Genomic DNA, 144179 nt, shown 5'->3' on the forward strand with positions numbered 1-144179 from the left:
AAGATAGGCGAGAAAGAAAGTTACAAGGGATAGTAAATTCAAAAGAATTTAAAAGTAGAGTAAAAAATATATACTATATATGCAAGTATCCACAAGACCACAACAAGCTCATGAGTCACATTAAGAACAAACAACTTCTACCAAATACAGGATTCTTTTGCTGACTACACCCAGGATTTTCTTATACTTAATTTTATACACCACATTGTGATGAATTCCTCACAAAGCTTCGAAAGCGCAGTAAGCTATCCTTCCAAAGAGTATATACAAAAATAATCTACCAGTACTAGGCTACTACTACTATTATAGAACAAATAGACACACATAATTTTTTTTTTTTTTTTTTGATTAAGCACCGGGTGTCCGGGTCTCTTTGAGCCCCGACTAATCCCGGGGGTGCACAGGCCCTCGGCAAGGAGTTTCCCGCAAGTGCACCACGGGTAATTCAGGGTTTTACCCCAGTCCGATGGCCCTCAGAAATTGTTTGCACCCAGTGGGTTTCGAACTTGAGACCTTGAAAGGGAGCAAACCCCAAGGCTCAAGCCAATTACCACCGGGCCAACCCCTGAGGGTTCACACATAATTGTAACCTAGGTTGCGCGGCCTCTCCAAAAATGTTGCAGCACTCGTGTCGGATCCTCCCAGACACACGTGTCAGCATTTTTGACGCGTTCCAGCAACATATATTCTAACTGAAAAAAAGGAACTCCAAACCTCCACTTGTATCAAATAGACAGTGAAATTCACAAGTAAATATAACCAAAAACAGATCTAAAACCAAAAAAAAACAAAAGTAAACCTAGAATTCCATAGCAAGAATCAAGCATATGCACAAAAGGTTTTGAAGGTATAATCCCCACCCACCTAACACACACCCCCCCCCCCCCCACCAAAAAAAAATTGTTCTTTTTTATAGCTCTAATTAAGGAAATTCAAGAATTGAACAAGTCAAAGATCAGATCTTGGAAAAACAATACAATAAAAACATGAAAAAATACCAAGAGGGTGTTCCAATTTGAAGGAGCTTTTGGCCATGGTGATCGGATAATGATGATAACAAAAAATTAGGCAATCTGCAAACTGATAATGAAAATAAAATTAGGGTTTTCCACAGAAAGGAAAAAAGATGTAAGTAAAGAGAGAGATCCGGAAATTTTTAGGGAAAGAGACCTTAGACACAGAGGAAATCACAAGAGAGTGAAAAACCGATAAAATTTCTCTTTGTATATATTAAAGTTATTAAAACTATATTTTCTCTATATAAAATAATAATTGGACAATGAAACATCCATCATATACGCCTCTTCAAGTACGTTTTCCCTATTTTATCCCTTTCTTCGCGCGAGAATATGACAAAATTGGTGGGTGGGTTTAAGTAGTCCCATAAATATATTTTGAGCAATTCTGATCATTTATATTTATTATAGTGAATATTTTTGTTTTTTGTTAAATGTTTGATTAACTTTACCTATTAAATTTGATGACAACTATAAAAAAAAAGGATTTAACTGAATATATTAGGAAAGTCTCATCAAATTTTAAAAATTGCAACACAAAAATAAACGAAAAATAATATCTCAAAAAACTGTATCAAATTCTAGAAATAGATCAAAGATAGTGAAAACTTGTGCCGAGTATCTACCGGAAACAATTTCTTTATCTCCCAAGGTAGGGGTAACTACTTTGTAGGATTTCACTGGTATGTTGTTGTTGTAGATCAAAGATAGTGAAAACTATGAGAAAAATACCTCCCAATGTAGTTGTCTCTAAACCTTTTTTTTTTCATGGTATTGTCAAATATAACCAACAAAGTTTGTTAAATATTTGCCGGAAATAAAAAGAATACTTTTACCAAACAATAAAGGACCAAAATTACTCAGATCATACTTATAGGACTACTTTAAAACTCTCACTCTAACTTAAGGGACCATATTTGTCATTCTCTCTTTTTAACACACCATTTTCATGATGTTGAGGGCCACGGCCTTATCCATGCTTACTACTATTACACTCTGCTCTTGTGTTCAATATTCTTTTGCAGTTCTCTATTTTCTTTTCCTCTTATGATTTCTGCTCTAGGATGCTAAAAATGGTTTAACATGATTCTTTAAAAGTTGAGTTGAAGTAAATAATGTTGTAAAGGTCTTTTATATTATCTATCAAAAGATTTCTTTTTCGTATACTAAAAATATTACCCAATTTTTCAACATATCAATATGTTATAACTTCTTGTGACATGTAACTTCTCTTGTTTTTCAAATTATTAAGGACAATTACTCTTTTAAGGAGTCCGCGACTTTTGTAGCACTAAAAAAAAAGTTGAACCAAACTAGCACAAAAAAAAAAAAAAAAACATTACTAGGTTTCACACACTAAATTACTGCGTGAAAGGACTAAACTGCAAAAATGCAAGTTGGGCCTTTCACGCACGAATTTCGTGCGTGAAGGAGGCCTTTTTTTTTTTTTTTTTTTTTTTGTGTTACCTTTCAAATCACGTTTTTTCCATACTTTGGGCAAAGATTAGTCATGTTTCAAAACCCCAAAATATCAATATTTTATATAAAACTTAATATCTTTTCTTGCGTACAATAATGTCGGCTCATTACATCAAGTCCACCTAAACGTTTGGATCGTCGTTTTAGGGGTTCTAAAGTGCCCCGAAGTAAGTTTTGAAACTTGTCATATTTATAGAGTTTTGATTTAAGTGTTTTATTATATTTGAATGTACAAATATAAATATTTGATTTAATAATAATTCATCCAATACGAGAGGTTTATACTAATTAAAAAATAATTCATTCCATTTAATTACAATACTAATTCAAAGCAATACAATAATAAATTACAATAACAATACAATCTTCAAGTTGTAGAGGCTCTATTACTTCGAGACGTGCTTGTACTACCACGACCTTGTTGTCCACACGAACGCTTGTCATGGCCAAATTGCTTACATATAGAACACTTGCGAGAATAAGTTCTTTCACTAACATCCATTTGATTGGGTCTACGACTCCGTGAGTTAATGCCCAATTTCCTGATATAATCCTTGTTAGCAACCATCGAAAACGGCTCGTTTGGCCAATAAGCTTCATTACCAAGTGGGTGGAATTGGCCGGAATATGCTCTAAGGTAACTGTGGACCTTGTATTCCCCCGCCACATAAGTTGTTATTGTTTTTCTCATTCTCTCGAAGCACTTGACAGCATAAGAACACGGCATGTGGTACGTTTGCCACTTACCACAAGTGCATGTTCTTGTTGCCTCATAAACGGTATGCACGTTTCCACCCTTACCATTGTAATAACCCGTCCTAACTTCATACACATGTTGAATTAGGTCATACTCGGTCATTTGGTGATGCTCACATTTTTTTCTATAATGCTCCATATTTTTTAACGGCTTTGGCATCCATGTCTCGTCGTCGGCTAATATCGCTCTGGCCTGCCTTGTCTAAACCACAAATCGCTCCACAACCTACTTGAAAGTCATTCTCACCATTGCGGTGACAAGTAGTTCTCGAGCAGATTTCAGCAAGCCATTGAAAGACTCTGAGTTGTTTGTTGTGAGCATGCCCCATCTTTTGCCTCTATCAGCATGAAGCGTCCATTTTCAAATTCGAGCTTCATCAACCAAACATATGCGGGTTCACTCACTGCCCTGATCAGATCCATTTTTGCAACCCATTTTCGTTGTTGATGCTCCATCGCAGCCCCCCACATCAATTTGTTTAGAGTGCCATTGTGAAACTTTGATTGCAAATTTGCCTTCAAGTGCCTTAAACAATAGCGATGGTAAACAAAGGGAGGCTGTCACCCCAGTAAATTATCCATATTGTGCAATATGCCTTTATGACGATCAGACAGCACGCATATGCCGGTACGATCCTTAATAACATGAGTTTTCAAATGGGTCAAAAAGATCCCCCATGTGTCGTTGCTCTCGTTAGCGGCAATTGCGAAAGCAAGAGGAAATATTGACCCATTGGCACCCATTCCTATTGCAATTAGGAGCTTGATGTCGTAGGCACTATATACATGCGTACCATCTATGGATATCACTGGTCGGCAGTGAACAAAACCATCAATGCATGGTTTGAATGTCCAAAATACGAAGTTGAAGATTTTACCCTCTATAAGCCGCCACTCTACAACAGTACCATGATTAAAATGTTGTAGAGCTGACATATACCTTGGCAGCGATTGAAAAGAAGTATGCCAATTTCCAAAGACCATCTCAAAAGCGCGTCTACGCCCGAGAAATCCCTTCCTGTTGCTTATAGTTTTACTATATACGGCTTGAACGTTTCGAATACAATCTTTGATGGGGAACCTGCACAAGTTTAAACAAACAACATTTAGTAATGATCTTTCAATTGATATAAGACATATAATGTACTAGGTAGGATAAGTTACCTTGGCGTTTCGGCAATGTCTTTAAGTAACACTTGAGCAATCATGTTTGTATCTAAATTATAATGATCTGCTCGATTTTCTTCCATATCACAAGTATGTCTTTCGCGGAATTTTGTGATAGCCCACATACCATCAGGCTTAACAATTCCCCGAAGCAACCACTCACAGCCTTGATACCGTCGTCTACAAACTAGCCTCCATATCTTTGTGTTTGACTGATCAACCTTAAACTCCCTCATGTCCTTAAAACAATAAATTTTGACAGCCCGTTGCAACGCCTTTTTGGATGCGAACAACATTCCCTTTGCAAGGTAGCATCGATTTTTATTGAGATCCTTTGGTTCAATTCAGGTTTTTAGGCGACTATCATCATCTTCTCTTGTGAAGACAAATGCATCGTCACGACCCTGCAGGCTGTTAAGATAAGGGATATTGTTAGAATGCCACTGAATTGGGCTTTCAGAAGTTGAGTTTTTAGCCATCGGTGGTGGTGCATTGGTTCTTGTTGGTTTTGGCTTTGAGGAATATTGTTGGTCATACCAACTTGAACATCATCATCATCTTTATCATCGGTTACCTCTGCATTATTAGCTATTTCATCGTCATCACTTGATGATGACTCATAATAATTAGGAAAATCTTCATTATCAAGTGCATTCATCCTCCTACACGAAAAGTAACATATTTTAAATACCAACATCATATATATATATATATATATATATATATATATACAGATAATTTAATATCAAGGTGATGAACTTACTGTTGTTCATAAGCACTGTCATGGTGTGGAGAATGATCAACTCCATCGAACTGAGAGGATTGACCAACATCCATATTTGGTACCACTGGCGAGTTTTGAGAATAGTTCATATAAAGATTTGAAAACTGGTTATTTACCAATTCATACAACAAACACGTGCTACTACATATAATAATAATAATAATAATATGAAAAATCCATATTTACCAATTTTCATTGTAAGCTTGATTAAATTGGTGGCTTAGATTTTCCAGCGGCACTTGACCACTCAAAATGTCTCCATAAGAACTAAAGTCCCCATAAGTGTTACCATGAATAGGCTGGACTTGAGGGACTTCTTTCTCGAGGTATCTTTTCAACATACATCTCAAGAACATTAATGAATACTAAATCACGATATTCTTCCGGCGATCCCAAATAATCACTCAAAAATTCATCATCGTTGATATTGTGCATGCCATAACGCACTACACCGTTTGATATTGTTTGTGGATGTCTGTCAGTTAGTGAGATTCCAAACTCAGTGGGTGTAGTTTTCATTCTTTGTAACTGATTAGTGTTTCATAATTTAAAGTTGTTGGAAATTTAACATGGGTTTTTGGTTTGATACTATAACGAATGTAGTAATTGTCCTCGACGATATCTCCATCCCAAAATAGTGAAACCTTAACAGTTGAAGCATTTTGAGACATTTTTTCTATGAAGTTTGATTTTTTTTTTAATGACTTGTAAGAGTTTGATTTTTTTTTTGAATGACTCGTAAGACTTAGACTTATGAAGTTGATGAGTTTTTCACTCGTCAAGCCTTCAAGTTAAATAGATTCCTGAAATTGTCATGCGTGGTGTGTTGTCAAATCAACTGTTATATCCCGTATTTTATACGTTCGGATATTCTAAGGTAGTCGTGATGAAGTTAAGGGAACAATCATTTCCCCAAATGTACTTCAATGTACAAGTTGATTATAAATATTAATTATGGGCATTAGTAGAATGGAATAAGAAGGAAAATTCGCAAAAGGGTTCATGATAATAATGCGGGAGCTTAGGGGCAAAATGGTAATTTCGCAAGGTATTCATAAAAGGCCATTTTGGCCGGAAAAAAGGGGGGGGGGGGGGGGGGAATTTATGCATGTGGTCAAAGCTTGCATGGCAAGAAGATTTGGTCATCTTTTGCAAAAATTTCAAGAAAACTCTAGAAAAAGGAAAATGGAAAAAGAAGAGAAAATTCTAGAGAGGGGCATGTGCCCCTCACATGCTACTATAACCATGTATATATATATATAGGTGTGGTCTTCCAATTCAAGACAAAAGAGGAACAAAAAGGGGGGAAAAAAAAAAAGAGAAAACCAAGCCTAGGCCATTCGGCCAAGGGCTTGGAAAAATCACTCCTTTGAATTCTTGATCAAAAAATATTTTCTCCTAGCAATCCTACTAATTTGAGGGTCCTCTACATCATGGAGTGATTGTTGAAGCAAGTAGAAGGCTTTTTGGTGTCATATACCAACCCTAAACCAAGTGGGAAGTTGAAGAGAAAGGTAAGGTTTGCATCCCTTTTATGTGTCATGGATGGTTTGTGAGTATTGTAATGTGTGAAAATGGATGGAATTCATGAAAGTATGTGTGTTTGATGTGTGGCCGTGAAATACATACATATATATATATAGTGTATGGCCGTGTATATTGTGTATTATGATTGGAATGATGAACTAATTTTATTTAATGTTATGGTTGTTATGGTATGTGGAGATGAATAAAAGCCATGAAAATATGGATGTTGTAAGTGGCCGTGTATGGTATGTGTAATGTTGTGAGAAAAGATTGAACTAATGTAGCATGTTGTTGTGGTTGTCGTCGTTATGGATTATGCGATATAGAATGAATGGTGTGGTTGAAGTTAACGTATATGAACGATAATGAAATGTATGATTGGGGTTGGAGTTAAAGGTTTCGGATGAAATAGTGTGTCGAATAAGTCGTTGGAACATTATGTGAATTGAATTGAATGTTGAAATGTTGCTAGAATATTCGTTGGTATTGTTGTTGATAGTTTGGCCGGGTTGAATTCCCGGATTGTTGTTGATTAGAATTAGCCAAGTTGAACTTGGTGGGATGGAGTATTTACAGGGGAAATGCTGCCGAAATTTCGGCAGACAAAGTGTTACTTTAAGAATTCAATTCTAAAGGCTCTAATCAAGTTTTGGTAAACATGACCAATTTGTAGATTTTGGCGAATTTGGAACGTGAATTTGGAGTCGCATAAGAAGCAAAATAGGTATGTAAGGCTTCACCCTTCTTTCTATGGCATGTCTTAGACGTAATATGTTGGATATGAATCTCGGGGACAAACCTATTCTTCGGAATCCGCATCTAAAGTTTCCCCTTTTTCAATCAGTAGAATTGAATTAAAAAGTGTGCAAAATGTTGAAAGAATGTCCTAAACCCCTAGAATTCGCATAAATAGGACCCGATGACCCTAAACCCTCATAAGTAACGCCATGACATGTAACATATGTAAATTTGGTACGCCGCCTCATTTGACCCGAGGTGGGCCCATTGTCCCAGGATTTTCCTTATTGTTCCGTTTGATCTATTTTGAAGCAGAATCCAAAGAAAATTGTTGATCCTTATCCCGTTCACCGAGTGACAAGTACTGTAACTATGCTAACGAGGATACTTCTATGATGACAATGATAATGATGATGTTAAGAAAGGGAATATGCCTATGATAAGTATGACAAAGATGATTCCATGACTAAGACGATGAATATGATCTTATAATGATAACGATGTAGTCCAAGACGAGAAAATGCCTACGGTAGATATGTTGGCAAAATGTTCTGCTATGAAAAGGAAAATATGGAAACGTTAAATTAATTCTTGATATCTCAACTCTATTACAGGTAATGACTACTCTAAAGGTCCTAGGTATATGAAACTGTACCCTATGACCCTATTTGATGTTTTCCTCATAATGACACTTTTCATTGGTAGTCTCGCCTCACAATACTCGTTCCTTCAAGGTGAGACAAAGCGACTATGGTTGTTCCATAATGTAATCGGAGGCTACCGACCTTCCGTCACTCCGATGGACACATGAATTTCTTTGAGCTCTCATGCATGCCAATGGTATGGCATATGTATATGAATGTGAATATGTATATGTATATGTATATGTATATGTATATGGGGAAAAAGGGGAAGGGCCACTGTTATATCACCACCTGATTCAGCTGGATTTCGTCCCGGACGCGGGATGCCCGGACGCGGGATTATGGGAGAGCCGGGTACGGCGTCTGTATTTGTGATATATATATAATATGTTGGGACACTGTTGGGGAGGGGGGTGGGAGAGCCGATGTACTCGGCGTCTGTGAATGTAAATGAAGGACACCGTTTTCTGAAATGTTCTGTTTTCTGTATATATAAATAAGAAACACCGTTTTCGAAAAAGAAATTAAGCATGCATGACATCTGCAGAAAGGCATTCTTATGTATAGGTTACATCTGTTCCAGGATAAGCTCCATATGTCTATTCCGATATTATTCATACTGTATATTCCTCTATTATGGTACTATTCATGCCTTACATACTCAGTACATTACTCGTACTGACCCCTCTTCTTCGGGGGCTGCGTTCATGCCGCGCAGGTACTCCCAGATGATTAGAAGACCTTACTGAAGATATTCCAGCGGAGATGGCGAACTCCATTTGTCCCGGAGGATTGCCAAGTCCATGTATATGCTATGATGTTCTATTCCATGTTAGAGACTTTGCAGATAGAGTCATGGGAATTAGGTTGTCAGTCTGTAAGCAGCCGATATGTTATTATGCTTCATGTCACGAGTCTTACAGGATGTCAGAGTTTACTTATGAAAAAAAAAAAAATTGGAGAGCTTACCATGTATTTTATTCTTAAGTGATTCCAGAGTCTATGTATGTAATAAGAGTTAGCGGGTTCGCTCGGTCCTAGATAAGGGGTCGGGTGCCCATCACACCCTAGTAAAGTCGGGGTGTGACATCAACACTTACATTGCGCATTAAAATGGTGCGCAATACAAGTCGTATTAAAACAGTCAAATAATGCAGCAATGTATTGTCAAATAAAGCCTTTATGTGTTATAGATTCCTGAAATTGTCATGCGTGGTGTGTTGTCAAATCAATACTTACAGTGCGCATTAAAATAGTACGCAATACAAGTCGTATTAAAACAGTCAAATAATGCAGCAATGTATTGTCAAATCAAGCCTTTATGTGTCATAGATTCCTGAAATTGCCATGCGTGGTGTGTTGTCAAATCAATACTTACAGTGCGCATTAAAATGGTGCGCAATACAAGTCGTATTAAAACAGTCAAATAATGCGGTAATGTATTGTCAAATCAAGCCTTTATGTGTCATAGATTCCTGAAAGTGTGACAGGTGAGGGAGACCTTTTCACGCACGAAATTAGTGCGTGAAAGAAGAAAACCTTTCACGCACAGTTTCTGTACGTGAAAGGTTAAGTTTTTACACTGTGCGTGAAAGGTTAAGTTTTTGCACTTTCACGCACAGATTTTGTGCATGAAAGAGTGTACTTTTGTTTAATTCTCCCCTTCCCCCTTACACTTTTATTTCATTTGTAATTAATATTGGTTTATTATTTTTTTTAACCTATTAAAATCACGTTTTTTTACATACGTCGCACGAGTTATTATTAAGATAACTAATTATCATTAAGAAAATAATAACATAAAATGTACACTTTATTTACAACATTCACAATCTCATATCCCACAAGTGGGAGCCTTTAGAGTTTGGCTAGGCCTAAGGCTAACCCCACCACCACCACCATCTCCATCCCCCTTCCTCCTCTTAATCTGTACATGCTCTATGGCATGATCATCCTTGCTTCCCTTCCTTCCCTTTTTTCGACCCGGACCCCGGTTCATAACATACTTTCTATGGGAAATGACGGTGGGCGGTGGGGCCGGTTCATAGCATGGCTCCTCGTTAATCTCATCAAGAGACTCGTCCACAAGCGCAGAGGAATGAACCTGAAATAACATATAAACAATTTAATTTAGATTTATTCAAAACTAAACATGAAATAAACAACTAATTAATAATTTTTTTTATTTTATTGTAAAAATCAAACCAGTGTGTCGACGGCCTCCTGAGATGCCTGGTGAGAGGGCTCCTGAGCTGGCTCCTCAACGGTCTCTTGAGTGGGCCCCGGTGCAGGAGATGGGTTCACAGGCGCAGAGGAATGAACCTGAAATAACATATAAACAATTTAGATTAGATTTATTCTAAAATGAACCTGAAATAAACAAATAATTAATAAATTATTTTACTTTTTTGTCAAAGTCAAACCTGTATGTCGACGGCCTCTTGAGATGCCTGGTGAGAGGACTCCTGAGCGGCCCCCGGAGCAGGAGATGCAGATGGTGCCGTATCAAACACGAAGTCCTCGAACATGGAGTCGTCGAAGTGCAGATGTAGGCCACCCTGTAGATCACGAACAGGCCGCTCACGCACGAAAAAAAAAAAAAAAAAAAAAAGGCCTCCTTCACGCACGAAATTCGTGCGTGAAAGGCCGAACTTGCATTTTTGCAGTTTGCTCCTTTCACGCAATAATTTAGTGCGTGAAACCTAGTAATGTTTTTTTTTTTTTGTGCTAGTTTGATTCAACTCTTTTTTTTGTGCTACAAAAGTCGCGGATTCAAAAGTGATTCGACAAAGGTTAAATTTCTTTTGAACTGCCAATGTAGAAGTTAAACTCATTAAATGTCTTGTTTTTTCTAATTATTAAGGACAATCTTTTACTATTTTAAGTGATTCGACAAACCTTAAATTTCTTTTCCACTGCCGCAAAAGTTCATATAACCAAACACCTGGTGCGAATAAATATTTACTTTTCTATCAAACCCTTTTCTTTGTTAGTCAGCTTCACAAGGCAAATAAAAGTCACATTGCCTAAACTTCAGAGCCCATAGGCTTGCATATATTGCTACAATGACTCCTATAATAACATGAGAAAGAATGAAACAAACTAACTAAAGGAAAATTTCAATACTTTCATATATGAAAGCAGCAAAGCACTTGCTGAAAGATACATTTAATAGTTTCCTCTCACAAGACTAACAAATTATGTTCTAAGCATCTAAAAAGAATGGTTGTTTACACTTTTGCTTCAAATGAAACTGGTTGCTACAATTCTATCCCCTCCTTAGCTAATAATATTTGGAGCAGATACAGTGGCAACCCCTCTCCCTCTCTCTCTGATGTTTCTGCGAATTCTTGTTTTTTCTCTCGTGTTTGTATGATGTTCTTGAAGTCTCTCCAGAGATTGGAGAAATACTGCATTTTATCAAAAGACTGCATTCCACAAAGCATTTTCGCCTTCCCCACAACGTCGATGAACCTCCTTAATCCTATCCACCGACCTGCATATCCCGCTGCAGCTCCAATCAAAGGAAGCAACACAAATGTTGCCTGCTTGAGCTTTCCACTCACAATCTGGAGAAAATTAAGATAAACAAAATCGAATTAATCATCTCAGAATATTTAGAGATCAATCAAATCAAACTTCTTCCTCAATTAGGACAAGATTCCCCGTGTGAATAGTTGTAGTTGTAACTAGCTATCCTTCTTTAAGGCCCAAATAAATGTGACATCCGAGTTCCAACATTCGAGGATCTAATGTACGGCGAGGAAGCGAATTTCTCAGACTCAAGAGGGTAACTAAAGTGCGTAAAGAAGGGGGAAAAGAGAATGGAAAGGCAATCAAGGAATTTTTCAGAACTTTTCTCAACCAAATGAGCCATGAAAATAGTACAAATGCAATTTTTTTTCCTGTCACGAGGCACAATGAGGAAAAAAGGACAAACTAACAGAGTAGTGCTATTTGCATAAAAGGCCCAGGAAGCCATGTGGAAGAAAAAAACTACGCTACTAGAATGGCACCATGTGAAAAAGTACAAAGCAGTCATGCGGAGAAAGGCAAGGAGTCATAATTGTTTTTTGATAAAGTGAATTAACTACCACAGGGTAAACCACCACCTCTCGGTTCATGTGGTTGTTCTAATTCCATGTACGCAGAAGTGTGAAACAAGTAAAAATGCTAAAAGAAAATTCTAAGCCTTTAAATTACTCAAAATTGGGAAGATCATAGTGTACTTGGAGATTTTCTTAAATCAATAGTTTGATCTTGTAGGCACATCTTAATCACCTTCCCAAATTAGAAATAATCATTAACCTATCATTCCTGCCTTATTTGCTCGGAAAAATAATAAAAGATGGATAATTGGAAAACAAAACTGCCAAGTTTAAAATGTTCAATGCAGATACAAGGATCAAAACTTCAGGGACTCTTAAAACTGACAGTTCTAGAAGATACTCTACTTCCAAGAATAGTTTTATGAATTGTTACCAGGTGGAGTTCCACAACACAATCTTCTATCATCTATATGTTCCACATCCAATCCAATGAGCCATGACCCAAGAGAGACATCCTCGTTAACATACTTGTGCAGAACGTGCCTAGGATTATTAGAAACCAGGATCAGCAAATGATATTCACGCAAAATAACACAAATACAGTTCAAGAATATCAGGAAAAAAAGCAAATACTTACTGATTTATAGATATATAAGTGGCTAAATCTTTTGAAATGGCATATAGCTGCCCTGTTGCATGTCGAAAATATCTGTTTCCGTCCTCACCAAATTTCCAATGCTCAGGTTCATGATATCTCACTCCCCTGCAAAGAGAAGAGAGGCAAAATAGAGGTGAGTAGAGGAAATATATCTATGACTCGTTTACGGTCAAAAGTGAACTCCTTGCTTACTTCTGAGCAAGGACGGGACCAGATTTCATGCAACCGATATATACACGGGGTTTTGAACGATGTCTAAGCAGAGTTGCTCCTAGTGCACCTGAAATTTTCAACATGCATGTTATCGCAAGAGTGGTAGCATAAGCATAGCAGTGCAATTGTTGTAGTAATACAAACATGGTCTTTGTGAACAATCTAGAGAAAATGACAAAAATGGTCCCTTATGTTTGATGGTAGGTTCAAAATAGTCCCTTAAGTATACACGGAAGGGTTTTGGTCCTTTAAGTTTGCTAAAAATTAACACTTTTAGTCTCCGTCAAATACTTACCGAACTTTGTCGGTTAGATTTGACGGGAAATATGGATAAAAGGAAAATAGAGGAAACTCACATTTAGAGGTACAAATTTTGTAGTTTCTGCTATTTTTTATTTATTTCTAGGGTCTGGCACAACTTTTCGTGGTGTAATTTCTACTATGTTTTACATCATTTTAGTGTCTAGTGCAGTTTTTTGGTGTGGCTATTTTAGGATTTGATGGGACTTTCTTGGCAAATACGGTTAAATCTTTTTCTTCCCACTATTTCCGTCAAATCTAACTAACATAAATAGTTAAAAATTTGATGGAGACTTAAAGTGTTAATTTTTGACAAACTTAAGGGATCAAAACTGTTCAGTGCATACTTAAGGGACTATTTTGAACATACCCTCGAACATAAGGAAACATTTTCTTCATTTTCTCAACAATCTACGATGCAGAAAGAGAATAAGGTATAATGGTTGAAAGTCCTACCTATATTTACATGTACATCATCGTCAACTTTAATATAGAAATCAGCATCCCACAGCGCAACAGCAGTAGTAAAATAGGTCTTTGTCTTGGCGGATAATTCAAGATACCCTTCAACATGTTCCTACGAAAGACCCAGTAACATGTCCAACAGTTAGATTAGTTCTAGAGGACTGGGATCTGATATAAGACGAGACCAAATAAAACATTAATATTATTACCAGCCTCAAGAAATCTCCGTGCTTCTGGTCTTCTGCTTCAATTGCTCTATCAAGAATGCCACCTGATGTTGCACTGGTTATTGGATAAGTAGATGTGTAAGACTCCACGAACATCAAATTACAAGTAAATAAATATGCAAACTAACACCTCCCAATTAATAGGAGAAATATGAAATATCAGCTGCCCCATTTTGAAATATATTTTTAAGTACCAAATCCTCAATTATACTAGACAAAAATTGTGAAAATGTGAACTAAGTACTACTTCCGTCTCAAAATAGTTGTCCCGTTTCGTTTCTCGAGAGCCAATTTGACAAATCTTTAGAACTAAATAGATTAGATTAGTTCAATATTTTAAAATTAAAATTTAGATATTCAAAAACTATACGAAATGTACTGTAAGTTGTGATTTTTCTCATATCAATATGGTGAAATAATACATCTTAAAATATTGGTCAAAGTTCATGTAGTTTAACTCTCAAGAAGTGAAACGCGACAAGTATTTTGCAATGGAGGGAGTATTTGTTCTTGTCATCCCCATTCCCAATACACGTTGAGAATATCAACAATCAGTTGCATTACCCACCTGTGACCTATCACAAAACGAATTACAATACCCTTTTCTTCCTCTAGCTTCTTTCTCTTATCACCTGTTTTCCACGGGTCAATTATCAAAATGCTTAGTATATATCCAAGTATCCAACATTGGAAAATCTCCAAGACGGACTCATAAAAACCAAATAATGAAGCTCAAAAACCTTGTGGCATCCAGGTAGCACGGATCGAGTCTCTTCTTTTTCGGCTGTTGAAGGCAGTGTTTATCCCTACGACCATGAGATATTTTCTCTTCTTGGTCAATTCAGGGATCTTTACGTCTTCGGTTATGGGAGATCCACTCAGTATAGAATCTTGCAAAGACCTTGCCGCAGCAAGTTCCATCTCTAGGTTTGAAATTGTTTTATCCAAGGTTCTGTAATTTGTATACAAAGACAACAGCCAATGAACTCGTCGTTCCAAATACTTGAGAAAAGGAAACATAAAGTACGACATTCATCAAATCTACAAGTTAAAAGCATGAGAAACATACTGTACAGCGTGATGTGTTTCCGAAACTTCCCCGAAAATATCCTTGGATTCACTTTTCACATCTTTCTGTTGAAAACAAGAAGACCAAAAGCCATTATTTTCGAATGACTCAAAAATCATTCCTCAAATTGCTGCTACACTCCTCTTATCTAATACTCCCTCTTTTTCAATTTGTTTGTCTTAACTTTCTTTTTTAGTCTATTTCAGAAAGAATGTCTTTTTCCTTATTTGACAACTCTTTAATTTCAACATCCCACATGACATGTTTAAGACACAAGATTAAAGGGCATTTTGGTATATTACATATCTTTAGTTTACAATCACAAGATTCAAAAGTCTTCTTTACTTTCTTAAACTCCGTGTCTACTCAAACTAAGACAAACAAATTGAAACAGAGGGAGTACTCACTTTTGTAGGATCACAGTCCTCAGAAACTACCCCTAGTCTTCGATCATCAATCCGTGTTGTCCTTGAAATGCCTTTAGCTTCTGGCACTGTCCACATCCTATAACCAAACATCTTCATTGATGAAAAAATAGGACAAAGTTGCAAAAAGGCTCAATAGTTGGGCAAGCAAGAAAGATAGCAGTAAAAGGAGCATTTTAAGCTACTCTCTCCGTCCCAAAATACTCATCACGTTACTCTTCTCGGGTGTCAATTTGACTAATCTTTGGAGCTAAAATGGTTCAGACTAATTCAATATTTTAAAATTAAAACTTAGAAATTCGAAAACTATATGAAAAGTACTATAAGTTGTAATTCTTCTCATATCAATAAGGAATACAGACAGCCCTCTCCATAACAGCCATCCTCTATGACTACATTTCACTAAAACAGCCATATTTTCTGTTGAATCGATCTTTCATGTAATGTTATATTATATGTTCTCTATATACAACATTTCGCTACAGCAGCTAAAAATATCAGGACAAATGATGTCGTTATAGAGAGCTTTGTCTGAACTACTTAAAACGGTCAAAGTTCATGTAATTTGAATTTCAAGATTCGAAAAGTAACAAGTATTTTGGGACGGAGTGAGTACAATATATGCTTTAAAATGCAGCTGTAGATCTTTTTCATGACTAAAACCAGGCTTATTTCAATAACACCACCATCCTAACTTAGAAGTAACATCATTAAATTTCTAAATTGCATAATGAAAGACAAAAAACTAAAAATTCCCTACATAAACATACAATAACAATCTAATATGAAGCTTAGATGGAACCACAAATCCTTAAATAAAGATCCAAACTTCATAATCCAATCAAAAATACAAAATCTCAGAACAATTTTTATCACACAATTTATTTATTTATTTTTAAAAAAAAGAAAGAAAGATCAAATGGATGAACCTGTCAGTGAAGAGCATCCCAGCACAAAAGCATCCAATGCATAGAAGAATGGTCAATTTCCTAGAAAAAACACCTTTTCCAGCTGATTCAACTCCTCTACTTTTGAAATTCATTGTGTTCTTCATTGCTTAAAACCAATCAATGACTAATTCAAACAATACTCATTTCAGACTTTCAGTTCCCAAGTCAACAACCCCAAAATAAAGAACCCCAAAAGTAGTATCAATCTCAAGATTACTAAAAAAAAGCTTCTTTTTTTTTTTTTTTATAAAAGGGGTTTCTATTTTCACATGGGAGAAGTTGAAGGTCGGTGAAGTAGAAGAAGAAAGTTTGAGGAAAACAAGACCCCCAAACAGCACTTTGTTCAAGACTCCATCTTGTTTTACTTTTTCTAAGTACTTTCTTATTAATTCTTTTAATGGAGTACACCTGTTTCTTTTTCTGTCAAGAGAGAGATAACATTGTCGGTGAGGTAGCTGGTAAATTTTTGTAACTGTAAAAAAAAAAAAAAAATGGAAGTTGCCTCACCACAAAAGTGTTTTTTTTTTTTTTTAAACCTTCTCTTTTGTTTTATTATTACCAGGCGGCAGGTGATGATCTGCTAGTTAGTACAGATAAAAATCATGGATGGTGCTCTTGTAGTAGTAGTAGTAATAATGTTAGATCTTGGCATGCTGCAATTTTGTTGGAAATGTAGTCAACCTCAAATGTGTTTTGCTCTTTGTTTTTAGCTAGCGTTGGGTATAGATTTTAAATCAGATTTTGAAAAAATTACCTTCAAATATTTATTTAGTCATGAAATTTGATTAGTATTCCGCTATGAGGGAAAGGAGTGAAAAGCTATGTGAAGTAAAAGAGGAAAGGGTCGCCGACTGCTACTAAGAACCTAACAAAACTCACTTAGATGACACCTGGAATGTATTTTTTTTTTCTAATTGAATGAACAAACTTTCAATGGTCCGCTCTTCTCTCCTCGTGATCGAAGCTGACCCCAGAAGTTGGGTATTCCTTCTTAAGAGGACACTAACCCTCCCGACTTCTACTCGCAAAATATTAGAAATTTTTCAAATAAAATGCATGTTTAAACACAACTTTAAAAACTAAAATTTTCAAGTTTCAAATTTCAACTTCAAAATACGGCCAAACGGAAGTTTAGTCCCACATATATTGTATTGTATGGTAAGAAATAAAAATCATGTAAGTCAATAGGTGGTGGGATTTTTTTTGAGAAGTTAAAGTTAAAAAAGATTATTTGAAAAGTCAAATTAATTGAGGTTTAACAATACAGGTATTAGTTATTTATATAGTTATAAGTATATGTTAGTTAGTATCTTTTAAAAAAAAAATCATTACAACGAGAGAGGAGGAAAGGGTAAAATGAAAAGATGAAGCGAATATACACTACAAATAAAATTTGAATTTTTCACTTCAATTGTGGAAGGCAGATAGCTTGCCATGTGAATCAAGCAACTAAAAATTTAAAACTTCTTTCAATTATCTTCCTTTTGATCAAAGAGTTTTAATAAACTATGTTTCACTTAAAGATTGAGTCAAAAGAATATCTGTGGTTATATAGTAAGACAATATCATATTAAGAACCTAAATTTGACTTACTTTTAAATGGCGCCTTCCATTTTTGAACATGTCTCATCAAAATTTATGGGATTGAGTCCAAAAAGCCATTCAGATTTGTTATGCTAAAGGTATTAGTAAAATTATAAAAATAAAAGAATTAACTAAGTATCAAACCGTGACTTTCGTAGCTCTTTCAAGAAAATAAAGTTTTAAAATTTCAATAAACAATTGTTGTTCTTATCAAATTAAGTATCAATGTTTACCCTGCTATCAATTATCACAAGAGTTAAAATTTTATCTTTTCAATGAAACATGTGACAGGTTGTTTTCCCTAATTTTATCTAGCTTTTTGGGATATCAATGCTTTATAAGGTTGTAGAGTTCTCATTAATTCTCTGAGTTTGGTCCTTTTCTAAAAATAAAAAGGTGCATTCCATGAATTAGATATCAATAATTGCATTAGAGGAAAAAAAAAAAAAAGACAAAAAGGAGTAGATATCAATCATGGCAATCTGATTGGTACAATTGTACAAACATTCAACAACTTATCATGTGGGAGGGTGAAAATGATGTGTTACCTTAACCTCATTTAAATGCACACCTTGAAAACTTTTGCAATTATAGTATTAATATTTTCTAATTTTCTTTTTTTAATCATATTGGTATTGTAGCAGAGTTTCAAAGTGGGTTGGGGCCACTATACCCATAGTGGTTAGGTTATCACCACATTCCAGCCATTTTTGGTCTGGTCGATCGTGATAGGCTACCAAATATGTAGCTCGAAGCAAAGAAAATCTCTGCAAAAAAAAAAAAAAAAAGATCGAAAAAGGTCGTAACATTGAGGTACATCAATTATATTCCGCTGATTAATTTATTTTTTATTCGAAATTTATTGACTCGATTAATTCAGTAACGTTCGTGATATTTGGTATAATGGAGCTTTCACCATGTAAAGAAACAAAACTAATTATACTTTTTCAAAACTGGCCTTCTTGCAGCCTTTGTTTTTAGTAACTTTAACCATATATTATATATAAATAAACACATAAATTATGTCGCACAAGGGCAACACCTAATACAGTTTTTTGTTCCAAAGGTAAAAGCAAGACTTGGAAATAGTATCGGTAGATGAAATTGATTATTGAGAAAAAAACAAGATCGCAATAGTAAAAATACAAGGGCGTAGCTCTTACGAATAGACAACTTTTTGTTATATCCCTCAAACTTATCAATCTTGACATGACCTTTTAACAACATAATGGTAAACCTTTTATTATATATATTAATTGAATAATTTTCCGCAACAAATGATTATAGTCGGATGGATGAGATTTTTCTATCGTTAATCATATGCAGGTGTTGATATGACTTTTTGATTAGGAGTTTATCCGAATCCATTACTTTCGATACAGAGTATATATATGTATGTAAAAATTACTGAAATTAACAAATATTAGATCTAAAATCATAATTCTAATTATACAATGAGTTCAATGCTGAGGATATTTCAAAGTTGAACTTATTAAATTTAAATTTTAAATTCGCCTTTGATTATATGTCTCAGTTCAAACCCTAAGTATCAAAAAGATCTTGGTAAAACTTCGAACAGACCTTCGCGATGCGAATCTAAATTAATTTGTGGCCTCAATTCGAATATCAAAGATATGAAGAAAAACTAATACTAATTTACTATGTCCGGTCAAGGCTTGAAAGACCCTCTAAACAAAAAATTATTGATCCGTACAAGCATCCAATAGTAGCTAAAATAAACTCTGTGTTTCAATATTATAAACTTTCATTCTCCATTTTAATCTTTTCTCTTCCCTATTCACGTGCTAGCTGCATTCTCTCAAAAAAAAAAAAAAAAAAAAGACGACTACATTATGTTATTAACACTCACATGGCTTGCAGCATCTGGACACACTCTTTGCATTATTGCCTTCAGCTACAGCTTTTATAAATAAGTAAAGTACAATATGATAAACTAGAATTATTGACATATTTAATAACACAAGCCAACCGATTTTGTGGTCTGTGGATGCCCTTCTAGTATTTTATCCCTTTTACTAAAGGTAAATTTTCTTTTTTGTTAGATAATTTATAATTAGACTCCCAATTATTACTGTACCCACAGGATCTGTCAAAAATGGCCGTTCATATTTGTAAAATTTTAGTTATGAGAGCACACATTTAAAAGATTATGTAAATTTTTCAATAATATATGATCTTTAGTGGACCTCTTCGTAGGATTTGAACCCAGATAAAGAAATAAGGAGCCAATATAATAGCCCTTTAGGCTTTTGGACCAAGTCTAAGAACATATCATAATATTAGTGATGTTAGGTAGAGTGAGCGGACCATGTTATACCTATAATTAAAAATTCATATCGAATTGGGTATGAATTCTGAAAAGAAAGTTGTCTTTGATATAGAAAGTTTTACCTTCAAAGCGAGATTTCTAACGTAAATTCAAATTAATTGGACGTTAAAAGTGAGTATCAAATACCCAGTAGAAACAAAAAATATACATCAGGCTTGAAGTCACTAGAAAATTCTAGGCTCTTTAGTCTTAGTGGACAATTTCTAATCTCACGTTTAAAAAATGAAATTACATATGAAACGTGTACCACAAGAAAAATAATAAAATATATAAAGGGAGACGCGAACGCTACTACTTCAACTTTTTAAAACTTTTAATCTTTATCAAGATCCCATCTTTAAATTGATATGAGCTCATTTGCCATTTCAAATTTCAACAATTTAGCATGGCAAGAGTCTTTTCCTTCATCAATGGTTCCACGAGCCTTTCTACTCCACTTAGTTGTTCATCATCTTCATCATGTTACAGACCAATGGTAGTTAGAATGTGCCAAAATCAATCTTATTGGGCTTCAATTGAATCTGACATAGAAGCCCATCTTAAGAAAGCCATCACAATTAGGCCTCCTGAATCTGTCTTTGAGCCCGTGCATTACTTAACCTTTGCAACACCCAAGTCCACAGCACCAGCCTTGTGCATTGCAGCCTGTGAGCTGGTTGGTGGTGACAGAGCCCAAGCCATGGCTGCAGCATCAGCAATACATCTCATGCACGTGGTAACTTACACCCACCAACACATGCAGTCAACGCTGAAGGAGTCAGGGCCAACTATTGGACGCAAAAAAATTGATGCTGAATTACAAGATGAAGATGTGAGCCCGGCCCGTAAAAACTCGGATGAGATTTTGAGGGCTACTGGGCCCGAGCTAGAGCTTGCCAATGAACACAAGTTCGGCCCGAATATTGAGCTCCTCACGGGAGATGGGATCATGCCCTTTGCTATTGAGTTGCTAGCTAAAGACATGAGCCCGGCCCGGAATAACTCGGACAAGATCTTGAGGGTCATAGCTGAGGTGACACGTGCCATCGGGTCACAAGGGATGCTAGAAGGGCAGTATCGGGAGATAGAATGGGCTCGATCAGGCAACGGAAACGAGAAACTGTTGGAATACGTGTGCAAGAAGAAAGAAGGGGAGATTCATGCATGTGGAGCTGTTTGTGGTGCAATTTTAGGGGATGGAAGTGATGAAGAAGTAGAAAGCTTGAGGAAATATGGGCTTTATGTTGGAATAATACAAGGAATAATAAATGGAGTAGGAAGAAATTACAACAAAACAATGGAGAAAAGGGTGGATGAACTGAGAGTGTTGGCCATGAAGGAATTGAATACCACAAGTTTCAAAGGGAAGAAATTAGTGAGGCCGATTGCTAGTCTTCTTGAAGATCTTTTCGTGCCTCTATCAAAATGTGATCTTGTTTAGATTTTCATTGAACTACATATTTAATTTAAACTATAAAATGGTGTAACTTGTCTACTTTTCAACAAGTTGAGTGGGTGATATATTCATTTAAATGTTGTAATTTGGTCATTTCAAGTCAAACACATTACTTTACTTTACTACGTTAGAAGAGTCGGTTGGAGCAAGAATCGTCGTCCGTCCTTGCTACAACATTGGGTGTAGGTCCCACCTCAATTTCCTATGCAAGCTTTTTGAACTAACCTGTTTACTTTTGTAACAATGTGGGTCAGCTGAATTTATTTAAGTATCAATATGTTATGGTTTTGCTTAATAAGCTTTTTATTCAATTTATTATTAATAGTATTTATTTAACTGATTGAGAAAAGTTCTGTTCCCCCGCCTCCCTCTCCATAGCTTTTTGTTAATTTTTAAAGTTGGAGCTCTATTTAAATATCAATATGTCATGGTTTTGCTTAATAAGCTTTTTGTTCAATTTATTATTAATAGTATTTATTTAACTGAGTGAGAAATTCGATGAAAAGAAGGATAAAAAGTTTTATAAGCATACAAATATAGTGACATATTTACAATTGCAAGTTCTAAAAATATTCAAAAACCACACACTCGAAATTTATACTTCTTTTACTAAATAAGAATTATCTTATATTATCAATTCAAAATTCGTTAAAAACTTAATCATTGATTTATCAATATTTTTACATGTGTTTAGGCCCGTGCATAGCACGAGATTTTATTATAACTAGAAACATGAGTTTCAGAAGTGGATCGTCGACATGCCTACTTGCACAGAGGGCAGTTTTGATATTTCTTTTTTTTTTTTTTAGAGATATTATACTCAATTGTTTTATGTATTTACTTTTTCTATCTTGGACAATTAAGTGCCTACTAGGTGACTTTAGTGAAAGTGTGGGTCCACCTTGGATTTCGAAGTCACGCGCTTTATTTGCACACTTCTCAAATGACTCCTCTGCACCATTTAAACATTCAAGTGACAATTTGGATTTGCATCTTTTACTTCTTTCTTTCTCCATAATTTTTTCAGTGAGTATATATCCTATCTATACTTAATATGTTAAAGAGGTAGAAAAACACCGGTTAAAATTATTTTATAAAATTAATTTTTAGTTTGAAAAAAATATTTTATTAACAGACTTAATTTTTAAAAGTTACAACTGGTTAAAAGTTGTGATGAATAAGGAATAATATCTGAAGAAACAAGTATAATTAGGTAACAGGACTAACTGTAATATTGTTGTAAAACTAATTAAATATGTTTACGAAATAAATTACTCTGTTCTTATTGCAATGTTTAATATTCCGAAAATAAACTAATATAAGTAGGCATTTTCCAATGTATTAAGTTTCTAATTATAAAACTTCAAAATAGCCAATATAATTTATTACTAAATACATAATTATGATAGTTCGTGTAAAAATAAAGATACAAAGAGTATCTTATACCACACATATAATTATATGTCCGTGTTATATCATACAATAGAGACATATAATTACCATACATATATGTGAAGTTTTAAAGATTATACAACTCCAGAAACATTTTCCAGAATTCCTGCATTCCAAGTACATAGATGTGAAGTTTTAAAGATTATCACGTTTTAGTCTAGGGGTACGGTCGTTAAAATGATGTTTAATGATTTTAAAAAGTAATTAAAATTCAATCAGTCTTGAAATGGTTGTTAAGGTTTGATTAGCGGTTTAAATGACAGTTTAAAATGATTATTAGCACATATCTTCAAAAATAAAATAAAATAAGGTCACATAACTTGAAACAAAGAAAATATACCATAACACAAATTATTGAACTCTTGCTCCTAAAACTTTTATTTTTCCACATGTAACTTTCCAAAAACATCATAAAATATGTTGAAGGAGTCTTATAATTGCATAAAAATAAAAATAAAATAATTAACATATATCGGGCCCGTGCTGACACGGGCTCCAGTATCTAGTTTATATATAAGGGAGAATACCAAATTTTTGTATTCCTCACATGAAGTTTTTTGTCTCTTTTACGCTTAATTGAAGTTTTTATGACATTGTGAATCCTCAAACATTTTGGTAAATTTTGAGAACTTTAAGGAATTTTTTATGAGACTGAAAATGATGATGTCATGGAAAAGGTTATAGTGGCCCCACAAAATATACTCACAGTATTTCCTCATAAAAGACTCAAATATGTAGAATTATATTTTTCCTTAAGAATTTATTATAAACACGTAGAGAATTATCATGTCATTCAAATTCTATCTTAATATAGACTTAATTATTGAATTAAAATATTATTCTTGTAATACTATTTACTTTGTCGATGTTATTTACCAATTATCATTTGTTATTTTAAAGTTTTTTTCGTCCTGTTAAATGTAAAGTCTTTTTATTTTCTCCTGTAATTTTGAGTCGTACACGCTGACAAAAATAAGTTATTTACAAAGATTTCACTTAAGGTATGATTAAGTTTAAATTAAAAGAATAAATAGAAATAGACTTATATCATCGTGAAATTCTTAAAAAATGTATCAAAAATGTAAATTACAGTCCTTTCGCCTCAATCGAAAAAATGAATTTCGAATACAATAGTAAATTAATCAAATTTTATGTGCACACACTTTCAATATTAAATTTATCTAATAAATTAATGTTCTAAAAGAGAAACTAGCAAATACTATTTTATGTATATATTATGAAAATCTTTGAGAAAACACTGTAATTAAAGAAAATACAATTTGATCTCCAAATAGTAATAATACAAGACAATTACTAAATACATTTTTTTACTTTTTAATATTAAAATATTTTACAAAGTACCGGATAATAAATATTTATTATGATTTAGGACAAATAGTTAAATTGAACATGAAAAAGATATTACAATGTAGATTTAATAAATGGTTCACTAAATTAAGAAAAAGGGGAAAATGTTATTGTCTTAACTGGCGTCTTTTGGAAGGAAAAAATAAAAAGCTAAATTAAGAACAATTTAATTTTATTGACTTTTCAGCACTTTTTTGGTGATTTAATTTGAAAGAATATCTACAAAAATATCTTGTAATATCAAGGTTATTTTTATTTATTTATAAGTTAATTTTATTGATTTCATCATACAATTATATTGTTATATCCCGTATTTTTTTTTTATACGTTGGGACATTTTAAGCCAAACGCGACAAGTTAAGACAAGACCATTTTAAGGCGCGAGATAGAGACTTTTAACTCCCGATTTTGTTTCAATGCACAAGTTGCCTATAAATTTTATTGGTATAAAAATATTGTTGGAAATTAGGGGTAAATTAACTAGGATTATATTATTAAGTGGGATTAAAATTTAATCACTTCATTAATTAATTAAGCCTAAGGGGCCGTGTGGGCCCCACCCAAATATATTAAAAAAAATGGATTAAAAATCTGAAAAATTAACAACACAAGTGCAATGTTGAATCATCATGTGAGGGGGGGGGGGGGGGGAGTACGTGTAACATTGTGGGAAACCACATAAATATAATAAGGCATAGTGCAAGAGGACATTTCCCAATTCATTGTTGAAAATCAGCTTTCAAGAACAAGAAAGCACAGCCATGGCTGTTCGGCCAGCTTGATTTTTAGAGGAGAAAAACTGATTTTCATGCTTAGCAAAAATTCTAAGGTGAAGACATTCAATAATGTGTAGTAGTTGGTGGAGAAACAAAAACTAAACAAACCAAAAGAAAGGAGTGCAAGGGAGGAGTCACGGCCAGATTGCATGGCTGAGCAGTGGACAAAATTGTGTTGAAGTTCCAAGTGTAATTTGTGTCTCAAGTGTTATGGATATTCAAGTGACTAGCAAGGTTAAGAAACCAACTTGTTAAGGTAAGAATTGATCACTTCTTTTACGTTTTAGAATGAGTTTGGAGGCATTATGAACATGTATAGATGATGAATTGGATGTGTATAACTTTGCATGTTGGTATTGGATTGTGGTTGTTGAAGTTGAAGTGAGTCGTGTGCTATAGGCTTACATGAAATAATGCTTAATCTTCTTGTACATGTATTAAGAATGGTTTGAATATGGTAGTGTGTATGAAAGGAATGAAAATTATGAAATTTTGTATGTGGTTGTGTTGAAGCCGTGTAGGAGCTGATTTAGGGAATTAATGGACTGTTTTATGTGATACTTTAGTTGTTGATTGTTATGGACATTGTGGTGTATTGTTTGCATTGTAAATATGTGAGTTAAGATGTAAGAAATTATATATGTGGAAGTGGGAAAAACAGTCCAACCGTGGACTGTTTTATGTAAAAGGATGGGCTAATTTATTTTGAATGTTGATTGTTGTTGTCATGGGTTCTAAAATAAGAATGAAGACATTTATGGTTAAAAATTGGAGTTGAAGTCGCTACGGGTTGTTGTAGGAGTTAGTATGTTGTTAATATAGTTTCTTGCGGTTATATAAACAATGTTGCTAAACGTGTTATTATTGTTGCGGTTGAAGTTGGAAAATTGCGACTTGTGATTGTTGCGGGCTGTTGTATAAACTAATAGAATGTTAATATAGCTTCTTATAATTATGTAAGTGACGTCGTTAACATGTGATTGTTGATAGGATTTGTGGATTGGAAGAAAGCATATGTTGTTGTTCTTGTCAAGTGTGAAGATTGCGGGTTGTTTGGTATATGGAGTGGGTTGTTTTGGATAATGTACGGGTTGTCCGAAGCTCTCTTGCGTCATGTTTAAATAGTCTTGGGATGGCACTTGAATGCATGACTAGAATATTGGCTTAATGGTAGTAGTTGGGTTGAATGCGAACGAAACGTCGTCTAAATGTTAGAAAGGGATTATTAACGTTAAAATACGTATTGAATTCCCTCGTAGACTAATCGTAACTCTTGATATCTTGATATAGGATAAGGTACTATTGGGCAGCGAGTACGAGTTATAATACGATTAAACGCTAAAGGTATGTAAAGTCTATTCCTTCCTTCTTTTGGCATGTCCTAGACGTAAGTAAGAAATGATATGAGCCTTGGGGTAAACTCTACTCTCTAGTTCCAAGCATGACTTATGATTCTATTCATTCCTTAATGTTATTGTCACGAGCCTACTATATGATTGACTAACAAATGATGTATGGAAATTCCTACTCTTAAAGAATTGCATAATTAGAGGCATACTTGACCTTCAAAAACTATATCATGTTAAATTGATACATGTATATGAACCCTGAAACGTTCCTTGCTATAGTTTGTAATAAGATTTAGAAAGAACTGAATATGATTATTATCCTGACACTTGAGAGCTGATTAGTTACTTATCTATTGAGTCTCAAAAGATGATTTGCATGTATGTGGTTGCTTATTATTCTGCTCGTGCTTACGGTTACATCCTTCACTGAGTCCCGGGCCGGGACACGTTTTCGTGTGCATATTTACTACATTACTCACCGAGTCCCTCACTAGAGGGCCGGGACACGTTATATATATATGATGATATGATGACATGATGATATGATGTTATGATGACATGATGATATGGGGATGGCGGCCAGGAAGGCATATGATCATTATTCACCGAGTCCCTCACTAGAGGGCCGGGACACGTATATGTACTCGTTTATGATGTTATGATTTTAATTACCGAGCCCCTCACTAGAGGGCCGGGACACGTTATATATGTTATGTACAAAATGATTATTCAGCTTTGACTACTAAACTCTATATTGATATTGGCATGAGGTTGATAAATATGAATTATGTTCAAAGGTAAGTTTTATGGATTTCTGTTTGTTGCATTGGATCCTGCACTCCTTGTCTCAGTATGATCCTAATTACTATATTTCATGCTTTACATGCTCAGTACATATTTCGTACTGACCCCCTTTCTTCGGGGGGGCTGCGTTTCATGCCCGCAGGTACAGACGCTCGTTTCGGAGATCCGCCAGCCTAGGATATCTATTCAGCTACTTTGGAGTGCTCCTTTGTTCCGGAGCCTAGCTTGTGGTATAGATCCTTTTGTTATATATGTATGTGTTTGTTCAGGGTACGGCGGGGCCCTGTCCCGCCATATGATACTGTCATTACTCTTAGAGGTTTGTGGACATTTGTGTGGGTCTGTACATAGTTGTGGTTTCGTTGTATGGATATGACTTATGTTTGGGGCGTACCCATTCGTAGTGGCAGCCTTGTCGGCTTGCATATATATATATATATATATATATGTTTGGGACGTTGCGTGTAGTGGCAGCCTTGTCGGCTTGCGTAGGCATGTATGTTTGCTGTTGGAAATTGTAACTCCTCAGGAGACAGGTGGCTATGACATGCATATATATGATAGCTTTAAAATAATGTCTTGCCTTTTTATACAAATAAGATCACGATATGCTAGCTGTAGATGATTATAGTTAACAAGTGATATGAGTGTCCAACTCGGGCACTAGTCACGGCCTACGGGTTCGGGTCGTGACATATATTTTCGCATTAAATATTTTTGACATTAATTAAATATTTTAATATATTTTGGTAAAAGAAAAGTTAGTCATGGGTTCAATTCAAAGAAACAAATGAAATTAATTTAACATATGGAAATCTCAATTTTGATTATCTCAAACTTTAATCTCAAAAAATTTAAATAAAATAAAAATTAGAAGAGTTTTCAAAATTTTTTTTAACAAATCTAATATATAAGTTAATAAAAATATTTTCCTTTAATTTTTAGATACGTTTTGTACTTTAATATTTTAGAAATCTTTTGAAAGTGTCAATTTAATGTTACAAAAATAAAGAAGCGAGAGCAGAAAAATTCCAAAAAATATGTACAAATTAAATTTATGAATGTCGATTAAGCCCGGGCCAAATGACACTAGTTCCAAGATATATATAAAGGATAAACAAATGTTTTACTACAGTCTACGAGTATGATTTTACGTTATTGTACTGTTAATTTTCTTCTAGCAACTTAATTTATATAAAGCAAAACAAGAGAACAAACAAATGAACAAATTGAAAGTATTTTTGAGTTAAGACGAATTAGATTATGATCTGCAACTCAAACCATATTTGACAACACACTCTTTCCTAAGGCGTATAAATTATGCCTCATTTATTGATTCAATCTATTTTTATTAATACGTGTAAATTTGATCCAGTTCACTTACTTGACACTCCAGTTTTATACTGCAAAATCCCAAATTAAAATGTTGAGGTGCTAATGTCATGATCAATTGATCATATTTGATTATGACTATCAAAGCAAAGCAAATGACTTTTATTACTTAATTAATATGATACTACGTACTAAGCAGTATTTGTATTTATACAATGGGCCAAAAGGAGGCATATGAAACATGCTTTTTCAGTTTATAAAAATGAACTTGATGGAACATCACTTTCTATTTATTTATTTATTTATTTATTTATTTATTTATTTATTTATTTTTTGGTGATCCCACGCATAGCACATGAAATGTATCTCTGGCTTCTTTGTGTTTCTCTTAAACTTGCTCCTTTCCCACATTTTTTTAAGAATAATTTTGTTTTGATATCTATTAATTCGACTAATATAAATTTGTACCATACAAGATCCACACGACTTCATTTTGTTAACACGATTTTCACTATTAATGGTCTTCATCATTATGTTAATTATTGATGACTTTTTAGAAAAAAAAATCCCTCATCAGAAAATCAGATCTTGCCTGCTCTATGATATAGAGAAGGGAAAAGTGTCAAATTTGCCTTTCTACTATGTAAAGGATTAATTTTTTACCATTTGTTATATTATCATATAAAAAGAAAACTTTGGCGTTACTCAAATGATTCAAATATGCTTCTTCAACGCCGTTAAAGTTGTCTAAAGTGGACTCCCAATCTCATGTAACACTAACATTTTGATGAGATAAACATTACGTGACATGCCACCTCATTGACGCCACTGAGCCCTCCCCTACAACCTAAATACTTACATACAAAGACACACTACGCTAAGCACTGTGAATTGATCATTATGTTTTGTCTTGCCTATAATGCACAGTGTTTTTTTTCTTTTCTTTTTCCGTGAGCTTCCTAAGCACCTGTTGGCCCTTACCAAGTGAATATTTAATACAGACAAAGTTTTCTTGAAAAGTCTGCCACTGCTATGTCATAGCTAAAATTTAGTAAAGAAGTAAGAAGAATATAGTGTTGACATCATCCATTAGGTATACTAAATTTTCTCTAAAAAATTACAGAGATAAAAAAAACACAATTGCTACATGCCACTAGCTGCTTAAACAGCAACGAATTCCGAATTTAGACGCTGCTAATCCTGAGTTGAAAATATTAATTCGATTACTAATCAAACTTTTCTTCTGATACATTATAATCATCAACATTCATCGCATCATCTACACGACTATAATACAACCATAACAATAATTACGCCTCAATTCTAAACAAATCAAAATTGATTATACGAATCTTGACTGTTGATCCTTTCAATTAAATTTCAATTTTAATGTTATTCAAGGAACCCTGTTTTGCTTAAAATTGCATTTCTCACCCTGCTCAAATCTCTCCCTTTCAAAGTTCTTCCAACACCTTCACACACTGAAAAAGAAGATATTTTACTCTTTTCAAGTTTTTTAGCAATCCATTCATGTGGAGGCATTATTTCGCCGTCTTCTTCTTCTTCATTATATCCACCACCACTAGAACCGTCATCATATTCATCATCACGCCACGAGGTTTTTTTCAAACTTGTCCCATAAATTTTTGACCAATCGGGTATGTGTACTGGAGCTGAATGCTGAGTTATTTTAGATTTGTGAATTGAATTATTGTTTGATCTTGGAATCATCATGGATGCAGAGGGTAGCCTCCTAGGACTGAAATTTGAAGACGTTTCTTTGTCTCTACTGAGATTTGAACCAAATTCGCATCTTTCGTCGATGACATCACCCCAAATTTGTTCTTCTTGAAATTCTTCATTCCTCATTGATGTCCATCCACTACTACCCTGACTATACAGATTGTACCTCCCTTCATATGACGATGACATCTTCTGCAAAACCCAAAATTCAATCGAAACTTTATACATACAAGTTCGCGATTTTATGTAAAGGGTTATGCTCACTCATTTCCTCTAATTTTATCAGAACCTGCCCCTTAGTAGAGTAGATATTATGATAAATGATGAGTAAGTTGATTAATCTTGTTACCCACTATGTTCGAAAAAGAAATAAACATAAATGGAAATAAAATTTTGTGAGTGTCCTTAAGAAATTTAACACTCTTCTAATATATGAGGTATAAAATTATTTCCTTCCAAACTAGAACAGAACACTTTTACTGGAATAGCAGTACTTCAAACTGCAACAACCTTCTGACGTCAAGACCGAAGCATATCACACGACTCGATTTTGTTGAAAACAAATGCATAGAGGAGGGGAGATATATATTTCGAAATTCAATGAAAAGATGTGAGATGAGTGCAGAACGTACCTCTTTTTCTAATTGAAACAGATAATTTCTTCAAATCTTGTAAATCTTATCTGCAAAATGAAAAGAGAAATAATTAAAACAAAAGAAGACCAATAATACCATTTAAGGGGGAGAAACAGAACGGTTTCTTCTATTGCTTTCAACATCAGAAACCTGTGTTATTTTTACCTTAAAATCCTATGAATAGCTCTTGCTGATGAATGAGATTCTCAGAAGAGAGAGTCACAGAGGAGAGGGGAAATAGTGAGCAATCAAAGGAGAGAGATAAAGACTTTATAAATTTTGGACTTAAAAAGAGATTTCCTAAATAATTGACCTGTGTGTATTTTACATTTTGTCTTTAGCAAAATGCTCGACATTTTGATAAGGAAAGTGATAAATAATGTAAATATGTAGTCAAAGAATATTTTGTAAATCTTCTATTTTAGGTTAGTATATTTTGTAGCCTAATAGGACACTGTAACTATGGTATATTTACCAACTCAATCAATGAGAATAATCACGGAATTAATCTCTTTCATGGTATCAGATACTAGGGTTTCTTTTCTTCCTCTTCCGCTGCCCTAATTTTTCTGTCGTCCTCTTCCTTTTTTCCGTCCACCTTCTTGCCGTCCATCAATGGCAGACACCAAGTTCCATCCTGCTATGGTTGTCTCCAACATCAAGAATCACATTCCTATCGTTCTTGAGATGGAAACGAATCATTATTCGGCTTGGGCCGAATTATTCAAGCTTCATGCCCGGTCTCACCGTGTCCTTTCCCACATTCTGCCGACCGGAAAGGAGAAAGCTCCTTCCACCGACGAAGAAAAGGAGTTGTGGTCCACCTTGGTAAAGGAGGCCTGGGATCGCCTCCGTAATCTTTTTCAAGACAACAAAAACTCCCGTGCCGTTGCATTGGAACATGATTTCTCTCATGTCAAGATGCGGGATTTTCCGAACGCTTCGGCGTATTGTCAACGACTCAAGACCTTGGCCGATCAACTCAAGAGCGTGGGGGCTCCGGTGACCGACAACCGCCTCGTTCTTCAACTGGTGGCTGGCCTCACCGAGGCGTACAAGAATGTGGGCACCTACATCCGGCAAAGTAATCCTCTTACACCATTCTCCGAAGCTTGGTCAAGTCTGTGCCTTGAGGAAAAGGCGTTAGCTGAAATGAATGATGACTCGCCCACGGCTATGGTGGCTAATTCCCAACGTGAGTTTGATGACTCTACTCCTATGGAAAATTCAAGTCGTTCTCACCATCATCGGGGCAAAAATAACCACAAAAATCGTGGCTCTAGCGGCGGGAAAAATAACGGCGGTGGCCGTGGTTCTGGCGGCAGCAGTACCAATCGTCGCCATGGTGGTCGTTCCTCAGGCGACCGGCAGCAGGTCCTCGTGCAGCAGCAACGGCAGCAGTCCTATTCATCGTGGCCATGGGGGTGGATGCCTCAATGGGCTCCCCCTTGCCCGTATCCCACCCAGCAGTGGGCTCGGCCACAGTAGCAGTGGCAGCCGCCGCCCCTTCTTCTGGCGGCAGGTCGATGGCCCAACCTGGAATTTTGGGCTCGCGACCACAGCAGCAAGCATATGCCGCAGCAGGCCCAACGACGCAGTGAACTCCGACTGATATTGAATCGGCCATGCACACGATGACGTTGAGCCAACCCGATCCAAATTGGTATATGGATACCGGCGCCACATCCCATATGACATCCACAAAAGGTACTCTCTCGTCTTATTTTAATTTGAGCGATCATAATAATGGCATTGTTGTTGGTGATGGTAAGTCAATTCCAATTCGAGGTTGTGATCATGCTAAATTGCCTCCCCCGAACCCTCTATTATTATTAAATAATGTCCTTCATGCTCCAAAACTCATAAAGAATTTAATATCGGTTCGTAAATTTACTACTGATAACTCTGTAAGTGTTGAATTTGATCCTTATGGGTTTTCTGTGAAGGATTTCCGGACGGGGATGGCTCTCATGAGATGTCATAGTATGGGTACTCTTTATCCATTGTCTACCTTCTAATTTTCCACCAATTCACCATCAACTTTTGCTGCCTTGTCTTCTACACGTTGGCATGTCGTTTGGGACACCCGGGAGCTTCTATTTTGGATTTTCTTAGGCACAATAAAAGCATTGAATGTAATAGTTCTAGTTCATCTAGTATTTGTCATTCTTGCGTTCTTGGTAAACATGTTAAGTTGCCCTTTGCTAGTTCTATTTCCGAAACTTTATTTCCGTTTGACATTATTCATAGTGATTTGTGGACTTCCCCCGTTTTGAGTTCTATGGGGCATCGTTATTATGTTCTGTTCTTGGATGATTTTACAATTTTTTTGTGGACTTTCCCTTTGGCTAGAAAATCTGATGTTTACTCAAAATTCATAGAGTTTAAGTCCCATATTCTTACTCAATTTGAACGTCCTATCAAAAATGTCCAATGCGATAATGGGAGGGGATATGATAATGGTCAATTTGAAAAATTTTGTGCGTCCAATGGGATGTCTTTCCGTCTTTTGTGTCCTCATACATCCTCTTAAAATGGGAAAGCCGAAAGAAAAATTCGTTCAATAAATAATGTCATCCGGACTCTTCTTGCTCATGCCTCCATTCCTCCATTTTTTTGGCATCATGCATTGCAAATGGCGACTTATCTCCTTAATATTTTACCAAGCAAGTTGTTGGGTCACAAATCTCCTTTAGAAGTCCTTTACCAACGGAAACCATTTTATTCTCATCTCCGGGTCTTTGGGTGTTTATGTTATCCCCTTTTTTCGGCTACTACTATTCACAAGTTGCAACCTCGGTCAACTCTATGTATTTTTTTGGGATATCCACCAAGCCATCGTGGCTACAAATGTTTTGATTTATCCTCAAATAAAATCATTATTTGTCGTCACGTGTTATTTGATGAGACTCAATTTCCGTTTTCTAAAATCCACACTCCCACTCCCACCACGTATGACTTCCTTGATGATGGTTTTTCCCCTTACTTGATACGTCATCTCTCCACCAGCCCCCCTCCACCGCTGCCGTGTCCCCCTCCACCGTTGCCCAATGGGTTTCCGCCTGCTCTGGGCCAGCTGCCCACGCCACCTTTGGCTGGGCAGCAACGTCTGCCTTCCTCTACGCTGGACCAGCCCGCACCTATGCCCAGCCAGCTTACCAACAACCCACAAAACTCCACCACTCCTCCTCCTGTCCAGCAGCCACCTACCCAAACGCGCATGGTCACTCGTAGTCAGCGCGGGATTTTTAAGCCCAAGCACCCATTTAATCTACATACGGCGGTTACCAGGTCCCCCATACCTCGTAATCCGTTGGATGCGCTACGTGACCCGAATTGGACATTGGCCATGGATGATGAATATGATGCTCTTATTAAAAATAAGACGTGGGATTTGGTACCCCGTCCACCTAATGTGAATGTTATTCGGTCTATGTGGATTTTTACTCATAAAGAAAAGTCTAATGGTGATTTTGAGAGGCATAAAGCCCGTCTTGTAGGTGATGGAAAAACACAGCAGGTTGGCATTGATTGTGGTGAGACTTTCAGTCTGGTCGTAAAGCCAGCAACGATTCGCACTGTCTTAAGTCTAGCTCTATCTAAGCATTGGCCCATTCATCAGTTGGATGTAAAAAATGCATTTCTTCATGGCGAGCTCAAGGAGACAGTATATATGCATCAACCAATGGGTTTTCGAGACCCATCTCATCCTGATTATGTGTGCTTGTTGCGCAAGTCCTTATATGGGCTTAAACAAGCACCGAGGGCTTGGTATAAAAGATTTGCTGACTTTGTTTATTCCATTGGTATTGCTAATAGCAGGTCTGACAACTCTTTGTTCATCTACCACAAAGGGCACGACTTGGCATACATTTTACTATATGTGGATGATATTATTCTTACTGCTTCTTCAGATACTCTCCGCTGTTCGATTATGGACCTTCTTGGCTCAGAATTTGCAATGAAGGACCTAGGTCCTTTGAATTTTTTTCTTGGCATTGCGGTGACCCGTCACAAGGGTGGTATGTTTCTTTCGCAACGAAGTTATGCTTCGGAGATTATTGAACGTGCAGGCATGTCATCGTGTAAGCCTTCTTCCACTCCGGTTGACACTAAACTAAAGGTCAGTGCCTCTTCTGGCGATCTTTGTGAAGATCCCACTCATTTCCGGAGTCTTGCAGGTGCTCTTCAGTATCTTACTTTTACTAGACCGGATATCTCTTATGCCGTACAGCAGATTTGTCTTCATATGCATTCTCCACGAGATACGCATATGCTTGCTCTTAAACGGATCATTCGGTATATTCAGGGTACACTTGATCATGGTTTGCATCTCTACCCATCTTCGGTCACTGATTTGATTTCCTATACTGATGTTGATTGGGGGGGACGTCCCGACACACGACGTTCAACGTCGGGTTATTGCGTGTGTTTGGGAGATAATTTGATATCTTGGTCATCCAAGCGCCAACCTACTCTATCTCGCTCTAGTGCAGAAGCAGAATATAGGGGGGTTGCTAATGTTGTCTCTGAATCATGCTGGATACGTAACCTCCTTTTGGAACTACATTGTCCGGTCCCTAAGGCTACTTTGGTTTATTGTGATAATGTCAGTGCCATCTATCTGTCAGGAAATCCAGTTCAACATGAGCGCACCAAGCACATTGAGATGGATATCCATTTTGTTCGTGAGAAGGTGGCGCGCGGACACGTACGTGTCCTTCATGTTCCGTCCCGATATCAGCTCGCCGATATTTTCACTAAAGGACTGCCACAGGTCTTATTTGAGGATTTTCGGCACAGTCTCATCGTTCGTAAACCTCCCGTTTCAACTGCGGGGGTGTGATAAATAATGTAAATATGTAGTCAAAGAATATTTTGTAAATCTTCTATTTTAGGTTAGTATATTTTGTAGCCTAATAGGACACTGTAACTATGGTATATTTACCAACTCAATCAATGAGAATAATCACGGAATTAATCTCTTTCAGAAAGGTTAGTGAGACCATATGAAATATGTAAACTATTTCACTTACACTGACAATTTCATGAATGTTAGATCCATTTTAGAATGTTGTTGGAACCAAAACCAAGATAAAAGTGATTTTAGAATGTGTTTAAGTTTTATACAATGTCGGGGTAAATAATTTTTTAAAGTATCAGGTCATTTTGAGATATTTGTAGATAAACATTCGCAAAGTGTGATATACAAGGAAGAGGTAGTCCCAGCGGTGAAAGATCCGCTGGGAGTTTGTCTCAGTTGGAAGAGTTTGTCTCGGTTGAAAACTATACAATTGGGAGCTCAATAAAATTTCAGTTGCGCTCATATTCATTATTGTAGAAATTGTATTCAAGCTTTTCCCAAAACCTTCAAACTATACAATTGGGAGCTCAATAAAATTTCAGTTGTGCTCACATTCATTATTGTAGAAATTGTATTCAAGCTTTTCCCAAAACCCTTCTCATCAATGGACTCTTAACATATACGATCACCGCTAATTCTAGGTTACGGTACATTTCGGAACTCAAAAGATTCTCATTCAGTGGTGGGGTATTTATAAAACAGAAGGACTTGTTTAAGGAATAGCGAATTAAATTGAAAACTTAAAAATAAGATATGTTACCTGCTACTGCAGATAAAAATGACGTGGGTGTCTAAAAATTTGTATAACACTTAAAACTCTTTTAGAATACAGTAAATTGCAAATAAATTAGCAGGGAGAGCTAGTACCTCCTTGCTTTATAATAAGACTCCATCACATGGAAATTAGCTGGTTAATTCTCTTTCCCTTTTCCTGGTTGTTTCCTTAAATTGACTACATCTGCAAGAAACTTTTTATCCTCAATAAAGCTCCTTTACAGAAAAAAAGTCTATAAGCACCAACATTAGTGCTCTGCTTAGTGCACTGCACTTGTAAATTTTACAACATAATTTACATTATCGTGTTTAGTTAAACCTTGTTTTTTTTCACACATCGCCCCTTGTTAACAAAAAGTGAATCTCTTAATTAAGCTCATTAAGGTGACTTCCAAGAAAGCTCAGGTGATATTGATGTCGCCTAGTTAGGATAATCAAATTAATCTAATTTTTGCTGTGTGTCCACCACCTTAATTTTTTAAGGAAAAGGCAAAAGAGGCACACTGATTGATGTTTCTCCAAATAAAGTGAGATTCTGATGAAGATTCCTGCTGGCACTCTCTGTATTTAGACTTTTGCAAATGATGATTTTTATTTTTTAGTATATACAATTTTTTGTGATTTTCCACCATTGTCTGGTATTGGCTTGAAGTCCCATACTATAAGCTTTTTCATACACAAAAAAAGATACTATTCAATATTCATCTCAACATAACCCTTTGTGGTTGAATATACATATACTAAAAATATAATCGCAAGTAGTTCCATATGAGTGAAATTATTAACTCGAACAATACAATAAGAGACCTACTGAAACATGTTAAGATACGCTACTAATATATCGCTATTCTAGAAAAAAAAAATCAACTCTTTAATTGGGATTTAACAATCTTAAAACGCCAAATTATTAGATCCCATAAACATGCTATATGTCTCAATTGATTATCATCAAATAAGAAGTAAGAAATAAAAATAAAAATAAAAAAAGTTAAGATGGGCTGCAAATATTTTACTTAGTTAAACAAGATAATATATTTTGTAAAGCATGTGTTCAACATGACGACAGAACCAAAGATCTTAATATATGTAAATAGAGAAACCAAAGCAGAATTCTCTACTCAGCGCAATATGGTTGAACATTTCTAAGTTGAGAGTAAACAAAGTTATCAATGAAAAATAAGACATGAATTTACCCTTTGAAAGCGAAAGAAAAATAAGCTTCTACCGTAAAGACAAAGAAGAGCTGCCGCCATTCAATGTATCTGCCTGATTTCTAGACAGACATAGATTTTGCACATTTCACGTTCATACATATATTTACCCCGGATTCGGATAATTAATTAAATTTATAAGTGGATATAGAATATGTGTTTTGTTCTTGATGTCTGCTAGACAAAGAAAACAAAATATTTGAAGGTTCCTTGGTAGAACGGCTAATGACGACAGTGGGCTAGCGATACAAAGGTTTGTGAACAATGTATGATACTTGATGGATGAAATGCAATAATAACAATAACGGGTGGCCTTGGCCGAATTAAATGATGAAAGAGTTTGTATATAAGAATTCTTCTACTACAAATGTTCTTGGAAAGTAAGAAAAGCCAACCCCCTCCAAGGAGGGGGGTGTGCTCTATTTATAGTGGCACTCCCATGGTTCTCTTACAATATGAGGCAATAAAATAATAATAACAAGGACTGCTCTGCACGGATTTGGTGGGATTAGACTGACGGCGCCGTTTGACATACGCATGGTAGGTAGTTGACCGTGATTTGACGTTACTGGCATGTAGCTTGTCTGCAACGGCCACACGGACAAACGGCCACTCGGATCACCGCCCGATCGGACCAACGGCTATGAAAGCCCGAGTCCTCAGGCTTGGTCGCTCCAACGATGCAGAAGGCAGATCCGTCGGTCTCTTTGCTTAGCTTCGGCCCAAGCATTGCCCCGGTCAAGGGCGAATAGTATCCGACACGTCCCTACTCCTTCCTCCGGTTCCTCGCTCCACCGGTTTTCCTCCTATCCGGTTTTTACCGTATACAGATAGCCCCACACTTCCCGGATCTCCGATCTATCGGAGTAACGGGGAGTGGATAACTTTTGAAGACCGGTGGGTCTGTCAGCTTGTCGTTACCTTCTCATTTTGGCGGGAATGGCTGCATAACGCCTCCCCTTTCATCGGCCACGTGTCACACCCCGGGTGGTCTGCTCCTGCCACCCGTCCTTTGCACGTCGTTTCAGGTCGCTTTGCATTAATGACGGGGCACGTGGCGCCGCCTGATTGGTCACCCTCGGTAACCGTTCCTCTCCCATGCCTATATAAGGCCTTCTACCCCTTCACTTTACCATTTTCACTTTTTGCATCCTCCTCAACCCTAATCCAATTCTGCGTTTTTTCTACTTGCTCCACACACAACTAACTTCATATTTGGTTTTCCTATTGATTTGTTGCTTCATATTGTGTGCACAAGAGTCAACCTTGTCACCACTGCTGTCGAGTATCCTTTGTTTGAGCGTTGCTGTTTCGACTTTGCCTTTTATCGAACCATCAGTTCCTTCGTTCTTCTCAAATTTCTCTCTTCGGCCTTCTTTCTTTCATATTTTCAAGATGTCCGAATCAACTTCCCATGATGCCCCACTGGTATCTTCCCTGGGAGCTGAGCCTGCATCCCCGGTTAAATTCGAGCCCACGGCATCGGATATCATACTGGCCAAATTAAATTTCAACAAAGACCTTGAGGCCGAAAAGCCTTCCTCCGTTTCAGACAAGGGATTCGACGTGAGGCGGTATCCCTCGTCCATCACCGATGAGAGGCTCGACATAGTCCGGGCCGATTGCGGGTGGGACACTCGTCCCTTTCGGGTCTTCTCCCCCGGACCTGATGAATTCGTTACCGACTATCGTGAAGGGTTCTTGTACGTTTACACATACCCCTTTACTCTCAAACTCGACCCTCCGGTGGATCCGGTCATTCTCGATATGTGCCGCACCTACGGCGTTACGCTGGCCCAGATCGGCCCAAATGTTTGGAGGGTCGTGGCGTGTCTCTGGTCATTGGCCAACAACGCCGAGTAGGAGTTCACACTAGCCCATCTGATACGCCTATACTCCCCGAGGCTATTCCGGGGTGGTGTAATGAAACTGGCCAAACGGAGCCGGAATCCGTTCTTTGCGAAAATGGACGAAGACAGAGACCGGGGATGGTTGGAGCGATTCGTCCGGGTGAAAACCGAGGACATAATTCCGGCCGAGCATATGCCTTTCCCGGAGAAGTGGAATAACAAGCGTAAGTCCCAAGCCTCAAATAATTGCTTTGGTATTGCTTTGTCAAATTTTGATTCTTCCTTCTCACTGTTTCTTCTTTACTTTTGCCAGCCAATGGGTACGTTCCTCCGGTCATCCGGAACCTGAAAGATTGGGTCACCGTGCTCCTCGCCCAGCATCCCTACGAGGACCGGACATGGGCTCACCTGTCCCGTGGCCGATGGGTCGCCCAAAACCACAGTAACCTTCTATTTTTATTCTGTTGCATTCCCCTTTATTTGTTTCATCCTTTGATCTTTGCTAACATCTTGTCTTTTTAGGTCTGCCTAAGGGCTCGGTAACTACCAGATCGGAGTCGGGGACCGCCCTTCCGGCAACGGCGCCCGAATTCGACACAGCGGGTTCTTCCCGTGTCCTCTCCAAAGCTGCAAAAAGAAAGCGGCCCTCCGAAAAGATGCAGACGCCGAAAAGGAAGAAAGCAAGGAGTGTTGCTCGCCCTTCGAGGGAAGAGACAGAACCCGATATCATTGTTCGGAGAGTCGGCTCCGTTCCCACCGTGGCTTCAATACCGGAGGGGGCGGTATCCGTTCCGCCCCTTCCTTCCATCGGCGAGGGTCTCTTGATTCCTGCTCCACGCTCAGGTGCGGAAGAAATACTTTCACCAGCTCCTCTTCGGTCGATTGACTTTGTCGACATTTCAGGTGAAACTTCTTCGGAAGACGCTCCCCTGCAAAGAAAGAGGCCCGAGGAAGCGGTTGAAGTTGAAGCCGATAAAGGGGTCTCCCCGGTACAGGAGAGCGAAGCCCCCACGGGCGCTCGCCCGTCCCCCCAGTACGAGCCTGTTACAATTGCGGAGCCCTCGGCCTTTGCCGAAAATATTGAAGCTCCTCCAAGTTCATCTACCCCGGTTCTGCGGGTGGATGACTTTGACAATATGTTCTCGAGCACCCCCCTGCTACCGGAGAAGCAGCGGGCTTTGGTCATCTGCATATTCCTCGGGTCACAAGGCCGGCTAGCCGGGTCCCCGATTCAGGGGCCAGGGACAGCTTGGTGAATATCTTCCCGGCTCCGAGCGTGGAGCCAAGGAGGACTAGATCGGCCGTAGTCACCATACCCGAGGACTGCAGCTTTCTGTCGCGCCCGGTGGGCGTAGCGAGCTATCTGCGGCCCCTTATCTCTGAATTGGACAAGTGCAAAATGACCGGGCTCACCTAGCAGTGCCTCATTAACGAGGGTATGCATGCAAGCAACCGGGTAAGCCCTTCTGTCATCCTTGTTCAATTTATTCGTGGATTTTATCCTTACTTCGCCTAATCCTTCTGACTCGTTTCACCTGTAGAGTGTGGTGCTGGTTAATGAAGCTTTCATCCGTGCCCAACATGAGATAGATGATCTTCGATGGCACTTGGACACCTAAGGCCGAGAAACGGAGAAATATTGGCATCTCCTTCAGGAGAAGGAGGAAGAGTTGAATCGGGCGGCCGTGTTGGCCAACCTTCGTCCCGAGCTCGATGCGGATAAGGACGAAAACCGTTGTTTGAAGAGTGAGTTGGCCGCTATGACCGACTATAACCGGAGCCTCGAGGCTGAAAAGATCGGCCTTAGCCGGGATAAAGCCCAGTTTTCTTCGAGGCTAGATGAATTGGATACCACGGTTTCTCGACTTCGGGGGGAGCTGGACTCGGTGAATGCTGATGCAACAACCCTGACCGAGATAAACCGACGGCTCGAGTCCGAGGCCGCTTTGTCCGACGAGCGCAGGAGGGTGTTCGAAGATAAAGCCGAGGAGCGATCTCGGATGTGCCAAGGCCTGAGAACCGAGCTCGAGGAGGCGGTTATCGCCAACGATGCCCTTAAGGCCGAGCTGGATGCTGCCACTGGTAGGATAAGTGTCCTTGAAGGGGACCGGACTGATCTGGAAGTGAAACTGGCCAAGGCTGAGGCCGACTTGGAAGAAATATAGAGAAGCGTTGAGGCGGCCGAGGCTCACACTGCTATCGTTGCCGAGTGCGAGAAGTGGAAGTCTCGGCGAATCACCCTTGAGCAAGCCGAGCATGGTCTCTCGGATCTTCCGACCCTGTTACTCGAGGCCAAGAGGATGGAGGAAGAAGCCAATCGCTCCCTCAGGTCCGAGTCAGATGACTCCGAGCGAACTGTGTCCGAGCACTCATCCACCTCCAGTCACGCTGGATAGTATGGGGCTTATGCCTTGCTTTTTGTTTTTGTTTTTTGCCCTCGAAGTTGCCCTTGTAGGACTTAGTTTTTCTTTTGATGTAAGGGACATCCATTGTATAAATGAAAAGTGCATCTTTCTTGCTTCTTCGTTTGAATGTTTGTTTACTGCTTTTGCTATAGCTGTTGGTCCGTTCTAGGACCGGTCGACTCATAGTCGTTAATTCATTGTGCCCGTCGGTTTTATCCGATATTTTATGGCCGGTGGCTTATCAAATTTTGGCTTGGATCATGATAATCTCGTTGCCTTTGTCGAATTTCGAACAAGGTACCCGGCGTAGGGTATGCGAATGAGGCAGCGTCGAGATTCGACGGTTATCGATTGGGCATAGTATATTTAACAGAGAGTTGTTTTCCCAACTTGTGTTTGCAAAATGTTTGTACACATGAGAATTTTAACTCTTTCTCGTTTAGCCGTAGCAAATGTAAAATGGGACACGATTCATTATGATCGTTTGGTCCTTACATCGGGGACTATGGCCGGTGGTCGGGCCCTAGTTTTGCCGTAGCAAATGTTGAATGGGACACGATTCGTTATGATCGTTTGGTCCTTACATCGGGGACTATGGGCGGTGTCCGGGCCCTAGTTTTGCCGTAGCAAATGTTGAGCTTCTTCGTTTGTTTTAATCGGTGTCATCTTTGGTGTAGCATAGTACTCCCCTAGCACTGATCCGATCTTCAAGGTTGGGTGAGTGCTATTATGTCCCCCACCGAAGGGTGCGACACCGGTTATTCGGGTACTTGCCCTTCATATTCGTCAAGTAACACGTTGTACTCGTTGTCTCGTTAAAAACCTTGTCGGAAAATCCATTTTGGGACAAAACCGGACTAAGGAAAATAGTGCAACACGTGTTTTCAGATCTGGGTTCTAATTTTGTCCCACTCTTGTCTTCCTGTAAAAAAGAGAAAAGTTAATAAGAGAATACGGGGGGACCATACCTCAGCAGTAGTATCTCTTTAGGTGGGCCACGTTCCAGTTATTACGCAGACGCTGCCCGTCCATGGACTCCAATTGATACGACCCTTTGCCCGTTATACCGGTTATCTTGTACGGGCCTTCCTAGTTCGGACCCAGCTTTCCCTCGTTGGGGTTCTTGGTGTGCAAGGTAATTTTTCGAAGTACTAAATCCCCCACTTGGAAATGTCGAAAGTTGGCTCTTCGGTTGTAATATCTTTCCATCCTCTATTTTTGGGCCGCTATGCGGACCGACGCTCCTTCGCGTAGCTCATCCGCGAGGTCGAGCTTCACGACCATAGCCTCCCCGTTTGATTCTTCGGTGGCATATCTGAAACGGAGGTTCGGTTCGCCAACCTCCACGGGGATGAGGGCTTCGGCTCCGTAAACTAATGAGAACGGGGTTTCCCCCGTGCTCGATTTGGATGTGGTTCTGTAAGCCCAGAGCATCTCCGGGAGTATTTCCCTCCAATTATGCTTCGATGCCTCAAGTCTCTTCCTCAGATTTTGGATTATCGTTTTGTTTGTTGATTCTGCCTGCCCGTTTGCACACGGGTGATACGGGGTTGACACGATTTTCTTGATCTTCAACCCTTCGAGGAAACTGTTGACCTTGCCACCCACGAACTAGGGGCCATTATCACAGGTTATCTCAGAGGGGATGCCGAAGCGGCAGACGATGTGGTCCCATATGAAGTCGATGACTTCCTTTTCTCTTATCTTTTCGAAGGCCTGCGCTTCAACCCACTTAGAAAAATAGTCAGTCATAAACAAAATGAAACGGGTCTTACCTCGTGCCCGAGGTAACGGACCAACAATGTCCATTCCCCACTTCATGAAAGGCCAAGGTGAGATGACCGAATGCAGCAACTCCCCGGGCTGGTGAATCATCAGAGCATGCTTCTGACACCCGTCACATTTTTGGACAAAAATTTCCGTGTCCTCGTCCATCCGGTTCCAGTAATAACCGGCCCTGACAATTTTTAGAACCAAAGCTTCTGCACCGGAGTGGTTGCCGCAGGTTCCCTCGTACACCTCTCTTATCACATATTCCGTTTCACCAGGGCCCAAACACTTAGCTAAAGGACCGAGGAAAGAGCGTCGATACAGTTGACCGTCCACCAAGCAAAAGCGGGCAGCCTTGGTCCGTATCGATCGTGACTCCTTCGGGTACTTCGGGAGCTTACCATCACGCAAGTAGTCGATGTACTTATTGCGCCAATCCCAGGTCAAGCCCATTGTGTATATTTTGGCGTGCCCAGTTTCTATGGTCGTGTTTGATAAGTGCACCGTTGCCCCGAGGTTGATTTCCTCCCCCTCAGCCGAGGATCCCAAGTTTGCTAATGCATCGGTTTCGCTGTTCTGCTCCCTCGGTATGTGCTGCATGGTCTACTTTTTAAATTGATGAAGTACCACCTGTGTTTTTTTGAGGTACCGCTGCATCCGTTCGTCCTTTACCTCGAATACGCCGTTCACCTGGTTCACGACCAAAAGCGAGTCGCACTTTGCCTCGATTGTTTCGGCTCCCATGCTTCGAGCTAATTCCAAACCTGCAATCATAGCCTCATACTCGGCTTCATTGTTAGTCAATCTAGCAGTTCTAACGGACTGTCGGATGACCTCCCCGGCCGGGGTCCTAAGGACAATCCCTAGGCCGGAACCTCTAAGATTCGAGGCCCCGTCCGTATGTAGAGACCAAATGCCCGTGGTCTTTCCCGAGGTCAGCAAAAGTTCCTTCTCGACCTCGGGGACCATGGCCGGGGTAAAGTCTGCCACAAAATCGGCCAAGATTTGGGATTTGATGGCCGTCCGAGGCTTGTACTCGATATCGTAACTGCTAATTTCTATAGCCCATTTTGTTAACCTACCGGATAACTCAGGTTTATGCATGATGTTTTTTAAAGGGTAAGTGGTTACCACACATATGGGATGGCATTTAAAAATAAGGTTTGAGCTTTCTGGAAGCGCTTACCAATGCTAATGCCAGTTTTTCCAAATGGGGATAACGGGTCTCTGCATCCCCCAAAGTTCTACTTACATAATAGATAGGGAATTGCGTACCTGATTCTTCTCGGACCAAAACGCCGCTTACCGCCATTTCGGAGACTGCTAAATAGAGGAAGAATGGCTCGTCGGACCTCGGTGTGTGCAGCAATGGGGGGCTGGATAAATACTTCTTCAATTCCCCTAGGGCTTCTTGGCACTCCGGTGTCCAAACGAAGTCGTTCTTCTTTCTGAGCAAAGAGAAGAAACGGTGACTCCTGTCCGAGGACCTCGAAATGAAGCGACTCAGCGCCGCTATCCGCCCGGTGAGCTTTTGTACCCCCTTTATGTTGTTCACGACCTCGATGTCCTCGATGACCTTGATCTTGTCCGGGTTTATTTCAATTCCCCGGTTTGACACCATGAATCCCAGAAATTTACCAGACCTAACGCCGAAGGCACACTTCTCCGGGTTGAGCTTTATGTTGTATCTGCGAAGTACATCGAAGGTTTCCTGCAAATGCTTTAAATGGTCCTCTGTTTCCAGGGACTTAACAACCACATCGTTAACATAAACTTCTATCGTTTTCCCTATTTGTTCTTCGAACATCCCATTAACTAGGCGTTGGTAAGTTGCACCAGCATTTTTTAATCCGAAAGGCATGACGTTATGACAGTAAGTCCCATAACGGGTGATGAAGGATGTTTTCTCTTGGTCCTCCGGGTGCATCCGGATTTGGTTGTACCCGGAGTAAGCATCGAGAAAACTTAACATTTCATGCCCGGCCGTCGCATCGATCATTCTGTCGATGTGAGGCAATGGAAATGAATCCTTCGGGCATGCCTTGTTTAAATCCTTATAATCGACACACATTCGAAATTTATTACCTTTTTTGGGCACCACCACCACGTTAGCAAGCCAATCCGGGTATTTCACCTCCCGGATGGAACCTATATTCAAAAGCTTCGTTACCTCGTCTTTCACGAAGGCGTGCTTTGGTTTTGACATGGGCCTTCTTTTTTGCTTGACCGGGGGAAACTTCCCGTCCAAGCTGAGTTTGTGTGATGCTATTTCCGGTGATATACCTGTCATATCTATATGCGACCATGCAAAGAAATCGGCGTTAGCTCGAAGAAACTCAATTAATTTACGCCTGAGCTCCGGGGTGAGCCCCGTGCCCAGGTATACCTTTCTGTCCGGTAAGAACTCGAACAAGATGATCTGCTCCAGCTCCTCCACGGTTGACTTGGTCGCGTCCGAGTCATCCGGCATGACAAAGGATCTGGGCATCCCGAAGTCGTCCTCTTTATGCACTGGATCCGGTCCAGTATACTTTAGTTGCTATTGGGGGACCTCCCCTCCGGTTGTACCCTTCTCTTCCTGAGCCGGCTTCTCGGGCCGGGGAGCTGCCTCATCTACTGCGAACATTTCCTTTGCTGCGGGCTGCTCACCCCGGATGGTTTTCACCCCCTCCGGAGTGGGGAATTTCAGCAACTGATGCAGTGTTGAAGGAACTGCCTTCATGCCATGTATCCAGGGTCTGCCCAATAACGCGTTATATTTCATGTCCCCTTCGATCACATAGAACATCGTTTGTTGAATGGTGCCATCCACGTTTACGGGCAACGAGATCTCTCCCTTCGTGGTTTCACTAGCCATATTGAACCCGCTGAGTACCAGGGCTACCGGTACAATCCTACCGAGCAACCCTAGCTGTTCGACCACTCTCCATCGGATGATGTTGGCCGAGCTACCTAGGTCAACCAAAATATGCTTAACCTTAGTTTTAAAGACAAGTACAGAAATTACCAGTGCATCGTTGTGTGGCTGAACGATGCCTTCCGCGTCTTCGTCATCTAAGAAAATAGAGCCCCTGGTAGAATGGTCTCGGATGCGTTTTTCACGAACAATCGAGACCTTGGTCCGTTTCATTACCGGTCCTCGAGGGACGTCAATACCCCTAACTATCATATTGATTGTATGCTGGTGTTAAACCGGTTCGACCCCTCAATGAGCTTCCCTTTCTTTGTAGTGATTTTTGGCACGCTCGCTCAATAGATCTCGGAGGTGGCCGTTCTTTAACAACCGGGCTACCTCTTCTCTTAACTGGCGGCAATCCTCCGTTTTGTGACAATGGGTACCGTGATATTCACACACCACGCTCGGATCCCGCTGCCCCGGGTCTGACCTTAGTGGTTTCGGCCATCGCACATCTGGGACGCGGCCGATGGCCGATACAAGGCCCGAGGTATTGACGTTGAAGTTGTACTCCAAAATATTCGGTGGACCCTTATTATTGACGGAACTTCCGGCGTCGCTTCTGAAAGAGAGTCCCCGGCTGTTTGGCGGGCGCTCGAGCAGCTTGCTACCTCGACCGGAGAGGTGGTTTGGGCTTTCCCTTGGCCTTTCCGACCTAAAGTTGGTCTCTCCGAGTGGGAGTATGGCCGGAATCTTTCTTTCGACGATTCCGACTTCACTTCATAACCTTTCCTCGACTTCTCGAACCCTCTATCCGCTTTTAACCTTGCCGGAGAGAGCTCGAACTGATCATCCTCTACCCGAATCTTCAATTCATACCGATTGTGGCCATCGGCCCATGTCACGGCCTCGTATTCCAGCAAATTTTCTTTCAACTTGGCCGAGGCAACTGAACTTAGCATGTTGAGCCCTTTTGTGAAAGCTTGTGCGGCCCATTCTTCTGGCACTGGGGGGAGTTCCATTCGTTCCCTCTGGAACCGGGTAACGAACTCCCGTAGTAGCTCATCGTCCCTTTGAGTTATCTGGAAGATATCGGCCTTACGGGCCTGCACCTTTTTTGCACCGGCATGTGCCTTTACGAACGCATCGGCGAGCATTTCGAAAGAAGTGATCGAGTGCTCGGTTAGATGGTCATACCACGTCAACGCTCCCTTCGACAGAGTTCCCCCAAATTTCTTCAGCAATACCGACTCGATCTCATCTTCTTCCATATCATTGCCTTTTATGGCACTAGTATATGAGGTCACGTGCTCGTGTGGGTCCGTGGTGCCGTCATACTTCTGTATGTCGGGCATTTTGAACCTCTTCGGGATCATTTTCGGGGCCGCACTCGGTGGAAAAGGCCTTTGGATGTACCTTTTCGAATTCGGCCCCTTCAGTAAAGGTGGAGCCCCCGATATCTGGTCCACCCGAGAATTGTACGTCTCGACCCTCTTCTCGGTCGAATCCACCCATTTCGCCAAGGTTTCGAGCATCTTTAGGACCTCAGTTGAGGAGCCGGCTCCGGAGCCGTCGCTCTCGATCATTCATGCTTCGTTTCTTCCGGTTTCAACTGTACGCTTTGCCTTTACCGGCCCTGCTTCACCCTTTCCGCTCTGCAGTTGGGCAATCGCTAATCCTTGCTCGGCGATTGCCGCCCTTTGTTCCTGCAACATTTCAAAGATTAAACGTAAGTTAATGCCGTCGTTTGGTGCGTCCGGTTCTCTCCGGCCTCGATCCCAGGACAATGTAACGGAATGGTGAGTGTTTAGAGGATCGGTGGCCAGTAGGGCTGCGTTCTCTTGATCTACGGTATTTTGCCGGTAGAGTCCTTCCCTTGAATCAACGGGGTTCGGATCAGCGGGGTTCGGCAATGCCCGCAGTCCGCTCCCTTCGTTTTCCGCCACGATCTCGGTATTGTTGACATGACCGGATTGTTCGACGTCAGCCATTTGGACCGTTTTCACAGAGATGGGTAGGAGTAGGGACACTTTTGGTTTTGATGAATATGGTAGAAATCAAGGCCAAAGACCACTATTATCCTAGCCCCACGGTGGGCGCCAAACTGTTTACCCCGGATTCGGATAATCAATTAAATTTATAAGTGAGTATAGGATATGTGCTTTGTTCTTGATGTGTGCTAGACAAAGAAAACAAAATATTTGAAGGTTCCTTGGTAGAACGGCTAATGACGACAGTGGGCTAGCGATACAAAGGTTTGTGAACAATGTATGATACTTGATGGATGAAATGCAATAATAACAATAACGGGTGGCCTTGGCCGAATTAAATGATGAAAGAGTTTGTATATAAGAATTCTTCTACTACAAATGTTCTTGGAAAGTAAGAAGAGCCAACCCCCTCCAAGGAGGGGGGTGTGCTCTATTTATAGTGGCACTCCCATGGTTCTCTTACAATATGAGGCAATAAAATAATAATAACAAGGACTGCTCTGCACGGATTTGGTGGGATTAGACTGACGGCGTCGTCTGACACACGCATGGTAGGTAGTTGACCGTGATTTGACGTTACTGGCATGTAGCTTGTCTGCAACGGCCACACGGACAAACGGCCACTCGGGATAACAGTCACTCGGGATAACGGTCACTCGGATCACCGCCCGATCGGACCAACGGCTATGAAAGCCCGAGTCCTCGGGCTTGGCCGCTCCAACGATGCAGAAGGCAGATCCGTCGGTCTCTTTGCTTAGCTTCGGCCCAAGCATTGCCCCGGTCAAGGGCGAATAGTATCCGGCACGTCCCTACTCTTTCCTCCGGTTCCTCGCTCCATCGATTTGCCTCCTATCCAGTTTTTACCGTATACAACATATAACCATTTCTACACTCCGATTACTTCATAGAAAAGAAAGAAAATTTTAGTAGGCATTTAGAAATGAATTTCAAATTATGATTTGCAATCACTAATTTGGATAGGGGTAGATTGAAGTTGAAATTTCATTTTGGCATCCCATTTGAATTTCGAAAGTGTTTTTTTTTCTCATAAATATGAAAATCCCCCATAATTTGTGAAACTATCAAAACCTCCTCAACTCTTATTAATATCACCAAATGAGCAACCATAGTTCATAAATAATGTATCCGAATATCCTAATACGCCGGACAATAAATCATATATTTCCATGTTCGTTTTATAAATAAATGCTTGCGAGTACACATTATTACAACTTGTAAGTACTCATAATTTTAAAATGATCCACCGATCCAATAAATCAACAATAATAGTAGCTAGCTATTCTTTAATATAATCCTTCCATGTGGTACAAACAATCTCTTCACGTCGAGCATGAGTTTTTTTTTTTTACAAATTTTAAATTATAAATCTTATCTTTTGCAGAATATAAACTTATGGGTCAAGTTTTTAAACTTTAAAAAATTGCGATCACAAACTTGAAATTGTAATTCTATTTTTTTTAGATGAAGTTGAGATTTGAAATCAAAACTTCAAATTGAAAGTTCAATTTTATTCAAATATCATAAAAACAAATACAAATTTCAAATTAAAACTTCAAATTTAAATTCTAACTCTTGTCTTGGTCAAACAAGCCCTTAGTAAGTACTAAAAGTAGTAGTATTTGGTTTCATTAGATGAAGTATTGTAAAGATTGAAATGTAGCTAGATTCATTTCCTCCACAACTCCTCTGTTTTTTCATTAATACGTATTAATTTATTTGGCGTACTTTTTTTCTTTCTTTTGGGGGATTAAAAATTGTGTTGGCGGCTGTCAAGCAGAATCTGTCCCACAACCTGCGGCCGCCACTCTGGCCAACATGTCTGGTTTCACGCATTTCTTTGACAATCAGGTAAATACGTAATTTTTTTTTTTTTTTTTTTAAATATTGAATGAGCGCTTTCACTTCTCTTTAGATTAAAACTACTATCAAGTGAAATGGATTTCGTAATATGAGTACTGAGGTAAATACGTATTTTTTTTTTAAATATTGAATGAACACTTTCACTTCTCTTTAGATTAAACTAATATCAAGTGAAATGGATTTCGAAATATGAGTACTCAGAAATCAGAGTACCTCATATAATGTATTACATGATGACAAATGTGACATTTCATGGACTAGTCAACACATTTTACTTGCTTAACCATAATCTCCATTTAGCTTGTTGGATCCCAAGTAACTTACGGTTATTAATTGGCTAATACTGATAAAATTCTTTTGTAAAAGATTTTGAAACGTTATTTGGCAAATATCGTCCAAACTCCTAATAGTTGAAAATTGCACTACCACATATCTTGGGAAAAAGAAAAGAATTGGAGATTTTTATATAAATAGGCGGATGGATTCACTGTTTACTTTTTTCTAGCAGGTATAAATAGATTACGCATGATTATACAAATATTATATGTGACTTATATCTTATATTCTATATCCGACGGCTTTAGTTTAAACAATTGGGTGAATAGCTATTTAAGTTAACTAGACATCTTATAAGAAATTTTCACCAGTTGTTCCTTTTTAGACAACTGTTTAGAAAATGACCCTCTTTTTATTTTTCTTACAATCTATAAACCTTTTAAATTACGGTCTAAAGATTCTTTTTGAGCAAACTGGAAATCGTATGAGGAAAAGGTAGACCATGGTCTAAAATTTTGTAAGTTATTTAAACGTTAGACAACAATATAATATTTTGTCTCTTACATTGAGTAACATGTGGGTAAACATTATACTCAAATCTAATGTTATTTGGAAGGAAATTTTTTAAGGACCGTATTTCCAACACTAAGCTTATTTTGAGATTAGGGTCTATGGGAAATAACCTCTCTACCCCATAAAGGTAGAACTAAGATCTGCGTACATTCTATACTCCCCAGATCCCACTTGTTCTGGGATTACACTGGATATGTTATTGTTGTTGTAAAAGTACGGACAAAATCTAAATGATAGCCTTAAAAACGCAAACGGACATTTGTGTAAAGCCTATTATAATACGGACCAACCCACTAAATCCCATAGCCCAAGCCAGCAAACGGCACCATTTGGGTTAACAGCCCAAGCCAGCAAGCGGCATTTTCCTGCAAAGAGATGTAGGAAACTCGAAAGAGAAAAGGACCAAAATCATCCATAATGTTTGGGTTTGGATCAAAATCATGCATATTCTTTCACATGGTGCACTAATAGTACATTATGTTTGCATAAGTGGTGCACTTTTAGTCACAATCCCAAATAAATTTAACGGAAAAGAACAAAAATGCCCCTGAACTTTTAGAAAAGGTATAAAAATACCCTTTATTCATCTATTTTGCTAAAACTACCCCTCAATTCAACTTTTTGACTCATTTATTCCCCTTGACTAACGGACAACACTAATTTTAAAAAAAAAAAAAAAAAAAAATTGCACATGACATTTTATTACTGAAAAATTGATTTATTCTTTTAAAAAGAAATCTGAAAAATCGTTATTTGTAGAATAAGGAAAAATAATTTTTCAACATCCATTTCTTTAAAAAAACAAATGTAGTAAGCCTTTTATATATATATATAAAAAAAACAGAATTGGATTTTCATTAAAACATGTGGAATTTTTTTAAGTTTGGAAAAAAAAAATTAACGGGTGGAAACCCCATTTTTTTTTTAGAAAATTCAATTTTAAATCTGAAAAACTGATTGTTTTTTTAAGTAAAATGTGCAAAACTAATACTCCATAATTTTCTTCTAGATTTAAAAAAAGATAGCTTTCTGGTTTTATTTTTAAACACAGTTTTTCCATAAAAAATTTAATTTTTTCAGATTTTTATAAAAATCCAATTTTTCACATTTTGAAAAGAAAAAAAATTAGTGTTGTCCGTTAGTCAAGGTTTTACTCGTTAAAAAAAAGTTTTCCAAATTTAAAAAAATTCCAAGGTTTCAGATTTCTTTTTAAAAGAATAAATCAATTTTTCAGTAATAAAATGTCATGTGCAATTTAATTTTTTTTAAAAAAAAAAAAAATAGTGTTGTCCGTTAGTCAAGGGGAATAAATGAGCCAAAAAGTTGAATTGAGGGGTAGTTTTAGCAAAATAGATGAATAAAGGGTATTTTTATACCTTTTCTAAAAGTTCAGGGGCATTTTTGTTCTTTTCCGTTAAATTTATTTGGGATTGTGACTAAAAGTGCACCACTTATGCAAACATAATGTACTATTAGTGCACCATATGAAAGAATATGTATGATTTTGATCCAAACCCAAACATTATGGATGATTTTGGTCCTTTTCTCAAACTCGAAATGTACAACAAACACTTGCCTTCTCCTTGAAAAAATCAAAGCTAATTCTGCACTAAATTGGAGAAATACTAAGTGAGATTTCCAACAAAGGATATTAAAATCCGTAAAAAAGGCATGTCGAAATTGTGGGCGAGATTTGCAGGAATATTCAGTAGCAAGAATTTTATAGGGATAGATAAAGCAGGCAATCGTTATTTTAAAAGAACAGAAGAGCTTGATGGTGTCAGTAAGTGCGTTTTCCTTCTTTCTTATTTTTCCTTACTTTTAATGCCAATTAATTTTGTTGTTTAATTCATTGTTTGTTCAATGAGGAAATAGTGTGGGATTCAGTTTGTTTATTTGTCTTTAATGATGATTCTAGTACTTCATATTGAACTTTCTTAGCTTTTGTTTTGGCTAATATGGCTAGTTATGATGATTTGGCTGTTTGAAAGTTGAGTACTTTATGCTACACTGTTAGTGCCCAAATAAACGAAAGGAAAAGAGTAAAGGGTACTTTTGATTTTTGTATGTTGGAGGAATCCATTTTGGCCCAATGTAAGGTGTACAAAGCTCCTTTTAGTTTGATAATGTACTTTGATTTTTGCTAGACTAGACCATTAAATTGCCTATTTCATGTCGGGAAACAAGGGGAAGATATACAATAATAAATAGTATTTATAAGAAGATACACAAAGTGGCTTGAGCCGTGCTAAGCACTGTCGTAAGAAACTACTATTTCAACAATGTAAAATGTTTCCTCAGGATTAAACAAGCCTACCTCCACTAGAGAGGTGTAGGAACAAAATTAGGTATATATAGGCATAAGAAAAAGTGTGGAGGAATTTGGGCGTGACACTCGTCTCTTATCCTTATTTTAGCAATCAAAATCTTATGAAATACATCATTTTGCCAACATTTCATACCCTATTGGGATATCTAGCTAAGAGGAATATTTTTGACGAGTTCAGACTTGACCAAGTAAAAGAAATGAGGTGATTTTGCATGAGGAAATTGGAAAAAAGAATTACTTACCTAGTTACCTATAACTCTCCCAAGTATTCAGGTGTTCGAAAAGTTGTATCTAGATGGCTTGTTTTTTATTATGTTATCTACTAAAGAGCTCTATGTGATATTGTTATATTTTATTAGTGAAGGAAAAGAGATGGGTGACATTCAAAGGAGAGGAAGATCCAACCTCCATTCCAGGTATGCCTTATTGGGAGAAACACCTAGCCAGCTCTAGATCTTGTTTTTGGTCTCAGGTTGTGTTTGGTATGAAGTAAAATGTTTTTTTCTTTTTTAAAAAAAGTAAGTGGGTTTCTTACTTATTTTCTAGTGTTCGGTAAGTAAGCAAAAAATATTATCCCGAGAGCATTTATATGTAACTTGACGCAATACTGTGGGAGTGAGTTGGGTGGGGAGGTCATATTCCTTATCTTTAAGGAACTTGTATTCCTAGAGAAAATGTTTTCCAAAACATTTTGACCAACTGAACATGGAACAATTGGAAAACATTTACTAGAAAATATTTTCCTCCATACCAAACACACCCCTAAGTATAATACCCTTCTCCATCATGTTAATATGTCATGAAGAAAAATAATTGGCTGCTATTATTAACTTTTCAAGTTACATTACCACATCATTTGTTGCCATCAAGTAATTACAATTGATTGATTGCAGTTGAATGGATATGTTGGTTGAATGGACAACGGAAGAGTGCTCCAACTCCAGAGGTAAAATTGGACCTTTCATGTTAAAACTCCGTGCTCATAATCATGGACCATCATTAACCAGCATCATCTTTTCTTTGTTTGAATTGTCTTGTTCAAGAATATTACTGTTATCCCTTTACCAGCATGGGTAAAATTATAGAACATATGTTAATAAACCGAATAGTTTGGCTTTTTTTCCCCATATTTGGAATTAACACAGGCAAATCATATTGTTGTATAAAAGGTTGCAACATCAGTGTGATACGCCGGTATTTGAGTATAGTTGCTTTTGCTTGCAATCCATATCTCTTGCTTTGTCTGCTACTCCAATGAATTCTTAGGTATATAGTCACTTGATATTTTCTTTTTATTTTGATTTTGATAGGTAAATAATTCATTGGAAAAGCATCATTGTGGAATGGACCCATATGCATTTAACCAGAGTCTTAAAAAAAAAAAAAGAAAAAAAGAACAAGCCAGCAAAAGTCCCACAAGCCCCTGTTCTTCTTTTGCCATTAATTCCAGCTCCAGGCTACTATTTCAATTTTCGTTGTGGTACTTGAAACACTATGCAGTTTTTTCTTCTCGCGGTTCTTGTTTGTTGTGCCATTTCATTTATGACTTTTCGGTCATGCCCAATTAATTGAACATAGGTCCTCGGTGTATACGGTGCAATCTAGTTGAGGTGCTTCTATCATTACATTTATTGTCAAAAAAAAAAGAATACTGCAAAGCTTCTCAAATATTTGCCTTCAAATAACTGATGGAACTTATGTGATTAAAAGTAGGTCACAAATTGTCACTTTTAGCACATGCTTTCCATTATTCAGATATGCAGTTTTTTAAGTGTAAGTATGTGCGATCTGACTTGGTTGGACCCTGTCCGTAGGCGAACAGTTATAGTAGTTGGTTGTCTTGGGATTTGCCGTAGGCGAACAGTTATAGTAGTGGGTTGTCTTGGGATTTGATCTTGTCCATCAAAAGCATTTTATTTAGCTTAATTCACTTCCTGAACGGTTATTTGACGGTTATATAATTTCTATACCAGGAAATGGCTGAGTTGGAGGCCAGAAGGGAATTTGTTAAACTTAATATTGCTCGTAAGTTTTCCAATTTTATGCCTCTTTTTGGTTCATGGATTTCTTAACTGCTCTTGAAAAAACAACTTTAATATACTGACTTACTCCTAACACCTAGAATATTTAAGTTTATAAGAGAAGATAGAAAGAAGCTCACTCGGACTCTTCACTTTCGGTGCCGCACCCGTGTCGACACGACGTGGGTGTGGGGGTGGGATCCGTACCCGATTTGGTCAAACGATTTTGGATACTTTGACCAAAATCGATAGAGAAATTTGAGACGGACAATGATTTTTGAAATTAAAACAAAAGCTAGGGCTATTGCAATAGCCATGTTACACCTCTGTATCATTTGCAATAGCCATGGTACACCAAATAATAGTAAGGAGATGCATCTATACTTAATAATAATATGCATCTATACTTAATAATAATTACAGTTTCAAACTTGCTCTCAAAAATTTGTGCATTCTTTTCCTTATAAATAGTCCACTATATTCTGGCATATTTTTATAACTCTTTTTTAGATATTTGAATTATTTTTAGCTGAATCCCAGCACCCGTATCCATACCTAGATCCGTACCCCCGAATCTTAAAATTTAGATCATGAAGGATCCGACCTCTAGATCCGCACCCGTATTGGACACCCGCACCCGAGTCTGAGCAACTTAGCATTCAACTTCTAGATGGTTGAATTTTTAAATGCTTTTCTGCTTTGGCCCATAATTAACCATTGGTTGGAGTCAAAAGAAGTTTAGGTGCTTAAACTACCGGGGCACTTAGATTTATTTTTCTTTCCTGCTTTATATGTTTAAAAAGTTAGCTTCTGTTCTGGTAGTTACTTATGAGTTATGAGTTTAATTTTGTTATTAGTCCGGTTTGAGATTTTCCAAGATCCAAACTTGCATGCTTTTTTAAGACACTTCGGTGATCATTGGATTGGCTGTCAGTAGGACGACCACCTTTCTGATAATATATTATTTTTTTGTTGCTCTAAGGTCTCAAGAAGGAAGAGGAGGAAAGAAAGGCCAAAGAAGGCAAGCGGAAAGCCACAAACATTGGTAAGTTGCTAACTACAGTTTTACTCTATCCTTTGAAAGGGGAATCAAATTGCTAGTTGATCTGCATGACGTTTATTCCTCTTCACCTTGTCCCTAGGTAAAGCTGATGGCCCAGATTTAAAGAGTTTCGTTCAACAATTTCCAGATGCTTCAGAAGGTATCACCCTACCCTACAAAAGTACCCATCTCCATTCTTTAAGCTAGGGCCTGTTTGGTTTTGCAATCAGAACTTATTCGTTTTAGAAACCTAAACTTGCAAAACCATTTCTCCTCTCCATGTGAGCTTCCTTTTTGCAAATTGCACTACCCTTTTAGGGAATTTTTTATTTTTTCTCTTAAAGCTCCTTTATTTAATATGTTCAGTAGCATCTGCAGATATTTAATGAGTTCTATTCTTCTAATTTCACCGTATGAAAGACTCAAAAGATGTTTTAGGATATGAGATTTCCAGAAGGCAACCCCATGGTGAAATTTAATCTACCACAATTAGAGTTGACTGACTCTTGTAACTAAATTTAAGTTCAAACGCTGGCCAGAGGACAAGTAGATGTGTAGCCAACCACAAGATTGACGCCAAGCTCCTATCCTGAACAAAAAAAACCACCTTCTTCCAATTTATTCTTTGTCTATCCTTCTTAGCCCCCTTTTTTCTTGAACTGTTCCTCCAATGATCTTCACTTTGTTAAAACCTTATGAACCTTTAATAGCAAATTTTTGTCACCTCTACATCAGAAAATGAGTTGAAGGTTGTTTTACATGCATTTAAAAGGGCGGGCATATCATGTATGGATGTGTGGAAACATTCGTTATATGTGCCACTTTTGGTAATTGGGAGTAGCTTATGGGACTAACAGAGAGGGATTTTTTTTTTTTTTTGTAGCATAACATGTTAGAGGGTGTTTTGGTTTGTCAATAAGATGCACGTGTGTATTACTGGGACGGAGATAGGAGTATAATACATCCAAATTATAATACGGAATATCGTATTGCCGGGATTATTAAAAGGGATATCATTATACTGAATATTGTAGTATACAATACCGGAAGGTATTGTTTATCCTCCGCTTGTATGATAACCTTTAATTAAATAGCAACTTGGTGCTTAACTGGGCGACTAAATTCCTAACTTGAATGATATAGATGTAAATGCCCATTTGTTATTACTAATCACCTGTATTGAGTAATATAGGTGTGATGTTCCGCTTTTTGCTAAATCGCTCACGTACAGTAAGTGGGTTAATGAGTCTAATAATTACCATGATTTCAAATACAGTCTTTTACCAGCAAACCGAATAATTTTCTGCTTTCCCCTTTTTGCTTGGAACTAAGCAGTTGTTTTTGTTTTGCGATACATTATGGTCTGATGTTAATCCATAGCACAATATATCTTTTGGTTCTGCAACTGTTCTCCTTTTCCTGTTTTTATTCTTCTCTTCAGCTAAATTATGGTCAATTGTTTCTGGACTTTGTTTTGATTGCATCTTCATTTCTGTAGGTGATAAAACCGCAGAAACATCTGATACACAGAATGAAAAAAGGTGAGCCAAAGCAATATTTTTTTTTCAGTGTGGACTGCTTTCACTAGGTTTTCACTCTTGTAATCATTGATAAGAACAGGAAAAAGTAAAGAAGTGAAAAGGAAAGTGGAGGATAAGCGAGAAATAGTCCTCAAATAATTTCTCTTGCGACCTATGAATTTGGCTTGTTATTGTGTTCTCCCGCTTATAAAACTTACATACTGTGTTATATAGACATGCTAGACCAAAAGTAACTGAAGCAGCAATGTGCTTATCGTGTCAGATATCAAGCACAAAAAGTTCTCTTGTTTGTCATTTGGAAAATCAATTTACCGCCTAAAGTCTCCTGTTTCTGCTGGGTCGCTTTAAAAAGGGCTTGTTTAACTCTGGACAACCTCATGAAAAGGAAATTTCATCTCGCTATTAGATGTTACATGTGTCATTGCACCTTTGAAACCATTAACCACCTATTCTTACACTGTCCAGTTGCTACAGATGTGTGGAATATGTTCCTCACTTTGTTTGGTTTGCAATGGGTTATACCTCGCACTGTCAGGGAAGTTTTGTCTGTTGGAGTTCTTGGAAAATTGGGAAGGCCATCAGAAGAATCTGGTCTATGGTCCCTGCTTGCATTTTGTGGTGCTTATGGTTGGAAAGGAACCAAAGATGTTTTCATGGTATTGTAACTGCCAGCTCATATCTCAAGGCCAGATGCCTGCCTACTCTTTTTAGCTGGATTAATCTTACCCCTGCATATAACCCAGACTCTTTTTTGGATTTTATTAGCTCCTTAGTCTTATGGTAGATTCTTGGATTTGTCAGCTCTCTAGACTTATGATAGGTTTTTTGTTATCTTTGTATGAGCTGATGTTTCCTCCTCTTTTGTAACTATGCATCCGCTTGATGCCTTTGTGATTATAAAACACTTACATCATCAAAAAAAATAAAAATATACCCTTCTACTGATCCACCTAACATACGCTGGAAACCATAGTTCTTTTTATGATTTTAAGTTCTCACTAGTGGAAATAATCTTACATAGAATGAATAATAGCAGGATGACTAGCTATTAGTCAATCTAATTATCATAGGCAATGACTTAAATATATCTTGTTTGTTTTCAGGTCGACAGAGCCAACTGGTTCCGGTGAATCCTTTAGACCAGGAACATGGCAACCTCCAACATGAGATCACTCAAACACAATGGTAGCCTTTATTTTTCTCTTGATGTTCTATTATAGTCACCAGATGACTGCAGAAGTTGAAGACAACGAATTAAGGCCACATAGTGTGGCAGTCTCATTCTTTTTCCGCACGGATTTTTGCTCAGAACTATTGTTTCCGGCCTTCTTGTTTACCCGTTTCAGAGTCTTGCAGTTTTTGGTGGAACAAAAACTTTTCGATGAGTAATCCTCACCCTTTTTCCCTTAGATGTACTGTAAAGTTCTGCTATAAGGGTAAGTTCCTGACAGAAGCAAAAGGAATAGAGTGCTATATATTAGGAATATTATACACTCCAGAGGCTCTCTTGCTTGTTTAGCCGACCTGTATCTTGTGAAAAATTACTCAGCTTTTCCATCTAACAATTTTGTGACTAATTCGTGTTTTCGATAATTGTTTTCTATGGAAGCTAATTGTTTTCTATGTAATCTTATGAAGTGAACTTGGTAAGGTTTCATATTCAATTCGTGTTTTCGATAATTGTTTTCTATGTTATCTTATGAAGTGAATTTGGTAAGGCTTCGTATTCAATTACTGATCAGGAATACCCTGAAATGCTCCTTGAAGTGTTCTGTTTTCTTGTTCCTTATCGATATCTTTCACTATGTTCTTTCCTTAAAAGTGGCCCTCCTTCCCAGTTAGCTAGAGATAAATTCATGAGTGATCGAGTTCTTTTTTCTGTGGGTTTTCACCCGGTGTCCGGTATTTGTTTTGGGGTTGACTGATTCGGATTCATGCCTGAAACTTTCAATTTGAGGGGAAAATGCTCTCTTTTAAAGATGATTTTATTTTTAGGGGATCAAATTCGGGACCTATGTTGAAGGATGGGGAATGCTTACCACCATTTGGGAGTGCATAATGATTTCATTTCTTGTTTTTTTTTTTTTTTTTTTTTCATGTTCAAATTTGGATATTGTATAGTTGTAACTTTCATGTTGTATGCCCGTTATTTCATTTCAATTGCTCAACTTCGGTTCTAAAGTTTCACATAGGTAGTAATTAGGAGGAAAATTTGGGAAGATTAAATAGGTTAAGAGTTGAGGCTGCATGAAACTAAGACCCTAAACCCTGATGGAAACCTAAACCCTAAACCTTAATGGAAACCTAAACCCTAAACCCTTATCCGTTACTTTGAATTATCCAAATTTAGACGTGTTGAATATATTACACTTTGCCACCTAAATTTGACACCCCTTGTTACTTCTTGGCCGCAATTTAGCTCTCATCTGCGCATCACGTGTCCTCGTGCTCATCTCTTCACCACTTCACTGTCTACACTCTTGCACAATCAGTAACATCCTCCCCACTATACATTTCCCCTCCACGCCCCACAGACTCAGGGGCGAAGGCAGAGCTAAGGGACGTAAGTAGCTTCATTAGATCTTTATCAAAAGACGTATATATAAAATTGAAATACCGATTCAAATTACTTTTTTATGTTTGTATGGTACGTTGAATTGACCTACTTTTTCAAATATCTACTTCTATGTATTTTGAATCTCCTTAGCAATAAGTCACCAGTAAGTTTAGGTATAGCAGAGTTATCTCTGTCGAAGTGATGATAATTGATATTTCTTAACCGAAAAAATTACACTATATAGATAGATAAGTTAGCGAAGTCATCTTTGTCCAAAGGGATACTCCTCCATTCCAATTTATGTGACACTTTAAGCTTAGTCAATATATATAAACTTCGACTAACATTTTAAAATATTTTTTTATTATATTGACACAAGAAAAATTGCAACATAGTAGTAGTATTTTTTGTATAACTTTTTAATGTAAAAATTTTAATTTTAAAATGTTTAAGTTGATGTAATCTAATTAAAAAAAAAATTAAATTGACTTTTTTTAAATAAAATTAATTGCCTCATAAAAATGAGTTAAAATTTTGACTCCACTATTGGGCATGGATGATCCCACTAAGCAAAGCTCTCGTCAGCTCCTTCTACACATTTCCTCCGTACAACTCCCAACATTTTTTTTGGCTACTAAATACTTGCTATAAATAGCAAACAAGAACAAAGAAAGAGAGATAGTAAATGATAACTCCAGTAGTTTTCGTGTTGTGATGGACAATCTAATATGATCATGTATTTATCCACTTGCCGTTCATCATCATCATCATCATTATCATTATCTTCCAAGCTTCGCTTTGCTTCCACTGTCTCTACTATAACAATAATACCTTGGTCTAGTTCAACTTCAGCTGTTTCTAGAACCTTGTATTCACCTTCACTTTCCCGCCATATTCAACCTGCTTCCTTTTCTGTTACTTACTCATCATTCAGGTGCTCGGTTCCTTGTTGGAGTTATCGACGTTCTCCGATCAATCTAACGGCTCAGATTAGGACAGAGAGTCCCGTTTTTAAACGCCTGGAACGCAATATAGCTACTATGATGGGTATATCTCCTCATATTTTTCATTTAACTATTGAGTTCGTCATCAACTTTAGTTCCTAATGCTGCTGTTTACAAACTATAAACGTATTAAATGTTAATATTAAGCTCTAGTTTGATGCACTGTGTGGTCGAATGAGTTGCTTCTGAAGTTAACGACTAGAGTTCTCCCTTTTTTTAAAAAATAAAATAAAAATAAAAATTGGTTTCAAGTATTCAGTCTAGAAAGATTATGCTTCTAATACATGTACTTACTTAAAACCACCTGTAGTGAAATATAATACTACTAACACTTGATGCAAAGTTGAAAGAAAAAGAAATACTCCCTCTATTTCAATTTATGTGAACCTATTTCCTTATTAGTCCGTGCCAAAAGAATGACCTATTTTTATATTTGGAAATAATTTACCTTTATACAATGATTTATAGTCACACAAATTATATGTGACTCATTTTACACTATAAGTTTAAAAGTCTTCTCTACTTTTTTAAACTCCGTGCCCAGTCAAATGGGTTCACATAAATTGAAACGGAGGGAGTACTAGTTTTCAAGCCTTGAGAAAATGCTTAATTGGGTTGGCGCATTTGTTTATTATCTTGTGTACCCAAAAACTTAAGAAGGACAGGTGCTTCAGAATTCAGCAAAATAACGTTACGAGAGTTTTTGGATTGACTTTTTAAAAGTAGTTTATAAGCTAAAAGCTAATAGCATAAGTTAGGAATACCCAACTTTTGAATTTTAGCTTATTTTTGTACTTTTTTTGCCTAAAAATAAGTGCTTAAAAACACTTTTTATCTTTCCAAAAAACACTTAAAATAAGCCAATCCAAACACACTCGTAGTTTAAAAAAGAGGGAGGACAATTCAGTAGTTGCGTAGTTTGCTCAATATAGAGATTGGAGTTATTGCAGTAATTTTTTCTTTGGTTTTTAGCCGCATTATCAAAGGTGAAAAGAGTCAAAAAATCTCTAAGGTCCATTGGGGCTTTAAGTGCAGAACCCAAATAAAGCATGGGCTTGAATGAGGAAAAAAAAAATACAAATATGGATGTGTAGTCCAAGATTAATAATTATAAGCATGGAAAACAAATATTGGGACAAAGAAATTGAAAAATAAAATTACGATAAAGTGAAATATCAATTGCTTTAGTATTGCCTCTTCAGGATTACCCTCATTGGCAAGGAAAAGTATCTTAGAGCCTTGATGAAGACACTGAAGCGCCCACTAAGCGAGGCGAAATGCTCAGCATGATATGCGCCTCGCTTCAAGGCACTGGTCTTTAGTGATGCTCAACTACAAATGAGCGGCAGAATTCACAGTTCATGGGGATATCTCCTATGGAATGAAGAGGAGTAACAACTATTACCATAGATATTTGGAAATGATTTTATTGATAGGTTAAGGTGGTTGAAATGCACTTGCTTTTGAAGTCGTTAATATCTATCCAATACTGCTGCAAGTGTTACCGATATTTAGTGTTTTTTTATTGGGATGAAAGATTGATCATAAAAATATATTGCATGTCAATACTTCTAACATTACTTTTAACGGATTATCTAACTTGATTATAACGAGTTTTCTAGAGTAGGTCTAATTGGGGTTGAAACTAGGTCTTTTATGGATTACCTGCATAACAAGGCTATGGATATCCATGTGAATGGCTCCTTTTGGATTTGGAAATGGCATGTCATCTGATGCAAATTTCGCTGCCTCGTGCATGAATCTTGTGAAGTATGATTCTTTAGTCTGAGAAATCCTAAGTCAAATTATCTTTAAATTTTTATCCAGCTTCAGAACATCCTTTCAAACGAATATTTACTAGTCTTCCCAAGCCTGGAGGTGGCGAGTTTGGAAAATTCTACAGTCTTCCTGCTCTAAATGATCCAAGGATTGGTATGTACTCAAATTAGTTTTACTTTATTTAATTATCTAGTTCCTGCATTCATTTTTTGATCATCCTTGTCGTCAAGCCAACATTTCAGAAATTTCTGCATTTCATTTCTTGTGATGCAGACAAGCTGCCTTTTTCTATAAGGATACTGTTGGAATCTGCTATACGGAATTGTGACAATTTTCAAGTAACCAAGGATGATGTCGAGAAGATCCTGGACTGGGAAAATACTGCACCAAAGCAAGTTGAAATTCCATTTAAGCCTGCCCGTGTTTTGCTACAGGTGAAAAGAATGAAATGCCAATGATTGATGATTGTAGCATTAGCAGATTTATAATTTTGAATTCTTGCTCACGTTCAATACAATAAACTTTTAATGATTATGTACTTAGGATTTTACTGGAGTTCCATCTGTGGTTGATCTTGCCTCTATGCGTGATGCTATGAAGGAGCTTGGTAGTGATCCTGACAAGATCAATCCTTTGGTACATTTTTTGTTCATCTAGTTCTAGATTGCTCAAGACTTCTATCTCTCTGTGGGGGGTAGTAGTGGTTTTTGGTTTCACTTCCTGTATATTGAGACATTGGTAATCTATCCAGGTTCCAGTTGACCTTGTAATTGACCACTCAGTACAAGTTGATGTGGCAAGATCGGAAAGCGCGTTGCAGGCTAATATGGATATTGAATTCCAGAGAAACAAAGAGAGGTTTGCTTTTCTCAGATGGGGTTCCACTGCGTTCCGCAACATGCTGGTTGTTCCTCCTGGTTCTGGTATTGTTCATCAGGTATCATCATGTTTTTTTTTTTTTTTTTTTTTTTTTTTCAATTTAAGAAAATGAAGGAAGAGAGACCTATTTTATGCTGCTGCCACGGCATTAGCCTGCATAGAGTGTTGTTTCTGATTTTACATTCTGCTTAAGACTTCTTGTTTGCTTTGAGATTTTCTTTTGACATCATTTCTCCTGTTTGCTTCCTTATTCTCCTCTCAACTATTCCATAGGTTAATTTGGAGTTCCTTGGACGAGTAGTTTTCAACGCAGATGGTGTACTTTATCCTGATAGTCTAATTGGGACTGATTCACACACAACAATGATTGATGGGTTAGGAGTTGCTGGATGGGGAGTTGGTGGAATTGAAGCAGAGGCAGCAATGCTTGGGCAGGTAATAAATTTATTTCAGTATTCAAGTGATTTTGTGCTCCATCGTATATAGAAGTATATGATATCTCCCAGCCTGTAATCCTGCTATGGATCACCACTCCCCTTCATTTGTTGTCACTGCATTGATTTCTTGAATGCCGAGGTGAGACTATTTGCCTAAGCATGCTCGCCCTTCAGAAAATCTTGGCATGTTAACTGCTACTCGTTGCCAGATCAATCATTACTTTATAATTATAATTTCACTATTTATTTATTGGTATTCAAAAGTTGTAAGAGTGATAATCATTTTGAACTTTTTAACTTTATGTGCCCCTGTGAGGATATGAGGATTTTGGGTTAATAATGAATTATACTCCAAGAAATTTTACTTTTTAACTAGATGATGTTCCTTTTTGCTAGACTAGATCTTGGTTGAAAACCTGGATTGTTGTTTATGCATGTTTTTTATGCTTCAGCCCTCGGCTTTAATCCTAGGAACGAGAGAGAACATTAATTTCCTTAATAACTTATACAGTGGTGGCTTACCTGGTTGTACCATAGAATTATCAGTGTCTGCAATTCTATGTTATTGCATGTAGTCCCTTGAGAAACACTATCATTCATTTAATTTGATTTTTTTTCCTTTCTTCTTTTGTTCTGACAGTCAATGAGCATGGTTTTGCCTGGTGTCGTCGGCTTTAGAATGACTGGAAAACTACGTGATGGGGTGACAGCTACTGATTTGGTCTTAACTGTAACTCAAATGTTAAGAAAGCACGGTGTTGTCGGAAAGTTTGTGGAGTTCTACGGTATTTAACCATTCCTTGGGCTCTTTTAGCAAAAGCGATGTCTTCTCTGCATGTGGCTAATTTAGTTTCTTTGGTATATAGGTCCAGGACTAGCCTCACTATCATTGGCTGATAGGGCAACAATTGCAAATATGTCTCCCGAGTACGGAGCTACCATGGGTTTCTTCCCTGTAGATCATATGACCTTACAGTACCTTAGATTAACTGGACGGAGTGAGGAAACAGTCAGTTGTTCCCTCTTTTTTTCTCCTTTAATTGTGGTCTGCTCTAAAACGTAAAATGCTCAGATATTTCTAACAGTCTCATTACTTACTATATTATTAGATAACAATGATTGAGGAGTACTTGCGGGCAAACAAAATTTTTGTTGATTACAGCGAGGTAAAATTTCTATTAGTACATGTTATCATCATATATTAATGTTTAGCTTTTGTGATGTAACTTAGTGGTATGTTGTTACAATACAGCCTCAAGAGGAGAGAGTTTACTCATCTTATTTGGAATTCGATCTTGCTGATGTTGAACCCTGTGTCTCGGGACCAAAAAGGTAATACTGTGTTCACATACCAAATATTTGCGTAGCTCATTGTTCGATCCCATCCAGCACTCTCACTGTTCTCATCCCTCATAGGCCAAATGATCGTGTCGCTCTCAAAGATATGAAAGCTGATTGGCATGCTTGCCTCGATAACAAACAAGGATTCAAGGTCATTCTTTCCTCGGCGAACATTTTGAATTTTGGAGATATTCTTCTCCATTTTCTTTTTTATCTAAAACATGCAATTTCTGATTGATGAAGCATCAGATTATTTTAGGAGTTGACACAAGAATGCCTTAGAAGTATTTACTTGTATAATAATTAATAAATATGCCATGAAGTGTTGAACGGCACAATAAATAAGCTCTTTCTTTTTAATTATGCAGGGATTTGCTGTCCCCAAGCAGGAGCAAGATAAAGTTGCAAAATTCACATTCCATGGACTGCCTGCTGAACTTAAGCATGGTAGTGTAGTTATAGCTGCTATAACGAGCTGCACTAATACATCTAATCCAAGTGTCATGCTTGGAGCTGGTCTTGTTGCAAAAAAAGCCTGTGAATTAGGTTTGGAGGTTAGTTTTAGTGCCTAAACTGATGCTGCAGGCCTTGCAGTTTGTCGAGCATGGCGATTCCTGAGCTAAACTATTTACAGATGGAGCATGCTTCTAAAGTTAACTTGTGTGATTATTCAATAGGTTAAACCATGGATAAAAACAAGTCTGGCTCCAGGTTCAGGGGCTGTCACAAAATACCTCCATAAGAGGTACTGTTTGTGATTAATTGTTACCCCCCCGGTCCCAATTTAAATGTCTTACTTTCCTTTTTGGTATAACCCAAAAAGAGTATCTCTCTCTATATTTAATAAGTTGACAGTTTAAACATCCTACACGACAAGTTTAAAACCACAAGATTCAGACATTTTTATACATTACACACATCTTTAATTTAGGACTACAAGATTCAGAAGTATCTTTGTATTCCTGAAACTTTGTGCCCAGTCAAACTAAAACACTTAAATTGGGACGGAGGGAGTACTTATCTTGGCTCTTTCGCTTACTACATTATTATTTGTTCTCTCTGAGTTAATTTGTGACCTTGTATTGCAGTGGCCTAGAAAAGTACCTGAATCAGCAGGGCTTCAATCTTGTTGGCTATGGTTGCACAACTTGTATCGGTAATTCTGGAGAACTTGATGAATCAGTTGCTTCCGCCATCACTGACAATGGTACTGTCCAATTTATCACTTGATCCTTGCTATTTTACCTTTAAGTACTGTTCAATCTGTAGTACTTTCATGGTGCTCTATTTTGTGCATTTGCTGTAGTACTTTCACATGGTGCTCCAGTGGCATTCAGGCTGCTTGGGCAGGTCATCTTTTAGCAAGAAAAAATGATTGGCTATGTTGATGATGTTCTTGGGATTCTTTTGTAGACATTGTAGCTGCAGCTGTGCTTTCTGGAAATAGGAACTTTGAAGGCCGTGTTCACCCCCTAACAAGAGCTAATTATCTTGCTTCGCCACCGCTGGTTGTCGCATATGCACTTGCAGGAACGGTATGCTAAGATGAATTAGTGGGGGACCTGTCCCACATTTTCTTAGATTGATATCCTGCGCTAACCATGGAAATTCAAATTCTGCAATGTCATAGCCGTGGAGATGGCATGATGCTAGTATTGGGTCACACAGTTTGTTGAAATACTATCGTCTAGGCATAAATTTGCTGGAGGAGTGAACTTTCTGTGCTTAGATAGTTTCTTTTTGTGCTTTATTTCCCGTTAGCTACTCTCAATCATTAGCCTTCAGTTTCACTAAATGTGTGGACAAGAGCCTTTCCACCCTTTTTTAGCATGTTTCTTCTGATAGAGTTCATGTTTTGCTGCTCTCTGCTGCTTGTGTTTTGTTTCACTAATTTTTTGTTTTTGTTTTGCCCAACTGTTGGTTAGAGTCCCACATTCTCATGAGCTAGTTTTTGGGGTTGAGTTAGGCCCAAGTGTCGTATGTTTACACCAACCAAGTCTCTTTTTTTTTTTTTGGTGGGGGGGAGGGGGAATCTGCATCTTGGTACTAACCACTAGATTACTTACTTTGCTTGCATATTTGTATGGTTAAAATTCTTTCTACTATATTTCAGGTGGACATAGATTTCGAGAAGGAGCCTATTGGAAATGGAAAAGACGGAAAAAGTGTTTACTTAAAGGACATATGGCCTAGCAATGAAGAAATAGCTGAGGTATTATGCTTTACTGTCCTCAATAAGCAATGATTATCTCCATGGAATGACTAAAACCGATTTTCCTGTAGGTTGTTCAATCAAGTGTGCTACCTGAGATGTTTAAGAGCACTTACGAAGCTATTACTCAAGGAAATCCTTTCTGGAATCAACTCACGGTCCCATCGGCCAATCTCTATGCATGGGATCCAAACTCAACCTATATCCATCAACCCCCATATTTCAAGGGCATGAGTGTGGATCCTCCCGGCCCTCATGGGGTGAAGGATGCCTACTGCTTATTGAACTTTGGTGATAGTATCACAACTGACCATATCTCTCCAGCAGGTAGCATTCATAAGGATAGTCCTGCTGCAAAGTATCTCATGGCGCGTGGAGTTCAGCGGAAGGACTTCAATTCTTATGGTAGTCGTCGTGGTAATGATGAAGTGATGGCTAGAGGTACTTTTGCTAACATTCGCATTGTCAACAAGCTCTTGGACGGGGAAGTTGGCCCAAAGACCATTCACATACCAACTGGGGAGAAACTGTACGTGTATGATGCAGCAATGGTGAGTTGCAATGTTTATTGAGGAAATAATCCACTATTGTTTGGCTAATAGTCTGTGCATATTCCATAAACACGGTGTTCCTCTTATTTTGTTACATTACCCCGTCATATGGTAATGTGTTTGCTATATTGAACTACTTGCAGAGATACAAATCCGAGGGGCACGTCACCATTGTTCTTGCTGGAGCAGAATATGGGAGTGGGAGTTCCCGTGATTGGGCTGCTAAGGGCCCAATGCTACTAGTAGGCATTTTAGACTAGTTTCCGCAGTTCATATTATCTTTTTTAGTTTCTTTTTTCTCTATAATTGGTACATTATTTCTTGAAACAGGGAGTTAAAGCAGTGATAGCTAAAAGCTTTGAGAGGATACATCGCAGTAACCTGGTTGGAATGGGCATTATTCCACTTGCCTTTAAGCCTGGTGGAGATGCAGAAACACTGGGTTTAACTGGTCATGAGCGTTACACTATTGATCTTCCACAGAGGATTTCTGATATAAGGCCCGGACAAGATGTTACTGTGACTAATGATAGTGGAAAATCTTTCACCTGTACTCTTAGATTTGACACAGAGGTATGTATTTTGTTTCTACTATACAACCTGTTTATCCCAGTCTAAAAAATGACTTACATTGACTGTGCAGATAGGAAGTAAAATGTTCAAGTAAATGATCAAAATGTGTTTCCAGTTTGAAATATAACATAGTTCAGTTAAACTGGAAAGCTATTGAATAGAGTTTGAGATCGGATGTAGTAGTAGGGAATAGTGAAAGGAAGTATTTATTTGAGTTTTATTGAGATGGAGAAGTGCATTTGAACTTTGAAGTGGTCTTATTTCTCTTTTTTCTTTCTTTCACATAGCAGCATTAGTTCTGGAGACTCTAATACAGATGACCTGGCTATCTATATTTAATCATCACTTATAGATCCGTTACATTTCATTTTCTAATTTCATTTGTTAGTGAAAGCTGCATTAGTTGAATTGTCGCAAGTCTTAACTAACATTTGTCGGTACTTGGTCCTATTAAGGTTTAGTATACAAAAGAGGACATAACTCGTTTATCATCTGGATTCTGGTGGTTCTTTGTAGGTCATTCCCCTGACCTTATAAATTTATTATATTTAAGTGAGAGAAGTCTATGTGCAAACATGTGTTATGTAACCAATAGTGTAAATATCGGGTGAAAGATAAGTTTTCACCATATCGTGATAGCTTATATATTTGTTGATTTGGGAATGTAGGTTGAACTGGCATATTTTGAGCATGGTGGTATCCTTCCTTACGTCATTCGGAACTTGAGCAAACAGTGAACTACGTATGGCCTGAGGGTATTATTGTTGCACAACATGCTTTGCTTATGCTACTAGCATCGTTCAAGAAGATGGATGTCCTGAACTCGTTGGTGTATAAAAGATGATATGGGTCGTAAAATGTTTTATGATTTGTTATATATATATGGGTTGCATTGTAAATTATAATTGGTAACATAAATATATGGGTTGTAAATCTTTTATGATTGTTAAAATCTTTTTCTTCCCTCATGTTTTATATTACTGTGGAATGATCTTATATTCTTATGGAAGAGCTTAAAGACTCTTTCGGCAGCTGCGGGGAACCTCTTGCAGGTTAAGCTAGGTTGCACATTTGGACTTTTTTTTTTCCCTCCAAAGCATTTTTCTTACTTTGAAATACGTTATTTTTTTAGTTTTTCCTTTGAGAAAATTGATTAAAATGACTAGCTAAACAAATCGTGGTGATTAAGATGTTATCTTAAACTAAACAAAAATCCAATCCTGAATCCTCTTTGTTACGTGTTCTCATCAATCCAATCGATCAATATATCCCTCGTGCGCAAGATAAATCCAACTTATCAAGAAAATTGGTCAGGAGAGTCCTCGTTCGCAAGAGAATTCTAGCTTCGGCCGGACAACATGAAAAGCTTCAATGTGAGGCAAACCTTGAAACAATCGCAAGCAACTGTGGACACAAAATGTAGTTAATAACATTTGGTACGGCCTACGGAAAAGCAAAAACAAAATCTATGGGAATTCATGCAGTGTACATGGAAAAAGAAAATTGGAGCACTATCATTACATGATTCTTCAGCAGCAAAATTTTAATGTACATTCACACGGAGGCGGATCCAGAATTTAGATTATGTGGGTTCAATCTTAAGAATTTTAGTATTGAACTCATTATATTTTAAAAGTTATGGGTTCATATCTACTATATATACAATTTTAATAACACAAATTAATAATCCGTGTCGAAAGTTGGGGGTTCAATTGAACCCCCACTTAATAGGCTAGATCCGCCCCTGCATTCACACAAGAACGACAACCAAGAACAATATACACACCTCACCACAGGATTGACCAAACGAAAGGAAGGCTCTTGACCACTGGCCTTCCTCTTAAACAGTGTAATGTTTCAAATAGAAGACCATTGCCTGAAAGAAACCAAATATTTTGTTGGAAGCTCGCGAAACATTTGCTTCCTCCCAACCGTCCTTGCAAAGAGAAGTTTTCCCAGTTACCAGAAAGAGATTACATATGACACTACGTGAGACTCGCTTGAAGTCTACTTGTCAAAGTGTGCTGCCATACAGAAGGTCTTTATATTGGCTGATGGAGATGAAATGCAGGTTTATAGAAGTATACATCCATTTTCAGTTCCGAATGTTCAGGGATTTGCTCGCCAGAGAGGCAAGTGCTAGTGCTTTTGCCCTACTATTCATCATCACCCATTCCTTTTCTGCACGTCGCTGGTGTTGTCTTGCATTCTTTGCTCGCTTTGGGGCTAGTCTAGTATCTCTCTCAAGAAATGCAAGTCTAAACTTTTCTGCCACAGGCAAATCTTCTGTGCTTGTAACTGATGATGCTGATGTTCTAGGTACAAATCCAGATACTGCCCACGTCTTGGGGTCAATATCTTCAACAATTGGATCATCTAACGATACATCTAGTCTTGCTTCTCTAGGAATATCAAGCCCCCTGTAACCTAATGGCGACAGCTTCGGATTAACTATGATGCGTGGGCATTCTTCAGACAAACTTTCCAGCATGTCCTTTTCTATTTTTGGCTGCAAAAGGGATAGACTAACATTAAGTCTAATTCAGAAGACTACTTCCAGGTGCAGCCAGGGATAAGAGAAGATCAATGACTCTGGAGTATTAAATCAATAATCTACGTGCTGCTCCAGTTTGAAGCCACATGCATAACCCCAAAAGTGCTTATTTTAGAAAATTGAGGTGTTTGGCCAAGCTTTTAGATAAAAATATATGTTTTTGAGTAGTGGCAGAAGCTGGTTTTCAAAAGCTAAAAAAAAATAGCTTTTCCCCAAAAGCACTTTTAGAACATTGGTCGAGCACAAAGTACTACTCTTAATATTGGTAAAAATACTTTTCAAATAAATTAGCCAAACACAAAATGCTACTCTCCAAAAGTACTTCGAAAAGCATTGCTGACAAAAAGCACTTCCCAAAATAAGCAGATTGGAAGCTTGCCCAAATAGGCTAGATTGCAAGCCTGAGACAAATAGAATTCATACCCATAAAAGCCAGCGCAAGGAAGTCGCACCATGAGCTATTTCTGAAGTGTCAAGTTCCTCCCAAGAATCTCCTTCAACATGCTCTAGTGTTGGCTTCAACAAAGCGAAGCATCTACGAGCTGTGTTCTCACTCCGAGAGCAGCCTCTGCAACATTAACTCTCATTCATTCCAGTTATGTGGTTAACTTACGTTTTCCTTATTTATTGAGAGAGAGAAGAGATCTTTGAAATATATTTATCACGCAAAATATATGATAAACTTAGATTTTTACAAGGGATTTCTTCCATAGAAACACTTCAAATGATATTGTAAGTAAGTAGCTGAAACATGCAGTTCTCTTCTTTATTTTTTCCCTTTTTCAATTCCCGGGGTAGAACCTTTTTTGGCTAGCTTCACACAAAGTGTCTAGTAAGGCAGGCTAAAAGCAAAACTAGAGGATTCACGAGAACAATCTTTGGGTATCAAATAACAGATCTAGTCAATAAACCGGAACTTCCTTACAACCCTACGGGTTTAAGCATGCCAAGCTTATCATGTAGGATGCACTCATTATATTATGTGGTTACTTGAAAGTGAGAAGTTAAAGCAAACATTAAATACCTGGCAAGTGACAATTCAAGACAACGTTAAACTACATAATATGTATACAATGCATATTTTATATCATAGATGTCTTTACTCCCAGAATATATCCACACTTGAGAAAGGAAAAGCTCATAATTAATGATGAGGAGCAAAAGCAAGGGAATAAAATGCTAAAACCCCCAAATATTTGACCATTATATTCCTAAGGATAGACAATAACAAGAACCAACCACAACCTATGTAAAGAATAACAATCATGCAAAAACATACATGCGCTAATCATCCTGTTGAAGAAACATGAACGTAAACAATATGATTTTTCATAGCAAGTAGTGTCCGGTATCAAAACAAGAAAAAGTAGATTGGATTTAAAATTAACACAGCTCTTTGCCATTTGCTTGTCTAGATCAAATCTGAGCATCCTTAAGCAAGGCAAGTTCAAAGATCTAAAAAGTAGCCAATGAACGCTTAGAGTATGCACATATTGAGAAGAATCTTAATACTGAATGTAATCATTAGTAACCGAACCACAATTTAACATGGAAAGGTCCACAAGCAAGTTATGAAGAAAACCAAATGGTTGCATCAGTGGACTAGAGGGTAACCTTTATGAAATGTTAGCTTAGGAGAAATTCAAGGGACCGGATCTTCTTATTGTTATACACGATTTTTCAAGCTTCATGACTGAAAGAAGTGACTTGATTTAAGAAAGGAAACCTACCCCCATCTCAGTATTTCAAGAGACTGGCAGTTCAGCAAGAGTTCTGATACACTGGCTGACGTGAGCTTGCTGCAGCGACTGTGACAATGGATGTTCACATTTAGGTTTTACATTTCAAAACCAAATTAAGTTGAGCAGCAGAAAAAGGACTGAAATAGGTGATAGTGTAGCCTGCACAAAGTGTGTAATGCAACTTTAAAGAAATATGGAATCCAGAAAAGTACTTGGCATAAAATTGTGCACGAGTATGAGATCAAGGACTAGCTAGAGAAAGCTAGAACAGTCAAAAGTGGGAATTAACGCCTCATTACCTAATTTTTGAGTTACAAATAAAGTAACTACCTGATTTAATTTACTAATAGTTGAGGGTCCCGTTCCTACTTTCATCCTCCTTACTAATTGCAGAATTTTGACATAGGACAACAAAATTTAGCGTGCCTTGGTGGAAATGTGAGGTGTCATCTAGAAAGCCATAGTTGCTGCGCCAATCATATCCAATAAGGAAGTTAAACCAGAAAATGCTTGTCTGACTCGCATGTTGTTTTTAAGAAAAAAGAAACCCTCGACAAATGAAATGATCAAAAAGCAATACCTTATATCAACTGCTCCCAGATGTTTGCATGTCGTAACCACTTTTGATAGGCCAAAATCAGAAACCTCTGAACCAGATAAATCGAGGATTTGCCACGAGCTATCAGCCAATGCAACAATAACATCATCATTCAATAACCTTCTCCTTCTTGCAATTGCCACAAGTGCCATCTAAACAAATAATGTTCCAAGTAACAAGAAAAATTAGAGTCGAGACAAAAAGCTAAGACGCAAATCAACATTTTTAAATAATGTCATTAAATAGTTTTGCAAGATAGCATGGATTGACAGTTTCACTTTTTCTTTAATAGTCACCCTCCACCACCACCACCCAATCCCCACCCTACAATCCCCCCAATGAAAACAAATGTATACTTTGATAGCCAAGAAGCAGTCTTTTGTCAAAAAAAAAAAAAAAAAAAAAAAAAGCCCCATGCACCAAGCATCCTGGAAAAGGACGCACCCCAATGGGGTGTTATGTAGGCAACCTACCCTAATACAAGCATCAATGGTTGATTCCACGGGTCGAGAGACAACTTCACTATTAAGTTCACCCTTAATGTGGTGGAGTAATAAATTTGCCAAAATTTGAACTTCCTCATAGGACATTTGTAATTTGCCATTTTACAGATTGTATGGTTAATTAAAGCATGAAAGGATCCTTGAGCTAAGAAGCAGAAGTTCTCGGGCTAAAGGATTGCCAACTAAAACTACCTATATTCGCATCTACCAAAGGTTACATCTTTATAATAATTACAACCAAATTATGTATAAAATTGAGCAAAAGAGTATTCAACCTTCATGGTGGACGGAAAATTAGCAGCAATCTCGGTGAGGTCTTCGATGATATCCTCAAAATGCCTGCCAATAACTCCGAGACACAAGCTCACTAAGCTGGGAGGCTTTCTCTTCTTGATAGCTAATACTGTAACAAAACAACCAAACTCCATTTAACTCATCAACAATCCACAGACCCACAAAGCAAAGCAAAATAACAAACTGGAGGTCTGCTCACGACAAAACTATACTCCCTCCGTAACAAATTAGTTGTCATGTTTCGCTTCTCAAAAAGTCAAACTATGCGAACTTTGACCAATACTTAAAAATATATTTTTTTTCCATCAAATTGACATGAGAAAAACTGCAACTTGTACTACTTATGGTATGGTTTTTTAATATCTAAATTTTAATTGTAAAAGACTGAGTTAGATCTAATCCAATATAGCTTTGAAAATTAGTCAAATTAACTATTGAAACGTGAAACATGACAGCTAATGTAAAAATTAAGACAATTACATTCGATTGCCAAGAAAAAACAACACTATTACTATTTATGACACTGAATTTTACTTCCCAAAAAATTTAAAACCTGTTCAAATTCTAATTCACACAGAATAATAGATGATTTCACTTTATACTAAGAACCCACTATTCTTTTTGTAGATACCTTTTTACAAAAAAAGTATGCTTGAAATGAAAAGTATATTGAAAAGGGGTTATGTAGAAATGTACCAGATGATTGAAAAAAAGAGGTATGAATTTTAGTTTGTGAATTAGTAGGAGAATTCTTTATGCCAACAAAGACTTGAGGGGCTTTTGCTTTGTCCATCAACTCAAAGATTGTATACAAAGGAGATGATTTTTCAGGGTTGAAGCTAACTGCTGACTCTTTTTTTTTTATTCTTGATTTTGGACCTAATTAATGACAACCACTGTTACCGACTTTGAAAATCAGATTTTCTTTTTTGGGAATATTTTCAAAAATATACAGCTTTTCAAAATATGTACATCAATTAACTCAATGTACAACATTATATATGGGGAAAAGCATTATACGTAAGTTATAGCGTATCAAAGGTGTTTATACACAAATAAGGGCTCGAGCGTTTACAAAACAAGTATGGATTAAGTGATGAAATATTTTTAAAAATAGATTAAAAAAATGTAATTATATATATATTTTTTGGTTTCCCATCCCCCGGTGTTCTGCATCTGCTTTAGGATCTGATTAACAACATTGAGCCCCGAGTAATCTGAGTTTGTCCATGTAAGACCCATTTAAGGCTTGATTAATCTTCTTTTTATTTCTTCTCTAGTGTTAGATATCTGTATTCAAGCCCTGATTAATTTGAATACACTCTCATAGACCCATTTAAGGGGAATTATTTCCTAAAATCAAAGTTTGAATCTGAGACTTCGGATTAAAAATGCAAGAAACTATTCATTTCACCGCAACCGTTTTTTATTATAAAAATGGGAATTTCTCTTTCACTTTTTTTTTATTCAATCCACACAAACATAGTAGTATACTTTGGTTCCAATTTGCATGGTGTTTGATTGGATAATAGTTACTGCCTCCGGTCTAAAATAATCTATATCTATATATAATATAAAGAGAAAAATGGTCACGAATATCTCTCTACTTTGTTTTAATGGCTAAAAATATTCTTCGAACTAATTTTGGGTCATTTATACCCTTGCCATTAGGAAAGTTAACAAATATGCCCTTAATTTGACGGAAATCCCCAAGTTGATCATAACCCGATTTCATAAAAAATAATCTTTCTCCTATTTTACCCACCCCGACCCACCTCCTAAAATAACCCGTTCTTCGTTCTCTCTCATACTTTCTCCTTCAACATTCAAGCCCGTCGATGGAGACTTACTTTCTCTTTAGTCGTTGACTGATTCAAAGTTAGTGTCATGTTTTAGGAGCTACAATTTTTATGTTTAAGTCAAGTCATCTTAAGAGTCTCAATCATGTTAATCATTTAGGTAATGCGATCAACTCTTTTAGTCATTACTTCAGGTCATAGGTTAGTGATAAGTTAGTGCTCTATTTATATGCTTAACTAGTGAATATATTCGCGCTTCGCACGATCGTTTTAGAAAATAAAAATATGATTAAATAATTTTATTATAATTTACATAAATAATTAAAATATATATCATTGCTTTTCATTTTCCTCTCTATATTCCCCAAAGGTAACACTATTTGTTGTTCTTTAATGTAATACATATTCAAGGTTGATTACTCTTTTATTGGGTTCCCCAGCCTTCATCAATTATAAACGTTACTCTCCTATCGTGTCATTTTTCAAAATTGGATAATATGTTATATCATATCGATAAAAATAATACTATCACTATTATATCCCGTATTTTTGAACCTCGGAGTATGTGCTGGGGTGGGGCCCACACACCGAGATTTTTTTTGGAACATCTGAAAAGTCATATGAATCACATATGTAAAGTTAAACACAACTCATGAAGTACCCTTGGACCAAATCAAAGTGGAAACCCTCCAAACGAATATTTTTAAGAAAACGTTTTCGGGTGACCTGACTTTGGGGGGCAAAAACTGTATTATAAGTTTGGAATTTCGAAAATACCTTGAAATAGAAGTTGTAGATAATTGAATTAGCTTTCCATCCATAGGTCGTGGGTTCCCAGGTGACGTCGGTACAAGGAGTTATGAACGTTTTAAGGTCGAAAGGTCAGTGGGCTAGGCCCAACTCAGGACCAACCGAGTTGGCCCAAAAAAAAAAAAAATTAGGCCCAATGTTTAAGGGGTGGCCGGCCAAGTGAGGCCCAACCCATGGCTTTAATGAGTATTTCCATGTGCTAATTAATTATAAAGGGATCAATATCCCTTAGAAGGTTCAAGAGACTTAGAAGAGAAAGAAGAGCAAAACAAGAGCAAAAAAAGAAGACCATTTCGGGTTTGAGGTGCAAAAATTCACCACCAAAAATCTTGCTCCTAAAATTTTTCTTTTGTGGTTTTCCTACTAAGTTAAGGTTCCTTTGTAACTTGGTATAGTTGGATTGGAGTGGGGAGCATTAGAATCACCAAAGTGATCACATCTCCAAGTGAAGAAGACTTGAAGAAAAGGTAAGAATTTCTACCTTTTTATTGTGTTATGAAGTTTTGATTGTGTTGTAGTATATAGAAATGTGTTGATTGTATGGAAAAATGGAAGTTTGCAAAGTGGGTGTGTGTTGTAGGTGTGTAGCCGTGGGTATGCACAATTGTATAGCCACAATGTGTTGAATTTATGTTATATTCTAGTTGTGATTGTGATGAAATGCATATGGGAATTGAAAGTTGGATGAATTTAGTTGATATTGGAAAAAATAGGCATATGGCCGTAGGGTGTATATGGTTTGGGATAGAAAGGAATTGAGTTGTTTAGTGTGTTAAAGTGTTGTTGTGATGCTTGTAATGTAAATGAAGTTAGAATGATATAAGTTTGTAGTGAATTGGAATGTAGAAACTTATGTCGTTTTAGTATGATTTTCCGACATTAAGGAAATGAAGTTGTTTGGTTGCTAATAGTGATGATCATTGATGAATTTGGAAGTTGGAAACTTGTTATGAAGTTGTATGCCAAAGATTTGATGTTTTGCATAAGTTATGACTTTGGCGGAAAGTTGTATATTATGTATATCGAGTGTATATCTTGAGGAAAACGATATGAAATGTTTCTAGAACTATATGGTGATGATCATGATTGTTGTTGAATGTGAAATTATTGATCTTAGTTGAAAGTTGGGTTGAATTGAAGATTATGTCAACTTGTGAGAAAAATGACTAGTTGAAGGATATTTATGTTTTTAATGTTCATTGTTGATATTGATGTTGTCGTTTGGGTTGTTGTTGATGATTTCTAGCCGAGTTGAATTCTCGGGGTGCTATATGTATAGGGGAAGTGCTGCCGAAATTTCGGTAGCCAAATATGCATTAAGTTGAAACTTTGGTATTCATAGCTTACAATTGGTAAACTTGACCAATTGCAGTTTTTCGACGAAACGGGAAGTGAGTTTGGAAAGGCTTAAGGAGCGTGAAAGGTATGTAAAGCAAACTCAATTCTTCCCTTGGCATGCCCTTAGTGTATTAGGGTCGGATCCGGGCCTCGAAGGACCTCTTGGCCCTCGGAATCCGAAAGACAAAATTTCAGTTTTTCCTTCAGTAGAATTGAACCATTTTGATACGCTTTTTCTGAAATTATGCAATTATGCTCTAAGTTACTCAGAAAGTCATAGAATGTCTGTATAACCTTCGTAGATGATATTATATGTTTAGAGGGCACAATTTGAGCCCGCCACCTTATTTGTTCTGAGGCGGGCCCACTATTTACGTTTTTGCCCCTAATGTGTTAAAGCTTCCTTTTTAAGCGATTTTTGAAAGAAATGTTTTAATTACCCTACTAATCGCTTAACGAATATTATTTTAAATATTCTGTTAAATATTATAAATTATTTTGACACTCGGAATGACTTCGGGAAAGTTATACTTCTGTAATTTATTATGATATCCGAAATACATTTATTATGATTCCGTCCGACCCCATCGGATTTGTTTGTCTTTGATACGCTTCATCGAGTCTTTGAAAACATTTATTATATTTTTAAATTGCATTAGTCTCTCACTACTCCATTCGTGGATGTCCCAATGTTTCCCACACTGAGCCCGGGCCAGGATATGTTGTCAAGCGTAATTCTCTGCATTGTTCGCCGCGTCCCGATGTGAGGGGGCAGGTATACGCGTACATGGGTCTGTGGAGTATGATGTGCCATGTCCGCCTATTCTGTTTTGATCTGTTATGGTCATTTTGATATGACATTATATGATACGGGGCCACGCCCCTTTTTCTGATTCCTCTGTATAGTGGCACCAGCGTCGGGAGGGTGGCCACATTCTGTCTGCCGAGTCTCGTGGCAGGGACCGGATATGATATGATATGACATATGTTTCTGTACGCATTTTGTCTGTTTTGGAAATATGCATTTGACACTCTGGATTCTGTACTCATTTTCTGTAACCATTATGATTTGACTTCTGTGATTCCGCTTTACATATTCAGTACATATTTCGTACTGACCCCCTTTCTTCGGGGGCTGCGTTTTCATGCCGCGCAGGTACAGACGACAGGTTTGCTGATCCACACGTTTAGGATCCCGTTTCTGCTATTTTGGGGCGCTCTTTTCTTCAGAGCCCATCTTTTGGTACAGTCTGTCACTGTTATCTGGATATGTATATTGTTCTGGGTATGACGGGGCCCTGTCCCGTCTTATGATTATGATATGTTCTGTAGAGGTCTGTGGATACATCTGTGTGGGTTCTGTACATATGTTTGGGATGTTTTGGTTTTATGACAGCCTTATCGGCTTCTGTGTGCCAAGTCTGCTTTTCTGCTAAATTCTGTAACATCCACTAATGTTGCTATTATATTACATTATTTTGATAATATGCTAAATTGGGTATCGGGTACGTATAGGTGCCCAGCTAGGGCACTGGTCGCGGCCCACGGAGTTGGGTCGTGACAATCACGATAACAATTTCATTTAGAAAAAGATGAACTATAAAAGTAAAATGAAGCTTTAGGAAACATTTATCATGGTTAGGAAGAAGACCCATGCTAATGACTCTTCACTATCCTCTCGTCATTTATTACAACTCTTTATTCTTTATTGCCTTCACAATTCTTCATTATTCTCATTGACATTAATTTTATAGGGTAAACATTAAATTGTATTTTAACTCCATAATCATATTAATTTTTTATCAGAAAAACTGGATAAATAGACCCCAAAAAAAAAATTATATTATTGGCCCTAAAAAGGGGACACATCAACCTTGGCCATGGCAACAAATTGGTTTTGGACAACAGGATTCGTTCTCAAAACTAACTTGGTTTGGCTCTAAATTGCAAATAGTGCAGACGAAATAGGAACATCAAAGTGCCCCAGGGGATATATATATTTTTTTCTCCTTATAAGATCTGTCTTTGGTAATGCGACCTTCATACATGAATGTAACACTTTTCAAAAGAATTTTAAACAGTGTTATATCAACCACAACATCCTTACAATCTAAGCAGCGTACTCTATTAGTATGTCGATTCAGTGTTTAGGGACGGATCCACCGTTATGGTATACTTTCGTTACAGAGTATAAATTTGTAAAATAATTCACTAAAATTACAAAAACTATGAAAAGAATCTATTAACTTTAAAAATACAATGAGTTAATACGAAGAGCCTTAAAAGACTGAACCATAGAGTTAAAATACTGAATCCACCTCTGCCGATGACAGAAGCAAAAGAAAACAAACTGTTGCATGAAATGGACATATGGAAAAGGTAAAAAATTGTTGACATAAAGAATGCTAGAATAGTTAAAGATGAAAACTTACAATTTTATCAATGACGCGCAGGCTTTTATCGGAACACCTTCCCCACAATTGTTTCTGATAGAGGCATTGGATTTCTAATCGAAGAGACGGCTGTTTCTTTAATTAGGTTCTCTAATGCAAGTAATGGTTTTTCTTTAATCATGGATTTTAGGCTTGTTTTTTGTTTTTGCAACATGTCTTTTGGATTCCTAACACAAACTGAGTAAAAAGAATGAGTGGAAAAATAAGATAAAAAGTTAAATAAATGAGAAAAAACATAACTGTGAATGCTAGCAGAGAGGTGTCATATCTTCCTCGAAAGCTTTATACACGACACCAACTGCCAAAAGAAAAAGGGAGATCAGAAATACAATAGTAAAATTTTATCCAAGAAATTTTGATAATTTATTCAAGATCAGGACAACACGTATTACTTAATTTTACAGAAAATACCTACTGCTGAAGCCTCTTTTTATTTTTCACTTCCTATAACAAACCAAGAAAATTAAAAATTCATAATTTATGAAATGATTGAAATTAAAAATACATTCTTTGCACCAAGTCTGCACCAAAAACATCAAATCCTGCACTCTTATATATCCATAATCCATGACTGCTCCTGTCCTTTCCTTTTCACTCCCTAAAACAAACCAAGAAAACTGAGACGGTTAAAATTACAAAATACATTCTTTGCACTAATTCTGCACCAGAAACATCAGTACCTTTACTTTTATATGTTCATGGCTGCTCCTGATTCGTTGTCCGTGATAATTTGGTGGGTGTGGGCTGATAATTCTATTTACCTCTTCCTTATATTTCTACTCTTTAATTACCAGCACTTAATTAGTGTCAGAATAATGGGTGTAACTGTTAGGTGTTACTGTCAGAAGATAATAGAGGCTTGAAAAATGAAACTGACGTCTTTTTCTGTTCATTTGGTTAATTGCTTTGTACGTTAATTGAATGTTTTGAATGCAGAAAACTTTAATGCCTACTAAAATAAGATTAATAGGAAAATTTAGAAGAAAACCCCAAGAAATTGAGAAAAAAGATAAATAACTTTCCTTGCTTTTGAGAGGTCCCACATCACCTTTCTCATTCCTAGCTTTATATTATATATATAGATTGGTTGCTCCAGTACTAATTATTTAAAGGTATGTATTGGTTGTTTCCAAAATGACTGTCAATTGTTTCCATCTTTCTTTGCTTTCCTTTCTAAGGGAAGAGCTTGAACATAATTTCTTTTGAAATAATGAATAACAGGTTTATAAATTATAGATGTTTGACAAAGATAAAAATGAAAATGTTTTCTGATTTCAAAAACCACTTCTTAATCTTCCTTCTGGTTTTATAATTGTTGGAATCGACGGCTTGAGAGTTGGAGGAGAAAATATGAGAGAAAGAATTGGTTATTTTATGAGGTGGGTCAGGGCGGGTAAAATAGGAGAATGTGTTATTTTTATAAAATCGGGTTATTTGAATCAATTTGCGGATTTTCGTCAAATGAAGGGTATATTTGTTAACTTTCGTAATGGAAGGGGCATAAATGACCCAAATTAGTTTGGAGTATCTTTTTAGCCATTAAAACAAAGTAGAGGGATATTTTTGACCTTTTTCCCTAATATAAATTAGACATAGACAAGATGATGTGACACTCTCTATGACCACTATTTCTATTTATCTTTTACCTCTTTTTTTTTTTGGGGGGGGGGGGGGGGGGGGGCATTTTATCACTTTTATTTGATTTATGTGATAATTTTAAAAGTCCAAAAATCACCTCATTACTTCTCTACATAATTGCACATTTATGTTCTCTATTGTTAATTTATTATGATTAAAAAAAGGGAAAAGGACACTGTGTGTCCACTCAGCCAAACTAATCCCACATTTAATCACTGTTTGGGCTTAATCTCACTAGGTGTCCGGTCAGCCCAAATTAATGCCAAAAAATGGCCGATCGGCCCAAAATAATGCCAAGGCTGGCCGGCCCAACAGCCCAGCGCTTACAAAAAAAAACTTTTAGTCGCCACTAAAGGGCTGCTACAGCATATATACATATGTTGGAATTATATATACACTTTATATACAATAATTATACATTTTATACACATATGCTAGAATTAATCTTACATTTATTATACATAAATTATACGTTAATTATACATTTATTATATACATATTATACAGTAATGATATGATATTTATTTTTAACATATACAATAGTGATACATATTATATACCATAATGATACAGTTTCTATGATACATTTTTTATACGTATGATACACTTTCTATACAAAACTGATATAGTTTATATACACATGCTGGGATTATATATATACTTTCTATACAAAAATGATACATATTATATACAAAAATGATACAAATTATATACACAAATGATACATATTATATACAAAAATGATACATACCTTAATGATTCATATTTTATACAGTTTCTATACATTATAGATAGGTACTAATACATATTTTTATACACAAACGATACATATTATATACAAAAATCGCCTCAGAGTTTTTTGGGATATTTCTTATTAAATATACACATATTATACATGTTTTGGGATATTTAACCTTTAGTGGCGACTTTTTAATTGCCACTAAAAAGCCTGATTCACTACAAGAAAAACTATATTTGGCAACAATTTTTTTTTTTTGTTGCCATAAATTGATTATTGTTACAAAAAGTACTTTTGGCAACAAAAAAAAAATTGTTGCATGAACTTTTCCCAACGGCTATTATTGCAACAACGTGCAACAACTTTTTTTTTTGGTTGCCAAAAGTACTTTTTGCAACAATAATCAATACTATGGCAACAAAATTAAATTCTTTGGCAACAAAAAAAATCATTTGCCAACAATAAAACTAAGTTGTTGCCAAATGTAATTTTTTTTGTTGCGATTTCTATACTTTCTTGTAGTGATTTTTCCTGTAGCAGCCCTTTAGTGGTGACTTTTAGTCGCCACAAAAAGTCGGACTTTAAAAAAAAAAAAAGTGATGGGGCTGTTGGACCACCCAGCCTTTAGTGGCGACTTTTTAAATCTTTTGTGGTTACTAAAAGTCGCCACAAAAGGCTTGCTACAGATTTGGCTACCAGATGGGAATAGTTTATGGACTAATTTTTGGGTTTGGGAATAGATGGGCCAGCGCATGAGATTATTTATGGCCCAGCGGCCATTTGTGTCCTTTTCCCTTAAAAAAATCTCAACAGTTGCTCACTCAAGAAATGTATCCGTATGAATTATAATGGCTGACACATATTAATGCTAACAATGACACCTTATTGGAAAAAATACAACAGTTAGGGGAGAAAAATAAGAAACACAATGGTTTCTTGGAAAAAAAGAAGAACTCAAAAGGTTTGATTACTTCCTTAAATGTAATGTAAGTCAAGTAGCAAATCTATATACTCCATAAACTATACATATCCTGTCATAAGCCATTCCAAAATAAGCTTCCGTTTTGGGGATTATAGCCTACAGGGGAATGAAGCTTAACTTAGATATTTGAGTTTCACGCTTCTTTTTATTCGTTCCTTTATCATTCTGTAAATAAACACATAAAATTTTCTCTTCACAAAAGAATAGAGGCATTTTTATTTAAACGGACTGAGAAGGAAAGTAAAACAAACATTTTGAAACGGATGAAGTATGTTGTGATCATTGGATCAATAAAGTTGGACTCTGAATGACTTATATTAAGTTTATTCATAAAGTTGTTGAACAATTTGTTAGAATATATTATACATCGTAATACATGGAAGGAAGTGTTTGTTTAAGAGCATGACCGCTATGATTCATGCAGTAATGTGTACTAGTTAAAGTGATTGTTGCATAACAGTTTAGTCGAGTGAATAAAGTCTATGGCCATATTACTATCACTCATAAAAGATTATCTGATTATAATATGAGGACCAAGCGGGAGAATGTAAGAAATACACGTTTGAGACATTTAAGAAATACATGTTTGAGACATTTCATGTGACCCACATATTATGATAATAAATTATTTACCTTGTCTTTTAAGTAAATACTATATAACAGATAATATTCTTAGTTATGCATATCCGGAAATTTCCTTGATGCATTAGGAGTCCCTAGGACAATCATATTTATGGAGAAGTCCCAGGGTTAAAGTTTTTACCTAAGAGTTCCTAGCCTACCTATAAATACGCATGTGGCTCTATCCGTCCAAAATACCTTTTGTTGATAGGCATAGGCTAGAAGACTTTAATGATTTAACTATTCTTTTCAGGGTTACAAATCGGTGCTAGATCAAAGGAGATTCCCAGGTAAGTTTCTGTTTAGTTTTTCGCTGTATTGGCTCTGTGTATGCGTTTAAATACAACTTCTTCTAATGTTTCTTTCTGATTTTCAATTATCTTGAAATTAAATATGGCACATATATGATTTTTTGAAGGGTATTACTCATATGGAGGAGTGAAGTACAAAGTAACAGCTGAAGAAACAGGTAGTGACTTGAGGCTATGCAGGTTATTGGCTTTTCATGCAATTAATTTCACAGCACCGTGCAAGAACAAGAATTGCACATTCAATGGGGGTGTGGAATGGTGGAGGACTCAGGGGCGATTTTAGGCCTTAATTTTGGAGCACGTGAACACATGGTCTCGCCGTAAAATCAGGTATTTTATGTATATATTTTCTAAAATTAGTATAATACCACCTACTGGAACACATACTACAAAAGATTAAATGGTGCACTTGGTTGAAAGTTGAATTGTTTACCTAGGGGACTAGAAATCAATTCCCGCTTAATACAATTTTTTTTTTTAAGTGATGAACCCATGCTCCAGAAATCCTAGATTCGTCTCTGGTGGAGGTGGTGATGGATTAAAGACACTGCATATTTCATCATTTTTCTATGATATTGCTGCCCAGGTAAAGCCATTAGAATTTCAAAAAACAATTTCCAGAGTAACAAGGAAAAGGAAAAACCCCAATTGTTTCTTAGAAGACTAATAGTCAAGATACACTATAAAACTATACTGACTATACAGATTGGATGCTTCTTTAACGTACTCACTTTAATCACTAGTCAGACACATTTCTATGCGCAGATATGGACGCTTTGCAGATTGAGAAGTGGAAATTTGTCATCAACAGGTAAACTTTCACGTCTACTGAGGTCCATTTTTTTACTGCAATTTCCGTTAATTCATATATCATAGTTACAAAGATTGTCTGCATAAATTTCTTTTTCTTTTTGTTCAGCAACTCTGGAATATCGGGTTGGTTCTTCTTATTATTTTTTCTTTTGATATTTATATGTCTATTCTTAACATGGTGAAGAAATTTGTCATTGTAAGCTATGGTGCATAGAATTCTTGTTGTTCATTCAAAGTACATCAAAATCATAGGTAAGTTATAAGTTGACATCTTGGTCCACTTATTTACACCCTCTTTATCGCATTCATCCTAGATCAAATAAAATTTTAGGCTACCTAAACTTCGAATCTTGAACCTCGATGGACTCCACCAATATACAACTTTAAGAATTCAAATGTTCACACTTTAAGAATTCAAATGTTCACACTGCTTAGGACGACTTTTCAAAATTATGAAAAAACAAAATAAGAGATTTATAGTTATTTCAAAGCTTCAAGTATTAATTGTAGTTACAATCTTACATAAAATTCTTGTCGCTTAATTCATCTTTTAAATTAGATGTATCGTGTTAATTCTGACTTCTTGAAATTTATACTTAAAATTAAATCAAAGCTCTTAAAATTTTAAGGAAAAAAAAAACAAACATGCATTGGTGATGTGCCAAATTGAAGGGCAAAATAATTCTAGAATATTAAGATTTTCTTTTTTCTTACATGAATACCAAAAGCTAGAAATTCTTTTTAGAAAGAGAAAATCCAAGTCTTGTTCATCATAAAATAAAAAAGATAAAAGTGAAAGAGCATGGAACATCAATTTACTCACCGGAGATTGTTTTCTTGGATTCTCCTTTGTTTCTTCAGAAGGATACTGTTGCTCGTTGATTTATGCTTTAATTTTTAGGTAATTATGTATTGGAAATATTTTTTTTTTCTAAAAAAAAAGATTACCGTAACAATTATATACCTAAGACGCTAGAATTAACTAAAAATCTTGCATTACCAAAAATAACGGTAACAAAGAAGAAAAACATTTGACATATGTATAGCCAACTATAAAATATAAATATATGAGAATAAATACACAACGAAATATAGTTTTTACTATGGAAACTTGTCGGTTTGGAACTTACTCGGCGCGACTTTACACTTCTAAAAAGATCTATCATTAAAATTATCCAAAAAATAAAAGCAACAATTAGAATGAGTATATTGGATTAGGGAGAGAGCGAAAAGATTGAACTTATTATAAGATGAAGTATGATACCTTAACCAAGATAAATTACTAAGAAAATAACTCATTAAAAACCCAAGATTACAAAGATTGCAATAAGAGGAAAAAGGGTAACTATTAGCTTAAATTATAGTAAAATAGAAACAATTATTTTTTACCTCTCCGCCCATCATTTCCTTTTTCCGGTCTCCAATTCTCCTCGATTTGTTCCTCAATCAGTAAATATACTGTAGCATTAACTTTGTAGCATGATTCAACCAAATCACTGAAAAAATCTGTATAGGCTAAAATAAACAAAAAATTGAAAATAATCATTCAATAAAAGGACAAAAATATGAAGGAATCAAATAGAAGCAGAAGCTTTATAACCTGTACAACAAAAAGGCATAAATAGAAGCCAACGTTCTGAATGTTTTTAAAAAATTATACTATGCGAAGATATAAAAGTGTATAGAAGTTAATGAAGCAAAAATGAGAAAAGAAGACAACTCAACAAAAAGCACTGTCCTAGAGGTGTATATACTACAAATATCTAAAAAAAAAAATAACATAGTGATCCGCGAAAATCTCTAAATAGAATTTCATTGACTAATATGGAGATATAGGGATACCTTAAAATTCCATGACCTTTCTTATCCTTTTATAATAAAAAATCTGGCAAAGAGATTAACGGCAATAGCGTAGGCTCGAATAGTAGCGACGGTTAGAAGAAGTACGATGATTGGATGTGCAATGTTCGCAGACGGTTTATTCTTTTATGGAATCAACCATACAACTATACCCTGATGTAAATTATTTAAATAAGGTAACAATGAAAAAGAATAGACTAAAAAAAACCTCTAACCTTTTCTGCCTTCGAGCTAGATAGCAAGGTAGATGGAATCAGCAGGCTGGAGCAATAGAATTTGTGACATGAATCAACCAATCTATGAAAAAAATAAGAAAACAGTCAGATCATTAATTCAACATCTATCCACCATATACAATATTAACGCATCTAAATTATAAAAAGATTGTATAATTGAAAAAGAACACTATTTTAAAAGAGAGAAAGAAGAAGAAGATGCCGATCATAGTCGTAAGGAGGTTTTCTTTCTCTATTGTTTCACCCATTGATAAAATTCTTTTATAGATTTACAAAGGCACTTTTCTAATTCTAGTAGAATTTTATTTGCGGATGCACTTTTCGAACCCTAATAGGATTTTATTTGCCATCAAAATATGAAAATAGTACTCAATAACAGTTCTATTCCTTAAAATAAATATATGGAAATAACAAAAAAAAATTACCTTCAGTCCTTCACGTTGTATTAGCACGCCTATGCCAACAAAATTATAGGAAAAAGAGTCTTGGATGGAAAGTAATTGAAAGCAATTTTTGCTTTTTTTTTAATTTAAAATTTTGAAATTATATAAATGGAATGTCAAAGCGGCATATTTTTAGTTGAATTCAAAATACCAAAAATATAAGTGCACGTTGACTTTTTAGAGTTTTTTTTTTTTTTTTGGACTTCAATAGTTTATACGATACCTAAAAGAAAGGCTAAATATTAGGAAAAATCTTAAGTTACCTGGAAATGATTCTGAAAAATGTCACGAATGACTTTCTAGAATTTAATAACCAAGATTTAGATGGTTTGAAGTCCTAAATAATAGGTGAATAATAAATGTCTATTTTAAATAAATATAATTTTTATTTTGAAAGGACTCCTATCAGTGTTAGGTGAAATATCAGGAATATAATTAAATAATAATTTGAACAAAATAGTAAAGTCTTTTAATGAAGGGCAAAAAGTTCAATCAACATTTCTAAAACATAGATTATGGTTAGTGGCTAAAAGTTTATTTTGAAAATATTACTACATATGTGATTCACAGAGGCCGCCATGTGACCAGGAGGTCACGGGTTCGAGCCGTAGAAACAGTCTCTTGCAGAAATGCAAGGTAAGACTGCGTACAATAGGCCCTTGTGGTCCGGCCCTTCCCCGAACCCCGCGCATAGCGCGAGTTTAGTGCACCGGGCTGCCCCTTATGTGATTCACAGAGGCAACCCCATGAATGAGCCCTTTGTGTTATGATTAGCATTCAATCAACATGAGGAACAACAAATTATGAAGCCAATTGGATTACCATTCTACATTTATTAGATGATCATCAGGCCGACAGCTTCTCAAAAAAGTTTACCTTAGAGACTAGCATATTCTTTTACTTCTAAATTAACAAGATGTGCTTCAAATAAACCGATATGGCCCAAACACTATCAAGTTCTCAGTATTAAGTAACAGGATAATTTTAGAAAAAGGAAAGAGGCACATCGACTTAAACTCTTATCTAAAGCTTTACAATCCAACGAACTGAAAGAATGTCCCATCTTATACATGCAGAACCCTTCACCAAAAATGAAAAAGACTCTGATAGGAGACATTGGATGCATGAAAGTTCTTGGTAGCACCATTTAGGGATGGGGCACGAAGGCTTAAAAAAAAAAAAAAGTAAGACTGCACCCTAAACCAAAAGTGGCAGCTCGTATTTGAACACATAGAGATACAAGTTTTACACGTTGATAGAGAAGTTGCTGGAAGTTGAAAGCATCTCAATTTCGATATAAGTAGATCTAAATAACCTAGCAAATTATGAGTTAACTAAAGGATCATCAACTTCAGCATGAAACATAATTGACTAGAAGCAAAAAGTAATAGCAGATATTCAAGGGATACCCACTGTTCTCAACATTAATGATTGGAAAACTGATGGACATTTAAAATAGTAGAATCAGCAGTCTTTGCTATTTAGGTTTGATGTAAATCTCTTTAAGATGCAGCTCTCTTTGATTATACTTTATTGACGGAGTGTCTTGCACAATCACACTAGGGGTTGCCAAAGAATATCTTTCAAGAGAAGTATGCTACTTCCTTCGTCCCAAGAAGATTGTCTAGCTCCTTCGTCCCAAAAAAATCATCTTACTTTACTTATTAGTTTATCCCAAAAAGATTGCACATTTTTATATTTGGAAACAATTGAACTTTATGAAATTATTTACAATCACATGAATATCTAAGACTTGTTTTGTACCACACATTTCAAAAGTCTTTCTTATTTCTTAAACTCCGTGCCAAGTCAAACTAAAGACCCGTATGGACATGAGAATTATTCACTTTTTTTCGGAATTTTTTTTCACTTTATTTCAAAATCAACTTGAAGTTGTATCTGGAATTTAGAAATCACCTAACACCCTGTTTTCACTTTTTGTCACTTTCAGTACATTCAAACAAACAAATATTATTTGCAAAAACCATAACCAAACACAACTTCATCTTCAAATAAAGTGAAAAAATATTTTGTTTTCATGGCCAAACGCCTACTAAGACAATCTTATTGGGAAAAATTGTCCTAGTAGCTTTTCTAGGAAAGAGGTAAAATTTGATTAGGGATAAATTAGTAAAAACACCCCTAATTTTCTAGGAGTGAGCAATTTCTTAAGTGCATAAATAAAAAAATCACTTATTATGAAACGGAAGGAGTATAAACCATGATCAAGAACATTACTCCCTCCGTCTCAATATATGTGACATCATTTTGACATGACACAAAATTTAAGATGAAAGACTTTAAAAATTTGTGATCTAAAACCAACTTTAGAAATTTGTGTGGTGATTCTCAATCAACAAGGTCAAAAAGTAGAGTGTTTCTGTAGCTATTGGGCAAAAAGCTTATGTGGCCCAAGTAGTAACTACTTTATAGAAAAGGGGAGATGGAATACAACCATCCCTGCCCCTCACGTCAATCCCACGAGCCTCTTATCCATTCTCATTGAATGACGGCAGGGAAACAAATCCAACTAGAAGGGCTATCAATCATTTCATTAAGAATAAAAGAGGATTAAAAATTAACCTGTTTTTAATCATAAAAGGGTAACATTATTTTTTAGACTAACTAAAAAGGAAAATGTTTCATATAAATTTGGACGGAGGGAGTACAAAATAAGAATGAAATTGATTTCTTTTATCATAAAAAAATAAAAAGGAAAAGCAATGCTAACTTTATTGCGGGTTCAACAGGAATGGTAACAATCGAGGTAAAATTACTTGCAGTTATCGCTACCGTAACCACAAGATTACTACTACCACAGAGACCAGAATATATCAGTGCCCTTTTCGAATCAGACTTCCCACATAATCTTGAGCTATCCCATTCAACATTTTTCACTAAATCTTGTTCGTGAAATTACTTTATTTCAGTTTTCGTATTGTATTTGGATCCAATTCTGTCAAACATATTCAACATTCCGTGCTCCTAAAATTGTTGCTAAGCTATTAATTAAGATAACGAGAATAAAAACAAAAAAGTTAAGAAACTTTGGAATATAGAAACAAACTTGGGAAAAGGAAAAAGCTGAGAATAGGGAAGGGAGACTAAAATGAGAATAGGGAGACAAAACAAATCCAGGCCTTTGGCATGTATTTTTTGTATTAATCTGTCGTCATAGAAAACAAACTACTAGTATACAATACTTTGGTTGATCAAAATTTCTTTTTCCAAACATATTAACATGAACCACGGACCGCATTTCTACCAGGAGCTCTATTTCTTCTTTGAAGTTGCTTTCCTTTTGCCAGTAGCCTTCTTTGTTGACTTTTTAAATCCAGCTCCACTCTCCTGCAAAAGGGGAAAGTACAGGATATGCATTCATCAGATGATTGTATATATTCAGAAGTATCAAACTTTATAATGACGACATATCAAAGCCAAAAAGACATTGACATAACAAAGGAAACAAAGAGTTCAGTGTTCATATCCATTACTGACTATAGCAATGAAGAAAATAGAAAAAATGTACCTTTCTATAACATCTATATGCGCTTTGACCAGAAAACTCCTGCCCATTTTTGGCAACGTAAACCTGATAAAAAGTAGATCAATTCTTTGGTTAATGTACAGAAGATAGGATGTCCTGAATCAATTCTAAAACAACACCAAAGAGATTCCAGAACATCACGAATCAATCTAAAAAGAACAAGGAGATTCCATGAAGCTACACAGATTGAACGCAAATGTTTAATGAGTACTCCAAGTTGTGGGAGAATGGGATAAATTTAGTGAATTATCCACTGACACCCATATCCCAACTAAGGTTTAGAGACATCAAGTATGCCAAACTAGTACAAACTCTACCCAAGTTTCAGCAGCAACCAGCATCTATAGTACAGTTCTTGAATTTGTTAAAATCATCGGCGACTATTTAACCAAAAAAACTGCAACAAGTACATCAATGACCTGCTCCAAATACTGAGAGGGAATATTAACTTACTTTCTTTCCATCTCCAGTTGTGTACCAATGACCCGCTGATTTGCCAACTGCCTGCACCCTTCTCCTGCCAGCATCTTTTGGAATACCAGCAGAGCTCTTAGGGTTCACCCATCTCTCGGATCCCTGTGATTCTTCCACAGAATTTGCTTGTTTCACATTCTTTCTGCCCTTTCTAGATTTTGTCACAACAGCAGATTTCTGAGAAGTCTTTTTAGAGCCTCCTTCATGACAAAATTGGCCCCTGAAGACAACATGCACATAGACCTTTGGAATAAGTCATATAATTCATGAAAAAGAGACTAAAAGAGAAGCAAGAAGCAAATTACATGTAATCTATAACTGATGCATCATCTTGCTTTTGTCCAAGAATGTTCTCAGCACCCAAGGGAAAAAAGTTAGGCAAACGATCACGAACTAGCTTTTGGATTCTTGGATCTTTATGGAAAAAGTAACAGTGAGCAGGGAGAAGAGGGCCCTGAGGTCGCATGCTACTTTCAGTTAAACCACTGTTGCTAGTCTGAGTTCTTTTACCATCTTTTACGGATTTGAAATATTCTTCACAAACCTCATCAAGAGCAGGTGTAGCAATAGTAAAAGTCTTATCTGAACAGAAGTCTTCCCACAGATCTTTAGTCTTCAAAGTTCCAGCAGAAGGTCCTGCATTTCTCTGGCAACTTAAATCTGCACCATTATTCCGTTGAATACCGCTCAAAGTTGAATCGACATGATCTGATTCTTTTTCCATGACTTCACTTTGGGAAGGTTCGTCAGAATCAGAGTCAATCAACTGAAACCTTCTCAATGGACTAATAGTTAGCTCCGGGAAGACCAAATTGCTAGTGCTAGTTCCCATACTCTGGGAAATGGAAGAAACATTTGAAACGTCATTCTTCCTTCCTGTACATCTGTTTGCAGATTGTGAGGATAATACCCTATGCCCCTGTAACGGGATTTTTGAACTGCTGCACACGGAACTGTGACATTTTGGATGATCTGATGCAAACAATATTAAAAATGCATAAGGGTTATTAATAAATTTTCATACAAATCTTCAACAAATTACATAACATTTATCTATGATCAGATTTGTCAGACCAAAAAAAGATGGAGATTAAAATGTAGGGCAGTATCACACTATCACCAAATTAAAACACTGAGAAAGAACATGCAAAACCTTGAGGTTGCCCAAGATCTGATTTGTCAGACTAGACATAGAGAACGTGACTGATACATAGTCTTACTGAAACATAAGTAGAACTCCCTAGTTACAAGCTAATAATGATGGTGCATTTCTCATAATATATTTCTTGAGCACACAGCTAATAGGAAATTTAAGATGTACATTGCAACAGAATGTCCACCAAACAACCATGAATGTTGCTTCTAGTACATAGTACAAGGCCAAATATACCACATATTTTTCTTGTGCAATAACTCAACAGCAAACTAGTTAGAGTAAGCTACGTAAATCTTTTTTTGAAAATGGTAACAAGTTGGTCAGCTCCCCAGACCACACTTTGTGGGATTATACTGAGTATGTTGTTGTTGTTGGTAACAAGTGGGTCAGCTACGTGAATCTTCTGTATCCATTTCCTGTGCTAGGAGCTCATTTCATTCCAATTCTAAATTATTTTGTCTTAAACAAATTCAAGGTTCCCTAAATCTCACACCTGTACCAACACCCAAGGGTATGGCCTAGTGGTTAAAATAGTTGGAATGAAGATCGTAAGGAATCAGAGTTCAAATCCAATAGAGATTAAAGAAAATAAAAGTCAGGTGATCTCTTCATGTATGCCTCATTTTTGGTGGGCACGGTCATCCAATTCTCTGTACATGTCAAGGATGCAAGTACCCAGTGGAATAGACTAAGAGCGCATAAATTGACTCAAAGCCCATCATTTTAAAAAAAATTGCACACTTTTCCCTCAACCATTATACAATCTTTAACTCAACTAAAAGACTCCTACCACCAAGACTACTGTATGTGTAACAACAATTGATACTTAATTACAACTAATTTGTAGTAGTATATACTGGTTGCTTTCATTATGCTCTGTTTAAAGGCATTTCTTATGAGAGAATACAGATCTTTTGAAATTACTTTGTCCAAAGTGATATTGGTTTATCTAGTCAATTTTTCATTCAATTATCATATTGTCGCACACACGAGCAATGCATTGGATTCTAAAGCAGATCTTAACAGCACTTCTCGTGCAAGTTTTTATTTTTAAAGCAAGCTTATACGAGGATCTTGTTTTCACAATAGCAGATTACTGAAATACAAGAGTCTTCCCTTCGTCCATTGCAAGTACTTATTTAAGCTTCGTCATTCAATTCTGCTCTGGTGATACAGAAACTGAAAATATGATCTTCAATTTAGACATACTTACAAGTCCCAGTAAATAAAAAAAAAGAGCTTTTCCGCTATTACTAGGCTATCCCAAAACCAGCCTCTGAAACCATGTGTACTACTCCCTCTGTCTCATATTAGTTGTCACATTTTCATTTTGCACCCTCTTGAGAAATCATAAATAAAAGTGTATTTTACTACCTTACTCTTATTTCTCTCCAATAAATTGCACTCTAATCAATATTGGCTACTTTCAAAAGCAACTAATGTTAAGGACAAAATGGGAAAAAATTAATTAATCCTATCTTGGTTTTGTAAATTGACAAGTATTTTGGGACGTGTATTTTTAGTAACCGTGGAAAACTAATATGGGACGGAGGGAGTAGCACATCTCAAGCAATAGAACCCCAAAAATTAAAGAAAGAATGAAAGCTAACTGAAATAGAAATCAGCATCCTTTTTTATTTATTTTTAGCATGAATTGACTATTTCATCAGTCAAACCTCAAAAATACAAGAAAGAATTAGGGTCTCTTATGCTTTGCTCAGCCCAAATTGACAGAGTTGTAACAGAAATAGAAGTAAACTAAGAAATAAAACACCAAAAATGTAGAAAGGTAGCTCAATATACAATATTATACAACATTGTACAAAATTATACAGCATTATACCCAGGGGAAAGCATTATACATAGTATATCAACCTTGTATAAAAGTTTATATAGTATATAAAAGGTGTTTATTCACAAATATGGGCTAAACTGGGTAAGAAACTCAAAATATGGGCTACGTGGTGTAAATATTTTCTCCCAACTAGACATAGAGAGTAATTATCCCAAAGAGCTTTTCTGCTATTACTAGGCTATCCCCAAATCAACCTTGTGTACTAGCATATTTCGAGAAATAGAACCCCAAAAATTAAAGAAATAACAAAAGTTAACTGAAACAGAAATCAGCATGGATAGACTATTTCATTAATCAAACCCCAAAATTAAAAGAAAGAATTGGGGCCTCCTATGCTTTGCTAAGCTCAGATGAAGGAGTTCTAACAGAAACATAAGTAAACTAAGAAAATAAAACACCAAACTGTAGAAATGTAGCTAAAGACAAAGGGGCAATTTTCAAAAATATACAACTTTTGAAAATATTTACGCCGCGTAGCCCAATGTACAATATTATACCTGGGGAGAAAGCATTATACATAATGTATCAACCTTGTATAAAGTGTATGATAGTATATAAAAGGTATTTACACACAAATATGTTGAAAATTGGGTGTTTATGCACAAAGTCTGGGCTACGTGGGCATAGAGCGTAAAGAATAAGGGCCTCCTATGCTTTGCTCAGCTCAAATTAACCGAATTATAACAGAAACATAAGTAAAACTAACAAAATAAAACACCAAAAAAGTAGAAATGCAGCTAAATATAAAACCGTAAAACAAAAAAGTTGAAGTCTTTTTTACCCTTAGGCTCATCGCTAACTCTTCAATATCATCATCCACATTACACCATGCCTCTCCTAGCTTCTAATGTTACTTTCAAAAACATCTAATGTTAAGGACAAAATGGGAATTTTTTTAATTAATTCTATCTTTGGTTTTGTAAATTGCCAAGTATTTTGGGATGTATATTTGTAGTAACGTGGACAACTAATATGGGACGGGGGGAGTAGCATATCTCAAGTAATACAACCCCAAAACTTAAAGAAAGAATGAAAGCTAACTTAAATAGAAATCATCATTTTTCTTTTATTCTTTTTTTGATTAAGCACCGGGTGTCCGGGTCTCTTTGAGCCCCAACTAATCCCAGGGGTGCACAGGCCCTCGGCAAGGAGTTTCCCGCAAGTGCACCACGGGTAATTCGGGGTTTTACCCCAGTCCGATGGCCCTCAGAAATTGTTTGCACCCAGTGAATTTCGAACTTGAGACCTTGAAAGGGAGCACCCCAAGGCTCAAGCCAATTACCACCAGGCCAACCCCTGAGGGTTTTTCTTTTATTCTTTTTTAGCACAAATTGAGTATTTATTAGATCTTCCTATGCTCAAATTAACAGAGTTGTAACAAAAATACAAGTAAACTAAGAAAATATAAAACCCTAAAACAAAAAAGGGTGAAGTCTTTTTTACCCTTAGGTTCATCTTCTTGAGAAGAAAACTCTTCAATATCATCATCCACATTACACCATGCTTCCTTTCCTAGCTTCAACTTTTGGGCCGGCGGTTCGGGTTTTGAAACAGAGCCCCGACGAAGTCGTTTGAGAGATCTAGGTGGATCCGAAACTGGCGGGTCATTACCCGTTTTTGGTGATTCAAAATCATCATCAAATTCATTGATTGTTTGTAAGTTTATTGGGGGTTTTGGAAGTACAGTGGATTGGGGCTCCGAATCAATGTCGAATTCGAGCCCTAGAGAGAAAGATGGAGCTCCGAAATCTGCCATTGAATTTGGGGGAAATTTTTTAGGTTGGGTTGGGTTGTTGCTGTATTTGAAATGTGAATTGGAGGGATTTTCAAATGAAATTTGGGGGAATTTTTTTGGTTTGTGCGCCAATTTTTGAGGCCTGAACTGTGAAATTACTGCCTCTAGGGGTGGCATGATATGGTATATACTGATTATCTTATCGAAATCGAATTTTTTTATACCGTAGATTTGTTATTATGATATTTGATACGGTATTTGGTATGCATTTTTAAAAAGTTATGTATGTGGTATGGTATTCGATGTTTATAAATAATATACCGAATACCATACCGAAGTATATAGTTTCTTATACAAATCATATATATTAGTATTTTAATACTAACAAATATATAAACAAGCATTAGTACAAAATTAATTGTTTAAACGTTGAAATTTTGATTAATCTATGTTAATTGAAATGCCCTTTTGTGTAATTGGTTTACGAAAGGGATTAATTGTGCTTCTTTTGAATATATTTACATGTGTAGGGTGTTGGTACAATATAATTGAGACGTTTCTTGAATAGTTGGAGTCGTAATTATCTATTATATAAGTATATGTAGGTCGAAGTCGAACAAACTATCCCGATTTACCGTACCGAAAAATATCGAAACCGATCTTAAAAATACCGAACCATATCGAATTAATTTGGTATGGTAATGGTATAGTATTTTTAAAAACCGAAAATTGAAATTACCGTACCAAACTTTCTACTACCGTACCATGCCCACCCCTAACTCCCTTCGTCCAATTTATATGGTGTTTTATTTGGCACGAAATTTAACTAATATTTGAAAATTTTGAAATTTGTGATCTAAAATAGATTATAGAAATTTTTGTGGCTAGAAATAATTTCATTAAGTATAAAAAGGTAAATTTAAAATTATATCATTACTAAATAAATGTATCGTTCTTTTTGAGATTAACTAAGAAGAGAAGAGTGTTATATAAATTCGCTTTATAGCTATATCACATGTAAATTTCAACCTCGAATTTTCAATTACGAAAAAAAATTAGAGAGTCCATTAGTTCATGAATCATGACAAAAAAATTCTCTCTCTAAATAGAAATCAAAATTGAATTATAGGAAAGAAAGAAGGAAGAAAAAAACAAGACATCCTCCTTTTTGCTTTTGCAATTAGATTCTTTTCTTTCTATTTCGATTTATTTTATTTCATTCCTATTCTCGTTTCTCATAAAATGGGCCTTTAACTAGAGTAAAAGATTATTTCCTTCTTGATAGTTATTTACTTATTCAGTAGATAAAAACATACTCTAGATTAGAATTATGGGGAGTATAAAGAGTGTTATGGAGAATGACGTATATATACATGAGAATAGAGTATATTTACAAAATATGACGATATTTTTTAGTTTACAAAACATAACAATAGATTTCTTACAAAACATATACCAAAAATTTCGCTCAAGGCTTGAAAAATTCGCTAAAAAAATTGTGTATGAAAACTATATGAGATGTGTATATCTCACTCAAGGCTTAAAAATTTCGTTCAATATTTTGTGTATGAATACGGTATGAAATATGTATATCTCGCTGAAAGCTTGAAAATTTCGCTCAAAATTTTGTGTATGGAAATTGTATGAAATATGTACATCTTGCTCAAGGTTTAGAATTTTCACATTTTCATGTATGAAAACTGTATAAAAACGGTATGATATATATATAACTGTATAAAATTTGTGTAAAGTTCATATTAAGGTTTGAAATTTTAATACAACTATAACAATATTGTATACAGCTTTCATACAATATACATCCAAAAACATAGAATATTGAAATTACAAGACCAACAACCAGAGAGAAGTAGGCTTTCAATGTGCTGTTCTTTTTGCTTTTTTATTGGTCAACAAGCAATTACTTTCCAACTTTTTCAAACTTTAAACTTGGTGAAAATTAGTTCTTTAGATCTGCTATTCTATTCTTGTTCACTAAAATACCGAAGGTAACTTATTTCCAACGTCTAAAGTGAACAAGTATAGAATTGAAGACCTAATATTCACGAATTTAAAAGTTGGAAAGACGTTAGATACTACACTTTGCTCACACAAGATGGTGGGTGCCTAGGTCGGAGTTGCACGGTCAGCGGCGAGGTAATGGGAGGGGAAGAAGAGTCGCTGTTGAGATGAAGAAATATGGGGTGAAGGAGAATGGGGAAGGGAAGGGTTGCATTTTAATTTTTCCAGATTTGTGCGTGAAGGAGAATGAGGAAGTGAAACCCTTTTAATTTTTCCAATCTGGTATATTTTGTAATTTTATTGTTATATTTTGTAAATAAAGAATAGTATCCCTATGTTTTGTAATATAAAGTCTTAACTAGTATTATTAGGTTATTTCCCCTTATATAAACTGAGATGGAGAGAGTATGACTTTTCGCGTACTTGGGCCTCGAGTCATAATCCACGGCCCACCTATGTTGTTTACTCCTGTTTTATGAACAAGTAGTTGCACATTTGTTATCATTTCGTTTTTTTTGGCAATTGTTCCTTTTTGGGACTATTGTTTAGTAGATTATCATTTTTTCAATTTATCATGTTTAGTAGATTGAAAATTTTGTAAGCTTTTGAAAATATTAGGTGATAATGTTTTGTCGCAAGGGATAACTAGCGAAAATTTAATACGCAAAAATTAAAGACCAGTCTATTTGAAAGCCAAACTGTGCAATTTCTTCGTTGTTTACTCTTATTTTATGAGCAAGTAATTGCACAGTTGTAATATAATTTTTCGCCGGACCTAGTAATTTATCATCTTTTAATATGTTTGTAATTCATGTACCTTTTCTATTACAGTCTAAAGATCATTTATGAACAATTAAAAATCTTATGATATCAAACCACATTAACAATATAATAATTAGATCATTTAAAAACAAAAATGCTCAAAATAAGTTATTCTTGTATAATAATAATCTCTTTATTATTAATCAATGCATGTCAATTCATTTATTATTAATCATCATGTAAATACATCCTACTTTACAAACTCTGGTAACTAGTATATGAACCAAATTACTCAAATTATTTGCTATAATAAAATGAAATCATTTAATGATTAAAACGGCAGTACTGTTTTCAAAAGAATCAGAAAGGGTAAAATAAAGATATACTTTCTGTTTTTTCTTCTCTCTCTCTCTTTTTTTTTTTTTTTTTTTTTTTTTTTTGTTCTCCTTTTTTGGGTGCAAAATCTTTTTTTCCTCTTTCCTGTTTGGGAGCAAAATAACAAGTTTACGTATAATGTTTGGGGCAAAATAACAAGTTTACGTATAATGTTTGGGGCAAAATAACACTTAAACCTAAAAATAACAAGTTTCCAAACAAACAAAACTTACTTTGGGGCACTTTACAACCCATAAAACGACGATCCAAACGTTTACGCATACTTGATGTATTGAGCCGACATTATTGTTCGCAAAAAAAGATAAAGTTCTATATAAAATATTGATATTTTGACGTTTTGAAATATGACTAATCTTTGGTCAAAGTATATAAAAATGTGAAATGTGAAATTTTCAAACATTGAAATTTCACAAGAGTGGGACATTTTATTAAACCCCTAATTAGTGCGCAAAAGGTAGTTATATCACTTTTTTATTAATGGGTTTTTTTGGTCTCAAATGAGTTATTTTGATCTCAAATATTAATTTTTGGGTCATTTAAATTGCGGCCTCAAATGTTAATTATCCTATATAGTGAAAAGGACTAGTCAGGATACTCCATGAAGCAAAGAAGAAATGTGCCACAAAGTTATGGTCCTACTATTGTCTAAACAGAAAAAAGGACAAAGAAAAACAAGGCTAATTTTTTTAAGTCACATAAATTTTTTATTCGTAAAAAAAAAAATGCAATTACAAATAAGATAAGAAAATCCTCCACAAAGGCCAAGACCAGACGTTATATTGAGACAAAGATTAAGAAAAAACAGAGACCAGAAAACAACTCTTTTGTATGTATTTTTTGTGGCTCAATTTATGTGTGTTGCTTTTTCATTTAAAAAAATATTACTAGTATTTAGTAAACCTTTTAACTCTATTTTTTTAATATGATATATTTAAGATCACAAATTTTAAGAACACTAATACATTACAAACATCTTTAATTTAATATTATAAAATTTAAAAGTTTTTAATATTTAAAAGTTTGTTTTTACTTTTCTTAAACTCTATCCATAGTGATATCTATGACACATAAAATGAGACGAGCTAGTATATTTTTGTTTATTTGATGCATTCAATATATGAAAGTTTCTATTGACTTGACTCAACTAATTTGAATAGATGTTGTGACTCTTTAAAAATCTCAATTCGATTCTTAATTGAATCTAAAAATTTTGGTTAAATTAGAAGGATCTCATTCATCTTATCACATTCTTATTTATATATGATTTAAGTTGATATTTTTTTTTATAATCATGATGTTTGGACCAGGATTTGCGCACCTCAACTAATTTTAAAAACACAATGCTATTAAAGAGAAATTTCAAGTGGCATTAAAGGGTATGTATGGTACGGAGGAAAAATATTTTTTTCAATTTTCTCACGTTGGTTAAATTAGAACGATTAAATGGGATCTCAATAAATATTCCATTGGTTGAGGAACTTGAGCAAATGCCCGATTAAGCGAAGTTCATGAAAGATCTTGTGACCAAAAGAAGGAGTCCTGGCATTGAAACATTGGGGGGCACTCATCATTGTAGTGCAGTCGTTACCAAAGATTTGGTGCACAAAAAAGAAGACCCCGGAGCGTTCACAATTCTATGCACCATCGGTAAATACAAGTTTGCAAAAGCTTTATGTGATCTTGGAGCAAGCATCAATTTGATGCCGCTATCTATATTCAACAAGTTGGGATTGGGCACTCCCCATCCCACCATGATGAGATTACTTATGGCGGATAGGACCGTAAAAAGGCCTATTGGTATTCTTTATGATGTGCTTGTGAGAGTGGATCAATTTATTTTTCCGGCTGATTTTGTGATCTTGGATTGTGAAGTTGACTTCGAAGTTCCCATAATCTTAGAAAGACTATTCTTAGCTACGGGGCGTGCCTTCGTGGATGTGGAGAGAGGTGATCTAAAATTTAGGATGAATGATGAAGAGATCACTTTTCATATTTGCAAGTCAATGAAACAACCGGCGGATATGAGTGTTGTGTTGGTTATTGATACAATTGATGAAGCAATGGAGACAACCATAGAACATGAGCATATAGGTGATATGTCGGTGGCGGTGATAATGAACTATGAAGGGGACAATGAAAAAGAATTTGAGAAGACGATCAATGCACTGATTGGAATGGGGTCTTACCACCTCAATCCAAAGAGACTTGATCTTGACTTGGAAAACTGAGAAAATCCTCATGCAAAGCCTTCAATTATTGAGCCTCCTACTTTGGAACTCAAACCTCTTCCTTCACATTTGAGGTGTGAGTTTCTTGGACCCAACAACACATTGCCCGTGATTATATCCACCCGGTTGACGGATGAGCAAAGAGAGAGGTTGATGGTGATCTTAAGAAGATACAAAAAAGCTATTGGGTGGTGTATTGCGGATATCCAAGGGATTCCGCCCGGTGTGTGTACTCATAAAATTCAACTTGATGAAAAATGTGAGCCAAACGTTGAACATCAAAGGAGGTTAAATCTTTCTATGCAAGAGGTTGTGAAGAATGAGATCATCAAGTGGTTAGACGCCGGTACAGTGTACCCGATATCGGATAGCTCTTGGGTGAGTCCGGTTCAATGCGTGCCCAAAAAGGGTGGAATCACTGTTGTCATAAATGCTAAAAATGAGTTGATCCCTACTCGTAAGGTCACCGGATGGCGAGTGTGCATGGATTATCGAAAGTTGAATAAGTGGACCAAAAAGGACCACTTCCCAATGCCATTTATGGATCAAATAATTGATGGCTTGCGGGAAGGGATTATTATTGTTTCCTTGATGGGTATTCTGGGTACAACCAAATCACTATTGCCCCCGAGGATCAAGAGAAAAGCACTTTCACTTGTCCTTATGGGACCTTTGCTTTCAAGAGAATGCCCTTTGAGTTATGTAACGCACTGATGTGCCGCGAAATTACGGGATATTCGATGCTAATTCCTTAAGCTTTTGTGACTCTTCAAGCGCTTTTGTTGTTACTTTTTGTGTATTTATGTTGTTTTGTAGGATAAGATGCCCGGAGAGGATAACGGAGCAAAACGGAGCAAAATAGAGCAAAAATAGAACAAGAAGCACTTTCTGGCAGCACATGCTAGTAGCATTTTTTGCAGCATGTTGTGCATGCGAGCAACATTTGCTGCAGCATGTGCTGACAGAGATATTTGCACAACATGCGACTGGTATGTTGCACATGCGACACAAGATGCAAGTAACATGTTATGCACGCAGGGTATTTTTGTCCAGATTTTGTTCCCATTTTGGCACTTCTATAAATAGAATGCTAGGGTTTGTAAAACTCATCTTTGGCCATTTCATACAAGTTTTGGGGACTAGGTTCCTACACCACACTTTGGGGTTGAAGATTTGAAGATTTGGTTGAGCATTTCTTAAACCTTTAATTCATTTCTTCAATTCCTTGCTTTGTATTGCATATCTAAGTGTGTAGTATTTATTTTCTTCACTTGAATCTTGTTTATGGAAATATTCTATGATTAAAGTGTTGGATGAAACTCTTGTTTTGCTTATGTATTGAATTATTTTTATTGCTATTGAAGTGGGTCTTTGTTGATTTAATTAATCTTGTTCTTTAATGTTTCTTAAGGGATTAGCTAACCCTAAGACTCGCCCATTTACTTTGATTGAGCTCGGAAGAGGAAATCTAGGTTGGGAAAGATTAATTAACAATAATTTAAGTCATTAAACCCATCTAATAACTTGGGCTTGGAATAGGAAAGTTACTTGAGATTCAATTGGTTGTGCTTGATATCACACTCTAAGGCTTGGAAAAGCTTAGAGTAAAATTCATTGATTTGGTTGGAAGACTTTCAATGAGATTGTAGAAATCATTATCTATTAACATAAACCCGCTCTTAGTTTTAAAATCATGAAATACATTGGATCGTTACTTGAGTGTAATTTCCTTTGTATCCAAACTTGTGGTCATTGATCATTTTACCCGCTTTCTAGTTAGTTTTATCTTTGTTAGTTTTTAAATCAAAAAACCAAATATTGAAAAAGTGTTTGGCTTAGCTTAGTTGGTGATAATTCCTTAATTGTTTAAATCGCCTAGTATATTATTCCCTGTGGGATCGACCCCAACTCATAGTTGGGTAAATTATATTGCATACGACCGTGTACACTTTCTCTTTGAGGAGTGATTCTGACGTTATCACGCACCCGCAACATTTCAACGTTGCATGATGTCTATTTTCTCCGACATGATTGAGGAGTCCATTGAAATTGTCACACCCTAGCAATGGTAGGGCATGACGGGCACGCGACTCTCATCAGAGTCGAGCGAACCCTTAGACATTCGCTCTATCAAAACCTGTCATTTCAAAAACTTTTTTTAAAACATGAAACCTTTCCAAATAGAGATCATTATCTTTATAATGATTATGAAAACTTTCAATCAATTAAGTACTTTAAACCAATTGAAATCATCTAAAATGCATACTCTTTTAAAATCTACAAATGATTCGCCTGACATTGTTTTGTCGACATCTCGACAAACATACCACACGACATTGTCTGCAGAAGTCTTTAAGAAATGAACTGAACATTATGAGTCAGGACAGGGCCCCAACATACCCATAATCACGCATATCTAGACATGACTCAGCACAACTCCAAGATGAGGTGGAACTTGCCAATCCCTGCAGATGTCAGAGCGTCCTAGTTGTATACTCAACCTGCCAAACAATCTGGGGCTGCGGGCATGAACGCAGCGTCCCCAGGCAAAAGGACGTCAGTACGGACAATGTACTGAGTATGTAAGGTGGTAACAAATTATAACCATAACTTGATTTAGGAGAGAAGAAATCACAATCAAACTCAATACCTGCAGCCTTCGCTGGAAGAAACATAAATGTATACATGAGGTCTCAAAACAATCTTTAAGTAAATAATGCAATCCAACAAACATTATTTAAGTAAATAATGCAATCTAACACACATTCTTTAAGTAAATAATGCAATCTAACACACGTGCCGCTTCCGATATGTTAACAAAATGGTCCCTTCGGATGGCCGCTTCCGGCATAGTAATGATGGCCCATTCGGGCAGCCGCTTCCAGCTTGATAACAATGATGGCCCCTTCGGGCAGCCGCCTCCGGCTTGATAACAATGATGGCCCCTTCCGGCTTGATAACAATGATGGCCCCTTCGGGCAGCCGCTTCCGGCTTAATAACAATGATGGCCCCTTCGGGCAGCCGCTTCCGGCTTAATAATAATGATGGACCCTTCGGGCAGCCGCTTCCGGCTTAATAACAATGATGGCCCCTTCGGGCAGCCGCTTCCGTCTTAATAATAATGATGGCCCCTTCGGGCAGCCGCTTCCGGCTTAATAATAATGATGGCCCCTTCGGGCAGGTTTTGAAAGTCTAAATAGTAAATCTCGCACCCCCTTCGGAGTGGTTTTGAAAGTCTAAATAGTAAAATCTCGCACCCCCTTCGGAGTGGTTTTGAAAGTCTAACTTTATGTTTCCTTTAGTATAAAACTAATTTCCTCGAAATCATTAGTAAAACCATATGCATATAAATCAGTTTTTAGGACTCAATAGGTAAGTACACTAATCGAAACTTGAAGGATCATAAACACGTCTCGAGTTAATCCGAGTTAGCATAAGAAAGTTATGGACGTTATTCATTACAGAAACCTTTATGAATGTTTCAAGACAATCCGAGACCGTCTATGAAAGTTAAGGGCATCAATCCTTATAGGCCCCTTTTAGAAACAGAAACTCTTTATGCTTTGCTCGTTATTCCATCATACAATAAGCTCGACCATACTAAGCATGCTCATATCAAGAAGCGAATAATAATCATAAACAAGCTCGGAATTAAAGAATAGAGTTACCCCAAGGTGCGTGTCATATCTTACTTAGCTCTAGGACATGCCAAAGAAAGAAAGGGTAAGCCTTACATACCTGTTCAACCTCCTATTAGCTACGCTTATTCGTACGAGCTCGTAAATATACATTCGAGAGGATTAGCACTACATTAGTCTCCATATCACACGCTTATTCCGAGTTTCAAATTTTCACTATTCTATATTCTGCTGAAAATCGGGCAGCATCTCCACTGTTTATATGCCTAGCCCGAATTCTCAATTCATCAACCAACAACACAACAACAATACTAACATCAATAATATCACTTTCCATATCAACATATCCCATAAAACAGCTCACACGCTATTTTTCCAACTTTCCATAACTAATTAACTTACCATATAGCCATTTAACCGTTCTATCGTTGTAAATAACCAGTATCATCATAAATAGGAAGAGATTCATACCTTTCTCCCGTTAATAATAGTGTATCTTCACTTTTCCACCTTAGTTTTAAGCCACAACGCATCGTTATACGATTCTGCACCAATAACTATACGCTACCCGGACTGGAATTTGAAAATTATACCTGGTTTAGGCTAAAAAGTGGGTTTGGGAAGGTTGGGGAATTTTCTAGAGTGTTTGGGGTGTTTTTGGGTGTGTTTAGCTGAAAAATGGGGGATAATCCCCTTTTTATAACGTTTCAGGTTCTGCCTGGAACCGACATAAAATCCTTCAGCGCGATCGCGCCCCCTTTGGGCGCGTTCGCGCAGGTCTAAATTTTCTGACTTGATGTTCGTTCAGTAAAACGGTCATAACTCTTGATCCCGATATCGTGTGAGGGCCCAAGACCTATGGTTGGAAATATAATTCAATTATCTACAACTTTCGTTCTTGGTGTTTTTCCAAATTCCAAACTTGTAATACCGTTATTGCCCCTCCAAGTCAGATCATCCAAAAACGTTTCCTTAAATCGTCCTTTTAGAGGGCTTATGCCCATTTTTGGCTTATGGGTCCTTCTTAGGACTTGCTCAACTTCACATGTACTACTCATATATCTCTTCATATGTCTTTTTTAAAATCCCAACATGTGGGCCCCACCTTAACTTATGGTTACGAGGGCTATTATCAGGTAAGTAGTTAACTGATTTATTCCATACGATCTCCAAATGTCACATGAATACTCTTATACGCAGATAATACAATCTTTATCCCTAATTCTTGTATAACTCTGCTCTCCCTTGAGCTCATACTAAGCCGCCGACAGTCTTGGTGACGCAAACTTTCCGGGGCGTAACAGAAATCTTCATGGATGACTTTTCCGTGGTTGGGGATTTCTTTGATGAATGCTTGGAGAATCTTGCCCAAGTATTGAAATGATGTGATGAGACAAATTTGGTTCTAAATTGGGAGAAGTCTCTCTTCATGGTTAGAGAAGGCATTGTCTTAGGACACAAGATTTCAGAAAAGGGGCTTGAGGTTGATCAAGATAAAATTGAGTTTATTGTTAAGCTTCCTCCCCCAATCTCCGTTAAAGGCATTCGTAGCTTCCTCGGGCATGCCGGGTTTTATAGAAGATTCATCAAGGATTTCTCGAAAATAGCCAACCCTCTATGCAAATTGTTGGAGAAGGAGTCGAAGTTTATGTTTGATGATGCTTGCTTGAAAGCATTTGAGGGTTTGAAAGAGAGACTCACATCGGCTCCTATCATCATTGCTCCGTATTGGTCTCAACCCTTTGAGTTGATGTGTGATGCAAGTGGATTTGCCATGGGGGCTGTTCTTGGCCAAAAGCATGATAAAATCTTCCACCCAATTTACTATACATGCAAGACTCTGAACGGTGCCCAAATGAATTACATTGTCACAGAACAAGAGTTGCTTGCTATTGTGTTTGCTTTCAAGAAGTTCCGGGCTTATTTGTTGGGAACCTATGTGATTGTTCACACCGATTATACAGCTCTACGTTACCTCATGACAAAGAAAGATGCAAAACCAAGGTTGATACGTTGGGTCCTTCTCTTACAAGAGTTTGAATTTGAAGTCAAAGATAGAAAGGGTTGTGAAAATCAAGTGGCGGACCACTTGTCTCGTCTTGAAAAGGGTGGGCGTCCACTGGATGACCTAGAATCAATGAGTCATTTTTGGATGAGCAAGTAATGGTGGGGTCGCATGACATGATCCCTTGGTATGCCGATTTTGCTAACTTCCACGCAAGTGACATCATGCCGGAGGATTTAAACTTCCACCAAAAGAAGAAGTTTTTAAGTGATGCCCGAAAATTCTATTGGGATGAGCCATATCTATTCCGGTTTTACGCCGACAACATCATAAGGAGGTGCATACCCGAAGTAGAAATGATGCCCATCATCGAAGCTTGTCATTCATCACCGGTTGGTGGACACCATAGTAGTGCAAGAGCGGCGACTAAGGTTCTTCAAAGTGGATTTTATTGGCCTACAATCTATCAAGATGCACATGACTTTGTGAAAGCCTGTGATCAATGTCAAAGGCATGGAGGCATCTCAAGGAGGCATGAGCTACCGATGACCCCGATTCTTGAGGTTGAATTGTTTGATGTATGGGGTATTGACTTTATGGGTCCATTTGTAAGTTCCTACAACAACAAGTACATTCTTGTGGTGGTGGACTACATGTCTAAATGGGTGGAAGCCGTTGCGCTCCCTAATAATGAAGGAAGAAGTGTCACCATATTCTTGAAGAGGCATATTTTCTCAAGATTTGGAACCTCAAGGGCAATCATTAGTGATGGGGGCTCTCATTTTTGCAACCGGGTATTCAAGACTCTTCTTGAGAAGTATGGAGTAAAGCATAAAGTTTCCACCCCATATCATCCCCAAACGAGTGGACAAGTTGAAGTCTCAAACAGGGAGATCAAGAGCATACTCTCTAAAACAGTGAATGCTAACCGGACCGACTGGTCAAAAAAATTGGATGATGCGTTATGGGCCTACCGAACGGCTTATAAAACACCAATTGGTATGTCTCCTTATCAGCTGGTGTTTGGCAAAGCTTGTCATCTTCCTATGGAACTTGAACATAAGGCATTGTGGGCCTTGAAAAAGTTGAATCTGGATTGGAGTGATACCTCAAACTTGAGGACGGAACAACTCAATGAGCTTGACGAATTTCGACTTAGAGCTTACACTAGCTCTTCACTCTACAAGGCCCGCATGAACCACTTTCATAATAAGAAGATTTTACAAAGAGAATTTAGCCTCAGGGATCGCGTATTGTTGTTCAACTCAAGGCTCTGGTTGTTTTTCGGAAAGTTGAAATCCAAATGGTCCGGCCCGTTTGAAATCACACAAGTGTTCCCACATGGAGCAATTGAACTTGTTTGTCCAAGTGGAAATAAAATCAAAGTGAATGGGCAAAGGGTGAAACATTACTTAGGATCTCAGAATGAAGCAAAGATTATCGAGGTCTTCCTCCTCAATGAGCCATGAATAGGCTGAATAGGTACCAACGTCGTGCTGCAACGTAAAATCAAGCGCTTCTTGGGAGGCAACCCAAGTTTCATTTTCATGTGTTTGTTGTTTTTACTTTTGTGATGTTTTTGATGTGTGTCTAAGTGTGTAGGAATAAATTGTGTGCACAAAGAAGAAGAGTTAGGAAAATGCCAATAGGCATAACATTCTGTAGAACATGCCACTCGCATGTCGTGCCTGCTGCAGCACCTGTGCCTCGCAGGTGATGCAACATTTCAGGCCAAGAAAGCCAAATTCTCTGTCAGCAGATGCGAAGAACTGGCACTACATGCGACTCGCATGTTACACATGCTGCACCACATGCGAGTCGCATGTTGTGCAGGTAAGTGTGATTCACGAGTCGGACCGACCCGACTCGAATTTTTTTGTTTTTAAATAAAAGAAACGTAACTGATGTTTTCATCAGTTACGCTCTTCATTTTCCCTCCCCCCCTCCTCCTTCTTTCCTTCTATATCATCCTATAATCCCACTTCACTCCAATCATTCTTAATCACATCACAAATCTTAAATAGTGTTTCCTTTTCTTTTACCTTGACAAAGATTTCAATGGTTCTAACTGTCATCAACTCTCAAGGTATGTCAACTCTTCTCTTCTTTACATTAGGTGGTATCTACGAATTTCTCAATACCATGTTATTACCATGCCCTACCACTTGGTGTAATTAGTTAGTTGGGTAGATTTATCTTATGCATTGTGTGGGTTGTTGGAAATTGATGAACAATGGGGAATTCTTGAGTACCCATGCTTGTGTAGTCCTTCTAGGAAGTGGTTGTTGATGCATAATTAGATAGCGACTGGGGAATTCTTGAGTACCCATTTGTTGTAAGAATTGATAGTTGATGCATGCTCGGAACTCGTTTGATGAAATGCCTAAAAGAACCTGTGAGTGTTTGGATGTTGTGGAAATATGATCATTCGCCAACAATGGGGAATTCTTGAGTACCCACGGCGCATTACTTGTAGAATAGGACCCATGATGCCCTCTGATTTGTAAAATTGACATTGTCTTTTATGAGGGATGACCATCGAACATAGGCGCGAGTAATTAAATAACTTTTCCCAATGATAGACGGGGTGACAGCTCTCTTAAGGAAAATAGTTACATGAGTATGTTCTTGTGTGTGTGCATCTGTGTTGTGTGTTTATATTAAAAAAAAACAACAACAACAAACAAATTCCTTCAGTGCCTCACCTGCGAGCAGCATCTGGGATTCGCATGTTTAACATGCGAATCGCACCTGCTGCAGCAGGTGTTGACAGTGAAGAACAAGCATCTGGTCCTCATTGTGTAGCACCTGCGACTCGCATGTGGTGTTTCACAGGTGATGCCACCCTGCAATGCTATGTTTTTTTCCCCATACCTCTTTCTTGTTGCTTAAAGAACACCATAAATAGTGGGTATATTTTTGTATGTTGTGCAGGATGGCTCGAACAAATAAAGCTCAAGGTGGAGGAAAACGAGCAACACGACAAGCCTCCACCTCTAGAAGAAAAGAAAAGGCACCTGTGGATCCCGTCCTCTAGTCTGAAGAGGGGACACATGAGGCTTCCTAACCTGAGCCTGAGGATGCCATCACAAGAGGTGAAAGAAGGGAAGCAATGGAACAACGGTTCACCGTGCTTGGATCCAGGGACTTGTACAAGGCTTGGAGTGTCATTAAGCCCGATAGAAATCCAGTCCGGGGCTTCATTGTAGAAAAGAGGGTCACTTTGCATGGTCTACAAGACTAATGCCCGGGCATCATTTGCAAGCTCAAGGCCTTGAGATGGACCTATTTCATGAAGCCTGCTGAATACTGCCCAGCCCTTGTGATGGAATTCTATGCGGCTTATGTGGCCAAGTTGAATGCGAAGATGTCGCGCCGCCAACCAAAGAAAAATATGGAACACTTCTGTTGGGTTCCGGTTCGGGGGAAGGATATTGATTGTGCTGCCGATACCATAACTTCTATCATATATGAGCAACGCAGCGAAACAGACCCTATTGTAGGTTGGCCTCCGGTGAGTTCTGAATATGATTTAAGGATGGAGAACCCGAAGGAGCAACGAGAGTGGGTTGCTTTAGTGATTGCCTCGGGGACTCCACCATGGCTAGATCCATCTGTCTCCATTGAGAAGAACACTTTCAACCGCGAAGCCAAGTTTTGGCTATCCCTAGTATCATCGCGGGTGATTCCCTCCAAGAATAACACCGACATATCCATTGCAAAGTGTATTCTCATTGCTTCACTCATGTCCGGGTACCTCGTCAATGTGGGGGTAATTATCCGAGACGAGATCAAGAATAAGTCCACTCAAAAGGGCATATCATTCCCTTTTCCTTGCTTGATCACTGAATTATGCCGACGAAAGAAGGTTCGTGATATTCCTTGGGTGGACAGGATGCTAAAAGATAACCAAATGATAGATTACACCAAGTTAGAACCGGGGACTAGAAAGAGAAAACGGGTGAGCCTAGAGCCAAGAGCCTCGACGACAGTACTTGATGCTCACATTCTTAAGCCCGAGGACTTGGCCACAGACGATGATGCGACAGCTCCTAGTTTTGTGCCTCGAACTCCTGGGCCTGACCCTCCGAGTTCTTCCACTATAGTTCCCTCTGCCCCTATTTCACCATCCACCACAGCAGCTCGTGGAGTGTCTAGCGAGGGTATGCGAGTGCTTCGGGCAGCGGATGCTAAGGTCAATTGGTTGGTTGAGAAACTTCCTAATTTTTTGAAAGAGGCTATTAAGGCAGCAATGGCACCATACACTCAGGCTATCACAGATATTAGGAAAGAGCAGGACAAAATTAAGGAGCATGTACGCCAAATCGATCGTCGGTTGGAGCATATTGAGGGGGGTGGTGAAGGCGGACTTCCAGCTATTCGGGCGGACCTGGCTAAGGTCAAGGAGGATATTCGAGTATTGAAAGTCCCAGACATTGAGCTCAGTGCACCCATTCTACCATCCAGTGCCTCCTTATTCTCCATTAGGCCCACAACACCTGCCATGCCTTCGGGGAAAGGGGTTGAGGAGCCAACTGGGGAGGAAGAAGAAAATGAAGAAGAAGAGGAATAAAAGGAGGAAGAAAGTGAGGAAGAGTTCGTCGAGGAGCTTGAGAGTGACCCAGCTGTTGAGAGGGTACAACAATCTCGAGTTGTTGAGACAGAGCAGGAGGTCCGAGAGAGAGAGAGAGAGCGTCTTGAGGAGGTACATACTTCCGCCCGGGCTGCTGGTATTCCTGAGGACGAGATTGACACATATGTGGCCATACAACAGTCCTATGAGGTGAGCAGGAAATCCATGGGGGCCTACCGACCCCCGAGGGCGGGTGAGGCTAGTTCATCCGCCGCCCCTCCAGCTGACACACTATTTCCCCCGTCTGTGGGTCCTGAGATAGTGACACCCGCGCCTCCATTGATAGTACCTCCGTTGGAGGTCCTCCCTGCTGATCAGACACCATCGGACGCCTGACGCGTCCATCGTGAGTTACTCATCTGTTGTACTATGTTTGATGCATTGGGGACACTGCATATTCCTTTTGTTGGGGGTGGGACAGTCACGCTTCATATATTTGTTTTTGTTGTTGTAGGATAGCTCATGTTTAAGTTTGTGCACTTGTAGTTTTTCATTGCCAAGTATAATAGTGATGGTTGATCAGTTTATAACATAAATGTTTTTGTCTTGTTTCGTTTTTCCATCATATTTTAATAACACTCCTCTCCCAAAATTTTTGCATATGTACTCAGAGGGAAGGAGCAACACTAACATGACTCGTTTGGTGACACACATATGTTTTGCAAAGCCTAGAATGATGGGTTGAGAAGTAGTTAGAAAATAGCAAAGTAATCCATGTGCCATGTGTGTGAGAGGTTATTGTTTTAGTCTTGTGCATAATTGTGATCTAGAACTTGCCCGGAAAGTGTCTCAAGGCGAAATCCTAAACTACACTTGTTTGAAAGAGGATATTAGGCTCTCTTTGGACCGCCACTAAACCTAAAAATTCCTACCCATTGCATTTATATCCTAGTTAACCCATTTTTGAGCCTTAACTTTGTTTTTCTTTTCTTTTATTACAATCTTGTGATAATCCCTGTCCCTTTTGCCCTTCTTTACCCACCTTTTGGCACCCTATCTCCCTAAGCAAGTTGAATACGCTAAAATAGGCTAAAGCGCTTAAGTTTGGGGGTGGTAGCTGGCAAGAAAAGGCATGGTATGTGATGGAGAGTAGAGGACACAAAAAAAATGTATATGTAGACATATGTGTATAGAAAGGTGTGTATATGTAAATATAAATTTTATGTTTAGTTGTGAATACGAGGGTGTGAATAATGGTTCTGACGTAAGAAATAAATGGCGAAACTAGGGGGGCAATAACGATATTGGCTAAAGGAGGCACGAATAGGAGGTAAATGCTTAAATGTTGAAGAAGGGATGGATTAGGTGAAGGAAGCGTGTTCGAAAATGCTTAGGGAGAAGTCAAGTCACTCTTACCCAAATCACACCCCACATTAACCCCGAACCTTAGCTATGACCCACAAGTCCTAATTGATTTTGAACAAAGTATGTTTACATTAGTGGAGAAATACTTAAAGGGCAAGCTTATGGCACCGCATTTATGTACTTGTACATTATCTTTTCTGAGTGTGAGTTGTTCTCCCCTTATTCGTCTTTTGTCCCAGTTGCTATTTGTGAATATGTGTGTGTGGGACTTTCTTTGGTCTTTTGTGAGGGCATGTGGATTACTAAGCTCAACGAAAGAATTACTTCTTGACGCTTCATTTGAAGCCGTTTCCTTAAAAGATAGAGTAACATTGTGTCACCAAGTGCAGCGGTTGGTTAATGCTTGACCTTTGAGGAAAGACACCATGGTTCGCAACAAGAGGGAGGGGAACTCATATGTTAAATGAATATGTTTTGACTGATCACGATCATCACTGTAGTACCTTAGAAATTGGCATATATTGTAGTTTTGCTTTAACTGCTTGAGGACAAGCAAAAGTATAAGTTTGGGGGTGTTGATGTGCCGTGAAATTACGACACATTCGACGCCAACTGCTTAGTCTTTTTTAAATACCCAAGTACTTTTGATGTCGTTTCTCGTGTTTTTGTGTTAATTTGTAGAATAACATGTGCTGGAAGCGGCTTGAGGCAAAATGAAGCAAAAACCAGCTGAAATGAACCTGAACATCACCTGCGAATCGCATGTACTGCATGCGAGTTGCAGGTGCTGCAACATCTATTGACAGAGATTGCTATAAAGGAAGACAGTGGTGCAACACATGCGAGCACCACATGCGAGTCGCATCTGATGCGGCAGATGCTGCACCACAGTTGATTGAAGATGCAGTACCTGCGAAGATTTGGTGCAACCTGCGACTCGCAGGTTGCACATGCGCACCAAGTGCGATTCGCACCATATGCGCAGGGGTATTTTTGTCTGGAAATTGTTCCCGTTTTGGACATTCTATAAATAGATATTTTAGGGTTTTGGACTCATTTTTCTATAGATTTTTAGTTGATATTTTTGTGGAGCTCATTTATTATTGGTTGGTGAAGTTTTTAAGAGATTTCTTTTGCTTTTGTCATCTTCTCCATTCAATACTTTTGTAAGCTTTATGAATACACTTTACTTTATTGCTTTACCTTTAATGAATATTAGTAGCTAATCTTTTTAGCTAAGGTTGTGGGACCAAATGTGTTAGTTATGTGATTGGGTTTCATACTCATACTTCATTTATATGCTAATGGTGTTTTCTATTAACTCTTCAAGCATTAATGTCTTGTGATGGTGTACAACATTACTTGTGCCTTAATACCATTACTTTGCTTGGAAAAGAAAGTAGAGGTTAGGAAAAGAGTTAATAACAACAATTTGAGTCATTAAATCCATCTAATAGCTTGAGCTAAGAATAAGAAAGCTAGTTGAGGCTACATGGGTGTTCTCTTATAAAACATTCTAGGGCTTGGAAAAGCCTAGGATGAAATTTGCTAATTTGGTTGGAAAACTTTTAGCAAGATTCGCGTGACCCTTGGTTTAATGCATCTAGACATATAAATAAGTTGAATTGATACCCAAGCGCATTACTTTCCATTGGAACCAAAACCTTGGTCCCATTTACCAATAGTTTACATCTTATAACCACTCTTAGTGTTTAATGAACAAACAACAACCAAACTACTATTATACTCTCCTCTCCCTTGAAATATAGACTAATAGTCGGGCGTTACACTTGACAAGTATATTTCTTCATTGTATTCTCTGTGGGATTCGACCCCAACCTCGTTGGGTTCTATATTTGACAACGACTGCTTACTCCTGATATTAAAGGTGTAATTTGGGCGTATCAAAAACAACGATAAAAAGCACGGTAAATCTCATGGGAAATCGAAAAAGAAGGCAAATTGGGGGAAGAAATTAGGATTTATGTTTGTTGGTGTTGCTGGGTCTTGCAGGTGTGTGTGTTGGGATTCTTGTTGATCAAGAGAAGACAATTAACTTTGAGTATTTGGTTTTGTTTCTTTGCTATATCCGTACAATCTCGATTTTTTTTGGGTGTAGGTTTGGGCGGGGGGGGGGGGGGGGGGGGGAGGTGGTGGCGGCCTGAAATGAAGAAGAAGAAGAAGAAGAAGAAGAAGAAGGTTTATGATGAAATTGAATGTGTGTGTTAATAGAGGAAGAAAATGGGTTGAATGTTTCTTGAAAATAAGCTCTTTATGATTGATGATTAAATTGAATGTGTGTTATTGGAGGAAGAAAATGGGATGAATGTGTGTGTGTGTTAATGGAGGAAGAAAATGGATTGAATGTGTGTGCATTAATGGAGGAAGAAAATGAGTTGAATGTGTGTGTGTTAATGGAAGAAGAAAATTGGTTGGTTAATTTCTTGAAAAAATATTTATGATTGATGAAAGAAATTGAATGTGTGTGTGTGTTGATGAAGGAAGAAAATGAGTTGAATGTGTGTGTGTGTTAATGGAGGAAGAAAATAGGTTGAATGTGTGTTTTAATGGAGGAAGAATATGGGTTGATTAATTTCTTGAAATAAAGAAGAAGAAGAAGAAGAAGAAGAAGAAGAAGAAGGGTTTAGTGATGAAGAAGATAAAATTAGTGGACGGTTTAATGGTTAATTAGTGTAAATATAATTAATAAAAGAAAAATCAAATGAAAAAAAGAAATGAAAAGTAGCACCAATGTGGCAGTGACATGGCACTGACGTGGCGCCGATGTGGCGCCGATGTGGCGGAGAGTGTGCAACACTCTTCACTGTGCAGCTGGACGTTAAAATTTTTTGGTGCCACGTCAGCCTAAAAGGCCACAGAATACTGAAAAAATAAGGCCAGGGGGTAATAGGTTGCCTGCAAAGGTTGAGTGCGTCATAATTAATCCGAGTATACGTTTGTGGGGGGGGGGGGGGGGTATTTATGTATTTTCCCAAAAAATCACATGACATTGTAATTATACCAATTATATGGATTAATACATTATTGACAAAGAAGGAATAAACAAATATAAAAGTAGGCTAAAATTTCAGTATAAAAGTACCGAAGGATAAGACTAAATATTTAAATTTAATATTAGATTTTTTTAACATGCAATTAAAAGAGCGGCGCTTGCAATATGGTTAAGTCAAGTGGCAAACTAATAACATGGCCACTTGGCAATTTTATGATAATGTTTATTATAAGTCATTGAGTTGTAATAGCGTATAATATAAATTTAAATGAAAGGAATAGCACTCTAGAAAATTTAAACGGAAGAAAGATAAGGATATGGTTTTTAAATTAGAGTTGATGAAGTGACAAAATACTTTGAATTTGAAATATAGAATCGTACATCTTCTATTAATAGTTCGAATTAATTGGTCAGATAGAACCAATTTGAACCTAATCTTGCATCAGATTAAAAAGAAAAGGAAATAAGAAGGTAAAGAGTATTTGGATTATTGATGTAGTCTTCTTCCAATATTAATTTGATTTTATCACTTCTTTTAATATCTTCTTTTTCCGGTTCTATCATTTCTTCTCTTCATCTAAATTTAGTAAGAACTGAAATTTTGAATTCTTAGAGATTTGATTTGTTTCAGTGGATTCACATGCAGCTACTCAAAAGTAATAGATTCTTTTCTGGAAGGTATACAAACTTGAAGAGTATCTGGTGAATACAAATCGATCTAATTTCTTGAAAATAATTTTATGATACACAACAAAGTTCAGTAGAGAAGCTTGCATGGACATCCTAATTGTTACACCTCGCAGTTCGGACATTGAGTTCCGTAGGTGTTAACTGCTTAATTGTGAACACTGAAGTGATATGTGCCTATTTTATGATTGTAAGGGTTTAAGATAATGTACGAGAAGTACCGAAAGGATTGGCGGACTTTGGAGAAAATATGAGGAGCAATTTTGGTCCAACTTGGGGGACGAATATCTCTTAGCATATGAAGTGTTTTAAGGTGAAACAAAAGCTCAAAATGAAGTTCGTCGAGTCTAGTTTCCAACGCAACAAACCGATCATCGATTGGACTTCGGAGTAGAGAATTAGGGACGTTACAAGTTCAGCTGACGGAGCAAAAACGCGTGCTACATTACTGCTACAGTGAACCCGACCCGAATTTGACTCCTATATAAAGAGTAATAACCCCCCTTTTCCGTCAGATTTTGCTAGAAAATTCTAGAAATTGAGGAGAGAGAGTGAGGAAAACAAAAAAGTGAGTAATTTTCAAGTAGCGGAGTAGTAGTTTAGGTCCGGGTAACGCATGGTTGTGATTCTAGTGTTGTTTTGCGGTGGATTTTAGCGTGGATATTGAGGATATTGCGGTCTTAACAAGTAAGAAGGTATGAATATTTCTCTTTTGATATTATTTAAGACTTATTTATAGAGATAAAGTCGTTACATAATTGTGTAGTAAGTTGGTTAGTTATGGAAGTTGGAAAACAGTGTGTGGGCTGTTTTATGGTACATATTGGTGTTGATAATATTGTTGTTGATGTTGGTATTGTTGTTGTTGTTGTTGGCTGCTGTGTTGACACCCAATTTTGTCCCGCCTCTCCTCCGAAATACATATTTGCGCTTCTAATATTTAAAAAAAAATAATAAAATAAATATATATTTTTTTTACTATAATTATTAGCTTTTATTAATACTGGCATTTCATTATCCTGTCATTATCTTTACTGCCGTCTCTACTACCATTATTATCATTATTATTAATTATTATTATTATTATTATTATTATTATTATTATTAATTTATTACTATTATTATTATTAATTATTATTATTAGTACTATTATTATTATTAGCACCGCTATTCGTTACTTTTATTTATTATTAGTATTATTATAATTTTACGTTTCAGCATTTTTTACCAACTTCTGCATACGCATCGCATTTATTTTACACAATTAAATGATAGCGTTATTCGTTGTTAAAATATTATCGCACGGCTATTATAGCATCATATAATTTTATTACCCGAATCCCAATAATTACATGTTTGTATTAGATAATATTTTTGTCATACTCAGTATATTATTAATTAAAATGAGTCTTTTATTCAAATTTAGAAGCCAAACTATTTCTTGCACTCGATCCGTATTTTGACTTACCGGACCTCAAATCAAAGGCCGATTAACTCCTAATATTTTTGGACTAGTCCATATCTCTTATCTCAATTTTTAGAATAATCCGTGTTTTAATTTATTAGCCTATTCTTTTATTACTCAGTCTAAAAAATTGACCCAGTCCATTTATGGACTGGGTCCGACCCATTTCGTCAAAAAAAGGGGGAAACCCTAGGGTTTCCTCCCATTTTTCATCCCCGCCTCCTTCTTCATTCCCTTCTCCTTTTTTTTTTCTCTCGTCTCCGCCTCCCACTCTCCATCGCCCTACCCCTCTTCCGCCGCTCCCTCCTCTTCTTCATCATCACTCTCTCTCCCACGTTATCCCCACTCCCATACCTCTGCCATCTCTCTGTTCCACCACATCTTGTCCTCTCTCTTTCATCGTCATCCTCCACCATATCACCGCCTTCCCACGCGTCTGACACCTCCACTACCTCTACCACTCCCACGTTCTGTTCCCCACGCCCACTGTCATCTCCACTCTTAGTTGTTCCCCGCTCCTCTCTCTATCTTTTTTTTTTAAACACAAAAAAACCTATAAATAGTCATGGAGTAGGTTCGGAAAGAGGGGATTTTTTCGATCGGGAGAACCCCCCAAGATTACCTTGAAAAGAAAAAACCTCCAAGTACCGAGAGGTTTTCGATTCAAAAATTCCCCAAGGAAACTGAGGTTTTTTTTCGTTTTGTCGCCAAAAATTCCCTAAGCAAAATTTCAATTTTTATCAGTCTTTCGTTTTGGGAATTGAGTTTTGAAAGGTTCGAGTGCAAATCGAAGACCCGCACCCACTTCGCTGCACCCGAAGAAGGTAATTCCTCCATTTTTTTATTTCGGTAGCTGTTGTGCTATCTAAGTGTTAATTATATGTTTAGTTCGAGTATTCAGCATGTTTTAGATTTTAGTGAAAAATGTGGTTTGGTGGTGTGCTGGTTTGGCCTCATGTGTTTTGGCTAATACCGCTAACCTTTAGAACTCTGTTGTTGATCCTTGTACGATTAGCATGCAATTAGTTTGTATTCCTGCTTTGAGTGTATGATTTGTAGTCCTGCTGATTAGTCGTCTCCTTAGATCTCAGCCCGATAAATCGATTGATATAATGAGGAGGCTATTAATCTAATCAAATGTGTCTATGTGATAATGCCTTTTCCTTGCTATTAAGTGCGTCTAGCTTAGTTAGTAATTGTGTGACTTAGTGTACTGCTCTAGCATATGGTTTAATTTGTTATGGTTTTGAAAGGGTTCCTCCTGAACATTACACTTGTGTTGATCATATGCCTAATCTCGTTATAGTTGTTTTATTGGTTCAAACCAATTAATAGACTAAGTATGCATTTGTTTTGAACAACTTTTCTGGTAGTACTTTGTTAGAAAGGATATTATGAACATGGATCCCTCTGAATGATGCTTAGACTTTTGCTTGACTGTTTGTCCTTTTAGTATAATGACATAAGGTTGTGCAGTTTGACATAAATGACTTGAATGATCCTATAATGATGATGCTTAATCCTTTTTGAACGTATGAGGTTGTTATTAAACTGCAGTAATCCATTAGATGGCCTAAAGCATTTGATAGTGTGTTAATTGAAGTATGTTATCCTAAAAAATCTTGAACTTGTTTTTCTGAGACAACCTGTTTTTTTTCATGTCATATTGTTGTATAGACCTTGACCAGAATAAGTAAGGTGCTGCAGTTAGTCTAAAACAAGTCTTCATGAGATTGGACATGCTTAAATAAATCAAAAATGGGATCCAAACAGCTGAATAGGTGTAATAGTAACTGCGTGTGTTTAGATATGTCTAAAATGGTTTAGGATTCACCTAAGCCTGCTCAATTTCTTTTGAAATAGCCTAAGCATGGCCTCGGTATGATTTAACTAGTGTGCACTAAGGATGAAACAAGCAAAGGTTCCAATTGAAGCTATGTGAGTTTAAAATAGAAAGATAGAGTGACTCTCATCTTAACTGGCCGAGGGTAATCTAGAAATGGCATCTTGATTTGCTGAGTGTCCATGTTTAAAGGGGTAAATATACAGCTATTATGGAAGAATGAGTGTCCTTTAAAGGAGTGTTGTCTAGTTCTTAAGGTTGCAGGATGTACAGTTCGGCTTTTCATGTCCTGTTGCGCATAGATCATGTTTAAAATGAAAAGGAAGTTAAAAGGCATAGTTGCTCCTGTCTTCCATTCATTTCTCCTGAACTATAGAACGCATGAGAGTTGTATATCTGCCTATTGCATTGTTTCTCATTTCTGTGAACTTGACTGTGTCTTAATGATCACTTCTGTGCCATCTCTGAACACTTAAATTTGTCCGCATTTTGTTTCTGCTTGTGATGTGCTCGTCTGCTTGAGCTATAGGCCTTGCACTTTTGCATCCTGTTGTTATTAACATGTCAAATTCCTATACATAGCCTTTCCTTATTGATTTCTGTATTGGTTCTCTGTATGAATTATGGTATCTCTATCTTGTTACGAAGCATCAATATGACTGATGCTTAAACCATGTTTGTGTATATGCTCGTCTCTCTCATATATATATATATATATATTTGTGTATGTTCCAATGTCCCAATACCGTTGAGATATGAGATATGCGTAGAATATACTTAATCTGCTGATTTTTTGAGTATATGTTTACTCGTTTGACATTATTCATTGGTCATATGCTAATCCTTTTCTTTTGTTTTATGCATGAACATCGTATACGAGTCCGGGTAACTCGTTCTTCTTCCTCATTCGGAGTTGGGCCAAAAAGCCCAACAAAATCCTCTTGCCGAGTCAACCCCCCCATCAGATATATAAATGATTCTGGGCCGAGGCCCAGACAGCAGCAGCAGCAGTCCAGTGATAAAAAAATTCGCTGGGCCGAAGCCCGGCAGTGGCCCAGATCCAAAGAAACTGCTGGGCCGAAGCCCAACAGCAAACAGCAATCTCAAAATGGGCCGAGCCCACTTAATTTTATTTATGCCTTTGCTTTATTTTATGCCTTTAACTTGTATGTATTGTTTGACTAACACTTTCATATTCTTGCTCTTCCTTAGCTTAGTTGAACTATTGAGAATTAGTATAGATAGCTTAGCAATGGGTAGTTAGCTTAAGGAAGACTAATAGTAATGCCATAAATTTTTGCTATCTTCTTTTCATGTTAAAATATCTAAATATGCATTTCAAAATAACTGATTTACAAAGTGGCATGGCTTTATATTTCCAAGTAAAGGAAATCATGTTTATCCTTACTATGATATACATTTCATAACACCACCAGCACGCAAACATAAGCTCAAATACGTTTTATAAATAATTCTCACGTATTTTTTAAGTATAATAATAAAAAGGATAAAGAAAACTCACCTTAGCTATTTTGATATACTCTCAAACGACAAAAATCAATTAATATCTCATCATTTGAGTTGTTTTAAATATTTGTTAAAATATCGCATAAATTCGCATTTTCTTCTATTTATATGCAAATTGTCATATTTGCAAGTCTTATTTTTAAATAGCATTACTATACTTCTATTTGAAACATTGGCAAACATTTACAAGCTTTATTTTAATAGCATTTTTAAATCTCCTTTATGCAAGTTATTATATTTTCTACAAGCCTTATTTTATTTTCGTGTAAATCCTAACAATGTTTATAAGTTTTATTTTTAAATGGCGTTTTAAAATCTTCTTTTATGCAAATGATTATATTTTCTTTAAACCTTATCTTAAGTAACATTCTTGTATTTTTTTTCTTATTTAGCATTAATTAATTAACCTAAGTTTGGCCGGATAACCGTAAGTTAACGGATTCTAAAGGATGCCTAACCCCTTCCCGTTAGGATAATATAGAACCCTTACCTAAGATCACATTGGTTAAGCAGATCATTAACAGAGGTTTAGTTTTAACTTTACCTTAGTTAATAATTAGGTGTCCTAATTCATCATAAAAAATCAATTAGGTGGCGACTCCTTAAAACAAAGCAATTTAGGAATCTCCAATATGTTGTACTCCGCTTTAATCTCCCAGGTTAAAATGGGGTGTGACATGCTGAATTGAGATTTTTGGGCTAGGCATATAAATAGAGGAGATGCTGCTGAAATTTCGGCAGATTCTAGAAAAATTTATTTGGAGGCTTAGGATAAGTATATAACAACGAGCCTAACAATAGAATGAATGGTTTTATATGTAGATTTCAAGACAGGAGGTAGGTTGGAAAGTCGAGAAGAGAGCTTCCAGGTATGTTAAGGTTATCCTTTCCTTCTTTTTGGCATGATCTATGACAAGTGCGAAGCGTAATGATATCCATAATGAATCCATTCCTAGATGTAGGATATTCTGAGTTCCTTGACTTCTTATGTCCCGAAGGGGCACCCATAAGTTGTACAATTTCATAAAGTTGTCTAATTCCCGAAGGGGACGGGACATTCATAAGGTCTTTCTCTTACCTATGCATTTTACATTTAATTTTTGAGTCTCGAAGGAGACAAATGAAAAGGGGAAGAAGTTCCCATTTTTGAGAAAAAGGGGAAGAAGTTCCCATTTTTAAGAAAAAGGGAAGAAGTTCCCGTTTTGAAACTAAAGTATCTCCAAAGGGAGTTTTTTGATGGTTTTTAAAGATTTTCATGCATTTGCATATTTACATACATGCACGACATCATTTCATGGGGAAGGGAAAAGGACTAAGGCGTTATATACCCAACCCACCTGATCAGCTGGTATACGATGATTAGTATGCCCGAAGGGGCCATTATGCTATTATGCCCGAAGGGGCCATTATGCTATTATGCCCGAAGGGGCCATTATGCTATTATGCCCGAAGGGGCCATTATGCTATTAGGGGCTGCGAGCAGGGTGAAGGCATGCATTATATATATATATATATACACATACTCATGCTGCATCAAAAGCTCATATGCACGTACATGTTTATCAGAGTTGGTTACAGGTACAGGTTGAGTCTGTTACTCTTTTATCATCCGAGTCGAGATATATTATATCAGTTCTGCCTTACATACTCGGTACATTGTTCGTACTGACGTCCCTTTGCCTGGGGGCGCTACGTTTCATGCCACGCAGGTGTATACAGATGAGTAGAAGACATTTGGCTATAGGATGTTCCCAGGCTATCAGCTGAATTGGTGAGCTCCATCTCAGTTCGGAGTGTTGCCGAGTCAAAGTACTTATGTTCTGGTATTTTGTATATGTTAGAGACTTTGCAGACAGTGTCCTATGGATAGTGCGTCGAGGAGTCGACAGTGGTATAAAGCGACCATATAGGTCGATGTGTTTTCAAGCTTTATTTTTAAGGATTTTATTGTAACTAAAGGTTTTCTTGAATTAACGATAAGGGAGAAGTCCCTGATTTGACAAAAGAGGTTTATTGAAAAGTTTTTTTTTACCTGACGGAAACGCCATTTCGTAGATTAAAGATTCACAAAAAGTTGTGACTCATGAATGGAATGGTAGTATGGCACTCAGCCGAGTAGGCTCTTGGGTGTCAGTCGCGGCCCTCCGGTTTGGGTTGTGACACTAATGATAAGAAAATACGATTTGAAATATCTTCATTTTACACTGATGATATAAAGTACTATATGTTGTAGTATTTTAATGATAGGAAGTAGTTTGGGAAACATCTACTTTATGTGATAACGCAAATATACGGTTTGCATATTATGGAGTTCGTCATATCTTATATTTTGCAGGGTATGATGATTCAAAATTGAATAATTTATTTATAAGTATTTTGCACAAGTTATACTCAGGAGCTTATGCTCCCTCAAAGTATCAAAGGTGAAAAATCGATAACTTAAGAAATGGTATACCGGTTGGTGACTACTTTACTCTGAGTAGTATTAGTTAGATTAGTGTAACAGTACAAGTTTTGTTAGTTGTTTTAAATCTCAGTTTTATTTATTTATTTATTTATTTATTTATCATAGATGTATAGTTGAGTTATCTATAAGTTATTCAGTAGGTATCAACTTAATTTACAATTTTGGCTAATTTTAATTTGTTCTTTTAGTACGCTCAGGCTCTTAAAATATACTCATCACTTTATTGCCTACCGTTACACATATGTGTTTGGTATGTGCTTGCATTTAGATTGACCAGGGCTGTTCACGGTTTTGATTAAAACCAAACCAAACCGAAAATTTAACCAAACTGAATAAAAAAATTGACATTTGGTTTGGTTTGGTTTTAAATTTTAAAAACCGATAATATTTGGTTTGGCTATGGTTATATTAAAAAATAACCGAATAAATAACCGAACCAAACCGATAAATTATATAATTATTTATATGTATAATATTAGTTTTTCATAAATAATTATAAATATTTTATACCTTTTAATCATTAATTTGATTTTTGGTCTACTTATTTCACATGATTGTTTAAGACCCATGTTTTTAAGAATATGTCCAAGCCCATGTCTTTAAGTCTTTTAACTCTTTAAGTGTTAAGTGTAAACCTACCAACAGAAGGTCACGTTAGAGTCTAATGTCTTTAACTTAAATTTTTAGCTTTTCTTTGTCAGTCATTTGATTTTAGGTTGTTTCTTCTTTTTTTCCCGAATTTATACCTTTCTTTTTTCTTGTCTGAATGGGTCCTAAACTTCTAATATTTTTCATATGAAAAGGACAACGGTTGTAGATTTTGAAGTTCCTATAAAAGATATTTCCGTAACATCAGCATTTGCTGCAACTCAAGCACATGGTAATGCCCTAATACTTCTTCCGTGGGTAATCCTCCTAAAAGGCAGAAAAGAACAACTCTTTGTAGTCGAGACCCTAGCCCTGGGGATAATGATAGAAAAACATCTGAAGTTTGGGATCATTACACAAGGTGTTTTTAATAAAATGGGAGAATTGAGGACAAAATGCAAGTATTGCCCCAAAGTTTGGGATCATTACACAAAGTTTTTTTATTTCATATATTTTCATTTTAATTTTAGGTAGTCTTTATGTTTAATTAATATGTATGTTTGTAACAACAACTAAAAGCTCCTATGCTCTACTTTATTTCTAGGTATGTGTATTAAGATGACAAAAATGGTGCAGCCACTACTTAGTTAGTTTTTAGCTCTATATGTAATAGTTTAACAACTTTGGGTAACTTGAGTATGACACTATCACTAATAGTGAAAATATTTCTATGATGTTTGTTCCACCTTAAACGATAAATAAAAGTTATCGTTTGAACAAAAAAAAAAAGACATGTCTTTTTCAACTTTTTAATGTTTTACTGATAAGTCTCATGGCTGCTAGTCATAAACCGAAAAATCCAACCAAATCGACAATAACCAAACCGGTGATTATTATTTTATTTGATTTGATTATGGTTTTAGACATTTAAAAACCGACTAAATTAGTTTGGTTATGGTTTTAATCAATAACCGACCCAAACCGAACCATGAACACCCCTACCAGTAATCCGTGCAAGTGATAATAAATCAATAAGAACTATTCCAACTAAAGAAGCCCCTGAAAAAGCTACATTTGAATAAAAAGGTAAAAGTATTTGAATTGAGTGAAAAAGTAATTTAGTTTGAAATTGAAAGATAAACAATTGGTGAATGGTAAGTTTAACCAATAATTTTTTTTGCAATTAACATAATAAATTTTTAAATATAGAAATGTATACATGGAAAAATATAGCTCGACACGTGGCAATATGGTATTGGAACACATGACAGTAGAAGGTGGAAAGTTGTAAGTTGTCTTATTTAATTCGAGTAACAAGCTCCGGAGACATTCAGAGCAAATCCACAAAGGCAAATTGCAGCAGGTCATTAATAGGAGAATAACATTATATGACCGGTCCAGATACAGAAGCGTTACAATCTAGAATTAAAGCTGCATTTATTATTAGTCTTTGTTAGGATTTAATCACAGCTTAAAAGCTGATGTATTTGCATTATAAAAGGAGCTAACAACCCTTGAAAAGGCATCGAATAACAATCACTTATACTCATTTCTTTGAATTCAGTCTTTACAATTAGCTATTTTACTTATTCTTTTGCACCGGAATAACTATCATTTTCTAAGAACCAGAGCGAATATTTTTTCCACCGGAGGAAACTCAGCAAAGGATTTACTCCAAGGATCAGAGCTCATGCTTAATTATTCTATTATTGTTTTTTTGCCATCTTATATATCTTTTACTCGATCAATTTAATTATCATTGGCTATATTTCATTCATTTATAACGAAACAAATTACGTATCCTTTAAATCACAGAAAAATTTAACTGTTCTCTTTTTAGGGTAAACAAGAAACTTTTTCCATCAGGAGTAAAATAACCTAAGGACTGATTTATTTATATTCTAGACTACTTCAAATTGCAATTTCGAATAAAATATGACATTATTTTAATTATAGGTAAAATGTGAAATAAACAAATTAGTTAAAGTATCAGGGAAAATAAATAAATAGCCCCCCAACGTATACTCGGATTAATTATGACGCAACCAACCTTTGCGGGCGACCTATTACCCCCCTGACCTTATTTTTTCTGTATTTTTGTAACCCTTTTTGGCTGATGTGGAACAATCAAAATTTGATGCCCAATTGCACAGTGGAGAGTGTTGCACACTCTCCACCACATCGGCGCCACGTCAGTGCCACGTTGGCACCACGTCAAAAATCTTCTAAATTTAATTTTAAATTTTAATTCTTAATAAATAATTATTCCTTACAATAATTAATAAATTTGTAAGATCTTTTTATTTTTAAGATAAAAGGAAATTTATGTGGGTCCCACTTTAACTTTCAACTTTTCTACTCTTTCTTCATTCTTTCTTCTCATCAATGGCACAGAACTGCCATGGACACACACAATCTACCACTCTTTTCCCTTATAGGTTTTCTTTACCCTTTTTCTTATTTTCCCCTATTCTTTCTCAAACTTTATTCTCTCTTTCCTCTTTATTTCCGACGAGGACCATTGTTTCCGATGAGCTTCCATTTTTTCCGGCGAACTTTCATTTTTTCCGATCAATCTTGAATCATGTTCATATCTCTCATCCTAACCTTGTTTGTATTGATATTTCTATGAAAATTATAAATTCAACTGATCAAAAATTTCAAGATCCACTTCCATAAAACTTCTATTTCTCCTTGAAATTATAGTATCACCAGTCAACACTGATGTCAAACGAGCATCAGTATCAAAATCCATGTCGGAGCTTCGGCAATGGTGGAAGTGGGATGAGCTCGTGATAGCTTTTTAGGGAGATGGGGAGGCTTTTGTTTAGGTTTTTCTTTAGAGAAAAATATGGGAGAGATGAGAAAAAATGAAGAAGAAAGAGAGGGCGTGGGGTGGGAGTGGGGGTGGGGCTTATATTATTCTGAATTTTGTAATTAAATAAAGGAAAAATAAATTTAACAAAAACGCGCCTCAATTTTTTGTTGGTGCCACGTCAGGGCACCATCAGCCAAAAAAGGTACAAAAATATAGAAAAATAAGGCTAGGGAGGTAATAGGTCGCCCGCAAAGGTTGAGTGCATCATAATTAATTCGAGTATACGTTTGGGGGGGGGGGGGGGGTTTATGTATTTTCCCTAAAGTATCACGTAGGAAAAAATGTACAGAGAGGGGGATACATAATGTTAGGATATTTCTCATTTGAATTAAATTAAAAAAAAAAAAACTAAACAAATAATGTACAAAAAATTTATTGATAAATTTGGACAATTCAAGAATTTCCTAATTGCTTGCCATCAAAATATATATGATCATAATACTAAATATTTGAATATATGTAAGAAAGAACGAAAAACTTAACCATTGCTTAAATCGTTTCTTTTAGTTTATTGATATTTGTTATTGGATACACTATAATGAGAAACAATAACGACTCAAATTTCGTTAGAGCAAATATAATTTAATATTTGAATAAGTTATATAGCAATTTGCAATTAATATTATTCTTTCATATCGGCAGCGCATCGTGCGAGTACAAAAACTAGTATAAAATAGGAGAGGTATAAGCAACGTGGTAAAGCCAAGTGACAAGCTAATAACAAGCCACTTGACAATTTTAAGACAAAGTTAAAGAAAATTAGAACAAGTTTTTTAATAACCAAACAATATTCCAAAATAATTGATATATTAATTTTAAAAACTAAAAATAAATTTTAATTGAACTTTTGAATTCTAAGTTAGCCTAATTTTTCTAAAGGTGGTTACAACATCTCATCTTTATCCTTATCAATTACAAAATTGATATATTAATTTTTAAAGTATATGGATTTTAATAACAAGTACATATATAAAAATCTAATAACGTAGAAAAAAATTCGGTATCTTTAAATGAAAAAGCTCTATCCCTATCTTCACTGATTACATTTCAGAGTTACGGACTATAATCTAGAAAATAACTAACCATTTAGTTGTAAACTCACTGTGATAAATATTTCTTAAAGATAAATCTTTTGAATTAAATTGAAGATAAATATTTTTTAAATCTTTTATCACTATTTTACTATTTGTGCTTTGAATTTGAATTGAAAAATAAATCTTTTATTAAATTGGATTAAAGATATACTATAAACGTTTTTTCTAAACATTTTATTTATCATTATCAAGCTTATCTTCAGTTTGACTCTGAGTTAAATAGTAAGTCTTTTATAAATTTTGAAGAAAATATCCTTTTTAATTCTTTTGTAATTATCCTACTTATTTGCAATTTGAATTTGAGTTTAAAAATAACTTTTTTTATTAATTTCAATTGAAGATAAATATCTTTCTAATTCTTTATCATTATCAACTTATCTTCAATTTGAAGTTTGAGTTGAAAATTAAATATATATAAATTTATAAAACCCAGGTGGGAGGGGCACTATTTTTGCTAGCCTGCATGCCTACTGTTGGTATTCACATCTCATAATGAAGTCCAAAGCTTTCATTTGGACGTTGTTTAACTTTGTGGTATCATCTACAATGTTATAAATTGTATTCTACTGTGTGCTTTCACATAGGAATGATGATTGAACGAAAATATGAAAATCATTTAGTGATATTGTCTCTTTTTTTTTCTCGGATGATTTGCTTGATTTGTTAGTTCTGAGCACTTTTAAGTTACTTGCTATCTATTATCTTCTTCTTGGGAGCATTTGATATCCTTTTAATTTTCTTTTATTGTATTGGGATGAATAAAAGTTTCTTATTTTTTGTTATGATTCTTTCCATATTCTTGCTTAAGGTTGATTAGCATTTTTTCCCCATTGAATCGATTAGGTGCATGAACTAGAAAGTCGGATATAGTTTAATGGTGGTAGAAGTTGACTATATCTGCAGTGATACAATAGAACTGGAAGCTTGGCTCAAGGACAAAAAAAAAAAAAAAAAAAAAAAAAAAATAAGAAGAAGAAGAATTGTAGAGTTAATTCATGCCTTCGTCAACCATTAGGCAGATGCATTTGCAGGTTTGTAACAACTTTTCTGATAAAACAAAAATTAGCATGATAGCAAAATATTTATAATATTTGTGTATATTAGTTATATACAAGTTAATTAAGTTATACTTACCAAAGTCAAGTAAAATTTTAAGTACATTTTTTTAGGTACGTTCATATATTTATAATGATTATGATAAAATCTTGAATATTTATTTCCGTATGCCAAAATTTATACATACAAGAAATCCAATATATTATGGAATTTCTAAAAAAAATATTAAAATAACATAGTACGGAAATTCAAATACATATTCTGAAAATAGAAGATAATGAAAAATTAATTTTTTATTGCACATGATAAGGATTTATTAAAAACAATGACAGATCTTATGGAAAACGATTTAAAAAAAAATCTCTTTTTATGATTAGTACGAATTCCAAGACGAAATTCATAATTTTTGTTGAATTATTTGGATTATAGGTAAAATTCATTGGGAACAAATTGCTAACTATAATATTGTTGGAAAAAAATATAGTATAAAGACGATAGTAGAGATAATCTGTGGGTGCATTAGACTTTGAAATGATTTGATGAATTAATTCGCTGGCCAATAAAAGTCATGTGGTAATTTGACAATACTAACTAATGAATAATGCAAAAACAATATACAAGGAACCGAGCGAGAGAGAAAAAGATGCAACGTCAAAATACACTGGGATAATACTTATTTGAACTTGAGATGAGATATTTTTTTATTTGTGATGAGGAAAATTAAATTATACATAATATCTTAATGGATCGAGCCAAAAAAAATAATGACAGAATTAGGCGAAAGATCAAAATGAAGAAAACATGATTGAATTTCTCTTATGGGTAATTTTGATAATTGAATTAGATTGGAATTATAAGAGAAGAAGCATTTAATAGATATAATACAATAATAATAATAATAATAATAATAATAATAATAATAATATTCAAATATAGGTAGGTTTATAATATATAACCAAAGAATGAGAATGGTTTTTGAGTTATGATGAGACGAATATACTACGACAAAGAAATTAATATATTGGGACTAGAAATTGTAATAATGTAATGCTAGAACAATAGCCATTATACTTTTTGTTACAGCTTAAATGTACAAATGCATAAATATTATACTAATATTAGTGTATATTATTTAAGTCATTTGAGTTTATTTTTCATTTAAAGAATTTGAAAAAAGTAGATTTTTAATTTTTCTAATTACAAGATTTAGTGAATTTTAATTTTATTGATGCTTTATTATGTCAAGCGACAGATACATAGTAGTTAATTATAAAGGGATATATTGCAAAATCAAATGGCAAGTTTTAGGTAACATTAATATGCAATGTAACAATATGAAATGTAGTAATTTTTTGAATTTTATTTGAAAGGCAAACCTTTTCAAGTGAGTGTATTTAGTTTTTTATTTAATTGTAAATAATTTTAAAAATATTTTTAATATAAAGAAGAAATATGATTAGAGTCATAATTAGGAAAGACATTAATATTAATATAGTGTGTTTCAAAGTATATTAACATAGATGGAAGTGGGTGTATGGCACTAATTGACTACAAAATATAGGTTCCAAGTTTTCTTCTATTTATATTAAAAATCGCAGGCATATAGGCTGATCATGATTTTCTGTGATGTTTGTGTATCTCTTTCATCTATATTGTCCTTAGCATTTATTAACAGAAATTGTACAATTTACTGAGAAAGTAATAGTGCAGAGATGATTTTTCTTATTACGGTTTCAACTATACTTGGGTAGTGCATATGGAATTGAAAGTTTGTCCTATAAAGCTTCCCTTATTTAAGATTTTATATAATAAAAAAAATTGTTAGTGGTTAAATTGCGAGAGGAGCATATTGAACATTTTATTTTTCTCACATAGAGATGATTTCTTCTTATGGTTTCAACTATACTTGGAGGCGCATATTGAAGGAGCTCTGTATGTTGCCATGGATCAAAAAAAGCGAGCTACTCAACCAAAGTCTATAGGTGAGTGTTTCTTACTTTCATATGTTTGATTGAGTTATATCATGGTTAAAGTAATATTTTTCTATTATTCTTCTGTAGGAGAAGGACCAACAAAATTCGGAATTTTCAAGGAGAAAGAGAAATAATGAAAAGTTTTATGTTATTTGGTAAATAGGTATGATAAATTACTTTAGCTAGCTTATGTGTAGAAATGCATTAATAATATTATCCAAATTAGCGTAATTTATTTACCTTTTTTAAGAATTTGAGAAATGTAAATTCTAATTTTCTATGAGTGTTAGGCAATTCCTCAAGAATATTTCTTTTCTTTAAATATATAGAGCCGGTAAATTATTAGAAATCTTATTTTTATAAAAAGTTACTATAAAGATTTCAAAGTTTTCTTTAAACATAAGAGCATGTACTTTATCACTTTAGCAACCCTTAATTTCTATATAAAGAGATGATAGATGACACCAATAAATAAAAAGTTTAAATATTGAAGAAACTAAACTCGATATGATATTACAAATAAGATATGAATACTAATATGTTATGATTAGTTTTGTTTGATACGGACTAAATTTCTTTTCAAATAATATTAATATGGATTGAGCAGATAAATTATTAGAAGTAGTAGTTATAAAAGAAAGTTACTATAATACTTTGATTTTGGAGCTTTCCATTTCCGCAACTTGGTTTTTATCCCTTTAACAACCCTTATCTTATATCATATGTAGGACTATTAGGAATTGACTATAAAGAAAAAACAAATGACCTCAGGAAAAATTCAATATTTGTGGGATCACAGTGAGTATATTGTTGTTGTAAATGACTTCAGTAGAAAAGACAGTTTAAATAGCGAAAAGAGATTTGATGTAATGTTATAAATAAGACAAGATCACTAATACGTTATAGATTTGATCCTTTAAACTTCTCGAAAAGTAACAAAGTTATATTGAATCAGCAAAATTTGTCTAATAAGTTCAATTAACATAAAATTTATAATAGTGCATATGTTTTCTCTAATAAGTGGATATCTTTAGCTATAACTCTAATAAGAAATCAATAGAAATATTAATTAAAGACATGAAGTAGGTGATTAATTCAGTTGAAGACCAAACATTTATAGTTTTACATATATAAAATTTGTTTTGGTTAGTGTTTTGAGATCAATCGCGCATCGCGCGGTACGGATACTAGTATAGTAAAACGTGAGTGATATTTTAAAGGCAGAAACGTTCTATTGGGTAGGAGCAGCAACATGACATATTTCTATAAAGGGCAACAGCGTTTTCCATTTATGGCATATCAAAGGTTATTTCGTAGCGAAGTAAAGTGATGATAAGCTTTTATGAAGGCGACCCATGCTTGATTCTTCATCTACCACTTTCTAACGGCTTGTATGAGCGTTTAAGGTTGAAGTGTTAATTGAGGGGAGTTCGGTATTGAGTGCGTATTGACTACAAGAGGTATGTAAGACAAACCTTTCTTCCTTTGGCATGATTCTTGTTGTTATTCATTCTATATGTACCCCATATGATTCCATTCTTAGACGAGTAAGGTCTAAATGTTTCTTGTGATGGTTTATTGATATTGTACTCCTATTCTGTTCCGAAAGGAACACCCACAAAGTGCCAAGTTGAGTTGTGTATATGGTTTTACTAATGATTTCGAGGAAATGAGTTTTATACTAAAGGAAACATAAGGTTTGATTTTCAAAACCACTCCGAAGGGGGTGCGGGATTTTACTACTTCATTTCATTTACAATTTATGTTTACATTCTATAGTATCACCCCTTTGTATTGATATGATAATTTATTCTTTGGGTATGACAATAAGATGAAATTGAGTAGAATATAAGTAGTAAGAATTTCATAGCAATTCTACCCTCAAACTTTGAAGTATGTCCTCCTAAGTCTAGTGAGATACAAATTTGATAACTTCTTATGAAGGACTAAGGCTAATAACTGGATTGTGATGAATTGATTAGTGACTTATGATATTAATTGAAATTGATATTTGTGGATTGAGTTTGTGCTGGTATGATGGTGATATTAAGCCGGAAGCGGCTGCCCGAAGGGGCCATCATTATTATGCCGGAAGCGGCCGTCCGAAGGGACTATTGTGACACTAGCCGGAAGCTATTGTCCGAAGGGACCATTCTGTTAACATGTCGGAAGCGGCATGTGTGTTGGATTGCATTATTTACTTAAAGATTGTTTTGAGACTTCGTGTGCACATTTATGTTTCTTCCAGCGAAGGTTGCAAGTAGTGAGTTAGATTGTGATTTCTTCTCTCCTAAGTCAAATTATGATTATGACTTGTTACCACCTTACATACTCAGTACATTGTCCATACTGACGTCCTTTTGCCTGGGGACGCTGCGTTCATGCCCGTAGCCCCAGATTGTTTGGCAGGTTAAGTGTATAGTTAGGATGCTTGGACATCAACTGGGATTGACAAGTTCCACCTCATTCTGGAGCTATATATGATGAGTCATGTATAGATATGTATGATTATAGGTATGTCAGGGCCCTGTCCTGACTCATAATGTTCAGTTTACTTCTTAGAGACTTCTGCAGACAGTGTCCTGTGGTATGCTTGTCGAGATATCGACAAAGTGATGTCAGTTGAGTCATTTGTGGATTTTAAAAGAGTATGTAATTTAGATGATTTCAATTGGTTTATGTACTTATTTGATTGAAAATTTTCATAATCGTTATAAAGATAATAATTTCTATTTGGAAAAGTTTTATGTTCTTAAAAGTTTTTTAAATGACAGGTTTTGATAGAGTGAATGTCTGAGGGTTCGCTCGACTTTGATGAGAGTCGGGTGCTCATCATGCCCTACCATTGTTAGGGTGTGACAGAGTTGTTAGGTGTGGAATTGGCCAAACAAGTCAATTCTTTTGTTCACATAGTCGTGATGTAAGCGCTTACCTCATAATAGTTGTGATGTAAGCGCTTACCTCATCATAGGAAATTCATTCCTATAAATAGGTAGCTTATGGTTCATTTGTAAGATATCATTAATATCATTTGCTATACACATCCCAAGAGAGAAAAAATCTAAGAGAAATACTCTTAGTGAAAGGCCTAAGTAAGAGAAGGTCTTTGAGAGAATTTTCTGTGGTAAAATTCTTGAGTGTAATTGGGATTGGGGTTGTGAGGTTGAGTGTTGTAAACCCTTGTAATATTTCTTCTTTAATAAGATCTGCAGCAGCAACGTGGACATAGCTCTCACATTGAGGGTGAACCACTATAAATCTGTGTGTGCTATTTATTCTTCGCTTACATCACGGCGTAAGTAGGTTCTGTCTAAGGAGGTTGGTATTTAAGTGGTCCAGCTGTGACCCTCCAATCTTTCCTGGAAACCTGCTTACAAAGGTCGGATTTGGGATTTAAATCCTAACAACTGGTATCAGAGCAACATGTTGTGTTGTGATTTAGAAACGATGGGAGGCGAAGATGGTACGACGCACGGCATCGGTAAATTCGATGGTACAGGTTTTGCGTTCTGGAGAATGCAAATTGAAGATTATTTATATGGCAGAAAGCTTCATGAACCTCTGAGTCCGAAACCAGAGGAGATGAAGCAAGCAGATTGGGATCTCCTCGACAGACAAGTTCTGGGAGTCATTCGACTGACGCTGTCGAAGAACATTGCTCACAACGTGGCAAAGGAGAAGACCACCGCAGATATGATGAAGGTATTGTCTGACATGTATGAGAAACCTTCGTCAAATAATAAGGTATTTCTCATGAAGAAACTATTTCATCTAAAGATGATGGAAAATGCTCATGTTGCTGCACACATAATTGAATTCAATACCATTGTAAATCAATTGTCATCGGTAAAAATTGATTTCGATGATGAAGTACAAGCTCTAATTTTGTTGGCATCCCTACCAAATAGTTGGGAGCCAATGAGAGCAGCGGTTAGTAATTCTGTCGGCAGTGACAAACTAAAGTTCAACGATGTTAAGGATCGTATCCTTGCTGAGGAGGTGCGCAGGACAGATTCGGAAGAGGCATCGACGAGTTCTGCTTTTAATGTTGAAAACAGAAGCAGAAATTATGACAGAAACTACAACTGAAATAGGGGCAGATCGAAGTCAAGGAATGGCAGGGGTCAATCCAGACCAGGACGAACACATGAGTGTTGGAACTGTGAAAAACCAGGTCACTTCAAGAAGAACTGCAGGGCGCCAAAGAAGGAGGACAACAAGGGGGCTGGAATCAACGCTGCTACGGAAGACATTGGCGATGCGTTGTTGCTATCGGTTGACAGCCCGATAGACTCTTGGGTGCTTGACTCAGGAGCGTCCTTTCATACCACCTCACATCATGATATAATGACAAACTACGTGGCTGGGAATCTCGGCAAAGTTTATTTAGCCGATGGAGAGCCGCTAGACGTTGTTGGCACGGGAGACATTAATTTGAAGATGTCAAATGGATCCTCGTGGAAGATTACAAAAGTTAGACATGTTCCAAAGCTGATGCGAAACCTGATTTCAGTAGGTCAGCTTGATGATGAGGGATATGATCTCAACTTTGGTAATGGGTCTTGGAAGGTGGCGAAAGGTGCTATGGTAGTTGGCCGAGGAAAGAAGATTGGCACTCTCTACATGACGGATAGCTGTCGTGATATTGTTGCTGTGGTTGACAACACAAAGAAGACAGATTTGTGGCATTGTTGGCTTGGGCATATCAGCCAGAAGGGGATGAAGCTGTTGGTGACAAATGGCTTAATTCCGGAGCTGAAGACGGTGGACCTTCATACGTGTGAGAGCTGCATTCTCGGAAAACAAAAGCGAGTAAGCTTCTCAAGTGCAGGCAGAGAGTTGAAGGTCGAAAAGCTGGAATTGGTGCACACAGACGTGTGGGGACCTACCACTGTACCCTCCCTTGGAGGATCACACTACTACGTGACCTTCATTGATGATTCAGCCAGGAAGGTATGGGTTTATTTTATGAAAAATAAATCCGATGTGTTTAGTGTATTCAAAAGATGGAAAGCCATGGTCGAGAATGAAACAAACCTCAAGTTGAAGTGTTTGAGGTCCGACAACGGCGGAGAATACACTGATGGTGATTTCAAACGGTACTGTGCCGATAATGGGATCAAGATGATAAAGACTATTCCTGGAACGCCGCAACAGAATGGAGTAGCCGAAAGAATGAACCGAACGTTGAACGAGCGTGCTCGGAGTATGAGAATACACTCTGGACTGCCCAAGACATTCTGGGCAGATGTAGTCAATACCGCGGCCTTCTTAATTAACCGAGGACCGTCAGTTCCCTTGAATTTCAGAATTCCAGAAGAAGTCTGGAGTGGCAAGAAGGTAAATCTTTCATTTCTGAAAGTGTTCGGTTGTTTATCATATGTTCATAATGATGATACGGCTAGAAGCAAGCTTGATCCAAAATCAAAGAAGTGTTACTTTATTGGCTATGGTGACACCGAGCTTGGGTACCGATTTTGGGATGAACAAAATCGGAAGATCATCCGAAGCAGGAATGTTGTCTTTAACGAAGAGGTACTGTACAAAGACAAGCTGCAAAAGAATTCAGAATGTCAGGACAAGGAATCGGAAATAGTCGATTTGAGGGACTTTCCGGCACCTGAGCCGCAGCCAGGTACAACCGAGGCAGAGGAACAAACAATCCGAGAAGGTGCTGATGAAAGTGCTGATTCTGAAACAAATGAACAGACGCTAATCACAGAGCTGCGTAGATCATCCAGGATCAGGAAGCCGCTTCACAGGTACTCTCCATCCCTCAACTACATTCTACTCACTGATAGAGGGGAGCCGGAATGTTATGAAGAAGCAATGCGAGTCGATGAATCGACTAAGTGGGAGCTGGCAATGAAGGATGAAATGGATTCACTATCGGCAAATCATACATGGGAATTATCCGAGTTGCCAAAGGATAAAAAGGCATTGCAAAACAAATGGGTTTATCGGATAAAGGAAGAACCCAATGGAAGCAAGCGTTATAAAGCAAGGCTGGTTGCAAAGGGATTTCAACAGAAAGAAGGCATTGACTATACGGAGATCTTCTCTCCCGTAGTCAAGATGGTGACTATCAGAACTGTTATTGGGCTGGTAGCAAAGGAAAATCTACATCTGCAACAGATGGACGTGAAAACTGCATTTCTTCACGGTGATCTAGACGAGAAAATCTACATGCGACAGCCGGAGGGATTCAAAATCAAAGGAAAGGAGAATCTGGTGTGCAAACTTCAAAAGAGTCTGTACGGACTAAAACAGGCTCCAAGACAGTTGTATTTAAAGTTTGACAGCTTTATGAAGAAAGCTGATTTTTCAAGGTGCGAGGCAAATCATTGCTGTTACTTCAAAAAATTTGAAGACTCGTACATGATACTGCTACTCTATGTCGACGACATGCTAATCGTAGGATCAAACCTACAGGAGATTGATCGGTTGAAAAAAGGGTTATCGGAAGAGTTTGCAATGAAGGATTTGGGAGCTGCAAAGCAAATCCTTGGGATGAGAATCGACCGAAGCAAGGAGGGCATCAAACTCTCACAAGAAGAATATGTGAGGAAAGTTATCAAAAGGTTTAACATGCATGATGCCAAGCCAGTCAGCACTCCCTTGGCTGGACACTTTCGGTTGTCAAAGGATCAATCGCCGACAACCGAGGATGAGAAGAAGCAGATGGACAAGATACCTTATGCATCTGCAATCGGTAGTCTTATGTATGCAATGATATGTACAAGGCCAGACATTGCACATGCAGTGGGAGTTGTCAGCCGATTTATGAGCAATCCGGGAAAGCAACACTGGGAGGCTGTGAAGTGGATATTCAGATATCTGAAAGGCAGCTCGAGTTCAGCTCTGTATTTCCGAAAATCAAAAACAGGATTGCAAGGGTATGTTGATGCTGACAACGGTGGTGATATTGATAGCAGAAAGAGCACATCCGGGTATGTTTACACCTTCGGAGGTACTGCAATCTCTTGGGTTTCCAAGTTGCAAAAGATAGTAGCTCTCTCTAGTTGTGAGGCTGAGTACGTTGCTGTGACGGAGGCCACAAAGGAAATGATGTGGCTACAATCTTTTCTGCGGGAATTGGATCAGGACCACGAGGGAAGTGTGCTATATTGTGATAGCCAAAGCGCCATTCATTTGGCAAAGAACCCGGTTTACCATGCTCGAACGAAGCACATACAACTCCGGTACCATTTCATTAGATCAGCTTTGGAAGATGGAGCGCTAGTGCTTGAGAAGATCGCAGGGAGTCAGAATCCAGCAGACATGCTGACAAAGGCAGTGACGATAGACAAACTGAAGCTATGCTCAACTTCAGTTGGCCTGCACGAAGTATGAAAGTAGGAAAGAGCTGCTGCATCGATCAAAGTGTGAAGACAAATTAAAATTAGTCTTCAAGTGAGAGATTTGTTAGGTGTGGAATTGGCCAAACAAGTCAATTCTTTTGTTCACATAGTCGTGATGTAAGCGCTTACCTCATAATAGTTGTGATGTAAGCGCTTACCTCATAATAGGAAATTCATTCCTATAAATAGGTAGCTTATGGTTCATTTGTAAGATATCATTAATATCATTTGCTATACACATCCCAAGAGAGAAAAAATCTAAGAGAAATACTCTTAGTGAAAGGCCTAAGTAAGAGAAGGTCTTTGAGAGAATTTTCTGTGGTAAAATTCTTGAGTGTAATTGGGATTGGGGTTGTGAGGTTGAGTGTTGTAAACCCTTGTAATATTTCTTCTTTAATAAGATCTGCAGCAGCAATGTGGACATAGCTCTCACATTGAGGGTGAACCACTATAAATCTGTGTGTGCTATTTATTCTTCGCTTACATCACGGCGTAAGTAGGTTCTGTCTAAGGAGGTTGGTATTTAAGTGGTTCAGCTGTGACCCTCCAATCTTTCCTGGGAACCTACTTACAAAGGTCGGATTTGGGATTTAAATCCTAACAAGAGTGTGTAGACTACCTTGCACGGCAAACAATGCTGAAATTTGCTCATCATAGCATTCTAATTGTAATTGTATATCATCTAAGGCACTGATTGACCCCTTCCTTTTTTACCTTGGTGGGGTTTGGAACCTGCTTCCTTCTCTTTTTTATGCTTTTTTCTTGGAAACATAGCTATTGAACAGTTGTCTGTTGAAGCTACTACAATTTGGAAATTATTGTCTTTTATCTATTATTTATTCTACTTCAATCGTTTCTTCGAAGAAACATCCTTACTGTAATTCCCTGAACTTCTCCGTTTCCAACTTAGTCATCCTAAAAAATTAGGAGTGTTTTTACTAACTTAGTCCCAATCAAATTTTACCTCTTTCTTAGAAAAGATACTTAATGATTCTTGATTATATAAATAAGGGTAATTTTGAAAGAATAAGATCAATTTCTTCTTGAAATCCTAAAAAAACATCACTTATTTTGGAATAAAATGAAAAAGCCCAAAATGAAGGGAGTAATACGTACACATTTAGAAATGGGTGGGCTGTTTATTTCTTTTTAGGAGGATTAGTTTTGAACATATTAGACAGTAGAGTAATACGTACATTTAGACCCTTGTAAACCCTTTCTTCTTCATCAATCAATTGTAAACCCTAATCTCCTTCATCAAATCAACATGATATTCAAGCAAATTAGGCAAGGGAAACACTTTTACGATTCAGCCACTCAAGCTATTGCTAGAAAAATCCAAAAGGAAGCAGCAGCTCATCCCAAATTTAGATCCACTATCATTTCAGCAACAAACAGATGCAACGTGGCCATAAATTGAGCTAACAAAGTCAACCTATTTGTCAAATTGAAGCCTCTAAGTGAATCCCAAACCATAAGCGCTGTTGCAAAACTGGTTGCTGATGATTTCCTTGGTTTGGTAAATTCTGAATCCTATCCTAAGTTTAGCTTTCATTTCAATTTGTGGTGGTTATGTCAAACAAATGAACGATGATATTAATTAAAGAAATCATTTATTTCTTATATTTCTATTCTAATTTGGAGTTAAGAGTTTAGCCTAAATTAGGAAAATATGACTAAGAAGGAAACAAAATAAAAATATCCTCTATAGAAAATAAATATTCTATAAATAAAGAAGGAAAATAAATATAAGATTCTATACATTACAACTGCAAAGACGAATCTAGAATTTCTAGAACATGAGTGCACCACTTAAAAAAAAATATTAAGCGAGAATTGATCCCAAATGTATATTGTGCTATAATAGATTATGGTTCAAGATATACTCCATCATCAATTTGTTATTCACATGGTATGCCAAACCTGTAAGATAGCCAAACCTGTAAGATAACCAAACTTGAGTTTAGTAAATGCTGATGGAGCAATAGAAAAGGGCATACAGTTAACTATGAAGGCCAACAAATCAGCAGATGATTACTGAACATTTTAAGCAAAGACATTTTTTGTTTATAATCGTGGGGTGCACTTTGACTATTATCCTGAATACTTGTTACTTCTTATTCCTAAGAGAGTTGCTATAGATGTAATGGTGTTCTTTTGGCTGGGATTGTAACGACTAATCTTTCGTTCCTGAAAATAATAATCAAGACAAGAAAAATAGCGACAAAGAATAATATTTGATTTCAAGAATTTGCGCGGGGGTTACAATCTTTATGAAATCTTAAATAAAAAGATGTAATCCTCTGATTCTTCTCCTCACGATACGGCCGTCAATCAAGGGCTTTTGCTTGTTGTTGAATGGACGAATCACTTGTTGTTGATATTTCACTACGAATGCGGAGCCGAGCTTTAATCACAAACGTAGAGATATGGAAACTTGCGGCTCACCACTTGGAGCGAAGACTTCTTAGTATGTGGAAGACTTGCGGCTGCGAGCTTCTCTATGTCTATCTCCCCTCCTTTTGGCTTTATGAAGACCCCTATTTATAGTTGTAGGGGAGAGCTAGGGTTTGTAGATGATTGGTTGAACCATGTCATTTGAACACTTGGCGACATTTGATTGGTTCTTCTATTGACTTGACATGCTATGTCATTTATGCACGTGGCATGATTTTATTGGTCCTTGA

The 144179-nt window shown here is 36.7% G+C and overlaps 9 protein-coding genes across 18 annotated transcripts in view; 4 read left to right on the top strand and 5 right to left on the bottom strand.

Annotated features, from left to right (window-relative positions):
• LOC132616774 (autophagy-related protein 8C-like) overlaps positions 1-1305 on the bottom strand; it is a 2848-nt gene extending 1543 nt beyond the window's left edge. Inside the window, exons 1-2 of one of the 2 annotated variants that reach the window (XM_060331424.1) lie at positions 1171-1305; positions 999-1080 (exon numbers count right to left, since the gene is read on the bottom strand). In XM_060331424.1, the coding sequence (XP_060187407.1) occupies positions 999-1035 (37 nt within the window). In that variant the 5' untranslated portion in view covers positions 1036-1080; positions 1171-1305. The remainder of the gene's footprint in view (positions 1-998; positions 1081-1170) is intronic. The other variant, XM_060331425.1, reaches the window with a different exon arrangement.
• Positions 1306-11218: 9913 nt separating this feature from the next.
• Positions 11219-16971, bottom strand: LOC132617585 (probable beta-1,3-galactosyltransferase 2). 2 transcript variants are annotated; one of them, XM_060332628.1, is made up of 11 exons: positions 16447-16971; positions 15530-15596; positions 15093-15157; positions 14764-14975; positions 14592-14655; positions 14006-14078; positions 13788-13908; positions 13011-13098; positions 12798-12923; positions 12594-12703; positions 11219-11680 (listed from the first exon to the last, which is right to left on the bottom strand). In XM_060332628.1, the coding sequence occupies exons 1-11, from the start codon at positions 16569-16571 to the stop codon at positions 11532-11534; spliced, it is 1200 nt and encodes a 399-aa protein (XP_060188611.1). In that variant the 5' UTR covers positions 16572-16971; the 3' UTR covers positions 11219-11531. The 2 variants fall into 2 exon arrangements, with proteins under 2 accessions (XP_060188611.1, XP_060188610.1); XM_060332627.1 differs by having other exon boundaries at positions 15500-15596; positions 16447-16964.
• Positions 16972-20579: 3608 nt separating this feature from the next.
• On the top strand, positions 20580-22142 carry LOC132617227 (heterodimeric geranylgeranyl pyrophosphate synthase small subunit, chloroplastic-like). The gene has a single exon (XM_060332185.1). The coding sequence runs from the start codon at positions 20787-20789 to the stop codon at positions 21819-21821; it is 1035 nt and encodes a 344-aa protein (XP_060188168.1). The 5' UTR covers positions 20580-20786; the 3' UTR covers positions 21822-22142.
• An 8167-nt stretch (positions 22143-30309) lies between these two features.
• LOC132617555 (protein S40-5-like) lies at positions 30310-30849 on the bottom strand. Its single transcript, XM_060332577.1, has one exon. It carries the CDS (start codon positions 30847-30849, stop codon positions 30310-30312), a length of 540 nt encoding a protein of 179 aa, XP_060188560.1.
• A 21227-nt stretch (positions 30850-52076) lies between these two features.
• LOC132618181 (uncharacterized) lies at positions 52077-60453 on the top strand. 6 transcript variants are annotated; one of them, XM_060333238.1, is made up of 10 exons: positions 52077-52168; positions 53335-53569; positions 54475-54531; positions 55009-55061; positions 56089-56140; positions 57119-57181; positions 57279-57338; positions 58677-58719; positions 59185-59375; positions 59823-60347. In XM_060333238.1, exons 2-10 carry the CDS (start codon positions 53458-53460, stop codon positions 59906-59908), a joined length of 717 nt encoding a protein of 238 aa, XP_060189221.1. In that variant the 5' UTR covers positions 52077-52168; positions 53335-53457; the 3' UTR covers positions 59909-60347. The 6 variants fall into 6 exon arrangements, with proteins under 6 accessions (XP_060189221.1, XP_060189223.1, XP_060189224.1 ...); XM_060333240.1 differs by having other exon boundaries at positions 52084-52168; positions 59255-59375; XM_060333241.1 differs by lacking the exon at positions 59185-59375 and having other exon boundaries at positions 52099-52168.
• A 1422-nt stretch (positions 60454-61875) lies between these two features.
• LOC132616726 (aconitate hydratase, cytoplasmic-like) lies at positions 61876-71020 on the top strand. The gene is made up of 20 exons (XM_060331330.1): positions 61876-62323; positions 64108-64212; positions 64333-64493; positions 64603-64695; positions 64811-64996; positions 65212-65373; positions 66016-66160; positions 66242-66384; positions 66485-66541; positions 66628-66707; positions 66792-66867; positions 67085-67270; positions 67394-67461; positions 67805-67923; positions 68130-68251; positions 68830-68928; positions 69000-69479; positions 69623-69721; positions 69810-70052; positions 70721-71020. The coding sequence occupies exons 1-20, from the start codon at positions 62005-62007 to the stop codon at positions 70787-70789; spliced, it is 3012 nt and encodes a 1003-aa protein (XP_060187313.1). The 5' UTR covers positions 61876-62004; the 3' UTR covers positions 70790-71020.
• Positions 71021-71643: 623 nt separating this feature from the next.
• Positions 71644-76690, bottom strand: LOC132618003 (uncharacterized). 2 transcript variants are annotated; one of them, XM_060333069.1, is made up of 6 exons: positions 76440-76688; positions 75725-75852; positions 74929-75098; positions 74337-74414; positions 73030-73174; positions 71644-72561 (listed from the first exon to the last, which is right to left on the bottom strand). In XM_060333069.1, exons 1-6 carry the CDS (start codon positions 76534-76536, stop codon positions 72148-72150), a joined length of 1032 nt encoding a protein of 343 aa, XP_060189052.1. In that variant the 5' UTR covers positions 76537-76688; the 3' UTR covers positions 71644-72147. The 2 variants fall into 2 exon arrangements, with proteins under 2 accessions (XP_060189052.1, XP_060189053.1); XM_060333070.1 differs by lacking the exon at positions 74337-74414 and having other exon boundaries at positions 76440-76690.
• Positions 76691-92904: 16214 nt separating this feature from the next.
• Positions 92905-98713, bottom strand: LOC132618369 (uncharacterized). Its single transcript, XM_060333428.1, has 5 exons — positions 98262-98713; positions 94113-94779; positions 93787-94027; positions 93316-93378; positions 92905-93134 (listed from the first exon to the last, which is right to left on the bottom strand). The coding sequence occupies exons 1-5, from the start codon at positions 98572-98574 to the stop codon at positions 93060-93062; spliced, it is 1359 nt and encodes a 452-aa protein (XP_060189411.1). The 5' UTR covers positions 98575-98713; the 3' UTR covers positions 92905-93059.
• A 43892-nt stretch (positions 98714-142605) lies between these two features.
• LOC132619020 (uncharacterized) overlaps positions 142606-144179 on the top strand; it is a 5230-nt gene continuing 3656 nt past the window's right edge. For both annotated transcript variants that reach the window (XM_060334010.1, XM_060334011.1), the window contains exon 1: positions 142606-143011. The gene's annotated coding sequence lies outside the window, so the exon portion shown is untranslated. The remainder of the gene's footprint in view (positions 143012-144179) is intronic.

Source organism: Lycium barbarum, chromosome 11, assembly GCF_019175385.1.
Source record: "Lycium barbarum isolate Lr01 chromosome 11, ASM1917538v2, whole genome shotgun sequence".
Classification (NCBI taxonomy): Eukaryota; Viridiplantae; Streptophyta; class Magnoliopsida; order Solanales; family Solanaceae; genus Lycium; species Lycium barbarum.

Bases quoted from the DNA above. Each gene is read 5' to 3' on its own strand.
- LOC132617585 (XM_060332627.1), bottom strand. From the start codon at position 16,571: ATGAAGAACACAATGAATTTCAAAAGTAGAGGAGTTGAATCAGCTGGA. The intron at 13,909-14,005 runs GTAATAATATTA...GGTCTTTCGTAG, and splicing joins ACGGAGATTTCTTGAGGCTG to GAACATGTTGAAGGGTATCT. The intron at 12,924-13,010 runs GTAAGCAAGGAG...TTCTCTTTGCAG, and splicing joins GGTCCCGTCCTTGCTCAGAA to GGGAGTGAGATATCATGAAC.
- LOC132617227 (XM_060332185.1), top strand. From the start codon at position 20,787: ATGGCAAGAGTCTTTTCCTTCATCAATGGTTCCACGAGCCTTTCTACT.
- LOC132617555 (XM_060332577.1), bottom strand. From the start codon at position 30,849: ATGTCATCGTCATATGAAGGGAGGTACAATCTGTATAGTCAGGGTAGT.
- LOC132618181 (XM_060333238.1), top strand. From the start codon at position 53,458: ATGTCGAAATTGTGGGCGAGATTTGCAGGAATATTCAGTAGCAAGAAT. The intron at 57,339-58,676 runs GTATCACCCTAC...TCATTTCTGTAG, and splicing joins ATTTCCAGATGCTTCAGAAG to GTGATAAAACCGCAGAAACA. The intron at 58,720-59,184 runs GTGAGCCAAAGC...TACACTGTCCAG, and splicing joins GATACACAGAATGAAAAAAG to TTGCTACAGATGTGTGGAAT.
- LOC132616726 (XM_060331330.1), top strand. From the start codon at position 62,005: ATGATCATGTATTTATCCACTTGCCGTTCATCATCATCATCATCATTA. The intron at 62,324-64,107 runs GTATATCTCCTC...ATTTTTATCCAG, and splicing joins CAATATAGCTACTATGATGG to CTTCAGAACATCCTTTCAAA. The intron at 66,161-66,241 runs GTATTTAACCAT...TTTGGTATATAG, and splicing joins AAAGTTTGTGGAGTTCTACG to GTCCAGGACTAGCCTCACTA.
- LOC132618003 (XM_060333069.1), bottom strand. From the start codon at position 76,536: ATGGACAAAGCAAAAGCCCCTCAAGTCTTTGTTGGCATAAAGAATTCT. The intron at 75,099-75,724 runs GTTGAATACTCT...TTATTTGTTTAG, and splicing joins ATTTTCCGTCCACCATGAAG to ATGGCACTTGTGGCAATTGC. The intron at 74,415-74,928 runs GTATTGCTTTTT...CCATTGTCACAG, and splicing joins CTGGGAGCAGTTGATATAAG to TCGCTGCAGCAAGCTCACGT.
- LOC132618369 (XM_060333428.1), bottom strand. From the start codon at position 98,574: ATGGCAGATTTCGGAGCTCCATCTTTCTCTCTAGGGCTCGAATTCGAC. The intron at 94,780-98,261 runs GTAAAAAAGACT...TGTTTGCATCAG, and splicing joins TCAAGAAGATGAACCTAAGG to ATCATCCAAAATGTCACAGT. The intron at 93,135-93,315 runs GTACATTTTTTC...CCCCTTTTGCAG, and splicing joins CATATAGATGTTATAGAAAG to GAGAGTGGAGCTGGATTTAA.